Raw genomic sequence first — 144,179 nt, 5'->3', positions numbered from 1 at the left:
GGGGAGTGGGAGGACCTAGTTTCCCCACCACCACCTGTGCTTAGGGCCACCCTACAGTCGCCTTCCAGCACTCCGACCTCTGGCCGGAGTGTGATGAAGAAGTCCTACTTTGGGCCCTTCATTGAGGCTGCTGCTGGGGTGCCCTCAGCAGAGGTGCCATTAGGTGCTGGCACTGAGCAGGGGTCTGCTGCTCGGGCAGTCTCTCCTCCAGCCGATGTTGCTTGGCCTCAGCAGCCAGAGGAGGGGCAGCAATAGCAGCCCTCCTTGGAGATGAGCTTTGGGGACAGTTTTCTGTCCAAAATAATCACCCCAAGGAGGGTGCAGAGTGTCATGCAGGAGCTGGAGGAGAAGCTGGTTGAGGAGGACCAGTCCCCTTCTTCGATTCCTTCAGGCACTAGCAGTCCTTCAGGGGATGGCCAAGAGGGGAGGCCGCATGGGGTGGAGGGGGAAGAAATGGAGACACACGAGGTGCCTCCATCTCCGCCCACTTCCTCCCGGTGGCCAGCCCCTCCTGCTACCCCAAGACACGATGTGTCTGCCCCGAGCACCTCACAGGAGGTGGCTCCATACACCCAAGCTGCCGGTCAGCTTGGGCATCCGTACACCTCCGAAGTCTGGAAGTATTTCCGACTTATGGAGGATCCATGCTATGCACAGTGCCAGCTGTGCAGGGCCCGGATCAGTCGTGGGCAGGACCCTGCCCACCCAACTCCAGGGGGGATGCGGAACCACCACCTTCTTAAGGGGGAGAAGCAGGCTGGTGCTGGGGTGCCCAAGCGGCCAACACCACCCAGCCCGGAGGTCCCTCCCATCGCGACTACCTCTAGAGCTCTCCAGGAGAGTTCCGTGACAAGGCAGGAATGCCAGCCATCTCTGCCTGAGATGTTTAGCTGGGGTGGCACCTGTGTGCCAAGAGGGGGAATCAGGTACAGCAGGAGGGTGATCGCCTTGCCAGGTCAATCGCCCATGGGCTTCCATTTTCAGTGGTCAAGAATCCTGGGGTGCTAGGGTTGCTCAAGTACCTGACACCCTGGTACAAAGTTCCTGCTAGAACCACCATTAGCAGGACCATTGTGCCATCTGTTTCCAGGGCGACCAGATCTGTGGTGAAGGAGCATTTGTCCCATGCTGCTGGGGGGACTGTTCATTTCACCTCAGATATCTGGAGCTCCCAACATGCGTTCGAGGGGTATCTCTCCCTGACTGCGCATTGGTGGCAACCCAGTGAGCTGCAGGGTGGGAGTGGCAGTAGCGGCAGGCAGGGTCAGGGCCGCCAGGCCGACTATCGCTGGGCCTTGCTGCATCCCGAAGCAGTCGACGTGCCGCACACAGCGGACACTCTCAGAGCCATCATCTCACAGCAGTTAGAGGGCTGGGTAGGCAACAGGGACATCGTCATGGGCTTCGTGGTGACTGACGGTGTGTTCCTGCTGAGCTGAGAGAGAAGGAATGATTCCCTTCTTCTCACACAATCTGAGGCCCTCCCAGTGATCTTCTTCATTTGAGGTGCAACTCTGACTCGCCTCCTCATGGTGCACCCTGGGTAATGCAAAAGAGCCTGGACCAGCCAACCATCCGTCACTCAAGGTAAGTCTAAATGCTTCTTGCTTTGTGTCAGATACAGAATGATGTGGAGCTAGGTGTGGTCCACCGCTTCTCTTGTTTGAGAGTTGTGTTGTTTGGAGCAGGGCTGGAGAGCTGGCATCTGTAGATTGTGTGTTCTGTGTCACGGAAGCTGGCATCTGGGTGAGAGACCCAGAACCAGCATGCTTGTTGTGCTTGGCCAGCTCTCCCTGGGTTGTTTGGGGCAAGGCTGGAGAGCTGGTATCTGGGTTTGCTGCAGCCAGGTCTGCAGAGCAGACCTTGAGCAGATTGTGTTTTGTGTGGCGGTGACGTTGGCAACTGGGTTTATATTGGTTCCAAGCCAGCAGGGTTCATAGAGTAGATAGATGAATGTCCTATAGAGATTCTCTGGTGTGAAATTCCCATTTGGGTCCTATAGAGATTCTCTGGTGTGAAATTAGATTTGACTTTGGATGCCCCAGGAATTGGACCCCCTCGTCCAATTTTTTTTTTTTACCTTGTGGGTTTTGTGTGGGACAGTGCCTTGAAGCTGCACAGCAGTTTGGGGGGATCTCCTCAAAAACCCCTGCTCCCAAGAGCCACTTTTCCCACGACAATTACAGTGAGGGAAGCTGCTCTAATTGGTTTTATTCTCACAATTGGGAACAGCATTCCTTTTGGGGTGCCCACAGATGGGTGCAGTCTTTTTGGGCCAGGGGGGTTGCATGTGGGGGAGTCTCCTGAAGCTGCCCTGCAGTTTTGGGGCCTCTCCTTCTGGGCAGAGCCACTTTCCCCACAGCAATTATAGTGGAGGAAGTGGCTAATTGGGCTTTCCCCAGCATTGATGGCAATGGGCCTTTTGGGGAGCCCAAAGACAGGGATCCCCTATCCCAATCTTTTTGGGACTTGGGGGTTTTGTAGGGGAGAGTCCCCTGCGGGTTCCCTGCAGTTTGGGGGACTTTCCCTCAAATCCCCTGCCCCCAGTAGCCTCTAATTATGCCCTATTCTGCGATTGATTCCAATAATCCATAGGGTATAATGGTGGGATAGGGGCACCCTCTTTGGGTGCCCCTGGAATGGGACCCCATGGCCCAATATTTTTGGGACTTGGGGGGGGGGGGTTGTACGGGAGAGTCCCCTGCAGGACCTCTGCAAATTTGGGGGCTCTCCCTCAAATCTGCTCCCCTCCAGGCAGCTTCCAATATACCCTATTTTGCCATTGATTTTAATGGCCCATAGGTTATAATGGGGCTGTATATTCAGAAATAGCCGTACATCTACCATATATACGGCTATTCCGAGTACCAATATTTTGAAATATTCCAAATATTTTGGCCCCGTATATTTCCAAATCTGATTATTTCCGATTTTTTTAAACACACCCCTAACAGTGACATCACTGCATGGCATTCCCAACATGATTACATCTTGTGGAAGTGACACCATTGTGTCAGGAGTGTCATGTGGCGATGGTCTGTTTTTGGGCAGAACTCTATGGTTTGACATCAATTTTACCAAAGATTTCTGCCCAAAACCAGAGCTTTGCCCTTAATGTCAACAACACAATGATGTCACTTTCAGGTGATATCAGCACATTGTGTAATGTCCTGCCCATTCCCAGAACTCCCCCCAAATCCCCCCACTGGTATGACAAGGGGACTTGGAAGCCCTATATCAATGTAGTGTTGAAATAATAGTTTAAGTAGGTTCTCTGAATTTCCACTTTCATTTTTTAAAAAGTAAACTATCACTTCCCCTCAAGGATATATGTCTTTTCTTTTATATCTCTGTGAGGAAATGGGTACAGAGACTTACTATTTTTTTTAAAGGAAAGCTGGGAATTCAGAGAACCCACTTTAACTATCATTACAACCAGTGTTCCCTCTGAGCTGAGTTAGTGTGAGCTAGCTCACAATTTTTTTTATTTTATCTTAGCTCAGGAAGGGTGGCCTCAGAGCAAGTTAATTTATGCAATGGCTCACAGTTTTAATGCCAGTAGCTCACAAAGCAGAATTTTTGCTCACAAAGTAGAATTTTTGCTCACAAAGCAGAATTTTCACTCACAAAGTAGAATTTTCGCTTACAAAGCAGAATTTTCGCTCACAAAGTAGAATTTTCGCTCACAAAGCAGAATTTTCGCTCACAAAGTAGAATTTTCGCTCACAAAGTAGAATTTTCGCTTACAAAGCAGAATTTTCGCTCACAAAGTAGAATTTTCGCTCACAAAGCAGAATTTTCGCTTACAAAGCAGAATTTTCGCTCACAAAGTAGAATTTTCGCTCACAAAGTAGGATTTTCGCTCACAAGACTCCACAGCTTAGAGGGAGTATTGATCACAACACTGCATTAATATAGCAATATTTTAGAATCTAGGGAGTGCTGTGATGCCACCAATGATGATGTCCATGATGATGGCACACCATCAAGCCAATGGCATTTTTAAGTTCATTTTTTTCTCCCGCCAGCAGGAGTTGTTGGTGGCAGCCATAAGCTCAGTGATGAATTGAATTATAGAGGTGATCTCTCTATTCCTGGCAATTGAGGCCGAACGTTGGATTTATTGCACTGAGCATCCGGTTTCACCGGTCGGTCTTTAAGACCTCTTCTGAAACTGGGATTCCACACCTGCTAGGTGAGACCGAGGGTCTCAATACTGGCTGGGAAGCTGGGATGCTCAGCAAACTATTTTGCTAGCATGACATCTCCTAAGCTCGCAGGGCAGTGGAGAATTACCTGCAAGATTGCAAAGGAAAGCAGTTGAACTTCTGTTCTGATGCAATAATAAAGAAGCGCCCCATGCAATAATTGGATCTGGAGGTTCATTCAGCCACACATTTTTGATAGAAAGGACACCCTGGTGACAACTAGATGGGAAGCACCAGGTGGGCTGGCTCATCTTACCCCGGAGCATCATGGAGGGAGAAGCAAGCAATTGACACGAGGTACACTGAGGAACCAAGTTAAACAGCTCTAGAGGTAATTAATTATCGTATGGCAGTGAGTGTAGCATAGTCAGGAGATCCAAAGATAGTCTGGCAGCTCGAGCTGCCTTTCAAGTGGAGGAGCGGGGAACTGAACCCGATTCTCCAGATTAGAGTCCGCCACTCTTAACCACTACACCACACTGGCTCTCAGCTCTAGAGGTGATATGCATAGAGGCACATAAAGCACCTAAGCTATTATATAACGGGCATATCAGGTTTCCTTCGAGCTCTTTGATGACAAAAAGCCCACTATTCTTTAAAAAAGAAAAGAAAACACACCTTCTCCGACACGTGAACGGACATTTCAAGTTAACATCCCCACTATGTTGAAATGTCCTTGGAATAAATTTGTAGAGAAACAAGTCAAACAACAACAATGAAAAAGGCCATGTGTGTATGTGGGGGGAAAGAAGTCCTAATCACAAGTTTGGTACCTTATGGGAAGGCTGTGGTATACAGGTGGTGGTGGGGGGGGGTGTGGAAATTCCAAGAGGACTAGGTTAATAACGAGTTAACCAAGTAAGGGTTAGCCAAGCAAGGTAGAAAAACCCAGAGGCAGAAATGTATGCTGGAAAATAGAAGAAAGAAAGAAAGAAAGAAAGAAAGAAAGAAAGAAAGAAAGAAAGAAAGAAAGAAAGAAAGAAAGAAAGAAAGAAAGAAAGAAAGAAAGAAAGAAAGAAAGAAAGAAAGGGAGGGAAAGAGGAGGGAGGGAGGGAGGGAGGGAGGAAGGAAGGAAGGAAGGAAGGAAGGAAGGAAGGAAGGAAGGAAGGAGAGGTGAAAAGAAAGCAATGTAAATGCATTCTCCAAGTGCATTCTTGGAGCCTCCAGCTGGCTTGGCTTGGAGGAGTGATTTAAAGCCAGTCACTTCACTCAAAGCAGTTTGCAATATAAACACCAAAATCCAAGCCAAACAACAACTGATGTAATAGGCTTTGTCTTCCACAGAACTCTGGGAAATGTAGTTCTAGGGCAGAAGTACCTTTTCTGATTTGCAAGGAAACCAAGATTCTTAGCGAAGTTTAAAGGCCTGATTTTTGAGCTCCAGATAAAATAAAAGCACCACAAAACCCAAACCCAAACAAACAAGCAGAAGAGATCCGGGAAAATATGTTGTGGTAACTTTCTATATTTCTTAACTATTGCAGCAATATTATCAAGTATACCTGTCTAAACAGAAGAGGTTTGTATGTTTGATCTAAACAGAAGAGGTTTGTATGTTTGACCTGGGCGCAGGCTTCTGGGAATAACATGTAATCTAGAGTTGCCAGTTCTTGCCAGGCTGCCAGTGGGGGACCTTTTTCCATCATTGCCCAATGTGCCCAGTAAAATGATGTCCCCTGGAAGTGATGTCATCATGCTGGGCACATTGTGCATGGGAAGCTCTAGCATTTGGATAAAAAAACTCTATGGCACCATAGAGTTTTTCACCGAAATGCAAGAGCATTCTCTGTACAATATGCCTGGCACAATGATGTCACATCTGGGTGACATCATCATGCTGGGCACATTGTAGTGTTCCCAATCCCCAGGTGGGGGCAGGGGATCCCCCGGTTTAGAGGGCCCCCCCCCGCTTCAGGGTCATCAGAAAGCGGGGGAAGGGGAGGGATATATCTGTTGGGAACTCTATTATTCCCTATAGAGACTTATTCCCATAGGAAATAATGAATTGATCCGCAGATATCTGAAACTCTGCGAGGGCTATTTTTTGAGGTAGAGACACCAAATTTTCAATATAGCATCCGGTGCCTCCCCCCAAAATACTCTCCAAGTTTCAAAAGGATTGGACCAGGGGACCCAATTCTATGAGCCCCAAAAGAAGGTCCCCCTATCCATTATTTCCTATGGAAGGAAGGTATTTTAAAAGGTGTGCAGACCCTTTAAATGTGATGACCAGAACTCCCTTTGGAGTTCAATTATGCTTGTCATACTCTTGCTCCTGGCTCCACCCCCAATGTCTCCTGGCTCCACCCCCAATGTCTCCTGGCTCCACCTTCAAAGTCTCCTGGCTCCGCCCCCAAAGTCCTCAGATTTTTCTTGGGTTGGACTTGGCAACCCTAGCACATTGGGCGACAATGGAACCCTTCAAGGTGCAGGGCTTCCCCACCGGCCATCTCCATGCTGGGGGTTTGGAGGCCCCAAAAGCGGGGAAACCCCTGCTGGGTGTGGTGGGATGGGAACCCTAATGGATCCTGAAGCATGTGGAATGGGGCACGGTGTTCAGTCTTCAAGGCATTCTGTGTGTGGCTCAGGAGTTGGAATGGCATTACGTTTATACAGGAATGATTGTAGACTAGGTTTGAGATAGAGATTTGGGGTGGCCCTGGAGAGGACCGGGTTCATGGAGGGAGCTCAGTTATGAACATGCAACCCCCCTCCTTGTACAGTAAGAGTCCAAAAGTTTCCCTCATCCTGAGATATCATTTCCTGGACTGCTTGTTGGGAATGCGTTGAGAGTTCTTTACAGGGAGAACAACATCGCAAATGCAAGGCTTCTGTTGGCTCACAAGGACTTTTCATGTAGTTTAGCCTGCAGTCAGTTCTTTGGAGTGAGGTGTTGATGGGTTTTGCTGTATTTTGCATACTTTAGATTGGCAAAGCACACTGAGCCAGGAAGGAAGGAAGGGAGTGAAGGAAGGGAGGGAGGGAGGAAGATCTGTTGAAGATTGGCAGAAGCGATGGAACTTGACTGGTAGGGTTCCCAGGGTCAGGGGTTCCCCCAATTTCAGGGTCTCCAACACTCCAGCATGGAGGTGATCAGCAGGGGAAGTCCCACCCCCCAAAGAGCTCCATTGTTGCCTGATGTAGCCAGCTTTATGACATCACCTGGAAGTAACATTATTGCACTAGGCATGTTGTAAAGTACTGGGGTCGACGCAGTAAGAGACCAGAGGTGGAGAGTGATTTCAGCAAGCTTTACTTCAGGAACACCAACACAGACTGAGCTCTTTTCAAACCTCCCACTCCTTTATACAATTCTTGCCCCCTTCTGATTGGACCTTAACTATGTACATGGATTGGCTATTTACAGAGGCCTAAGGGCCTATCAGGGTACAGTATGAGCCTAGATGTTGATTGGCTACTTATGTTTCAATCCTTCCCCTGATTGGGCACGCTTAGGCCTTCTCTGGAACCCTGGTGTGGAGTACAAGCTTGGCTTGTTCAGCTTCCCTCCAAAAGTAACAGTTCCCTCCAAAAGTAACAGTTCTCCATTTGAACCTAGGACACAACACATGTCATGTAGCATTTGGGTAAAAAAACCCTCTATGGTGCCATAGAGTTTTTACCCAAATGCCAGAGCATTCCTGCACAATGTGTCCAGTGTGATGTCAAACGATCCCTGGTTCTGAGTGCTCCGAAGAGTTCTGCGTAAACCTCAAAACTTACATAGCCCGGAAACCACAACATAAAAGCTGACCTTGGCCTTTGAGTAGCCACCCAATCACCCTTCTTCCTTTATAAGGTGAGAAGAAACTCCTTTTCTGGTGCTCAAACTCTTTGCACATGGTGGGAACTGTTTGGGGGTACTGGAGTTCATAGATAAATATTATTCCATATCTTATTGAATAAAATCTATTTTATCAAAGCTGATGGAGACATATTGGCTCAATAAATCCTGATACTCTATTCAGAGGGAAAGTGGCAATAAAAATGCTGATGACGCGACACTGGGAGAATATTGAATGCCATTAACATGTTATTTCCTCTGTTCTGATATTGCTGTCATGTTCCCCCCATTGTTCTAATCTGTTGGTTCAGCGGGTTTCCCCCTCCCCTCCTCCTTCCCTCCTTGGCTTGCCTGAATGAGAAAAATGGCATTTTTTAGTGCTTTAAATTACCCGCTACTTGAGGCATGATTGCAGATACAATGTAATATGCCAAATCGCCAAAATTAAAGCAAGGGGGTGACATTTAGTGAGCCAGCATGGCATTGGGTTAAAAAGAAACCCAAAGGATCCCTGTAGCTTCTCGCCTTCCCCACCTACCCAGGCTCCCAACCAATTAAATATTTTTAGTTGATTAACCATCCATCTGTTAACTGATTAATGGGACTGATTGATTAATCCATTGAACTTTGCCTAGCACCCGAACTTGGAGACGTGCCCTGTTTTTTGAGCTGTGGAGGGAAGATCAAGGTGGCGTGTTGTCTGATCGATTAAAGATACCGCTAGATCATGTGGTTATTTTTTTTTTCCCTCCCAGACTATGTGAAAGATCTTCCTTTTATTCTCTGTCATCCAGGACAGAAATACCCATAAAAATAAAACGAAAACGGAATATCCGTAAAAATGAAATAAAAACAAACACCCTTGTCTTGTAGTGTAAAGGGACACTTTTCACAGTGGAAGGTGGTAAGGGGTGGGGTGCTGTGGGGCTCTGTGCCAGTGTTCTCCCTTAGCTGAGTTAGTGTGAGCTAGCTCACAGTTTTTAGCCTCCAGCTCACACATTTTTTTGTCTTAGCTGAGGAAAAATGACCCCAGAGCAAACTAATTTAAGAAGAAGAAGACTGCAGATTTATACCACACCCTTCTTTCTGAATCAGAGACCCTGAGTGGCTCACAATATCCTTCACCCACCCAACACACAAGAAACACCTTGTGAGGTGGGTGGGGCTGAGAGAACTCTCCCAGAAACTGCCCTTTCAAGGACAACTGCTGTGATATCTATGGCCATTCCAGCAGCTGTAAGTGGAGTGGGGAAACAAACCCATCTCTCACAGATAAGAGTCTGCACACTTAACCACTACACCAAACTGGCTCTCTTTATGCAGCAGCTCACAATTTTAATGCCAGTAGCTCACAAAGTAGAATTTATGCTCACTAGATCCCATTGCTTAGAGGGAGTATTGATCAGTACTAGGACTGAGTCTGATGCTTTTTAACGTGTTCATTCATGATTCGGAGTTGGGAGTAAGCAGCGAAGTGGCTCAGTTTGCAGATGGCAATAAGTTGTTCAGGGTAGTGCGAACCAGAAGAATATGTTGAGGCTGGGCAATGAGGTTCAACGTGGTCAGGGATGGAATTCTAGCAGGAGCTCCTTTTCATATTAGGCCGCACACCCCTGATGTAGCCAATCCTCCAAGAACTTACAAAAAAGAGCCCTGTAAGCTCTTGGAGGACTGGCTGCATCAGGGGTGTGTGGCCTAATATGCAAAGGAGCTCCTGCTAGAATTCCACCCTTGAACGTGGGCAAGTGCAATGTAATACACATTGCAGCCAAAAAAGCTTAACAATAAATGTATGTTGATGGGATCCAAACTGGTAGAGATTTACCAGGAGACAGATCTTGGAGTCATGGTAGATAACTCTCTCAAAATGTCAACTCAGTGTGCGACTGCAATCAAAAATGGTATATGCTATCCTGGGGATTAATAGGAAGGAAACTGAAAACAAATCAGCCAGTATCATAATGCCCCTGTATAAATTAATGGTGCAGCTTCATTTGGAATCCAGTGTACAGTTCTGGTTACCACACCTCAAAAAAGATATTATAGCATGGGGGGGGGGGGAATGCAGAAAAGGGCAATTAAAATGATTAAGGGGAAAAACAGTTTCCCTATGAAGAAAAGTTTAAGGAGGTTAGGGTTCTTTGGCTTGGAGAAATGGCTGAGGGGAGAGAAGTTTACAAAATTATGCATGGGGTAGGAGAAGGCAGAGAAAGAATAACTTTTCTCCCTTTCTCACGAGCACTCAATGAAATTAATGAGCAGTAGGGTTAGAACAGATAAAAGGAAGTACTTCACTCAAAGAGTAACAAACACATGGATTTCACTGCCACAGGAAGTGGTGGCGGCTACAAGCATAGACAGCTTCAAGAAGGGATTAGATACACATATGGAGCAGAGGTCCACCAGTAGCTATTAGCCAGAAGGTATAGATGGAATACAACCTGAGTTCAACCCCAGCGGAAGCTGGGTTCAGGTAGCCAGGTCAAGACTGACTCAGCCTTCCATCCTTCTGAGGTCAGTAGAATGAGTATCCAGCTCTCTGGGGGTAAAGTGTAGATGACTGGGGAAGGCAATCGCAAACGACCCCTTTAAAAGGTCTGCCAAGAATGATGTGATGTCATCTCATGGGTCAATAAAGACTCGGTGCTTGCACAAGGGGACCACCTTTACCTTTATAGATGGAACACTCTATCTGGGGCAGTGATTCTCTGTATTCTTGTTGCTGGGGGGTAACAGTGGGAGGGCTTCTGGAGTTCTGGTTCCACTGATGGAGTTCCTGATGGCAGCTGGGCTTTCGTCAGTGTGTGACATCGAGTGCTGCACTGGAGGGGCCATTGGCCTGATCCAACATGGCGTCTCGTATCTTCTTATGTGGCCATTGGCCTGATCCAACATGGCTTCCCATATCTTCTTGCGTCTTATGCCAAACGACCCTGCCGAACAATCGATAAAGGCTTGACTCAATCAATCAACCAATTAAAGAGCCTAATTAATTTAATGTGGTCCTGTGCCGGTTCCCCCTCCCTTATCATCTCCCATGGCTCCCGGTTAAAAAAAATTTAACTTCCGAGATTGCAGTTGTGGCTGCCTAGCCAGAAGTCTGAATTCCCGCCGTCGAAATTATTTCACTGCTGGGAGAGGGTGGAAAACTTTCTCTCCCCCCCCCACCACCACCTTATTTTTTTTTTTCACGGCACATGGTCTCAGCTGCATGACACTGTTTCATGAATATGCATGAAATCAGATATGGCATTGCCCTGGCCCCATTAATAATCTTGTCATCCGAGTTGCGCGGCATAAAAAGGCAGCCTGTGGCATCTAGGAGCAAACATAGCCCAGAGGGGGGAAAAGAGGTTGGCAGAGGCAGAAAGGCAGGAACGAAGGCCATTCTCTCTCTCTCTTTCTCTCTCTTTCTCTCTCTCTCTCTCTCAAATTGGGATTAAGTGCTTGAAAAATTTGACATGAGGAAGGGGGAGGGGGTGGTCGGGCGTGGACCAGAAGAAGAAAACGCTCTGTGAAAGCAGCAGCTTGTTAGACGCAAAGCGGTGGGTGTAATGGAATGAGAACTGACCTTGACTAGCACCACTGTGGGTAGCCCTGGTTTCTCTCTCCCTCTCTCTCTCTCTCTTTCATCCAAGCCGCATTTGCAGCCGAGGTTTGAATTTCGGGCTTTCCAGTCATCAATCATCCAGGCCTATTCTCTTTTTTGACAGCTGGGTACAAGGTCTGACATTTGACACGGGGGACCTCAGGCCTTGCGCCACATGGCACAAGCAGAGGCCCGGAGGGAAGGGGTCGGGGCAGAGCGGGGAGTGACAGATTTAAAAAAAAAAAAAGAAGGGAGAAAAGAAGCTGAAGCAAAATAAAAGACACCGAAAAACACAAATTGTAACTGTAATTGGAATTGATCTTGCATGAGGGACGGGGTGTCGGGCTCCGTTGTTTTGGCACTGTGATTTTCATGCTGATGAGGGCTGCCTCCAGGAACCAAGCCAAGGGAGAAACAGTTGAGGGTACTGGTTTATCCAACGTGATTTAAGGTTCCCAGTCTCCAGGGTCCGGGGGTGGGGGCTGGAGATCTCCCACTTTTACTACTGATCTCCAGCAGGCAGACATCAGCTCCCCTGGATAAAATGGCACTGTACTCTGCTGAGGCCCCTCCCCTCTCTGAACTCCATCCTCTTCCAGACCCACCCCCAAAATCTCCAGGTATTTTCCAACCCCAACCTGGCAACCCTACTCTCCATATTTGATCATGGTGTCCCCCCTCCCCCTCATGTTTCCAACCTGCTTCTCCCTGTATCAAGGCCAAGAATGACTTCATTAGACTCAGCCAACTAGCCCATTTTTTAAAAAAATAACTTCATGGCTGGATTACTGTAGTCCATGACTCATAGGACTGCCCTTGAGGACACCCTGGAAACTTCAACTAGATTACAAGGGGCTGTCCAATTACTGTCAGAAGATAGCTGATAGGAATAGTTCTCTTATTTTGAAGCACCTACGTCAGCTACCAGTTTGTTTCTGAAGGACTTTCCATATCCACATCTCAGGAGGACTCCCCGTATTTCTCCATGTGCCAATTACAGTCTTCTGGTTTTTACCTTCTTGTTATTCACCCAATGCTACAGGAGATCCTTTAAGTGGAAAGAATGAACCTGTAAACTTCAGCATGCAGATTATGTGTTCAACCTCTGAGCTATGTTCCAGATCTGGGACCTAACTAAAATGGAGACACTCATACAGGCACTGGTCATTTTGTAGAAAAATAGGTGGCAGAGCTCATTAGCATAACTCATTAGCATATGCCACCCCACCCCAGCCAAAAGCAACCTAATGCAAGAAAGGCGAGCCCCAGGTGAGCGAGACCTGCTTGGGCTGGCTAGAAATCCAGCCAGCCCAAGCAGGCCTCACTCACCTCGGGCTCTCTTTGGCAACCCCCAGACAGTCAAAAGGCCAGCAAGCCACCCGCTGATAAGCCAACTGATGATGTCATCACTCTGTGGCACTGGAGAAAGGGTGGCATGGGTTTCTCCAGGGGTTAATGAGGGCTGCTGGGGCCGTGGCAAAGCTCCTGGTGGCTGGCTGGCTGCCCGCTCTCCTAATCCAGGGATTGTTATGGAGCTGCACCTACTATTCAATGGACAAGGTAGGTGGGGAGGAAGATGGGGAACCCTCAGAAAGGTTCAGGAGCTGCACTCCTGTTAGCTCCTACTGAATCTGAAACCTGCCTACAGGAGCAGGACTTCAACTCTGTTCGTGGAATATCTTAGCTGCTCTAAGAGGTGTTCAGTTTTCTCTACTAAATGTTCACAGGAAAGAAACTCCAGTTCAGGTCTGACAATAGATCTGCCGACTGAAATCCAGCAAAGTTTGGTTTGCTTGCTTGTTTTTCAGGGTGAGATACCATACCACCTACCTCTTCCTTCTAGAAACATCTCTTTAGATTGATGATAACTCCAGCAAAGAATTCTCACCTCTTTCCCCAGGCAACAGTTCCCAGGATTCTTTGGGGGAAGGCATGAAAAAGAAGCTGGTCTAGAACCAATGCAAATGTGAAATGTAGATGTATCACCTTAGAATTCAGTTCTAGCCACCCTCTTGTTCATCACTTGAGTGGATGAACAGTTTTAGAAAGGCTGTTAAGGGCAAGCCACCACCAACGGAGAACCAAGGTTTCGTTTAAATGCGACTCATCCTTTTGTGAACAAAAGGTAACCTCTAGTCAGGTTCGTTCACTGAACCCTCAGAGAAAGAAGAGTCTGAAGTGAATCCAATGTGAATTCTGCAGAAGGTAAAATGACACATCCATTCCATCCTAGCTCAGGGCTGCGTGAGGCTGGATGGAAATCCTTCAAGTTCGAGGCAAAATGTTTGCTATGCAAAACATCGAGGCCAAAATTCAGCAGGACCCGTGGAACTGGAAGCTTAGGGCAATGCATCCCAGTAAGATTCCTGCCCTCCCCAGACTCCATCTCCAAATCCCCAGAAGTTTCCCAACCGGGGTCTGGCCAACCTAACTCCCCTCTCCTCCACCACACTAACGCCCCTGTCCTCTGGGGGGCGGGACTTGGCAACCGTGCCGGATTCAACCTTGTGGAGGTCCCTAGGCAGTCAAAATCTTGGGAGGGGGCCCCTCTCAAATTATCTCCGAGTCGGAGCACCCACCCCACTGCCTGTGGCCCCCGCTGCAGCCTGCAGACACCTTCTCAAAAGCTCCCTTGACAAAGCTGTGGGGGAGAGGCAGAGAGAGGCAAACTTGGTGACACCACCAGCAACAGCCACATCAGGCAAGTCGGGCTCAGTTGCTGGCTGCTCGTGCAAGCTGGGAGGGCTGCAAGCAGGGTGAAAAACGGGCGGGGGGAGCCAGCCTGGGGCCGCTAAAGGTGTGGGAGCCCATAGGTCAGCACTTACTTGGCCTAACTGTTAATCTGACCGTGCCTGGCAACCCTAATCAAAATACCCTGGGATGGGAGAGATCTTAGGGCCAGGCCCCATGGATGCCAATCCCCTCTCATACTCACTTGGAGGCACTCCACTCCCCATGTTCCCCACTGCATGCACTTCTTTTGCACCACCAGGGAAAGGATTGGGGGCACAGCCAAAACCGGATCTATATTTTTTTTGAGGGGGGGGGGAATAAAAAATGGCACCCCCTTATGCACCATTCTATTTTATGGTCCCATTGAATACAATGGGCTCCATACCCAATTTGGCGTCCCCCCTCTGTTGGCGACCGGGACAAGCACCTCCCTCTGCCCCCCCCCCCCTAAATTCAGCCATGGACACAGCTGTGAACGTGGGAAGGGGAAGTTCTTGCAAGCAAATGGGAAGGACACACAGGCAGGTGGGGGACATGAAGATGGATGGGAGGGAAGGAGAGTGTGAGCAGAGCCAACCCCCAAAGAATGAACGAAGGACATCTTGGTACCTTCTTAAATCTGTACCTCTAGACCAGGCCTGTCTGCTTTTTCCTGGTCAGGGGGCAAGAGGGCTGCCAGGTCTGTGTTGGAAAATGCCTGGTGACAGGGCTTTTTTTTTTTTTGTAGAAAAAGCCCAGCAGGACTTCATTTGCATGTTAGGCTACACCCCCTGACACTAAGCCAATGGGAACTGTGTTCCTGTGCATTCCTGCTAAAAAAAACTGCCTGGAGACTTTGGGGGTGGAGCCAGGAGAGGGCAGGGCTTGGGAGGGGAGGGGCCTCAGCCTGGTACAACACCGTAGGGTCCACCCTTCGAAGCAGCCATTTTCTCCAAGGGAGCTGATCTCTGCCAGCTGGAGATCAGTTGTAAAAGCGGGAGATCTCCAGGCCCCACCTGGAGGCTGGCAGCCCTAGCTGGCAACGGAAGAACTCAACTAGCCTTCTAGGTAGGTCTTCTCTGAATCCAAATGGATCTCTGAAATATTTCCCAGCCTCTCGCCAGAGCACTACAATGTCGCTTACAAGTCGTGCCTAAAAACGAAACCTTCGCGCAAAGTGGAATAATGCTGCTCTCGGTGAGGAAGCTAACCGGTTCTTCCCACGAATGCCGGTGGTGGAGGAATAAAAGGGTGTTAAAGAATGTCATAGGGAATTAGACTTTCTTGCAGATGCATAAATATGCCACGGCCCCTGATCCATTCAGAACAAATGTTGGATACTTGGAAATATTTCTTACGACCCTCTCCATTATATTCATAGAGAAGGCCAAAAAAAAAAAAAATCACACCATGTTCTTATGTCAGCTCGTTGCCTGAAGGGGCTTGAGAGTTTCCGCCTTCCTCCCCCAAGTGGAACTGGCTCAGTGCATTGTGGGTATCGTGGGCCTCTCTCCCTTTGGAGCGCCAGGGCGTTCGCCATTGCTGAAGGCAAGAAGCGAACGTGATGGACCGCTGGGTTGATTCGGGCTGGCAATTCGGCGCTATGCTTTCCCCCAAATTTTCTTGCGTGCAACAATAAAATTAAATCATGCTATCAGCTTAGTTTTGGCATGTGTGAGAGGGTGCACCGTCGAGATTGTGTTTGCATGCCCTTTTTGCTTTTAAAAAATTGTTGTGTGTGTGTGTGTGAGAGAGAGAGAGAGCACTGGCCAGTTTACAAGCCCAACCTTGCCTTTGCAACACGCCAATTAGGTCACTTCATTTATAATGCTTCTGGGTGTCTCCGACCCCCCCCCCTCCCTTTCTCGATGCTCTGGCTCAAAGGGGAAGGTTAGAGGGTAAACATCTGCGTTATAAGAAAACTGGTGTTCTCTTCCCCCCACCCTTTGGCTTATTAAGGGCCTTGGAAAATCCCACACCACATTTCAGTGCATTGCAAACCCGAGGCTGCTAAAAGACTTACATACCCACACACAGAGCAAGGAATTTGTGATTTTAGAAATAATAATAAAAAAACCCACCCTAGTCTAGTGGGAAATCCTTTGATCCATAAAATAAAAGAAGGATTTCCCCCCACCCTTCTCCTTTGCTCATGTGATAGTCTTCAAAACAGACTTCTTCTTGTTAACCAAAACTCCAAACACAAAACTTTGAAAATGTCAAACCGGCAGAATACAAATGAAGGTGTGTCGCCATGTTGGTCTGAACCAACGGAACAAAATTTGGGTCCAGCGACACCTTTGAGACCAGTGAAGTTTTATTTGAGGAATGGGCTTTCGTGTACATGCACACTTCTTCAGATATATCGAAATGGAAGTTGCCAGTCCAGACAGGGTGAGAAGCAAATTAGCAGAATTCAGTTTGGGTTTTCCTCCCCACTCTGAAATTTATTGTGGGGTGTCAAAAGTGGTGTAGGGCCATGTGGAGAGCAGGTGACCCCAAGAAGAGCAATGACCATGTTAGAAGAAGATGATGATGTTGGATTTATATCCCACCCTCCATTCCGAAGAGTCTCAGAGCGGCTCACAATCTCCTTTCCCTTCCTCCCCCACAACAGACACCCTGTGAGGTAGATGAAGATATTGGATTTATATCCCGCCCTCCACTCCGAAGAGTCTCAGAGCGGCTCACAATCTCCTTTACCTTCCTCCCCCACAACAGACACCCTGTGAGGTAGATGAAGATACTGGATTTATATCCCGCCCTCCACTCTGAAGAGTCTCAGAGCGGCTCACAATCTCCTTTACCTTCCTCCCCCACAACAGACACCCTGTGAGGTAGATGAAGATATTGGATTTATATCCTGCCCTCAACTCCGAAGAGTCTCAGAGCGGCTCACAATCTCCTTTACCTTCTTCCCCCACAACAGGCACCCTGTGAGGTAGATGAAGATATTGGATTTATATCCCGCCCTCCACTCCAAAGAGTCTCAGAGCGGCTCACAATCTCCTTTCCCTTCCTCCCCCACAACACACACCCTGTGAGGTGGGTGGGGCTGGAGAGGGCTCTCACAACAGCTGCCTTTTCAAGGACAACCTCTGCCAGAGCTATGGCTGACCCAAGGCCATGCTAGCAGGTGCAAGTGGAGGAGTGGAGTATCAAACCTGGCTCTCCCAGATAAGAGTCCGCACACTTAACCACTACACCAAACTGGCTCTGAATCCTCTGAGTTTCCCCTTTGAAAACAAGGGGCAGCATGCAGGAGTGGATTGTAGGGTTGCCAAGTCCAACTCAAGAAATATCTTGGGGCTTTGGAGGTGGAGCCAGGAGAGAGTAACAAGGGTGCTGGCTGAAGCCAACTGATGATGTCATCACTCTGTGGCACTGTGGCACTGGAGAATGGCTAAGGTAGCTGGATGAGGTCTGAGGGTGTGGCATGCTCACCTCCATTTTTGTGCTTTCTTTTGGCCACAAGGCCCTGAGTGCTCTCTGTGGTGTTCCTTCCAAGGAGGTATCTTCTACCAATGTAGTGTTTGAGTCCCCACTTTGAACCCCCACCAGGAAGAAAAGATGGGGTAAAAATGTCTAAGTGAATAAATGAATGAATGGTACCCAGGGCTTTTTTTTTTTTTTGCAGCAGGAGCTCCTTTGCATATTAGGCCACACACCCATGATGTAGCCAATCCTTCAAGAGCTTACAGGGCTCTTCTTACAGGGCCTGCTGTAAGCTCCACGAGGATTGGCTACATCAGGGGTGTGTGGCCTAATATGCAAAGGAGTTCCTGCTACAAAAAAATAAAAGCACTGCTTTGAACAAACTTAGTACCCACCTCCAAAGATTGCAGGGACTTCATTGCGGAGTTTAGAACTGAAGGCAAATCGGGCTGCTGAAGACCTTGTCAGGAGAGAGAGAGAGAGAGAAGAAAAGGGAGCCGGGAGAGAGATAGAGAGAGCTCAGACCTTAGCAAAATTCACCACCCTCTTCTCACGCCTGTGAGATTAGAGCAATGGATTTTTCAAGCAACTAATTTATATGGATATCAAGGATTCGGTTGGTGAATTTAAAAAAAAAGAAGAAGAAGAAGAAAAGAAAGACACAGCTAGGGGAAAATATGTTGCTCTCCAAATCCCAGTGGTATGCCACATTCGTTTTACTAGAGAATTTATTCTTTAGTACTTTCATGGATTGACATCAGGGAGGAATTCACATGTCAGGAGAGATAACATCTCTGGGCTGCCAAAGGACTCTATTCAGACATGCATGTTAGTGGGTTGATAACTTATTCTGTATTGCCGAGAACGCAAAGATAGACATTTCTCCTTTTATCTCCATCTCGGCGCTCCCTGCATACTAAAGATATGGCAAAACAGCACGATACATCTTAACTAGCCCTCTTGGAGAGAGTTGAGCTTTCCACACACACACACACACCCCGCCCGGTCCGTGCCAAAAGGTGCAAATGTAACGGAATAAGATGTCACCCAGTCTGATAGCAAGCATATTATCAGTGCTTGCCTACATAAATTGAGTCTTGTGTGAATGAATGAGCCGAAACAACTCGTCGTTTTTTTCCTCCCTTCTTGAACATTCTCGGGAAAGACCCTTTAATTTTTTTAAAAAAGATCTTCTTGCCTTTTTTTTTTCATTTATGTTGCCCTTACTTGCTGAGCCTTCACTTGCCCTCTGTGAGTTCAAACATAAAGCCAGATCTGGTTAGCAATGTCCAGTCATGACCTCAGCTCATTTGCTGTATAAGCCCTTACTGGGTTGGATCATCCATGTGTCCAGAGGTGGAATTCTAGCAGGAGCTCCTTTGCATATTAGGCCACACACCCCTGATGTGGCCAGTTTGGTGTAGTGGTTAAGTGTGCAGACTCTTATCTGGGAGAATCGAGTTTGATTCTCCACTCCTCCACTTACAGCTGCTGGAATGGCCTTGGGTCAGTCATAGCTATCGCAGGAGTTGTCCTTGAAAGGGCAGCTGCTGTGAGAGCCCTCTCAGCCTCACCCACCTCACGGGGTGTCTGTTGTGGGGGGGGGAGATATAAAAGATTGTAAGCCGCTCAGAGTCTCTGATTCGGAGAGAAGGGCGGGGTATAAATCTGCAGTCTTCTTCTTTTTTCATTTATGTTGCCCTTACTTGCTAAGCCTTCAATTGCCCTCTGTGAGTTCACCATAAAGCCAGATCTGGTTAGCAATGTCCACCTTGTTTGCTGCATAATCCTTTACTGGGTCGGATCATCCACGTGACCAGGGGTGGAATTCTAGCAGGAGCTCCTTTTCATATTAGGCCACATACCCCTGATGTTGCCAGTTTGGTGTAGTGGTTAAGCGTGCAGATTCTTATCTGGGACAACTTTTTTGCAGAAAAAGTCCAGCAGGAACGTATTTGCATATTAGGCCACACCCCCTGACATCCCCCTCATTTCTCACAGAGCTTTTTTTGTAGAAAAAGCCCAGCAGGGACTCATTTGTATATTAGGCCACACACCCCCTAATATCAAGACAGCCAGAGCTGCGTTCCTATGCGTTCCTGCTCAAAAATAAAGCCCTGGTCTGGGTGAATGTGGCAGCCAAGTTGGCATCTGGGTTTATTGCAAGTCCTGGCACAAGTGCCCATGTTCAAATTAGATGTTGTATTATGGGGGGGCTGTCTGCGGTTTGCCTAAGGAAGATAGGGTTGCTAATCGCCAACTGGGCCTAGCAATCTTCCAGAATTACAACTGGTTTCTAGACTATGGCTATAAGTCCCTGGGTGAGAGGTGGGGGGAGAAGAGGCTACTTGGAAGAGATATTCTATGGCATTATATCAAGAACCGAAAAAGTAACATTGGCTGAGAACAGACAGGCATTCTGGGGCGGCTTGAAGGCGTCCCGAATCGGGACGGCTCAAAAAACGAGGCATCCTGGAGCCTCCTCACACTGACCCGCATCCCGTCCATGAGGCAGCTCGGCGCCTCCGCACGGGAAGGCGACGCAGAAGCCAGATTCCTTTTTGTTTTACCTGGGGGGCAAACACTGATGTGCATGAGTGCTCCAGCGCTCTGAATGGTTTCTTAAAGAAAAAACCCGGGACCGGCTTGAGGTAGCTTGGCAATTCCACACCGCCAAGTCGCCTCCCTCCTGACAGCGTTCTTCCCCCTCCAGACAGCAGGGAGGCGACTGACGGCCGGCTCAAAGATTTGCTACCACTTTGGAAGTGGCGCATTGGAAGTGGTAGCTTTTTGAACTGGCCTCGGGCGCCTGGAGGAGGATGGTCGGCAGATGTTGCCGTCTGCACAGATTTTTTGGGCCGACTTCAGAGGCGTTTCTGAGTCGGCCCAAAGTGCCGGTCTGTAATCAGCCAAAGAAACCTAGCAGAGGTCCAGTAGTTAAAACTGTATATATACTTGTTATAAGTAAAAATGCATGCATATATCTTGAGGAAAGTGTTCAAAAATAGAAGGGCCCAACAAAAGCCTCACTACAAAGTACAAAGGATATACACAGAAGGACCAATTATTGTGACCTTTGGTGCTCATAGAATTGGACCCCCTGCTCCAATCGTTTTGAAACTTGGAGGATATTTTGGGGAGAGGCACTAGATGCTGTACTGAAAATTTGGTGCCTCTACCTCAAAAAACAGCCCCCCCCAAGAGCCCCAGTTACCCGCGGATCAATTCTCCATGATTTTCTATGGGAATACATCTCCATAGGGAATAACAGAGTTCCCAGCAGACATTTCCCTCCCCTCCCCCCGCTTTCTGACGACCCTGAAGCAAGGGGAGGGCCTCCAAAGCGGGGGATCCCCTGCCCCCACCTGGGGATTGGCAACCCTAGGCGCAAAGGATGTTTGGCTGGCCTCAACCTTGTCGGCCTTGGCCCCAGCCTGGTGGAATCAGCTCCCTGTGGAGATCCGGGCTCTACCTGATTTGATGCCATTTCGTAGGGCCTGCAAGATGGAGCTGTTCCGCCGGGCCTTTGGTTGAGGCAGCAGAGATCCTTCTTTCCATCTGCTTGGCCTCCCTAGCCTGCCATGATGCTGTATTATTGCATCTCAATTTATTATTTCATTTCTGGGCCGACTGCTGTGCTGATAGATAGACAGAATGCGCCCAATGAGAACCACCACCTTTGATAGGTGTGTTATTTGGAGAGCCAGTTATCTGGAGAGCCAGTGGAGAGCCAGTTTGGTGTAGTGGTTAAGTGTGCGGACTCTTATCTGGGAGAACCGGGTTTGATTCCCCACTGCTCCACTTGCACCTGCTGGAATGGCCTTGGGTCAGCCATAGCTCTGGCAGAGGTTGTCCTTGAAAGGGCAGCTGCTGTGAGAGCCCTCTCCAGCCCCGCCCACCTCACAGGGTGTCTGTTGTGGGGGAGGAAGGGAAAGGAGATTGTGAGCCGCTCTGAGACTCTGTCCTTGAAAGGGCAGCTGCTGTGAGAGCCCTCTCCAGCCCCACCCACCTCACAGGGTGTTTGTTGTGAGGGAGGAAGGGAAAGGAGATTGTGAGCTGCTCTGAGACTCTGTCCTTGAAAGGGCAGCTGCTGTGAGAGCCCTCTCCAGCCCCAACCACCTCACAGGGTGTTTGTTGTGGGGGAGGAAGGTAAAGGAGATTGTGAGCCGCTCTGAGACTCTTCGGAGTGGAGGGTGGGATATAAATCCAATATCTTCATCTACCTCACAGGGTGTCTGTTGTGGGGGAGGAAGGTAAAGGAGATGGTGAGCCGCTCTGAGACTCTTCGGAGTGGAGGGCGGGATATAAATCCAATATCTTCTTCTTCTCATTTGTTTCATTGTATTTTATGCTTTTAGCTTGTAGTCTTTAATTGTTTTAACTCTTGTTGTGATCTGCCCTGAGCCTGCTTGTGGGAAAGGGCGGAATACAAATTAACAAAATTAAAAAATTAAAAAAAAAATAAGTCCTGGCGTCCAGCTAGGGTTGCCAAGTCCAATTCAAGAAATATCTGGGGACTTTGGGGGTGGAGCCAGAAGACTTTGGGGGTGGAGCCAGGAGACATCGGGGCGGAGCCAGGAACAAGGGTGTGACAAGCATAATTGAACTCCAAGGGAGTTCTGGCCATCACATTTAAAGGAACCGCACACCTTTTTAAATGTCTTCCTTCCATTGGAAATAATGAAGGATAGGGGCACCTTCTTTTGGGGCTCATAGAATGGGACCCCCTGGTCCAATTGTTTTGAAACTTGGGAGATACTTTGGGGAGAGTCACTAGATACTATACAGAAAATTTGGTGCCTCTTCCTCAAAAAACAGCTCCCCCAGAGCCCCTGAAACCTTCAGATCAATTCCCCATTATACCCTATGAGAATCAATCTCCACTTAGAGAATTATGCTCAGCAGGCGTGAGAGGATGCAAGGACAAGTCCCAGCATGCACCTCGCAAAGGGAGGCCAGACTGGAGCGAATAGCAGGCCAGCGGTGGGCGGGTCTTTGTAACTCGGAGGAAGGGAGAAGCCTGAAGCCAGGCAGGGGAAGAGACATGACGCTGTTCCACCCCCCACCCCCGCTATCAGATTTTTAGGGAGTGGGGGATTATGCTGCTAATTCAGGGGTCCCCCGGCAGGGCGGGGGGGTTGGAAAGCCTATGTCCAGCGCATATGCACAGGTGGTAAAAAGTGTCAGTCATGCCTCTTCCAATTCTTGTCCAGAAAGTAATGATGTATTCAATGAATCTAAGTCAAAATGTCCTCAATCGAAAGCAGCCTATGGCATTATATCCAGTTGAGATCTCCCCTCCCTAAACACCGCCATTCTCAGGCTTCACCCCCAAATTTCTAGGAATTTCCAAATTCCATGACATCTCCAGTGAAAATAACCAGGCAGTAGGTGATTTGAAAGATCTCTTGAGACGATGGAGAGCTCTTGCCGGTTAGAAGAGAGCTAGTTTGATGTAGTAGCTAAGTGTGTGGACTGTGGACTCTAATCTGGGAGAACTGGGTTTGATTCCCCATTCCTCTACATCCACCTTCTGATGTGACCTTCAGTCAGTCACAAGTTCTCACAGAGCTGTTCCTCTCAAGAGCAGTTTCTGTCAGAGCCCTCTCAGTTCCACCTACCTCACAGGGTGTCTGTTGTGAGGAGGGGAAGGGAAAGGAGATTGTAAGGTGCTCCGAGACTCCCAGTGAAGGTAAGGGTATAAATCCAACCTCTTCTCATCTTCTTTTCCTAGAAGAGACTACACTGACCAATACTCTAAGCTGTGGAGTCTTGTGAGCAAAAATTCTACTTCATGAGCTACCGGTGTTGAAGTTGTGAGCTGCTGCATCAATTAGTTCACTCTGGGCTGAGACAAAAATGTGTGAGCTGGATGCTAAAAAACTGTGAGCTAGCTCACACTAACTCAGTTTAGAGTGAACACTGATACTGACCATCACAGACCAATGTTCTGATTTAGTAGAAGACAACATAATGTGTCTTGGATGACATTTCATCAATTATATATATATATATGTATATGTATATGTGTGTGTGTATACATATATATATATATATATATATATATATATATATATATGTGTGTGTGTGTGTGTGTGTGTGTGTGTGTATACATATATATATGTATGTATGTATGTATATTTACAAAATGGGTGAACATATTCCACAACTCTTCTTTTTTTAAAAGAACACTTACTACATATTTGCCACAAATTAGGTTTTGCTAAGAGTATTTGATAGTTTCTAGCCGCATCACATAAATCTCAAACCCCGGTCCTGGGAAAGTTCCAAGGAACTCATATGCAAAACATAAATTTCTTTTAAAAAGCACCTTTTGAGAGAGCTTGTCCCAAGTCCTGGGCCAGGGGGTGGGGAATCAATGGGAATCAGTGTAGCCTTCCTGATTGACACCTTATATATATATATATATATATATATATATATATATATATATATATATATATATATATATATATATATATATATATATACACACACACAAAAAAAAAAAAAACACCCAGAAACCACTGGGTGGACGTAATCCACGTCTCTCTCTCTTTTTAAAAAAAAAGTACACTCGCTGTATATTTGCCACAAATTAGGTCTTTGCTAAGAGCATTTGGTGGTTTCTAGCCGCATGGCATAAAACAAACCCCAGTCCTGGGAAAGTTCCAAGGAAGTCATTTGCAAAAAAAAAAAAAAAAAAAAAATCTGTTCCCTTGACACATTTCCTTTGAGAGTCTGCTGATTTGTTCAGATTGAACTGTCCCTTTTTTTTTCTGGCCAATCCTCCTCCCCTCCTCCTCCTCTTCTTAGTCTTCTTCTTCCCCTCCTCTCCTCCTCCTTCTCCTCTTCCTCCTCCTCTTCTCCTCCTCCTCCTCCTGCTTGCCTCCTCCTCCTCTTCTTCTCCTTTTCCTTCTCCTCCTTCTCCTCCTCCTCTTCTCCTTCTTCTCCTCCTGCTCTCCTCCTCCTCCTCCTCTTCTCCTTCTGCACCAGCACCCTCAAAATAAATAAATAAATAAAGATGCAGCCCTCCTCAGCTGGGCAGCTGGTACGCATTCCATCATTTCCAGATGTGGCACATCCAGGAGCAGGCTTTTCAAAGTCACCCTGCATGACTTATGAATTCGGAGTGGTCAAGCCAAAGCTTTATGGAAAGCTGCGAGCACCTCTTCCGTCCCACAACAGTAGAAGCCATATAGCGCCAGGGAAAAAAAATACCCCCCCACACTCCTAACTAAAACTTAAATGCCTTTTTTTTATGGAGAGGCTTGAAAACTTCCAAAAAATATAAATCTACAATATTTATATATGGGCTTCCAATAGAACAGACGCTATGACCTCATATGTGCCTAGAGAATGTCAAAGGGCTCCTTCCCCCCCCCACCCCCCTCCTGCCTCGGTCCCACCTGGAATGACTTTAGTTTTTCAGTCTGCCTTCAAACGGTACCTGATTCAGCTTCTCGCTGACTTATGACTCCATCAATCTGAGCAGATATGTGCGGCTCTCCATCCGGGGAAGTAGTTCATCTTGTATATGACTACACCTCCACCTCTTCTGAAGTTCTCTTTTTAAAAAAAAAAAAAAATGTCAGGAGGACAATTGCCTATTCAAACCAACTTTGTACAAAGCACGAGAGGTTCTCTTTCTGTTGGGCAGCTGTTGGTGGCAAAGCGAGATCTGAACTTTGTATGCCAGTCCAATATGTCCCCCCCCCTTTTTTTATTGAATCCTGATGGTATGAAATGGTTCCAAACCAATCTGAACTTATTTTAGATTGGGTATGGAAGCAATTGAGGGGTGTGTGTGTGTGAATAGATCTGGTTTATGGTCATTGATTTTTTTTTTTTAATCACCCAAGGGAGACGGGATTTTCAATAGTGAACGCCCAGCTTTCTTTTTGGGTGCAAGAAAAGCTGCATCATCGGTTATGTAGTGTTCACTGTTATCAGTGATGGGATTTCCAAAAGTACAGGCACAGCTCTGGTGCAGTGGTTAAGAGCCGTGGGCTCTAATCTGGAGAACTGGGCTTGATTCCCCACTCCTCCGCATGCAGCCAGCTGGGTGACTTTGGGCCAGTCACGGTTCTCTCAGAGAAGTTCTTGGAAGAGTTCTCTGAGCCCCACCTACTTCACAGGGTGTCTGTTGTAGGGGGAGGAAGGGAAGGAGATTGTAAGCCACTCTGAGACTCTAACTGAAGGGCAGGGGATAAATTCAGTCACCTCCACCACCTCCTCCTCTTCTACTACTACTACTACTACTACTACTATTTTCTGGCGCAAGCAATGCAGCTTCACAGGTTCTGTAGCATCCACATATCAACAAGCTTACAAAAAATGCAGTTTGGTGCAGAAGGATTAAAATTATCACACGATATTGTGAAAACGCAGACAGCTCATCCCCTGTACACCATGGCTTCAAAGGAGAAATAAGTGAGTGTAATCTAATGTTCTGTCCTTAATGCATGGGATGGAGAAAGTAGAGAAAGAAGTCCTTTTCTCCCTTTCTCACAATACAAGAACTCGTGGGCATTCGATGAAATTGCTGAGCAGTCAGGTTAAAACGGATAAAAGGAAGTACTTCTTCACCCAAAGGGTGAGTAACATGTGGAATTCACTGCCACAGGAGGTGGTGGTGGCCACAAGTATAGCCACCTTCAAGAGGGGTTTAGATAAAAATATGGAACGCAGGTCCATCAGTGGCTATTAGCCACAGTGTGTGTGTATATATACATTTTTTTGCCACTGTGTGACACAGAGTGTTGGACTGGATGGGCCGTTGGCCTGATCCAACATGGCTTCTCTTATGTGACACCGTTGGACTGGATGGGCCACTGGCCTGATCCAACAGGACTTCTCTTATGTTCTTATGTGACTCAGAGTGTTAGACTGGAGGGGCCATTGGCCTGATCGAACATGGCTTCTCTTATGTTCTTATGTAACACAGAGTGTTGGACTGGAGGGGCCACTGGCCTGATCCAACATGGCTTCTCTTATGTTCTTACGTGACACAGAGTGCTGGACTGGAGGGGCCATTGGCCTGATCCAACATGGCTTCTCTTATGTTCTTCTGTGACACAGAGTGTTGGACTGGATGGGCCACTGGCCTGATCCAACATGGCTTCTCTTATGTTCTTCTGTGACACAGAGTGCTGGACTGGAGGGGCCATTGGCCTGATCCAACATGGCTTCTCTTATGTTCTTATGTGACACAGAGTGTTGGACTGGATGGGCCATTGGCCTGATCCAACATGGCTTCTCTTATGTTCTTACGTGACACAGAGTGTTGGACTGGATGGGCCATTGGCCTGATCCAACATGGCTTCTCTTATGTTCTTATGTTTTTAATTTGGTCCTTCCCATTGGCCAGGCAAACGAGGACTACTGAGAAATGCCCCCCGCCACCAATGAAGGCCAACCTGGTCGCAGCCATTATTTGGAAGGCAAACCTTTCTCCCTTCCAGCAAGAATTCTGCAGCTGGTTATTTTGCAAGCAAAGGCAAAGGAGAAAGCTCCAGGGCCCACAGCCCCAGTTGGGTATTTCCACCACGTCCATCCGACCAATGACGTCCACAAAAGAAGACTAGCCTTGCTGCAGTTAGAAAAGCTCTGAACATTGTGGCAAGCATGTTAAGTGTTCAGACTCATCATGTTTGACAGTGTGGATCAGCAGGTCGGATCAGTCTGGCAACAAGCAACACGAATGACGGTCGAGCAGGCTCGTCTCAGGTTTTTACAAAACGTGTAAGCACCCAGGCAAGAAAAAAAACTGTACAAAAAGTCCGCACAAAAATGCTGCCAGTCCAGGACTACTCCGATGTACATTGAAGGGTAGGATTTTTGTTTTTTAAAAGTAGTGTTTTGATGACTAGTTTATGTGCTTTTGCCACCCATGGTGCATTTTATTATTTCTTGGTTTTACTGGTTTTATTGTACTGTTTTGGTTTTTAACCTGTAGGTTTTTAACTGCTATTTAATCTATGTTGTGATCCGCCCTGAGCCTGTTTATTGGGAAAGGGCGGAATATAAGCCTACAGAAATAAATAAAAATAAATAAAATGAGCAATTTACATTATTTATGATAGGTGGAGAGCTAGTTTGGCGTAGTGGTTAAGTGTGTGGACTCTTCTCTGGGAGAACCGGGTTTGATTCCCCATTCCTCCACTTGTAGCTGCTGGAATGGCCTTGGGTCAGCCATAGCTCTGGCAGAGGTTGTCCTTGAAAGGCTATAGCTTTCACAGAGCCCTCTCTGCCCCACCCACCTCATAGGGTATCTGTTGTGTGTGGGGGGTGGAAGGTAAAGGAGATTGTAAGCCACTCTGAGACTCTGAGATTCCGAGTGAAAGGCAGAGTATACTGGAATGACCTCGCGTCAGTCATAACTCTGTCGAAAGCTGTTGTGTTCAAGAGCAACTTCTGTCTGAGCTCTCTCAGCCCCACCTGCCTCACAGGGTGTCTGTTGTGGAGAGGGGAAGGCAAGGAAATTGTAAGCCGCTCTGAGACTCCTTCAGGTAGTAAAGGGCGGGGTATAAATCCAGTGTTGTCTTCTCCTTCTTCTTCTTCTTCGAATCTCCTCTTCAATAATTGTTTGCCTAGGTTTTTTTTTTGTAGCAGGAATTCCTTTGCATATTAGGCCACACCCCCTGATGTAGCCAGTCCTCCTGGAGCTTACAGTAAGTCCTGTACTAAGAGCCCTGTAAGCTCTTGGAGGATTGGCTACATAAGAGGGGTGTGGTCTAATGTACAAAGGAGTCCCAGCTAGCAGCTGGGGTCGTCAGGTCCCTTCTGGCCACTGGCAGGGGGGTAGGGGGATAGGATTGGCAGCTCCAGGTTGGGGAACCCCTGGTGTTTTGGGGGTGGAGCCTGAGGAGGACAGAGATCTCAGTGGGGTATTGTGCCCTAGAGTCCACTCTCCAAAGCAATCATTTTTTTCCCCAGGGGAACTGATCTCTGTTGTCTGGAGATGAGCTGTAATTCCAGGGGACACCCAGGCCCCACCTGGAGGCTGGCATCCCTAAAGCAGTGCAGGAGAAAGAAGTAGAAGTCTATCGGGCAGTGTGAGAAGGTAACCGGGACAAAATGCTGATTGTTGCACACTGCGTTCTTAATAAGGAACAATTCAAGCAACCTGTGAAACAGCTTTGAATCAGTCAATGAACAGCTTTCCACCCAAAAGAGCTGAATAGCTGGATCAGCAATGGCCAAACCTGCTTAGCATAAGAGCTACGTAGAATAAATATCAGAAGTTTGAGACCCACAAGGGACCCAATTTGGTGTAGTGGTTAAGTATGCGGACTCTTATCTGGGAGAACCGGGGTTGATTCCCCACTCCTCCACTTACAGCTGCTGGAATGGCCCTGGGTCAGCCATAGATCTTGCAGGAGTTGTCCTTGAAAGGGCAGCTGCTGTGAGGGCCCTCTCAGCCCCACCCACCTCACAGAGTGTCTGTTGTGGGGGGAGAAGATATAGGAGATTGTAAGCTGCTCTGAGTCTCTGATTCAGAGAGAAGGGCAGGATATAAATCTGCAGTCTTCTTCAATCTTCTTCAAGAGATAAATCTTTGAGTGTCACAAAGCAGGGAGGGAGGAAGGCAAGCGAGCAGGTAGGCAGGAAGGAAGGTGGGGAAGAAGGAAGGTAGGGAGGAAGGAGGGAGAGGTGAAAATAAAGCAACTTTAGCATCCAAACCACCAGCTGACATGGCTTGGAGAAGAGATTTAAAGAGATAAACGCCTTCTCCAATCTGGCTGATGGGACAGTGCGGGTTTTGAGAGCCACACATGATTTGTGAAAGAGCTCCCATGTGGCTCCCGAGCTGTAGTTTGGCCACCCCTGGCCTGGGGGTTATCCTTCCTAGCTCCACCTGGATTGAAAACATCTCCTGACTTTTGAGTTCTAGTTCTCTCAAGCTCTCTTCCTTTCTCTACATGTTCACTCCTTTACTAGGCATCAAAGCTTAGAATGGAGGGTAACTGTAGTGAACTTCATTCTCCCTCTGAGCTAAGCAGAACATGATACCTCCCTCCCACTTCCTCCCAAGGAAAAGCCATTTAAGAACATAAGAACATAAGAGAAGCCATGTTGGATCAGGCCAATGGCCCATCCAGTCCAGCACTCTGTGTCACATAAGAACATAAGAGAAGCCATGTTGGATCAGGCCAGTGGCCCATCCAGTCCAGCACTCTGAGTCACATAAGAACATAAGAGAAGCCCTGTTGGATCAGGCCAACGGCCCATCCAGTCCAACACTCTGTGTCACATAAGAACATAAGAGAAGCCATGTTGGATCAGTCCAATGGCCCATCCAGTCCAGCACTCTGAGTCACATAAGAACATAAGAGAAGCCATGTTGGATCAGGCCAATGGCCCATCCAGTCCAACACTCTGTGTCACGTAAGAACATAAGAGAAGCCATGTTGGATCAGGCCAATGGTACCCAAAACACCAGGTGTCATCAGGAGGTTCATCAGTGGGGCCAGGACACTAGAAGCCCTCCCACTGTTGCCCCCCCACCCAAGAACCAAGAAGGCACCATTTAAGATGGAGGACGTTTCCTTAGGAATTTTTTCAAGTCTAGGATGTGCAACCATGCATTAATAAAGAAGAAGAAGAAGACTGCAGATTTATAACCCACTCTTCTCTCTGAATCAGAGACTCAGAGCGACTTACAATCTCCTATATCTTCTCTCCCCACAACAGACACCCAGTGAGGTGGGTGGGCTGAGAGGGCTCTCACAGCAACTGCCCTTTCAAGGACAACTCCTACGAGAGCTATGGCTAACCCAAGGCCATTCCAGCAGGTGCAAGTGGAGGAGTGGGGAATCAAACCCGCTTCCCACAGATAAGAGTCCGCACACTTAACCACTATACCAGACTGGATAGCTAGATCTACCCTTCAATGGAACCTCAAATTTACTTAAGTATCAATGTTATATCCCACTTTTCTCTCTAATTGGGACCCAAAGTGGATCACTTTGTGTTCCTCTCCATTGTTGTACCCTCGTTGCATGAGGTAGGTTAGGTGGAGGGTGTGTTAACTGGCCCAATTTCACCCATCAAGTTCCTACAGCACCGTGGGGATTTGAACCTGGGTCTCCCGGAACGTAGTATGACAATTTAGCCACTGCACCATCACAAATCTAGGAAGATTAGAGCAAACCCAATTTTGGGTCGCCATTGACAAGCCTAAGACACAACTGCATGGGCTGTCTCTAGTGTACCCCACATTGAGCCCCCCCCAAAAAAAAAACCCAAACCCAAACAGCGCCGTCCTCTGCTGAAGCCCAGAAGGAAATTGGACTGCAGCTGGAGACAGGAATCAGACTTCTGGTGAGATCAGAGTCTTTAAGTGCGAGTTCTGCGAACAAAACAATCAATATTTGGATTAGGAAGGGGGCAAAGACCAGGCTTATAAGAGTTCTATTTCAGCTATTTCCGCTACAGCTTCAAAGCTGCCAAAATATGTCCAGGATAACACAATAATAAACATTTTAGGAACTTCAAGTTCAAGCTTGAAGTTCAAGAGCTTGTCTATCAAGTCGAGCATTAGCTAATCTTTTAAAATTTTATTTTAAACGTCTTGTTTATTATTATTATTTTTTTAAAAAAGAAATCTGTCTGTGGCTGTGTTGCTGGCTGACTTGCTTCCTAAGGGGTTATTTCCATAGTAACCATGTTTTTCATATGACATTTTCTCAAATTCATGAGAACAATTAACACCACAAATGTGATCTGCTCTATTGGAAACTGGGAGGATTAATGGCCGCGTTGACCGCGGACAGAAAGACATGTTGTGTTCTATGCATGACCTTATAGAAGAAGTTTCAATGTGTCATCCCAGAAGTAAATCAACAAGGGATATGTCCTTGCTGGCCACCATAGCTGAACAAGAGGAAAGATTAGGACCAGCTTCTAAGTGTCTCTGTTTTATTGCAGGTTCTTATATCCTAGGGATCAGGGAGGGGGTGTTTTTTTGTATAGCAAAAGCCCAGCAGGAACTCATCTGCATATTAGGCTACATCCCCTGACATCACCATTGTTTCACACAGGGCTTTTTGGTAGAAAAAGCCCAGCACGAACTCATCTGCATTTTAGGCCACACCCCTTGAAATCACCATTGTTTCACATAGGGCTTTTTGTAGAAAAAGGCCAGCTGGAACTTAAGAACATAAGAACATAAGAGAAGCCATGTTAGATCAGGCCAATGGCCCATCCAGTCCAACATTCTGTGTCACACAGCGGCCAAATATATATATATATATATATATACACACACACACACACTGTGGCTAATAGCCACTGATGGACCTCTGCTCCATATTTTTATCTAACCCCTTCTTGAAGGTGGCTATGCTTGTGGACGCCACCACCTCCTGTGGCAGTGAATTCCACATGTTAATCACCCTTTGGGTGAAAAAGTACTTCCTTTTATCCGTTTTAACCTGTCTGCTCAGCAATTTCATCGAATGCCCACGAGTTCTTGTATTGTGAGAAAGGGAGAAAAGTACTTCTTTCTCTACTTTCTCCATCCCATGCATTATCTTGTAAACTTCTATCATGTCACCCCTCAGTCGACGTTTCTCCAAGCTAAAGAGCCCTAAGCGTTTCAACCTTTCTTCATAGGGAAGGTGTTCCAGCCCTTTAATCATTTTAGTTGCCCTTTTCTGAACTTTCTCCAATGCTATAATATCCTTTTTGAGGTGCGGCAACCAGAACTGCACACAGTACTCCAAATGAGACCGCACCATCGATTTATACAGAGGCATTATGATACTGGCTGATTTGTTTTCAATTCCCTTCCTAATAATTCCCAGCATGGCGTTGGCCTTTTTTATTGCAAACGCACACTGTCTTGACATTTTCAGTGAATTATCTACCATGACCCCAAGATCTCTCTCTTGTTCGTTCTCTGCCAGTTCACACCCCATCAACTTGTATTTGTAGCTGGGATTCTTGGCCCCAATGTGCATTACTTTGCACTTGGCCACATTGAACCGCATCTGCCACGTTGACGCCCACTCACCCAGCCTCAACAGATCCCTTTGGAGTTCCTCACAATCCTCTCTGGTTCTCACCACCCTGAACAATTTAGTGTCATCCGCAAATTTGGCCACTTCACTGCTCACTCCCAACTCTAAATCATTTATGAACAAGTTAAAGAGGATGGGACCCAGTACCGAGCCCTGCGGCACCCCACTGCTTACCGTCCTCCACTGCGAAGACTGCCCATTTATACTCACTCTCTGCTTCCTATTACTCAGCCAGTTTTTGATCCACAAGAGGACCTTTCCTTTTACTCCATGACTCTCAAGCTTTCTAAGCCTGCTAGGCATGGCTGGGTGAGCCTTTGAGTATAAGCCACCATAGGCGTAAAGTACTGGGGGGGGGGGGCTCCAGCCTCCCTGGGATTTTCCCACCTGGGGCTAAGCCCCTGCTGGGCAATCAACACGGGACTTGAAGCTTATCTGCATATAAAGCCGCACCCCCTGACATCACCATTATTTCACATGGGGTTTTTTTTGTAGAGAAAGCCCAGTTGGAACTCATTTGCATATTAGGCCACATCCCCTGACATCACCATTTTTTTTACATGGGGGGTTTTGTAGAGAAACCCCAGCAGGAACTCATTTTCTTATTAGGCCACACACCCTGACACCAAGGCAGCTGGAACTGCATTGCTTTGTGCTTCTGCTCAATAAAAGCCCTGCTAGGCATGGCTGGGTGAGCCTTTGAGTATAAGCCACCATAGGCGTAAAGTACTGGGGGGGGGGGGCTCCAGCCTCCCTGGGATTTTCCCACCTGGGGCTAAGCCCCTGCTGGGCAATCAACACGGGACTTGAAGCTTCAAAGGCTGTGTGTGGTTTTCCCTCTGAGCTTCAAAGTCAGTGAATGACTTTATGAATGACTTAATGACTTTACAACCCAAGCTTAGCTCCTTAGAAATACTAATTGAGCTTTCCCCACGCCACAGGCTAGGTGTCAATCTTCAGCTACAGACATCCTTCAATACAAAAAGAAGTCAAAGCCCTCATATCCCAAACTAGCCAGATCTCATCAGGGTTTGGAAACTTCACAGGAGTGGTCATGGTTAGTGCTTGGAGGAAAACTGAGGCTTCTGTGCTAAGGAAGACAGTGGTAAACCACTTCTGCTTGTCTCTTGCCTTGAAAGGCTCATGAGGTGGAAAAGACGATGAACCAATCAGTAGGGTGGCCAGACCGTCCCGGTCTCCCGGGACATTCCCGGTTCTGGCCACCCAATCCCGGCTCCCGGGCTGCCTATACCGGGACCATTAAAGGTCCCGGTTTAGCCAGCCCCGGAGGCGGTGGGCCGCGGGCGCCGGCGGGGAAGGCGGCGAGTGAGGGAGGGAGCGTCCCTGCGCCTGCGCCTGTCGGTCACTTCCGGGTTCCTGTCCTGCATCTCGACCTGTGTTATTAGTGACAGGCTGCTTCGGCGTGCCGCTGCGCCGGCCCCCTGGGCCCCACAACGATGGGACCGATGCCACAGGGACGGGCTCGAAACACTCTATAACCCCTCAAAAGAACAGCAGTCTAGCTCGCTTCCCCCGAGCCCTGCCGCCATAAGCCTCAAGGGGGCTCATTTTGCGGCATCTCCCGGCGGGAGGGTGGCACCCGCACGGGACACATATCAAATGAAAGAGGGGGCGCAGGGCTATCAGAAACAGCCGGCGGAGGGAGTCGGGAGAGCACCCCACTGGGGGATCCACACCCCGAAAGTGATGAAGGTGGCGCAGATAGAGCCAACAGAGCAAACAGGACAAAATAAATAGGCTGCATTATGCAGCACAGTTGAGAAAGTGCCTTATCCCATATACTGATGAAGTATATACAGGATTTCAGAACAAAATTGTTTCCGGCGGTGATATTTGGGGGATTTTTGGGGATGTCACAGGAAGTGCTGTGAAGTCACTTCCTGTTTCCGGCAGTGGCATTTGGGGGAAATGATGTCATTTGGGGGAAATGATGTCACAGGAAGTGATGTCACTTCCCATTTCCGGCAGGTGACGCGGGGAAATGATGTCACAGGAAGTGATGTCACTTCCTGTTCCCTGTGGTGGCATGACGTCACCGGAAGTGACGTCACTTCCTGTTTCCGGCGGCGCACACGCTTCGCGCGCACGCACCCCTACCTTCCCCCCCCCCAACATGTCCCTGGCTGGCCTTCAGACATTATGGTCACCCTACCAATCAGCCTTGGATAGGGCAGCAATTGTCAAGATAATAGTGACACTCCTTCCCCCTCCACTTTTAAAGCACCAACAGTCAGACTGCAGGCTCTCTTTTGGATTCAAAATACTTGCTTGGTTCCAATTTGCATTTGGGGGGAAAGTGAGATTGAGTGTGGCCATGAAGATTAGAGGCCTTTAAGAACAAAATTTGAGGCCAGTGGCACCTTTAAGAACCAACCAAGTTTTAATCTGGGCATTGGCTTTTGTGTGCATGTACACTGTTTCATTTAGATTGCACACACACACTTATTTTATCTGACATGAGCCTTTTTTTTTTTTTTTTGCTATTAATCATTAATCTTATTTATTGTTTTGCTGCTGTTGGTTTTATGTGAAAAGGCTTGGTTTAATGTGAAAAGGCTTGATGCAGATATGGAATAATTTTCATATAGGACTGAAAAGGTTTCAAAAGGAACAAAGTCTAAGTCTAGTGACACATTTAAGACCAACAAAGTCTTATTCCCTGTATTGACAAGATCAATCTTTAGTCTATCCTTGATTTTATACTATATGTTGTTCTAAATGGCATTTTCTTTTATAATGTAATTACATTGTCTCCTACTTGTCGTTACCCGGAATCTTATGAACAAATACCTAATAAAGATTTAAGACTGTATGAACTTTCATGTAGCAAAGATACTTTTCGCGACGCCTACTTTGCCTTTGAATTATATTTGCTGTATCATTCTTCTGTTAAGCGTTTCATTTCCCTTCTTCAGATTGCCCTCAAGAGGGAAAAAGATGCCACCCTCTATCATTTCTTTCTTTCCTAGAAAGTAATCTCTCTGAAACAGGCAATTCATTGACTAACATTTCTATATTCGGCTGAAGAAGATACTGTACAATTGCCCCCCTAGTCGGAATAAAGAGGCAGACACAGAATATTGGGAAACGGGCCACTTTATTTAATTAACACAATTAACACGGCAAGGGCAGCCTACGGTGGGACAAGCCCTGGGGTCTTCCTCAGACCCCGCCAAGTCCCACAAAGGGCGAGTCACCCTGCCCCCAGCACGAGCCATAAGATTCTGGCTAATGCCAGGCCGGCGAGGCCAAACCCTCCTCAAAACTTCTGCCCCGATACCTAGAAGGAGGCGAATCTAAGAGGAGGCATGAATACGATCCGCATTATACAGCATTGAGCCGTAAAGCCCATCTGCCGCTCCTGCGTATCGACTGCACGAACAGGTGCAGTTGCCTGGGTGCTCGCCTGCAAGGTATAACCCCCTTGCACCTTCTGCCAAGTGACCAAAATTAAAACCCCCCCACCCTATTACCTAATATCCACACCACTGTCGGTAGTGCAAGGTAGGCGAAAAAACACCCCACCACAGGCCAATCAGGTGAGATGAAAAATTCCTACCTGGCCCCTAATAAGACGACCGGTTAAACCTGTACTACACAGGGTGGGAGGGTGGGCCGAGAGCGGCAACGAGCCTGAACTGGGAGGGCGGGGTCGAGGCTACAAATAGCCCCGACGCTCCGCCCGCCTGCACTCCCGGATGGACGGGAAGCTCATAGGCAGCCTCCCCTCCTTCCAGGGAGGCAAAAGGCGGCCCCTTGGCGCGCAGGCGCTTTGCGGCGCGGCCTGGGCGGGGCCGAACTCAGTTGGGTTCTTTAGACAGCCGCACCTTCCATTCTGCATAAGAAGACATTTAAATTCATAAACACATCTAGTAGGTTACGATGCCAAAATCTGCCCCTGTACATGTGTGTGTGTGTGTGTGTGTGTGATCTGTCTGTCTGTCTGTCCGTCCATCCATCCATGGCTTTTTTTGTAGCAGGAACTCCTTTGTATATTAGGCCATGCCCTCCTGATGTAGCCAATCCTCATGGAGCTTGCAGTAAGACCTGTAATAAGAGCCCTGTAAACTCTTGGAGAATTGACTCCATAAGAGGGGTGTGGTCTAATTTGTGGAGGAGTTCCTGCTACAATAAAGCCATCTATCTATCTATCTATCTATCTATCTATCTATCTATCTATCTATCTATCTATCTATCTATCTATCTATCTATCTATCTATCTATCTATCTATCTATCTATCTATCTATCTATCTACCTACCTACCTACCTACCTACCTACCTACCTACCTACCTACCTACCTACCTACCTACCTACCTACCTACCTACCTACCTATCTATCTATCTATCTATCTATCTATCTATCTATCTATCTATCTATCTATCTATCTATCTATCTATCTATCTATCTACCTACCTACCTACCTACCTACCTACCTACCTATCTATCTATCTATCTATCTATCTATCTATCTATCTATCTATCTATCTATCTATCTATCTATCCAAGAGAGAGAGAAATCCTTCCACCAGCCCTGTCCGACTCTGTCCACTTCTCTTCTGCCTGACTCCGCAAGTCAAGCATATGGTGTTTACTACCATGACTGACAACGTTCCGCTTTCCCTCGTTCCTCGAGAGAATCCTTTCCTGCCAACTCAATTTGCAAGGCCTTGGATCTTTCCGTGGCCCTTTGGTCTCCATCCAGCATTCCCCCCTCATATTCTCTTGGCAAAGCCCAGCGAAAGACAACCTGCCTTTCCCCTCTACCTAATTAACGGTCCGTCGAGACAGAATCGCGTCCAAAGAATCATCAATGCCAGCCTCCCGTATTTGCCTTTTGTGCTCCACTCAGCGGTGGGGAGGAGAGGGGAAGATTGCCTGCCTCTGAGTTTACCTCCCTGATTCCCTTTCACGTGTTTTCTCATGGCAATGAAATGAGCACTTGAAGCCTGCTTCAGTCGCCTGCTGAGGTTTGGGGACTCAAGTCGGCTCAAAGCGGGAGGCAACCCGCTGGCAAATCCCCAGCAAATGAGTGCGACGAGAGTGAAGCGTTGCCAGAAAAACGGGATTGGAATCTGTTGCCACTGAAGATGAATATCCCATCTCGCTTGGCTTGCGTGGGGTGGCAAAGTGGCCAAGGGAGCCTCTGCTGAGTGCGTACAGACTGTGAAACGAAGGGAGGGAGAAGAATGCGTGCTCTTCAAGCCCGTTTCCCAGCCCCAAATCCCTGCTTCATAACGCTGTTTCACTTATTGCACACATGTCAACTCCAGTTGGCAGCCATGTAGGCATCCAACAAAGAGCTATAGCCAATCACAGCTTCCAGGTGGCAGTATCTCTAGGATTTGCTTTCAAAGCATCAGTGTACACCTTGAAACATTGTGTGTTTGGGAGGGATGGTGGCTCAGTGGTAGAGCATCTGCTTGTAAGCAGAAGGTCCCAGGTTCAATCCCTGGCATCTCCAACTAAAAGGGTCCAGGCAAGTGGGCGTGAAAAACCTCAGCTGGAGACCCTGGAGAGCCGCTGCCAGTCTGAGTAGACAAGACGGACTTTGATGGGCCCAGGCTCTGATTCAGTAGAAAGCAGCTTCATATGTGTAAATGAATGCATATACCATGCTGCTTTCCCTCAATACCTCACTTATCGTGATCCCCCTCCTCCCTCAATGTTACAACTGCCACATTGGGGCAAAAACTTAAGTAATCGTTGCTTAGACACCAACAATCTCATATCACTCGATATGGAGTCTTGGGGGTTACTCATATGTTTTTCTGACATGAGCTATGCAGGGATGGTAGCTCTCCAGATGTTTTTTGCCTACAACTCCCATCAGCCCAGCCATTGGCCATGCTGGCTGGGGCTGATGGGAGTTGTAGGCAAAAAACATTTGGAGAGTTGCCGTTCGCACCTCTGAGCTATGGGGTTTTTCAGGGCTTTTTTTTTTTTTTGTAGCAGGATCTCCTTTGCATGTTAGGCCACACACTCCTGATGTAGCCAATCTTCCTGGAGCTTACAGTAGGCCCTGTACTGAGAGCCCTATAAACTCTGGGAGGATTGGCTACATCAGGGGTGTGTGGCCTAATATGCAAAGGAGCTCCTGCTGCTAAAAAAGCCCTGGTCTTGTCTTGTCTCATCTCGTCTCGTCTCGTCTCTTCTCTTCTCTTCTCTTCTCTTCTCTTCTCTTCTCTTCTCTTCTCTTCTCTTCTCTCTTCTCTTCTCTTCTCTTCTCTTCTCTTCTCTTCTCTTCTCTTCTCTTCTCTTCTCTTCTCTTCTCTTCTCTCTCTTCTCTTCTCTTCTCTTCCTTCCCTTCCCTTCCCTTCCCTTCCCTTCCCTTCCCTTCCCTTCCCTTCTCCTTCCCTTCCCTTCCCTTCCCTTCTCTTCTCTTCTCTTCTCTTCTCTTCTCTTCTCATCTCTTCTCTTCTCTTCTCTTCTCTTCTCTTCTCTTCTCTTCTCTTCTCTTCTCTTCTCTTCTCTTCTCTTCTCTTCTCTTCTCTTCTAGTTATTGCTGATCATATTTATTGTTTACTGTTCGATCTTGTTGGTTTTATGATGTAAGCCACCCTGGGCCCATTTTGAGGGTAGGGCAGGGTATAAATTGAATAAACAAAATGGAATAATCTGCTGCCCTCTGGGTTGATAGAGAAAGAGATTAACAACCGATGAGCTCTTGGGAAAATAATCTTATTGAGAGTTCTTCAAGCGCATTGAATTCCTGGGCCTTCCTTGTGACATCCCAACCATCCTAGGATGCTGACAACCTTCAGTCCCTCTTACAACACAGATGTTGCTTTCATGGTCATCTAGTAGGCAAGTAAGTTGGTCACAGCAGTGATCACCCAGAGAGCCACCAAGCTGATGGGTGGAATATTAAACATCTCCCTCACTTGCCTTTCCATCTCCCAACTTTGCTTTCAGTATGAGGGGTGCCAGCCTCCAGTTGGGACCTGGGAATCACCTGAAATTACGGCTCATCTCCAGGTTACAGAGATCAGTTCCCCTGGAGAAAAATAGATGTTGAACATACGAACATCTGAAGCTGCCTTATACTGAATCAGATCCATCAAAGTCAGTATTGTCTGCTCAGACTGGCAGCGGCTGTCCAGGATCTCAAGCTGAGGTTTTTCATGCCTATTTGCCTGGAACCCTTTGGAGGTTGGTGGACTCTATGGCGTTGTACTCCACCGAGGTCCTTCTTCTCCAGACAGCCAGCTTGGCGCAGTGGTTAGGAGTACAGACTCCAATCTGGGAGAGCCGGGTTTGATTCCCCGCTCCTCCACATGCAGCCAATTGGGTGACCGTCGGCAAACCACAGTTCTCTCAGACCTGTTCTCTTAAGAGCAGTTCTCTCAGAGCTCTCTCACCGACCTCATAGGGTGTCTCTTATGGGGAGGGAACAGAAAGAAGATTGTAAAATGTTCTGAGACTCCAAATGAAGGGTGGGGCATAATCCAATCTCCTCCTCCACAGGCTCCACCCAGAAATCTCCAGGAGTTTCCCAACCTGGAGCCAGCAACCTTATACCACCATCCCATGTTGGTGGCGAGGGAGGGGGGACCTGGTAACCTCAGGGCTTTTTTTGTAGCAGGAACTCCTATGCATATTAGGCCACACACCCCTGATGTAGCCAGTCCTCCTGGAGCTTACAGTAGGCCCTGTACTGACAGCCCTGCAAGCTCCAGGAGGATTGGCTACATCGGGGGGGGGGGGTGGCCTAATATGCAAAGGAGGTCCTGCTACAAAAAAGTCCTGGTATTAGGCCCACTCTCCCCTGATGTAGCCAATCCTCCTGGAGCTTACAGCAGGCCCTGTACGAAGAGCCCTGTAAGCTTTTGGAGGATTGGCTACATCAGGGATGGGAGGCCTAATATGCAAATGTGTTTCTGCTATAAAGAAAGCCCCAAGTAACCCTACTAAGTACCCTGATAAATGTGGCATTGAAGCAGCAAGAGAAGTGAGATGGTGGGCTAGGAGGGTGGGAGTTATTTTCTTCTCTGGTCCAAATAAAATGGATCAGCTGAGGAGAAGAACTTCGGAGAACAATATGTTAAAAGATGGACAGCATGAGATTAGGTGGGTCTCATGCTGATCTTAGGGAATACAAACCCCGCTCATAAAAACTTTGCTCAGATCTGTCAGTCTTGAAGTCATTTAAAGCTGACGATGTTGGATAGAAATAGGGATACTTCTTCTTTTTTTTTTTTTAAAAATGGAGGATTAAGTGCTGTTTCCAGTAGATTTGCAGCCATTTGAAGAAATTGCTTGCCAGCTGTTGGAATACACATGGGTCAGGTGATGGCACCAGGGCAGTTTAGTGGCAATCCACACAAGAATTATCTTAAGGAGGCAAAGAGAGGGAAAGAAGAAGAAGATTTTGAATTTATATCCTGCCCTATACTCTGAGTCTCAGAGCGGTCACAATCTCCTCTACCTTCCCTCCCCACACACACACAACAAACACCCTGTGAGGTAGGTGGGGCTGAGAGTGCTTTTATAGCAGCTGCCCTTTCAAGGACAGCTTCTATGAAAGCTATGGCTGACCCAAGGCCATCTCAGCAGGCGCGAGTGGAGGAGTGGGGACTCAAACCCGGTTCTCCCAGATAAGAGTCCGCACACTTATCCACTACACCAAATTAGCTCTCTCAAGATGGAGGCACTGAGAAGCTGGCGGTGAACAAGGCACAGGCCGATGAAATGAGAGAAGAGGATTTTCCGTAGGTGAACGCTGCATCGATAAGTGAAAATCACGAGATTTCTTTGATTGAAATTTCAAATATCGCTCTTAATTATGAACTCTGAGGTCCAAACATACCCAGGCGTGCAACCCACACCATTTTATTCGGGCATAGAAAATGGAAACGGTACGTATTTATTAGAGCCCCCTTTTTTTTTAATCAGCAGAAGGTGGGGAATTTTTTTTCCCCTCAGTTATTTTTTTTTCCTCCTGCTGTTCTTGTAGATGCATTCGGCAACAGACAAAAGGGGACACTGCGGTTTCTTGGACTGGGGGCTGAGGAGGAATGGAGGGAAGCGCATGATTGATGGAGTTCTGGTTGGCTTATAAAGGGCAGCCGGGAGTGCAGGGAAATAATCAGGGAAAAGGGCGTCCCATACTGGCTCTCTCAGAGGGGAGAAATGAATCCTCAACTTCTGCATTATTAAGTTGTCAGACGGGCTGATGATGAAAATCTGAAGGTCAGGAATAACAAGGAGCACCTTATGGGGGGATCACGACCTCGCTGGGAGTGCTACACTCATATTTATCCGCACCTAACCCTTATCCACAATTCTTCATTTGATAAGAACATTGGGAGAAAAGGCAAAAGAGGGAGAGTTGGGGGAGGGGTGCAGAGGGGGTGCAGAGGGCCTCGAAGTGGGGGGGGGGACGAAAGGTGGTCTCATCATCTTTCCTCTAAGCAGTGAGTGAAAATTAGGCTTCCCGTGGAACTGATTGTGGATGCCGAAGTCATACCGAAAGATAATAAACCAAAAGGACACACGAGGGATGCGGGCAGAAATTGTTTGCTACAGTGAAACTCAATAAAGGGAACAGGGGCTTTCCTAAATGACAAATTTGGTACAGGAGTGCTAAAATCTGTTCTCTCCCTGGTACCGTGGCAGCCATTCAATCTCAGATCTAACACTTTTTTTTTATTTACTTTCCAAGTCCTAATAATGAGGGGAGGCTGCTTTCTCTCTCTTTTTTATTTTTAAAAGGAAAAAAAAAATCCAGATGTATTTTTTAAAACTGCCATGTTGTTTCCAGGTATAAGTGCACACATAAACATAAGGCATGGATGCAAAAGACATCCCCCCAGTTCAACTTACCTATAGTGTAGTTATATTTGTCAGGGAACTTTGTTTGTCTACAACTCCCTTATTTATTCATTCATTTATTTAATTCTGCTGCTTTTCTGTTGAGATAATGCAACAATGAGGTGTGCAAACAAAGCAATGAAACCCAGAATCAAATCAGAAATATCTAAAGCAACAACGAAAAGAATACCAATAATTAAATCCCCCAGAACTAAGTACAAGTTGACCTCTGGAAAGAATACAGAATGGGGAAGAAGTACAAATAATTTCAAGATCCTTCCAGGATAGCTTTTGTCTTCCCCCTTTCTGTTTACCAATCAGGAAGGGCATAATTATCTTCCCTACAATCTATAGCAATGTCAAATCACTAAATCCAGGGCTTTTTTTGTAGAAAAAGCCCAGCAGGAACTCATCTGCATATTAGGCCACACCCCCTGATACCAAGCCAGCCGGAACTACATTCCTGTGTGTTCCTGCTCAAAAAAAGCCCTAAATCCACACACACCCTGGAATTCTGGGAATTGTAGTCAGGTGAGACCATTAAGAATCCTCTATCAGAGATTTTGTATTCCTCCCTCCCCAAGAAAAAAACTATGATTTCCAATGTTCCCTGGGGGCGGGGAGTAAGATACATAAACCAATTTTAAGAGCGAATCCACAATGTGCCACTTCCCAGTCGTAGATCTCTGGAGACTGAGACAGAAGTCTTTCGCGTTAATTAATTAATTATATGTTGCTAGAGTATCACTGTGAGTCTTCCATTCTCTCATGCTAACCTGCCTCATGAGGTGGCTGGTAACATGAAGGATAACGTGAAGGATGGGTGTGGGGGAGATATTGCTTTTAAGAACATAAGAGAAGCCATGTTGGATCAGGCCAATGGCCCATCCAGTCCAACACTCTGTGTCACAGAAGAACATAAGAGAAGCCATGTTGGATCAGGCCAGTGGCCCATCCAGTCCAACACTCTGCATCACATAAGAACATAAGAGAAGCCATGTTGGATCAGGCCAATGGCCCATCCAGTCCAACACTCTGCATCACATAAGAACATAAGAGAAGCCATGTTGGATCAGGCCAATGGCCCATCCAGTCCAACAATCTGTGTCACATAAGAACATAAGAGAAGCCATGTTGGATCAGGCCAATGGTCCATCCAGTCCAACACTCTGTGTCACACAGTGGCAAAAAAATTTATATATACACACACACACACTATGTCTTTTAAACTGCTTTCCGGAGAGTGGGGGGATATTAAAAATAAAGACTACAATACATGAGACTAAACAGCTCCGCTTCCTGGAGAGGTAGAGTGGTAAAGTGGTTAGAACTGCTAGATTACGACCCTGCCACAAAAATCCTCCAGTGACCTTGGTACAGTCACTGTCTCTCAGTTTAGTCTACCTCGTAGGGCTGTTATAAGAATATAATGGAAGAGAGAACCAGGGCTTTTTTTGTAGCAGGAATTCCTCTGCGTATTAGGCCGCACACCCCTGATGTAGCCAATCCTCCTGGAGCTTACAGTAGGCCCTGTACGAAGAGCCCTGTAAGCTCTTGGAGGATTGGCTATATCAGGAGTGTGTGTGGCCTAATATGCAAAGGAGTTCCTCCTACAGAAAAAGCCCTGTGGAGAACCTTCTATCTGGCTCTGAGCTTAGGTTTCCCAATCCCCAGGTCCCAGAGGGGGATCCCCCGGTTTTACAGGCTTCCCCCCTCTCCCAGCCAGCTGGCTGGCGGGGGAAGCCCCACCCCCAGAGCCATCATGCACCTCCATGAACGATTCCCATAGGGAATGATGGGGAATTGATCCGTGGGTATCGGGGGCTCTGGGGGAGCTGTTTTTTGAGATAGAGGCACCAAATTTTCAGCATAGCATCTAGTGCCTCTCCCCAAAATACCTCCCAAGTTTCAAAAAGATTGGACCAGGGGGTCCAATTCTATGAGCCCCAAAAGAAAGTGCTCCTATCATTCATTATTTCCTATGGAAGGAAGGCATTTAAAAGGTGTTCAGTCCCTTGAAATGTGATGTCCAGAACTCCCTTGGAGTTCAATTGTGCTTGTCACAACCTTGCTCCTGGCTCCACCCCCAAAGTCCCCAGATATTTTTTGAATTGGACTTGGCAACCCTATCTGAGCTGCAGGGAAGAAGGAAGAGATAAAGCACTCTAGATCAAGTGGTCTCAGAATATTGTCGTGAGGCAGCCTTGGTTGACGGTCTTGGTTTGGATCCAGTCAGCTTTCCTGTTGGTGAAAAAAGGCGTTCCGTTCTGACCACCCAAGAGGTTGTGTTGCAAATTACAGGATCTGTGTGAACAAGATGGAGGGTCGCCAACCTCGAAGTGAAGCCTGGAGATCTGGCTTCAGACTATAAATTCAGTTCCGGTACAGAAAATGGCAGCTTTGTGGAGTAGGCCCGATGACATCACATCCTTTCTGAGCTCCCTTCCTTCCCTGAACTCCGCCCTTTCCCGGCTCCACCCCCCAATTCTCCAGGAACTTCCCAATCTGGAGTTTGTAACACTGAGGCACGTGCTCACCTAAGGAGGAGGACTGAGTGGAAGGAACTAAGCAAAAGAACCCCGGTAGGATCGAAGTGTTCTTACATTCTGTTCAATGGTCCTCTTATCAGGAATGAAAATTGGTGCGATTTTTTTTTTTTTTTAAAGAATCCATCTCTAATGAAAGGCGTGTTTGGGCTGAATATACATCAATGATTTTATTACTGACTCTGTGAAATAGTAATTGTATAATTAGTAATACATTTGTCATTCTTCCGCCAAAGAGAAAGTTAAACACATGCAGCTTTTGCGTAAAGTCTGACAGTGGAGAGGGTTTAAAAAATTTTTTTAAAAAAATTCCCCCCCGTCTTTCCCTCAGAGAATTATATCATTATATCATAAAAGTGTCAAGACTTGAGTTTACTGTTCAGGCTAATATTCTCAAATATTCTCTTCGGCTGACATCTCTGTCAATTAAAATTAAACAAAATTGCATTGCGCCATATACACTTCAAATGGGAAGCTTTCAAGTTTATGGCCGTTCTCTGAATTGATTTTTAAGATGGCATCTGTAAAACCTACCTCGTACAAGATGAGGTGCCGGAGAGGGGGAATGTAGTTAAGATTCAGTCAATTTTAAAAAATGGTTTCGTGATCATAAACGAACAACTGGAAGTTATAGAAAATCCTCCAAATCGGAGGCTGTTAGGCATAAAACGATAGTGTCTTCCGGGGTGGAGGGAGGGGGAATTGAGTATTTGTAACATGCGTGTTTGATCAAACTTGAGTTTATTTCCCCTGCAGACTTTGATGCTGTTAATTATTTCCCCCCCCCCCCACAAAGCAAAACAAGAAGAGGAGAATGTCCTGAATTGCCAGTCATGGGGTCTCGCAGGGATGTAACGTCCCGCCACGCCTGGTGATTTCCCACACCAAGGCACAGGCTTTCTCACGGGACTTCGTTTCTCATGGAAAAATAATAGGTTTGTCCTCAGTCAGTGTTCTCAAGCTGTGACACCCTGCCAATAAAAAAGTGGTTTTATATTTTGGAGGATGGCAACGAGGGAGGGAATAATTATTCTCATTGAACAGATGATACCCTTAACAGGAACCTTATCCCTTTCGCAACAGTCATTTGTTCCCTCCATATTTCAGCATAACATTACACAAAAAGCCATACATGGCAAAGTTGTCTGTGTATGTGTGTGTGTGTTTGTGTGTATGTGTAAAGTGCCTTCACATCATTTTGCAGGCTTTGCAGGCTGTTGCAACGTGGCTTAGGCTGAGTGGGCTGAAGCTGAACCCGACGAAGACAGAGGTCCTTTTTGTGGGTCGCGGCGCTCTGGGGAAGGAAATATCTCTCCCGGCCTTCGACGGTGCGCCATTGAAAGCAGCGCACCAGGTAAAGAGCTTGGGTGTTTTACTGGAGCCTTCATTATCAATGGAGGCCCGGATAGCAGCCACTGCCAAGTCAGCATTCTTCCATCTGAGGCGGGCGAGGCAGTTGGCCCCTTTCCTAGAGCGTCAGGACCTAGCAACAGTGATCCACGCGACGGTCACCTCAAGATTGGACTACTGTAATGCCCTCTACATGGGGCTGTCTTTGTGCCAAACCCAGAGGCTGCAGCTAGTGCAGAACGCGGCGGCCAGGCTGTTGCTAGGACTCCCGAAATGGGACCATATACGGCCGGGGCTACGCGAACTGCACTGGCTGCCGATTACGTACCGGGTCCGGTACAAAGTGCTGGTCATTACCTTTAAAGCCCTATATGGCCGAGGACCGGCCTACCTGAGGGACCGTCTTTCCCCATATGAACCCCAGAGAGCACTGAGGTCAGCAGGGAAAAATAAACTGACCATCCCCGGGCCAAAAGAGGCTAAAACTCAGAACACTCATGCACGGGCCTTTTCTATCGCATCCCCATCCCTATGGAATCAGCTCCCAGAGGAGGTGCGGGCCCTGCGGAGCCTTGATCAGTTCCGCAGGGCCTGCAAGACCACCCTTTTCAAGCTGGCGTTCACGGACTGCTGAGTTATGGTTGTTTAACATATGGTTCTGTTTAAGAACCCTTGGTACTATGTAAACTGATAAAAATAGCGTCGAGAATAACATTGCTACTCTCAGATTAAGTTTAATTATGTATTGACTGGTTTTTAAATAATGTTAATTTTAAAGTTTTATATTTATTGTATTGTATGTTTATGAATGCTGTTAGCCGCCCTGAGCCTGCCTCGGTGGGGAGGGCGAGATATAAATAAAATTTTATTGTTATTATTATTATTATTATTATTATTATTATTATTATTATTATTATTATTATTATTATTATTATTATTATTATTGACTAACTGATTCTGAGAATTAATGACTGCAATACATAAGAAGAGCCTTGCTGGATCAGACCCAGTGGTCCATCTAGTTCAGCATCCTGTCTCACACAGTGGCCAACCAGTTCCCTAGAGGGCCAACAACAGGGCAGAGAGTCCTGGCTCTGGGATTCAGAGGTTTAGTGCTCTGAAGGTGGAGGTTCCCATCAGCTGCCATGGACTTATCCTCCATCAATCTAAATATAAGAACATAAGAAGATCCCTGCTGGATCAGACCAGTTATTCATCTAGTCCAGCAACCTGCTCCATATAGTGGTCAACTAGTTCCTCTGGACAGTCAACAATAGACAGACTGAGGTCTTCCCCTAATAAAAACATCAAAAGAGCCTTGCTGGATCGGACCAGTAGTCCATCTAGTCCAGCATCCTGTCTCACACAGTGGCCAGCCAGTTCCTCTCTGGACAGCCAACAATAGGGCAGAAAGGCTGAGGCCTTCCTCGGATAAGAACATAAGAAGAGCCCTGCTGGATAAGACCAGTGATCCCTCTAGTCCAGCATCCTGCTTCACATAATGGCCAACTAGTTCCTCTGGGTGACCAACAGTAGGGCAAATAGGCCTTCCCCTGATTAAAAACAAACAAACAAACATCAGAAGAGCCTTACTGGATCAGACCAGTGAGGGTCCATCCAGTCCAGCATCCTGTCTCATACAGTGGCAAGCCAGTTCCTCTGGAGGCCAACAATAAGGCAGTGAGGCTGAGACCTTCCCCTGAGGTTGCCACCTAGCTCTGGGATTCAGAGGCTGAATGCTTCTGAAGGTGGAGGTTCCCCTCAGCCACCATGGACTTATTCTCCATGAATCTATCTATAAGAACATAAGAAGATCCTGTCTCACACAGTTCCTTTGGAAGGCCAACATCAGGGCAGAGAAGCTGAGGCTTTCCCCTTACGTGACTTCCTGGCTCTGTGCTTCAGAGGATTAGTGCTTCTGAAGGTGGAGGTTCCCCTCAGTCACCATGGCTAGTAGTTCACCCTTGCTCAGGTTTTGCAAGTGATCAAATCAATCTATCTCATGTTGTGTATTCCTCTTTTCTTGCTGCCTTCAACTTCTCCTAGCATTATTGTTTTTGTTAGTGACTCTTGTCCTCTCATAATGCGATCAAAGGATTGCATTGGGGGAGGGATGGTAGCTCAGTGGTAGAGCATCTGCTAGGTAAGCAGAAGGTCCCAGGTTCAATCCCCAGCATCTCTAACTGAAGAGGGTCCAGGCAAATAGGTGTGAAAAACCTCAACTTGAGACCCTGGAGAGCCACTGCCAGTCTGAGTAGACAATACTGACTTTGATGGACCAAGTGTCTGATTCAGTAGAAGACAACTTGATATCTTCATATGTCTAAGGGGAGGAATGGTGGCTCAGTGGTAGAGCATCTGCTTGGGAAGCAGAAGGTCCCAGGTTCAATCCCTAGCATCTCCAAAAAAGGGTCCAGGCAAATAGGTGTGAAAAAAATCAGCTTGAGACCCTGGAGAGCCACTGCCAGTCTGAGAAGACAAGACTGACTTTGATGGACCAGGGGTCTGATTCAGTATAAGGCAGCTTCAGATGTTCATATGTTCAAAGTATGACAACCTCAGTTTAGTCATTTTAGCTTATAGGGAGAGTTCAGACGTGACTTGCTTTAGAACCCAGTTATTAGTCTTTTGGGCAAACCATGGCATCTGTAAAAGTCTCCTTCAACCCCACATTTTCTTCCTTGTCCAACTTTCATACCCACACATAGTAATAGAGAATACTATGGTATGTATGGTAAGTATGTACATACATACATATGTACATACATAGGACATGTATGGTATGGTATGTAACTCTTGTTGAGGGTGAAAGAGGAGAGCACAAAAGTAGGCTTGAAACTCAACATCAAAAAAACTAAGATCATGGCATCTGGCCCCATCACACCTTGGCAAATAAAAGGGGAAGACATGGAAGTTGTGATGGACTTCACATTTCTGGGATCCGAGATCACTGCAGATGGTGACTGTAGCCATGAAGTTAAGAGACATTTGCTCCTTGGGAGGACAGCTATGGCAAACCTGGGCAGTATAATAAAAAGTAGAGACATCACCCTGCCAACAAAAGTCCGTATAGTCTAAGCAATATTATTCTCAGTAGTAATGTATGGCTGTGAGAGCTGGACCATAAGGAAGTCCGAGCACAGAAGAATAGATGCTTTTGAGTTGTGGTGCTGGTGAAGAATCTTGAGAGTCCCTTGGACTGCAAGAAGATCAAATCAATCAGTCCTAAGGGAAATCAACCCAGATTGTTCCCTGGAAGGTCAGATGCTGAAGCTCAAATACATTGGCCACCCAATGAGAAGGGAGCACTCGCTGGAGAAGACCTTGATGCTGGGAAAGACAGAAGGCAAAAGAAGAAGGGGACGGCAAAAGAGGAGATGGCTGGACAGCGTTACTATTGTAACAAACACAAATTTGAGCAGACTTTGGAGGATGGTGGAAGACAGGAGGGCCTGGTGTGACTTTGTCCATGGGGTTGCTCAGAGTCGGACTTGACTGTGCGACTGAGCAACAGCAACAACATGGTATGTATTATCTTGATATTGGTCGCCAGTGACATATCCTTACTCTTAAGAATTTTTTTTAAGAAAAACAATTTCCCAGTTTAAATCTTGTTCTGATTTCTTGGCTGCAGTCTCCTTTTTGGTTGATGATGGCACCAAGGAATAGAACATCTTTGACAATTTTGGTTTCATCAACCTTACAGTTGTGTAAGTCTTCACAGCAGAGTAGAGAATTTTAAAACCGTGTAATAAAACAACGTAATAAGAACAGTGAGTGTATGCTATTGTTTTGAATTGGGCTTCAAATATTTTGCACATCTGTATTCTCACCTTTCTCTCCTACATTTGTCTCTGCCACTCCCCACCCAACTCCAATCATCTCACCCCAAAGGGGAAGGGGGGACACTGATTTACAAAATAGTTTCAATCCTGCTAGGGTTAAGCCAGGTTGAATCAGACCAATGGCCCATCCAGTCCAACAGTCTGTGTCACACAGTGGCCAAAGCCCAGGTGCCATCAGGAGGTCCAACAGCAGGACCAGAACTCTTCTCACTGTTGCCCCCCAAGCACCAATAATAGGGAGCATCACTGCCTCACACATAGTGTTCTATCTATACTTTCTGGCTGATAGCCGCTCATGAACCTCTGTTCCATATGTTTCTCCAGGGGTAGAATTCTAGCAGGAGCTCCTTTGCATATTAGACCACACACCCCTGATGTAGCCAATCCTCCAGGAGTTTACAAGGCTCTTCTTTGTAAGCTCTTGGATGATTGGCTGCATCAGGGGTGTGTGGCCTAATATGCAAAGGAGCTTCTGCTAGAATTCCACCCCATATTTATCCAAATCCCTCTTGAGGCTGTCTATGCTTGTAGCCACTACCACTCCCTGCAGCAGTGAATTCTGTGTGTCAATGACTCCTTAATTGAAGAAGTGCTTCCTTTGATCTGCTCTAAACCTACTGCTTATCAATTTTGTTGAGTGCACACAAGTTCTTGCATTGTGAGAAAAGGAGTTCTTTCTCTGCCTTCTCTATCCCATTCACAATTTTGTAAACCTCAATCATGTCACCCTTCAATCCTCTTTTCTCCAAGCTAAAGCACCCTAATCTCTTTAACCTTTCTTCATAGGGAAAGTGTTCCATCTCCTTAATCATTTCAGTTGCCCTTTTCTTGCACATTTTCTAAATATATATATTTGGGGTGTGGATACCAGAACTGTACACAGTATTCAAAATAAGTCCGCGTCATGGATTTATACAGGGCCATGATGATACTGGCTGATTTGTTTTTCAATTTCCTTTCTAATAATCCCCAGCATAATATTTGCCTTTTTCTTCTTTTAATTGCAGTCACACACTGAGATAACTTGTTCAGTGAGTTATCTACCACGACTCCAAGATCTGGTCAGTTCTTGCCAGTTTGGATCTCATAGAGTATTTACAGTTGGAAGTTTTGGCCCCAAAGTGCATTACTTTGCACTTGCCCATGCTGAACCTCATTTGCCACATTGATGCCCGCTCGTCCAGCCTTGACAGGTCCTTCTGTAGTGCCTCCAAGTCCTCCCTGGTTTTCATCGTCCTGAACAACTTATTGTCAACTTATTGTGAGCTGCTCTGAGACTCTTCGGAGTGGAGGGCGGGATATAAATCCTATGTCTTCATCTACCTCACAGGGTGTTTGTTGTGGGGGAGGAAGGTAAAGGAGATTGTGAGCTGCTCTGAGACTCTTTGGAGTGGAGGGCGGGATATAAATCCAATATCTTCATCTACCTCACAGGGTGTCTGTTGTGGGGGAGGAAGGGAAAGGAGATTGTGAGCCGCTCTGAGACTCTTCGGAGTGGAGTGCGGGATATAAATCCAATATCTTCATCGACCTCACAGGGTGTTTGTTGTGGGGGAGGAAGGTAAAGGAGATTGTGAGCGGCTCTGAGACTCTTTGGAGTGGAGGGCGGGATATAAATCCAATATCTTCATCTACCTCGCAGGGTGTCTGTTGTGGGGGAGGAAGGGAAAGGAGATTGTGAGCCGCTCTGAGACTCTTCGGAGTGGAGGGCGGGATATAAATCCAATGTCTTCATCTACCTCACAGGGTGTCTGTTGTGGGGGAGGAAGGGAAAGGAGATTGTGAGCCGCTCTGAGACTCTTCGGAGTGGAGGGTGGGATATAAATCCAATGTCTTCATCTACCTCACAGGGTGTCTGTTGTGGGGGAGGAAGGGAAAGGAGATTGTGAGCCGCTCTGAGACTCTTCAGAGTGGAGGGTGGGATATAAATCCAATATCTTCATCGACCTCACAGGGTGTCTGTTGTGGGGGAGGAAGGTAAAGGAGATTGTGAGCCGCTCTGAGACTCTTTGGAGTGGAGGGCGGGATATAAATCCAATATCTTCATCTACCTCACAGGGTGTCTGTTGTGGGGGAGGAAGGGAAAGGAGATTGTGAGCCCCTCTGAGACTCTTCGGAGTGGAGGGTAGGATGTAAATCCAATATCTTCATCTACCTCACAGGGTGTCTTTTGTGGGGGAGGAAGGTAAAGGAGATTGTGAGCCGCTCTGAGACTCTTCAGATGGAGGGCGGGATATAAATCCAGTATCTTCATCTTCTTCATCTGCAGACTTTGCCATTTCACTGCTTAGTCCCAACTGCAAATCATTTATAACAAAGTCTTGGTTGAAGACCAACCAAGTTTTGTTCAGAATGTAAGCTTTCGTATGCACGCATACTTCATCAGATAATGGAATGAGGTCAGTGAGCAGAGCTACATATAGCTGGTGGGCAGTGGTTATGAATGCAAAGTGGTACGAAATTATTTTGCCATTGGATTCTAACTTTGCACCACTTTGCATTCTTAACCATTGCCCACTAGCTATATGTAGCTCTACTCACTGTACCGCATTTCATTGTCTGATGAAGTGTGCATTCGTACGAAAGCTTACATTCTGAACAAAACTTGGTCGGTCTTCAAGGTACTACTGGACTCCGTCTTTGTTCCACTGCTTCAGACCAACACGGCTGCCCACCTGGATCTACCAAATCATTTGTGAACAAGGTAAAAGGTCCCGGACCTAGTACCAAGCCCTTATACCCCACTGCTTACCACTTTCCACTGTGAAAATTGAAGAAGAAGACTGCCGATTGATACCCCGCCCTTCTCTCTGAACCAGAGACTCAGAGCGGCTTACAATCTCCTTTATCTTCTCCCCCCACAACAGACACCCTGTGAGGTGGGTGGGGCTGAGAGAGCTCTCACAACAGCTGCCCTTTCAAGGACAACCTCTGTGAGAGCTACGGCTGACCCAAGGCCATTCCAGCAGGTGCAAGTGGAGGAGTGGGGAATCAAACCTGGTTCTCCCAGATAAGAGTCCACACACTTAACCACTACACCGAAAACCACTATACCAAAAAACTGCCTTTTTATATGCACTCTCTGTTTCCTGTTAATTAAATCCACAGCTTTAAATCCACAAGAGGACTTGTCCTCTTCTCCCATGACTGCTGAATTTACTTAGGAGCCTTTGATGAGGAACCATATCAGAAGCTTTCTGGAAGTCTAGGTAAACAACATCTCTCAGGCTGAGGGTCGAGCTGAGGAACCTGGGCACTCCGTCTCTCTGGTATTCTAGCTTTGCCTCTTCTGCACGACTAAATTATCAAGATGTTTGGTTAATATGGCAGAGTTTTCCCAGTCGCAGAAAGATGATACTGAGTGCAGTAAATAAATCTCCCAAGGAGAAGACTGCAAAAAAGGTAAGCTTACATTTATTCATGAAGATCTAGTTCACATCTAGGTTGCAGTCAAAAGAAGAGAGAGAAGCCTAATCTAAAAAAAGTACTTTCCCTATCAAAAATAGCCAGCTTGTCTGGCATCATGTTGGAGGACTGTAAATTGGTATCCCCCCCTCTCTTTTTTGGGGTGAGATGATTGGAGGTGGGTGGGAGCGGCAGAGACAAATATGTGTGGAAGGATGAGGGCATTGTTTCTACAGGAGAGATTTACAGAGGCATGTTTCCCTATGGAAGGCCATGTGCAGAGAGGGGGCAAGTGAAAAAGGGTTCAGAGTTCAGCTCCTAAGTTAAGGCACAGGGTGTGGACAGACGGGCAGTGTCTCAACTTTAAATAAGCCATGTGAGTTTGGGGTGGTTTATTTCAATAAGACAGTTTGGTGTAGAGCCAGTTTGGTGTAGTGGTTAAGTGCGTAGACTCTAATCTGGGAGGACCAGGTTTGATTCCTCACTTCTCCACATGCACCTGCTGATGTGACCTAGAGACAATCACAAGTTCCTGCAGAGCTGTTCCTCTCAAGAGCCGTTTCTGTCGGAGCTCTCTCAGCTCCACCTATCTCACAGGGTGTCTGTTGTGGGGAGGGGGAGGGAAATGAGATTGTAAGCCACTCTGAGACTCCTTCAGGTAATGAAGGGTGGGGTATAAATCCAACCACCACCACCACCTCCTCCTCTTCTTCTTCTCTAAGCTGACATCATAGCGCCATAATATTTCCTCGGTATATTCCGTAATATACCCGAAGAAAAAGCTTCATTTCCAAATATTGCTGCTGTGTATGAAAATCAAAAGACACAATTCAGTATGGAAGGCTCATATGGTTAGAACCAGGGGTCATTTTGTAGAACAATAGGTGGTGGAGCTCATCCAGGGATTGTTATGCAGTTGCACCTGTTATTCAATGGACAGGGAAGGTAGATGGGAGGGGAGGAAGAGAGGGAACCCTCAGAAAGGTTCAGGAGCTGTGCTCCTGTGAGCTCCTGCTGAATCAGAGGCCTGGTTAGAATAAAGAAATTCATTTTCTCATGCAGGTGGCCTGCGCCAAAATAGAATAATTAAGTGCTGTCAAGGACTAACTGACTCACGGAAACCCTGCAAGGAATTTTCAAGACAAGGGATGGGCAGAGGCAGTTTGCCATTACCGGCCTCTGCATAGTAACTCAAGTTTTCTTTAGTGGTCTCTCTTCCAAGTACTGACCATAGGGAACCCCGCTTAGCTTCCAAGTTCTGATGAACTTGAGCTAGTCTCAACCATCTGCGTCAGAAATGAAGACCAAATATGGTCAATTAGTCCTAGTGAAAAGTCTATTGAATTGCTTGTATTTGCTCTTGTGCAAGGGCTCTTGAGCTAGTCTCAACCATCTGGGTCGGAAATGAAGACCAAATATGGTCAATTAGTTCTAGTGAAAAGTCTATTGAATTGCTTGTATTTGCTCTCGTGCAAGGGTGGAAACGTTCGATGGGACTCACTTCCATGTGCATGAATTGTCCTGGAGAAAGGATAGTCAAATTGTTTTTTAAGCATGTGCCAAATTCCAGTATTTTATCGGAAAACAGAGCTATGCCCTGTTTGAACACTGGATTTAAAAAACAAAAAAACAAAATCAAAGCCAAATTAGAATTTAGGACCCCCCACCTTCCAGTAACAACAAGCAACCTGCCTCTCTAGACCTCTCGCATGATTGATCGGGCGGTGAAATCAGAGAATCTCTCATTTCTTAACCAAATATTTTCTGGAAAAAAAGCCAAGTTTCCTAAGTCAAATGTGCACACTCAAAATAACGCGGGTGTGGGCTTCATATGAGATGAGTTCAGGGGGCAGTGGAATATTCAACCAGGGGCTCTTGAGAGGGAAGGAGGGAAAAATAGAGAAAGAAGTCTGTGTAAGCGGGGGTGGGGGGAGCACAAGAGAGAAAGTCTTTAATTCACCGCAAGTTGAGCCATGTTTCCAATGACAACTTCAATGTGGATTCCAACCAGCAAAATCACCTGTCACTCTAGGAGGTAACATCCATCAGGCTACAAGTGGTTTAAAAATTGTTTCTTCTTCTTCTTCTTCTTCTTCTTCTTCTTCTTCTTCTTCTTCTTCTTCTTCTTCTTCTTCAACAGTAGTTCTAAGAGGGAATGTATGGCTCAGAGTGGTAAACTGCAGTATTGCAGTGCAATCTCTGCTCATGACCTGAGTTCAATCCCAGAGGAAGCTGGGTTCAGGTAGCCAGCTCAAGGTTGACTCAGCCTTCCATCTTTCCGAGGTCAGTAAAATGAGTACCCAGCTTGCTGGGGGTAGAGTGTAGATGGCTGGGGAAGGCAAGGGCAAACCACCCTGTAAAAAGTCTGCCATGAAAGTGTCCTGATGCGACATCACCCCGGAGTTGGAAACGACTGGTGCTTTACCTTTACCTTTCTACCTTTACCTTTTTTGTGTTTTAACAATTTATTGATAACATATGGTTACAAAACTTAATTATAAATTTTCTGTACTAACCCATATGATATTTCAACCCCCCTCCCTCCAATGTTGACTTCCCCGAAGTTATAGATTAAGTTCAATACTAAAGGTACCACTAACCAATCAAAGTTCTATATTTTTTTTCTCATTAATACTAAAAAATTGTCCAATGTCTTTTTACATTCCACTCTTTCTCAATATATCCTTTAAATTTCTTCCACTCCTTTTTGAATATATCTAAATCATAGTCTCTTAGAGTTCTAGTTAGTTTATCCATCTCACTCCACGATAAAACTTTCACAATCCAGTCCCATTTCTCTGGTATTTTTTTCTTGTTTCCACAGCTGCGCATACAATGTCCTAGCAGCTGAGAGCAAGTACCAAATTAAAGTCCTGTCTTCCTTTTGGAAATTTTTCTAATTGTAATCCAAGCAGGAAAGTCTCTGCAGTTTTTTTAAAGTCATAACCCAAAATTTTGGAGATTTCTTGTTGTATCATCTTCCAGATACCTTTACCTTTTTTTTTTTTAACCTCCAAACTACAATTCCCTAGAGTTTTTGATGCAGCCATGATGGAATGGTATAATCCCAGAACAACACAGTCATTTCAGAAGGTAGCTAGCTCTTGAAAGCTCATATTCTGAAAATCATGTTGGTCTCAAGAAGCTAGCAGTTCTACTGAAGCCCAGCTTGGCTATCCACATGTTAAGAACATAAGAGAAGCCATGTTGGATCAGGCCAATGGCCCATCCAGTCCAATACTCTGTGTCACATAAGAACATAAGAGAAGCCATGTTGGATCAGGCCAGTGGCCCATCCAGTCCAACACTCTGTGTCACATAAGAACATAAGAGAAGCCCTGTTGGATCAGGCCAATGGCCCATCCAGTCCAACACTCTGTGTCACAGAAGAACATAAGAGAAGCCATGTTGGATCAGGCCAGTGGCCCATCCAGTCCAACACTCTGTGTTCCGCAGTCGCCGAAAAACCCAAGTGCCATCAAGAGGTCCACCAGTGGGGCTAGAAGCCCTTCCACTGTGCCCCCACCCCCTCCAGCTCAAGAATACGAAGCATCACTGCCCCTGGTAGAGAGTTCCAACAATAAGCTGTGTCAAAATACATGTTATGTATTTGCTGTGTTCACTGTAGTAGGCATGAGCCTGAAGCATGCTTCAACATGGCTTCTCTTATGTCCTTATGTCTGGGGCATTGATGCTCTGTATTCTTGATGCTTGGGGGGTGGGGCACAGTAGAAGGGCTTCTAGTGTCCTGGCCCCACTGATGGACCTCCTGATGGCACCTGGGTTTTTTTGGCCACTGTGTGACACAGTGTTGGACTGGATGGGCCATTGGCCTGATCCAACATAGCTTCTCTTACGGTCTTATGTTCTTAGACTGGACTAACTCTGCATTGCTGGGTTTGCACAGTAAGGCATGTGGTATGATGTCTTTAGTTATCAGTAAATGTGCTTTGGCCCTTCTAATAAGTCTTGGCTCTTTTGAGGTCACTGCACTGTCCTTCTCTCAGAACCCTAAGATGGTGCCTGTTTTGGGCCTGTCGAACTATTTCACAGAGACTTGCACTCGATCTTTGGGAATGACATCCTAAATGGCAATTCAAATGATAACATTACTGACTGAACAGGATGATTTGAGCCCAGTAGTACTTTAGAGACCAAACTGTGATTGCCTTGGTATCCGATGAACGAAGTGTTGACACTCTGTGCTTATACCTCAAAAGAGTCAAAACTCCTTCTGTCCAATGCCAAGGCAGTATCAGTTTGTAACTGTATGAGGGGGTTTTTTTGTGTGTGAGAGGTTGATGGATTTCCAGTCCATGTGGTATTGTCAAGTGAGCAGCAGTTTATTCAAGAAGAAAGAGTCACAAACAGCACAGGGGAGATGTATCAGTATCATAATCAGTATCATACTCAGCCAGTATCCTAATGCCCCTGTATAAATCGATGGCGCGGTCTCATTTGGAGTACTGTGTGCAGTTCTGGTCGCCGCACCTCAAAAAGGATATTATAGCATTGGAGAAAGTCCAGAGAAGGGCAACTAGAATGATTAAAGGGCTGGAACACATTCCCTATGAAGAAAGGTTGAAACGCTTGGGACTCTTTAGCTTGGAGAAACGTCGACTGCGGGGTGACATGATAGAGGTTTACAAGATAATGCATGGGGTGGAGAAAGTAGAGAAAGATGTACTTTTCTCCCTTTCTCACAATACAAGAACTCGTGGCCATTCGATGAAATTGCTGAGCAGCCAGGTTAAAACGGATAAAAGGAAGTACTTCTTCATCCAAAGGGTGATTAACATGTGGAATTCACTGCCACAGGAGGTGGTGGCGGCCACAAGTATAGCCAGCTTCAAGAGGGGTTTAGATAAAAATATGGAGCAGAGGTCCATCAGTGGCTATTAGCCACAGTGTGTGTGTATGTATAAAAATTTTTGCCACTGTGTGACACAGAGTGTTGGACTGGATGGGCCATTGGCCTGATCCAACATGGCTTCTCTTATGTCTTATGTTCTTATGTAATGGATAACCTGGAAGGAGGGGAGAACGGTGCTGTATGTCACTTTGGGATCCCCATTGGGGAGGTCAGTGAGACAGACATTAACTGACAATATGCATATACAATAAATATTGACTGGGTTTGTTTGCATATGCAGAATAGCTAGCAAAGTTAAATGATCTCGTGTGAAATCCTTCAATGGTGCCCCCCAAAATGGCAGTGCAGGATACTGCAGAGAAATTACCAGGATTCCAAATGTGAACAAAAAGCTAGACTAGTAATTAGGGGAATTCCCATTGTCTTGGTGCTTGGGGGACGACACAGTAGGAGGGCTTCTAGTGTCCTGGCCCCACTGATGGACCTCCTGATGGCGCCTGGGTTTTTTAGCCACTGTGTGACACAGAGTGTTGGACTGGATCGGTCATTGGCCTGATTCAACATGGCTTCTCTTATGTTCTTATGTCTGGGGCAGTGATGCTCTGCATTCTTGGTGCTTGTGGGGGCAACAGTAGGAGGGCTTCTGATGTCCTGGCCCCACTGGTGGACTTTCTGATGGCACCTGGGATGTTTTTCAGCCACTGTGTGACACAGAGTGTTGGACTGGATGGGTAACCTTTTTAGCCACCGCATCACACTGTTGATTCATGTTCAGCGTATGATCCACTAAGACCCCTAGATCCTTTTTGCACATACTACTGCTACCTATCATAACGTAGGTCATAACATAGACTTCCATGGCACAGTGAAGGTTCGACCTTTGGTCCCACAGTGCCTGATCTGACTCCAACCACTGGACCTCGGTTGAGGCTATCTCAACTGGAATAATTACCCTTCAGAAGTTAACAACCTAGGAAGAAAGGTTGAAGGAGCTGGGCATGTTTAGCCTGGTGAGGAGGCAGCTGAGAGGTGATAGGATCACCATCTTCAAATACTTGAAGGGCTGTCATAGAGAGGATGGTGCAGAATTGTTTTTGTGGCCCCAGAAGGTAGGACCAGAACCAATGGTTTGAAATTAAATCAGAAGTGTTTCCAGCTCAACATTAGGAAGAACTTCCTGACTGTTAGAGTGATTCCGTAATGGAACAGGCTTCCTCGGCAGCTGGTGGGATCTTCTTCCTTGGGGGTTTTTAAGCAGAGGCTGGATGGGCATCAGACAGCAATGAGGATCCTGTGAATTTAGGCGGAGGCATTTGTGAGTTCCCTGCATTGTGCAGGGGGTGGGACTAGATGACCCTGGAGATCCCTTCCAATTCTTTGATTCTAAACAGGGAGTTTTTGGAATAGATCCTTGTTAAACACACATCCCTGAAGCCTGAACTCTCCCTAGAAGCTAAAACAATTAAACTGAGGCTATTGTACTTTGGTCACATTAGAAGAAGACAAGAGTCACCAGAAAAGACAAGAATGCTGGGAAAAGTGAAAGGCAGGAGGAAAAGAGGAAGGTCCAACATGAGGTGGATTGTCTCAGCTGAGGAGGCCACGGCCCTCGGTTTGCAAGACCTGCGCAAGGCTGTTCACAGCAGGTTGTTTTGGAGGCCATTCACTCACAGGGTTGCTATAAGTCAGAAGTGACTTAAGGTACCAAACTCCTATATCTCTCTCAAATGTCTGATCTGAGCATTTGTGTATGAAATGCAGGCTTGTCTGATTTTAGCCAGCTCATAGAGTCCAATCAGTAGTTTGCAAAAACGTAACAATATCAGGCTGGTCCCGAGAATAACTGAGATGGTCCCAAAATATTAACTTGGGAGTCTTGTAAGGAAAGGGAAAGGTCCTCTGTGCAAGCACCAGTCATTTCTGACTCTGGGGTGACGTTGCTTTCACAACATTTTCACGGCAGACTTTTTATGGGGTGGTTTGCCATTGCCTTCCCCAGTCATCTCCACTTTCCCCCCAGCAAGCTGGGTACTCATTTTACTGACCTCGGAAGGATGGAAAGCTGAGTCAACCTGGATCTGGCTACTTGAAAACCCAGCTTCCACTGGGGATCGAACTCAGGTCGTGAGCAGAGTTTAGGACTGCAGTACTGCTGCTTTAACACTCTGCGCCACGGGGCTTCTTGGGAGTCTTGTAAATTGTCCTCTAATTCATAGCAATGGCCTGTATGGGCTGGGACCTTTCTACCTTCGGGACTGCCTCTCCCCATATGTGCCCCAGAAAGCACTACGTTCTGGGTCCTAAAATCTCCTTTGGATTCCTGGACTGAAAGAACTTCGATTGTCCACCACTAGAGCCAGAGCATTTTTTACAATAGCCCGGCTCTGTGGAATGCCCTCCCTGAAAACATCAGGGCCTTGTGGGACCTGCCACAGTTCTGCCGGGCCTGTAAGACCTAGGGTTGCCAATCCCCAGGTGGGGGCAGGGGATCCCCTGGTTTGCAGACCCTCCCCCCACTTCAGCGTCGTCAGAAAGCAGGGGGAAGGGGAGGAAAATGTCTGCTGGGAACTCTATTATTCCCTATGGAGATTTATTCCCATAGAAAATCATGGAGAATTGATCTGCAGGTATCTGCGGAGGCTGTATTTTGGGGTAGAAGCACCAAATTTTCAGTATAGCATCTAGTGCCTCTCCCCAAAATACTCCCCAAGTTTCAAAACGTTTGGACCAGGGAGTCCAATTCTATGAGCCCCCCAAAAAGGTGCCCCTATCCTTCATTATTTCCTATCAAAGGAAGGAATTGAAAAGGTGTGCCGTCCCTTTAAATGTGATGGCCAGAACCCCCTTTGGAGTTCAGTTATGCTAGTCACAGCCTTGATCTTGGCTCTACCCCAATGTCTCCTGGCTCACCCCCACAGTCTCCTGGCTCCACCCCAAAGTCCCCAGATATTTCTTGAATTGGACTTGGCAACCCTAGTAAGACCTGACTATTTAAGCTTGCCTTCAATAGCTAAGGGGAGGTAGCAAATGTCCCACAGCACTGACAATCCCACTGGACAAATATAGATATCCAGAAACATTGACGTGCATCTTGGATTTTAGGGTTAAAATGTGTGGGTTGATTTTATTGTATATTGTTTTTAATATTCTATGTGGTTTTCAACTGTTGTTAGCTGCTCTGAGCCTGTTAGGAGAGGGCGGGATATAAATTTGATAAAATAAATCAATGGAAAGTCATGAGGAAGCAAACCTTTCACTTTTGTCATGGCACCTGGCATGATGGGAAGGCAGAGCTTTCCTGTTTCCTCTGAGGACTGGCCTTGGTTTTATCATTGCCGGCAGACAAGGCATTAACCCTCTACATTTTTGAGAGGGAAGCACAAGCCCTGTTCCCCAGACAGTTTCAAACCAATGCTCATTTTATTTACACATATTCATCTCTTTACCAAAGTTAGAAAGAAGACGATGGAAGGAGCTGACGGGAGGAAATGGGGGAGAGCGAGAAAATAGCTTGTTTAATCCCAATACTAACACAATATTGATTTGCATTCGTGATCACTGTTTATCGGCGTGCATAGCATACAATGGATGTTCTCAATTACCCACCCTCTTTCCACCGAAGGGGCGATGCCATTAGAAACGAAATGGAACGGGCGGTTTATTGAGGTCTAATTTGATGTAAAGTAAACCATCCAAATGGCGGCGGGACCACGGGAGTGGAAAATGCATATTTCACTCAATCAAATATTGTTTTAACCCCCTCCCCCCCAAAAAAAAAATACAAATGGGATTTACCTCCAAAGCTAATTACCCGAGCTTAATATCTGTCCACAAAGTCACATCGCTGGACTCCGACATCTGTAATGAAATCCAACATCACGCGTAATGTATATTTTATTAAACTGCTTTCAAAGTATTTATCTAATAGCTTAGCGCGAGGTTTGTTTTGCGGTGCTGGAAACAGATTTAGGGATTTGGAAGGGGAGATAAGTGGCATCAAACTTTGCCCTGCGTTTTCAAGCAGAACACTCTCCGGCAAAGCATACACAATAGAGCAATAACGACACACACACATATTTGGTGTACAAAGCAATATTTAGGCAACTGAGGGGCTATGTACTATAAAACACTCTTTTTCTCCCTGCCCCCCCCTTTTTGCCCCTTACAGGTTTTTATTACTTGGTCACAGCTGATTTACACTGTATTTAATAAAACATTAGTAGCCACTGGGGACTGAAATATGTAACATAAGTCTTTTTCAGTAAAATAATTCTATAAATCTACATATGAAGCTTTTTTTTTTTTTGCAAGTGCAGTACACCCATAATTTAATTACAAATGCTGCGTATGGGGGTCCCCTCACACCCTTGGAATGCCATAGAAGTTAAACCTGTCCAGAGTTGATTGCAGACACATGTCTCCAATTTGGAACACTGATGTCGAGCCTGCCAGCGGCCGTGCTTTAAGGGACCCGAAAAGCCCCAACGTTGGTAAATTGTGACATCGCAGTGGAAAGTGATACTAAATTTTTTGGATGGACTTAAGACCAGAGCTGGGCAGGGTTAAGAATCCCCAGTTGGGGGCAGGGGATCCCCTGGTTTGGAGGCCCTCCTCCCACTACGGGGGTAGTAGAAAGCAAGGGGGTGTCTGCTGGGTGCTCCTTTATACCCCATGGAGACCAGACCCAAAGGGTTTAATGGAGAATCAATCTGAGGTTATCTGGGCTCTGGGAGGATTTTTTTTCCCTTTTAGGTAGAGGCAGCAAATTTTCAGCATAGCATCTGGTGATATCTTCCTTTAAAGGCTTCTTTCTTTCTTTCTTTCTTTCTTTCTTTCTTTCTTTCTTTCTTTCTTTCTTTCTTTCTTTCTTTCTTTTTCCTTCATTCCTTCCTTCCTTCCTTCCTCCTTCCTTCCTTCCTTCCTTCCTTTCTTTCTTTCTTTCTTTCTTTCTTTCTTTCTTTCTTTCTTTCCTTCCTTCCTTCCTTCCTTCCTTCCTTTCCTTCCTTCCTTCCTTCCTTCCTTCCTTCCTTCCTCCTTTCCTTCCTTCCTTCCTTCCTTCCTTCCTTTCCTTCCTTCCTTCCTTCCTTCCTTTCCTTCCTTCCTTCCTTCCTTCCTTCCTTTCCTTCCTTCCTTCCTTCCTTCCTTCCTTCCTTCCTTCCCTTTCCTCCTTCCTTCCTTCCTTCCTTTCTTTCTTTCTTTCTTTCTTTCTTTCTTTCTTTCTTTCTTTCTTTCTTTCTTCCTTCCTTCCTTCCTTCCTTCTTCCTTCCTTCCTTCCTTCCTTTCTTTCCTTCCTTCCTTTCTTTCTTTTTCCTTCCTTCCTTTCTTTCTTTCTTTCTTTCTTTCTTTTCTTCTTTCTTTCTTTTTCCTTCCTTCCTTCCTTCCTTTCTTTCTTTCTTTCTTTCTTTCTTTCTTTCTTTCTTTCTTTCTTTCTTCTTTCTTTCTTTCTTTCTTTCTTTCTTCTTCTTCCTTCTTCCTTTCCTTTCTTTCTTTCCTTCCTTTCTTTCCTTCTTTCCTTCTTTCTTTCTTTTTCCTTCCTTCCTTCCTTCCTTCCTTCCTTCCTTCCTTCCTTCCTTTCTTTTTCCTTCCTTCCTTCCTTCCTTCCTTCCTTCCTTCCTTCCTTCCTTTCTTTCTTTCTTTCTTTCTTTCTTCTTTCTTTTTCCTTCCTTCCTTCCTTCCTTTCTTTTTTCCTTCCTTCCTTCCTTCCTTCCTTCCTTCCTTCCTTTCTTTCTTTCTTTCTTTTTCTTTCTTTCTTTCTTTCTTTCTTTCCTTCCTTCCTTCCTTCCTTCCTTTCTTTTTCCTTCCTTCCTTCCTTCCTTTCTTTTTCCTTCCTTCCTTCCTTCCTTCCTTCCTTCCTTCCTTCCTTCCTTTCTTTCTTTCTTTCTTTCTTTCTTTCTTTTCCCTTCCTCCTTCCTTCCTTTCTTTCTTTCTTTCTTTCTTTCTTTCTTTCTTTTCTTTCTTTCTTTCTTTCTTTCTTTCTTCTTTCTTTCTTTCCGCCACTAGCATTCAGTCAACAAAATCAAATGCAGTCAAGAAAGCGAATCATAAGGTTTTCAAGGCAAGAGATATTCAGAGGTGGTTTGACATTGCCTGCCTCTGTGCATTTACAATGCCTGGTATTCCTTGCTGGTCTCCCATCCACAGTTTTTGTTTTGTTTTTTTTTATAAAAAAAGCCCAGCAGGAATTAATTTGTATATTAGGCCCCACACAGCCTGACATCGCCATTGTTTCACACAGGGTGTCAAGACCCAGCAGTTCGGTAATCACACACAGTCCGCTTCACGAATGGTAGTTTATTGATACACAGCAGTCCAAGGCAGGATGGACTTTGCAAAAACTAGCTTGGCAGGCTTTCACCCTTCTCTTATAGTTCTAGCTAACCCATTACATGTTCAAAAGAAAGCAGGAAGCAACAGTCCCTCCGGCCAAGTCTTTCTCATGCCCCTTGCAGGTGCACACATAATCTTGCAAGAGTGGTCTTGGTAGCCCGTGGTACCCTTGAGACTAGGCAGAAAGGAATGTGATAACTGTTACACAGAGATAGGTGCAAAGAAAAGCAGAGAAGCCTGGAAATGAAAGTACTTCAGAGAAAAGAAAAGAAAAATGGCAAGGCATCTTGACACTGTACTTTTATAATAGAAAAGGCCCAGCAGGAACTCATTTTTATATTAGGCCACATCCCCTGATGCCAAGACAGCTGGAACTGCATTCTGGTGCGTTCCGGCTTTAAAAAAAGCCCTGCCTATCCAAGTTCTAACCTGGGAAAACCCTGCTGAGCTTCGAGATCTAAGAACATAAGAACATAAGAGAAGCCATGTTGGATCAGGCCAACGGCACATCCAGTCCAACATTCTGTGTCACTAAAGAACACAAGAGAAGCATGTTGGATCAGGCCAACGGCACATCCAGTCCAACACTCTGTGTCACACAGTGGCAAAAAAAATTATTATACACACACACTGTGGCTAATAGCCACTGATGGACCTCTGCTCCATATTTTTATCTAAACCCTTCTTGAAGGTGGCTATACTTGTGGCTGCCACCACCTCCTGTGGCAGTGAATTCCACATGTTAATCACCCTTTGGGTGAAGAAGTACTTCCTTTTATCCGTTTTAACCTGTTTGCTCAGCAATTTCATCGAATGCCCACGAGTTCTTGTATTGTGAGAAAGGGAGAAAGTACTTCTTTCTCTACTTTCTCCATCCCATGCATTATCTTGTAAACTTCTATCATGTCACCCCGCAGTCGACGTTTCTGATGAGATCAGGCGAACCTACATCATTCAGGTCAGGACAAGGCAGAACTTAGCTGGGGTATTTTTAGGTAGACTTTAGAGCCATCCCTTTCCCTGTAGTGGCTCAAATCCAGATGAATGCTCCACTCACCTTGCACTTCAACAAAAGTGAGGTTTATATTGTCTATGGGGTAAAGGCGGAGTGGGGAGAAAACTAGACGCATCATGCCAGCTTTGTGCACCATGCCTTTGAGCTCTCCCATTCCTGCAAGGGTTTTCTGCTGTCCACGTGGAAGGGAAAACATCCCTGGGTGGAAGCAGACCTAATTTTGTTCTGGATCTTCTTACTGCCGCAACCGATTAGGATAACACCTTATGTATTAAGTCTGCCACCTGCTTTTATTGTTTTTCAGATTGTATTTATTTTATTTTATTTTATTGGCTTTTCTCTCGTAGATTTTATGACACTTGGATTCTGAGTGCTTTTTTTTTGGGGGGGGGGGTGTTGCATATTGTTTACCCTGGCATAAAAGAAACAAAATGCATGTGTAAATAAACGAATACTTAAGACAGGAAGGATGGCTAGCTGTTCTTTCTAATGTATGGGAAAAGGATCATCCGAGCTCCCCTTGACTGCATGGAGAAGTCTTCTGGACTGTGATGACGTAGATTCCAAAAATGCAAATCTTCCTTTTCATTTTGCGGGGGGGGGGGGGCGGAATCCTCACCTCATCTTTCTTTGAACCAATAAATATTTCTCACTGGAATTAAACCCAAACAAATGGTTGCTGTATAAACTAAGCTTGCTATTCCCAGGGCTTTTTTTTTTTTTTGTAGCAGGAGCTCCCTTGTATATTAGGCCACACACCCCTGATGTAACCAATCCTCCTGGAGCTTCCAGTAGGCCCTGTACTAAGAGTCCTGCAAGCTCTTGGAGGATTGGCTCCATCAGGGTTGTATGGCCTAATATGCAAAGGAGTTCCTGCTACAAAAAAAAAAAGCCCTTTTATTCCTATTTGTCCTTGCATCTGCTAAATGCCTTTATTATGCTGTATGCCAGTTTGTTACTCATCCGCTACCTATGTGTATGGACTGGTAACTTCCGTTTCGCTGTATCTGAAAGAGTGTGCTTTGTTGGTCTTAAGGGTGCACAACCTTTGTTCCACTGCTTCATATTTCTTTGGAGTGAGTCTCAGATTTATTTATTTATTTATTTTAAAAAATGTGCTTTAATACATGCTGGAATTATTTAATTACTTTTGCCAGCAAGTTTACCGAGAAGCCTTTCCTATCCCTCTGCATAGCCTAAAATAAGATTATTTACAATCCAATCTAAGGACTTGCTGACTGGGGGTGTTGGCAGCTGAAGCTGTTTCAGCAGTTCAATTCCCACTTTTTTTTTTTTTCCTGGGCAAAAACCCAGCAGGCTGATTCAATTAAACTCTTTATGTTATATATTACCCAGAAGTTCGCCATCTGAAGCAATTCGCAGAAGTCTAAAGCCAATGCTTTTATGATGGCAATTTGGTATCAAGACCGGTTCTTTTTTTTTTTTCCCGGGGATTCTTTTACATGATCGGCAATGAAAATAACAGGCTTCAACGAGGCTTCACTGTCGTGGGCTGGGGAAGACACATACGCATCTTCCACCTCCTTCATAAAAAAAAAAAAAACAAACAAACCCCAAAACCAAACATCATTTCAAGAACTCGTCATAAAAAAGAAGAAAAAAAAAAACTTCCTTACTCATTAGAGGGTAGAAATGCTCTTGCGTTTGGCAATACTGTCATTTCCTGAGCACAGGAGGCTCAAATCCATCATGGTGGAGCGGGGGATAACAATGACGGCTTTGTCAACATGGTAGCCCGTGGTTTACATTGCTAATGAGTAGGACAAAAGGAGATTCTTTTACGCTAAGCTGGCTCGCCAATGGTCCATCTAGCTCAGGACGATCATCTCCGAAGGTCAGCAGTATGTTTGCTTTCTTTATTCACATATTTATTCCCAGCTTTCCACCACCAAGGAGGACCCAAGAATCTGGTTTTATTCCCCTGTGCCCATTTTCTCTTCACTACAACAACCCTGTGAGGCTGACTGGCCCAACATGGCCAAGAACATTTCTATGGCACAATAGGGAATTGAAGCCAGGTCTCCCAGTCAGAGGTCCTCCATATTGAAGGTGGACAATTGGAATGCCACTTTAAGTGTGTCCCGGAAGTGATGTCATCGCACACAGGGCAATGTTCTCTCATGCACCCAAATGCTATGATATAACTATATTTAATTTATTTTATTTTATTTGGGGCAACTTATAGTCCGCCCTTTCCCAGGTGAGGGCTCAGGGTGGATCAGAACATCCTAAAAAACATTCTGAAAACAACAGTTAAAAGCAGAGCAATGTGAACAATTTAACAGATCATAGAGTTTTGGGAGAGTGCTAGAACAGCACACAACATGATGACATCACTTTGGGATGTCATCAGCCTGGGGACACCAATCACCCACCATTTTCCTCCAGCCACAAAGGGAAACAATGGCAGGCAGAGGCAGCAAGGAATGAGAGTTCTCCCGCTGCCAGCGGGCAAGAAGAAGAAGACATTGGATTTAGATTCCGCCCTCCACTCAGAGTCTCAGAGCGGCTCACAATCTCCTTTACCTTCCTCCCCCACAACAGACACCCAGCGAGGTGGGTGGGGCTGGAGAGGGCTCTCAGAGCAGCTGCCCTTTCAAGGACAACCTCTGCCAGACCCAAGGCCATTCCAGCAGGTGCAAGTAGAGGAGTGGGGAATCAAACCCGGTTCTCCCAGATAAGAGTCCGCACACTTAACCACTACACCAAACTGGCAAGTGGTAACCCTACTCCCATGACTTACAGGTACTTGAAGTGCCCAAACTAATAGCTGTATATCATTAATCCCTTGGCCAGGCTCTGCACTAGTAGCTTTGTGACAGTCAATAAGTCCAAACCTTCCCCAGAATGGCTTCCTATTTCAGGCCCTGATGGTTAGAAAGGCAGTTTCCACACAATCCCATCTCCTTATTAGACTGCAGACTGAGGATTTCTTTCTTTCTTTCTTTCTTTCTTTCTTTCTTTCTTTCTTTCTTTCTTTCTTTCTTTCTTTCTTTCTTTCTTTCTTTCTCTCTCTCTCTCTTTCTCTCTCTCTCTCTTTCTCTCTCTCTCTCCTTTCTTTCTCTCTTTCTTTCTTTCTTTCTTTCTTTCTTTCTTTCTTTCTTTCTTTCTTTCTTTCTTTCTTTCTTTCTTTCTTTCTTTCGGAACGAGGACCCCTAAACGAACCTTTCCAGTCTGCTGGAGGCCATTGCCGCGCGGTGATGACTTTCTTTACTTTCAGCAGATTGTTTTAATCAGGTTTTCAAAGCCAGCCCGCCATGCTTCACTGCGACAGCCCAAAGACAATGAGCTTCGTGTTGCTCAGGCGGGAACATCTGACTGACTTCAATCGTTTTTACGAGGCACTGTAGTGGCTTCACGTTCAATGCTGTTCTACATCTGAGAACGATCCTGAGTATTGAATCTGTATGAAACAGTGGCGATAGAAGGGAGGGCAAGGGGGGTGGACACTGAACCCTGAAGACCTTGCTAAGAGATGCATTTCATTTTAATAAAGAATACGGCGGCCTTTTAATTTTTCCTCCAGTAGTCCCCCCCCCCACCACTTCAAAATGGAACAGTTCGCCTTGCATATACTTTATCTGCAAGTCCCCCGCCCGGTGGAAGTATCGTTCAAATAATGGTGTAGAACGATTTACCAACATTTTAAGTTACTTTGTTTTGGGGTCCCTTGTTTTAGAGTAGATGGAGATACCAGTTTTAGGGGAAACATTTAATTTAAGGGTTTCGAAATAAACCCAGATGTAAAGCAACTGAACACCGATGAAAACCTTGTGGAGAAACAAATTGAAACAGTAGGGAAAGAAATAAAATATTATCTCTTCACCATAGAAGGAATAACTGTAACAGAAAGGAGTTTAAAGAGAGTAATAGTGGTAATTTATTGACAGCATATATCTTCAAGGTTTGTTTTTCAGAGCTGTTTTAAAATTTCCTGTAATTTTTTTTTTTTTTAATAAAACATGAGAAGCGATATCTTGGTAGATGACTAGATCACAGTGCAGTTCTCACAGCCGTATTTTTATTTGTTTTTGTGCAAAACAGACAAGAGAAGTGATGCTGTAATCGTATGAAAGGAAGCCCGATTAACTTCCGTAAGGAAGAAAGCTTGGCATTGCAGCCACTGCCGGGCCATCCTAAAAACAATTTCCTGGGACCAAGCCCCATTGAAAAGACTTGAATAAGAGTCTGAGTAGACCTGCTAAGGTGTGCAGGGTCGATCCAAATTCATACCTGCATTCTACTCGGCGGTTCTGGCATTTTGCTCGTCATCCTTGGCTGTGATTTCAGTTTCCAATCTTATTCCAAGGTAGTTTGGGATATTTGCTGGAAAGCGCGATAGAAATGGTATTGCATTTTAGGTGGTACCTAAAATCCAGAAAGACGTTTGGTGTATTTCAGAGGATCCAATTATTCCATGAAATTCTCATTGGCTATTTTCCTTTCCTTTCTGTAGACGCCCTCTCGCTTTTGAGTGTTGGGATAGCTGCCTGTGTAAAAAAAAAAAAAAAAATTAAGAATTCCAGTTTGCCCTCTGCTTTCTGAAATAGCAAAGTATTTTTGAATTGCTTTCTTACATACCAGGTAGAGATTCCTGAACTGGGGGGGAAGGGGGGGGGGAATCTCCTAAGCCCATAAAAAAAAAATGCTATGTCTAATTTATTGCTTCATTTGCAGCTCCTGCTACAGCAAGGTAAATTTATTCTGATTTGCACTACCCAACTCCCTCCTGTGACAGTGACTAATTATTACCCCAGTTAAAATAATGAAAGTGTCGGAAAGTGTCCAAATGCAATTTGTTAGGAAAACATGTGGCATGCTGTGTTACCCCGGCCCAGAGGAAGGGGGAAAAAAAAAAACCCTAAGTGATCAGAAAGCATGGTGAATTAAGATATTGTTCCCCCCAAAGGTTATGAATCAATAGGGAAAGTTTCAGAAACTCCAAAGGCCAGGGGAGGAAAAAAATCAACGGGGCAGAGAATACCTAGGTGCTTTCTTTCCTGACGGGGAAAAGCCATTGTAAGGGGAGGATGCTCATTCAGAAGGGCCGTTTAATAGGGACGGCGTCCGAGTAATTTTATTCCGTTTCTGTTATCGCAGCCGTTTTAGAGAATCATATTTTGATGAACCCCAGGCAATACTTGACGCATAAAGGCACTGGGTTAGATTGCATGGGGCTTTTCCGATGTGGAGACCCTTTCTTCCACTAGAAACAGTCTGCCTTTGTTGTAAGAGGCTCTTTCTGAGGATTGGGCATTCGGGAACAACGCAGTCTTCACCAGAGGAAAAAAGCACCACCACTAGTGGAATAATAATGATCGTAATTAAGTGCTGTCAAGTCATAACTGATGCCACATCAGGGGAAGGCCTCGGCCTCTATGCCCTGTTGTTGGCCCTCCGGAGGAACTGGTTGGCCATTGTGTGAGATAGGAGGCTGGAATAGATGGACCCTCCCTGGTCTGACTCAGTAGGGCTCTTCTGATGCTCTTCTCAGGGGAAGGCCTCGGCCTCTCTGCCCTGTTGTTGGCCCTCCAGAGGAACTGGTTGGCCATTGTGTGAGACAGGAGGCTGAAGTGGTTGGACTATTGGTCCGGATTCAGTGGGGCTCTTCTAGAGTTGCCAAGTCCAACTCAGAAAATATCTGGGGACTTTGGGGGTGGAGCCAGGAGACTTTACCATTCCCTAAATTAAGTAAATAAATAAAAATACAGCAGTGCAGATCCCCTGCATACAGTCTTCATTTCCTCATTCCCCAGCAACTACACTTCCACTAAATCAGGGATGGCCAACGGTAACTCTCCAGATGTTTTTTGCCTACAACTCCCATCAGCCCCAGCCAGCATGGGCAATGGCTGGGGCTGATGGGAGTTGTAGGCAAAAAACATCTGGAGAGCTATCGTTGTCCACCCCTGCACATACTTTCACAAAGCAGCCAAAATAAATACAAGTAACAAGCACACACTTTTGTGATCACACTGGGACAATTTTCTTCCATTGTGGAATGTAACCATCTGCTGTATTTCAACCAACTTCTTCAGACTTATAGAAAAATGAAAGAACAGCTTGTGGAGGGGTGGTGGTGGTGGTGGTGGAGGAGTTTTCCTTCAGATCAAGTGAGAGCAACTTGGCTCTGTCTGCTCGCCCAGCACCCCTGCAGATTTCCTCTTGCTAGATTTAAAGGCACGCACACATTCAGAAGCACAAACAGTTGCAAGCCTCTTGAGGTTTAAAAGCACATGGTGGCTGTGGGGGTGGGGCTTCACCCCACTGGCCAGCTGGCTGGCAATGGGGAAAAGCCTGAAAAACCTGGGGATCCCCCGCTGGGACCTGGGGACTGGCAAGCTTCAGCTTTTCTGATGTTCTTATCAGGGGAAGGCCTCAGCCTCTATGCCCTGTTGTTGGCCCTCCAGAGGAACTGGTTGGCCACTGTGTGGGACAGGATGCTGGACTAGATGGATCACCGGTCTGATCCAGCAGGGCTCTTCCGATGTTCTTCTCAGGGAAAGGCCTCAGCCTCTATGCCCTGTTGTTGGCCCTCCAGAGGAACTGGTTGGCCACTGTGTGGGACAGGATGCTGGACTAGATGGATCACCGGTCTGATCCAGCAGGGCTCTTCCGATGTTCTTCTCAGGGAAAGGCCTCAGCCTCTATGCCCTGTTGTTGGCCCTCCAGAGGAACTGGTTGGCCACTGTGTGGGACAGGATGCAGGACTAGATGGATCACCGGTCTGATCCAGCAGGGCTCTTCCGATGTTCTTCTCAGGGGAAGGCCTCAGCCTCTATGCCCTGTTGTTGGCCCTCCAGAGGAACTGGTTGGCCACTGTGTGAGACAGGATGCAGGACTAGATGGATCACCGGTCTGATCCAGCAGGGCTCTTCCGATGTTCTTCTCAGGGGAAGGCCTCGGCTTCTATGCCGTTGTTGGCCCTCCAGAGGAACTGGTTGACCACTGTGTGAGACAGGATACTGGACTAGATGGACCCTCACTGGTCTGATGATCCAGCAGGGCTCTTCTGATGTTCTAATAAAGGCCTAGGCCTCTTTGCCTTGTTATTAGCCCTCCAGAGGAACTGGTTGGCCACTGTGTGAGACAGGATGCAGGACTAGATGGACTATTGGTCTGATTCAGCAGGACTCTTCTGATGTTCTTAACCAATTCATGGTGGTCCCTCAAGGAATTTTCAAGGCAAGAGACGAGCTGAGGTGATTTGCCATTGCCTTCATAGCAACCCTGGCTTTCTCTGGTGCTTTTCCATCCAAGTATAAACCAAAACCACCCCTGTGATCAGTTCAAACTAGTCTGGGCTATTCCATTTGCTGCTAGCGGAAGAGATATTTGCTGGTGCTGAATATTCATCAGAGTTTTTTTTTATTTTATTTTAGAATTTTATCACTTTTAATGTTTTTTTTTTAAAGAGCTTCCTTTTATTTTAGAGCTTCATTTTAGAATTAAACTTTCATTGGTGAAGAAACTTCCTTCTCCCACACCTGGTGTGTGAGAGCTGGTGTCTGGTGTCTGGGAACTCTCGGTTGTTGCTTCTTCCTTCCTACCTGGGTTAGTCATATGATTGATCCCATTCAAGCAGAGGCCCCTCACAACTGGGAAATAAAAGATCATATTGTGATGCATTTGAAGACAGGGTCTTTTCTGTAATGGCACCCCAGTTGTGGAATTCTGTCCCCTGCTACAGCTACAGTTGAGGCCTGTAGAACCTAAGAGACTAAGGGGGAGGGGGGTGTTAAATCTTTCAAAAGCTTATACCTCCCAAATCTTGGAGGTCTTTAAGGTGCCACTGGATTTGAATCTAGCTGGTTGACCTCTGAAATTATCTCCCCAGGTAGATTGGTTAAACATATGGAGCAGAGGTCTATCAGTGGCTATTAGCCATAGGTTATAGATGGAACTCTCTGTCTGGGGCAGTGATGCTCTTTATTCTTGGTGCTTGGGGAGAACACAGTGGGAGGGCTTCTAGTGCCCTGGCCCCACTGATGGATCTTCTGATGGCACCTGGTTTTTTTGGCCACTGTGTGACACAGAGCGTTGGACTGGATGGGCCATTGGCCTGATCCAATATGGCTTCTCTTATGTTCTTATGTGACACAGAGCGTTGGACTGGATGGGCCATTGGCCTGATCCAACATGGCTTCTCTTATGTTCTTATATTCTTATTCCCCATGCATCTGATTTTCCATCTTCCCAACGAAAACACCTTTTGCTCCCTTGAGCATTTCACAGCAGCAAATGCAGAAACGATTCCAATCATTTGCTCTTTAAGTTGCCAATCTGTTGCTGTTTTGCGCTAATATCGTTGGGATATTTATTGATTTAGATAAATGATGTAAGCCACCTGGAGGGTGGATCAGCCAGAAGGGAAGATGCAAATCTTTTCAATAAAGAAACAACGACGGGAAGTTATGTCAGCAGGTGAGAATGAAGGCAATTCAGATAAATGTCAGAACGTTTCTTTGGATGGAGGGCTGAAAAATTGCTCTGAACGGGGACTTTCCCCAACACCGTTGAAAACGTCTGTGATGAACAATACACAGGAACATCCAAAGCAGCCTTATACTGGATCAGACCATCAAAATAATATTGACTTTGGTCCATCAAAGTCAGTATGGTCTACTCCAGGGGTGGCCAAACTGCAGCTCAGTAGCCACATGTGGCTCTTTCACACATACCACCTGGCTCTTGGAGCCCCAACCACTTCATTGGCTGGCTTGGAGAAGGTATTTGTCTCTTTAAATCACTTCTGGGAGCCAAGCCAGCCAAAGGCTTGGAGAATACGTTTAAAGTTAAAGTTGTCTTCTTTCCATCTCCCATTTATTTTCCTTCCTTCCTACCTGCCACTGAGACATAGCCCCTCCATGTCTCCCCACTAGCAAGTCATCACTTGATGCTCTGGGATACACTCATGGGCATTCCCTTGAGAAGTTATCTCTAGACTACTCAAATTCCTCTGGCTTACCTTGGCGTTCTTCAGACATTTTGTTCCCCCAGGATTGTTAACTCCTTTGCAACAGAAGTCTCTGCAGCTCTATCCAGGGGTGGAATTTCTTTCCACTTCTCCCTCCTCCCTCCCCAGCTATATTCCTTCCTTCCTATTTTGTGGCTCTCAAACATCTGATGTTTATTCTACATGGCTCTTATGTTAAGGAAGTATGGCCACCCCATGTCTACTCAGACCAGCAGCAGCTCTCCAGGGTCTCAGGCAGAGGTCTTTCACATCACCAATGACCTGGTCCTAATCACTGGAGATACCGAGGATTGAACCTGGGACCTCCTGCATGTCAAGGAGCTGCGGAGCTGCTCTGCCCGTGAGCCGCAGCTCCTCCCTGAGTGTCAACTCCCCTTTTTTATAGAACAAAGTTAGAGTCCAGTGGCACCTTTAAGACCGACGAAGTTTTATTCAGGGTGTGAGCTTTCGTGCTCACGGACACTTTCTCAGACAGTGCGCGTGCACACAGAAGTTTAGCAACCTGTATAAAATGCTGTCGGTCTTAAAATTGCCGTTGAACTCTAACTTTGTTTTGTCGCTTCAGACCAACCCAGTTACCCACCCACATCATTTTTTTTTTTTTTGTAATGTCCTCAGACAGTGACAGGGGTTTTTTTTGTAGCAGGAACTCTTTTGCATATTAGGCCACACACCCCTGATGTAGCCAATCCTCCAAGAGCTTACAGGGCTCTTAGTACAGGGTCTACTGTAAGCTCCAGGAGGACTGGCTACATCAGGGGTGTGTGGCTTAATATGCAAAGGAGTTTCTGCTACAAAAAAGCCCTGCATATTCAGGGCATTTTTTTGAGCAGGAACGCAGTTCCGGCTGGCTTGGTGTCAGGGGATGTGGCCTAATATGCAAATGAGTTCCTGTTGGGCTTTTTCTTTTTTTTAAAAAAAACCTCTGTGTGAAACTATGGTGACACCAGGGGTGTGGCCTAATATGCAAATGAGTTCCTGCCGGGCTTTTCCTACCAAAAAAGCCCTTTGTGCTATATAATGGCAAATAAAGATTTATTTTTTAAAAAATATTTTCAAAGTATAAGCTTTCGGGAGTCAGAATTACCGTCCCTTTTTGTTGTAGCTAACAAAGGGAGCGCTGACTTTTGAAAGTTCATGCTCCAAAAATCTTGTGGGTCACAAGGCTGCCACTGGACTTGAATCTGGAGCTTCTATTGCGCAACTGCCCTCTAAAAATAATATGGCAAATGCCTGATATTCACACTAACTAGGGTTGCCAATCCCCAGGTGGGGGCAGGGGATCCCCCGGTTTGGAGGCCCTCCCCCCGCTTCAGGGTCGTCAGAAAGCGGGGGGAGGGGAGGGAAATGTCTGCTGGGAACTCTGTTATTCCCTATGGAGATTTATTCCCATAAAAAATCATGGAGAATTGATCCACGAGTATCTAGGGCCCTGGGGGGCTGTTTTTGGGGGTAGAGGCACCAAATTTTCAGTATAGCATCTAGTGCCTCTGCTCAAAATACCCCCTAAGTTTCAAAAAGATTGGACCAGGGGGTCCAATTCTGTGAGCCCCAAAAGAAGGTGCCCCTATCCTTCATTATTTCCTATGGAAGGAAGGAATTGAAAAGGTGTGCCGCCCTTTAAATGTTATGGCCAGAACTCCCTTTGGAGTTCAATTATGCTTGTCACAGCCTTGATCTTGGCTCCACCCCTAATGTCTCCTGGCTCCACCCCCAAAGTCCCCAGATATTTCTTGAATTGGACTTGGCAACTCTTAACACTAACAATTTTCGACATGGTGTTTACAGACTATCTAGCACAGACTATCTAGCACAGACTATCTAGCATGGGACAGGCATCGATATTAAAAATTTGACTTTGCAACCACAGAGTTTTGAGTTATAAAATTAAACCTTCAAAAACTTGGTTGACTAATCTAGGGCCCTCTCTCCAAATAAGCAGTCCCCTGAACTACGAACCAACCACTGGGACAAGTGCCCTATTTCGGCTACTGTTGTTTCCCAAGCTGAACGGTTGTGAACGATACAAGGCAGCTGCACAATATAGATCAAGTATGAAATTCCAGACTTCCTCCCTTGTAAGCTAGAAAGCAGCATGACAGGAATTTAATATATCTCGTAGCTTTCTGTAATAAAAAAAAAGTGCACATTACAGGACCAAGAGGCTGGAATTCAGGAGACGGGCATGGCCAAGTTTCTCATTAATATTAAGGGGACTTCAACGGCTATGTCATTTTAACAGGCTTTAAGTGTGCCTCTCCATGGACTGCAATATCTCAGAAAATCCAGGGCTTTTTTTGTAGCAGGAACTCCTTTGCATATTAGGCCACACACCCCTGATGTAGCTGATCCTCCTGGAGCTTCCAGTAGGCCTTGTAAGAAGAACCCTGTAAGCTCTTGAGAGCCAGTTTGGTATAGTGGTTAAGTGCGTGGACTCTTATCTGGGAGAACCGGGTTTGATTCCCTACTCTTCCACTTACAGCTTTTGGAATGGCCTTGGGTCACCCATAGCTATCGCAGGAGTTGTCCTTGAAAGGGGAGAGCCCTCTCAGCCCCACCCGCCTCACAGGGTGTCTGTTGTGGGGGAAGAAGATATAGGAGATTGTAAGCCACTCCGAGTCTCTGATTCAGAGAGAGGGGCAGGGTATAAATCTGCAGCCTTCTTCTCTTGGGGGATTGGCTACATCAGTGAGGTGTGGCCTAATATGCAAAGGAGTTCCTGCTACAAAAAATGCCATGCCTAAAGAGATCACCTGTTGGGGGGAAAAATCAGTTCCATCTGATCTTTAGGATTTAGGGTTTTCGAGGCAAGAGATGTTCAGAGGTGATTTGCCTTTGTCTGCCTCTGTGTCATGTCCCTGGTTTTCCTTGGAGGTCTCCTATCCAAAGACTGATCAGGGCTGACCTTGCTTAGTTTTCGAGATTTGAAAGTTCTTCTACCTTACTGTAACAGGAGAACAGGAAGGAATGATCTTCATCAGGTACGGGTTCTTTTTCTAGCAGGAGCTCCTCTGCATATTAGGCCACACCCCCTGATGTAGCCAATCTTCCTGGAGCTTACAATAGGCCCTGAACTAAGAGCCCTCTAAGCTCTTGGAGGATTGGCTACATCAGGCGGGCATAGCCTAATATGCAGAGGAGCTCCTGCTAGAAAAAGAGCCCTGGTTACAAGCAATTCCAGCTACAATATCTACTGAATGAATATAAACTGGAGCTTCCATAGCCAACAGATATGCATGACTGTAATGAATGCAAGTGGAGCCTAAAAGCTGAAGAAGGCCTCTTCACTGTAACCGGTCCTGAGCTTCTTGACTTGGCTGCAGTGTCCTTTCCTTTGTTATTCTTCAAATTTGTGATCCACTTCAGGATTAGGCTTCCCAACCCTCCCGCCCTGGGGGGGGACCCCAGGATTTCCACCCTCTTCCCCCGCTCTCAAAAAAAACGGAAGTGGGGGAGGGGGGAAACGGCGCCGCGGAGCATGGCGAGCCACCCCATCCCCGAGCGGGCGAGGCCGCCGCCACCCCCTCACCGCCCACCACAGCTGCTCCTCCGAGATGGGCCCAGGCTGAGCCCATCTCGGAGGAGCAGCCAAGAGGCGGCAGGCAAAACCAGAGAAGGGAAGGGTGGAGGCAGGCCAGGAGCATGGCGAGCCACGAATCCGGGCCTTTCTAGGATCCGAACTCGCGGCTCGCCACGCCCCCGGCTCGCCTCCACCCCCTCCTCTGATTCCACCCCAGAAGCGGAGCGGGCGAGGCCGCCGCGCCGCTGCCGCCTCTTCTCCACCCACCGTGGCTGCTCCTCCGAGATGGGCTCAGCGGCGTCGCCCGCTCCCAGACAGGGCGGCTGGCCACGCTCCCCGATGCCATTTCCCCCCCTCCCCCTAGCTCCACCCCAGTGTCTCCTGGCTCCACCCCCAAAGTCCCCAGATATTTCTGGGGTTGGACTTGGGAACCCTATCCAGGATTATTTTGGAATATTGCTTGGACTGTGCACTGATATTGTTTATGGACATTATTTGTTTAAGCTTATGGACAGTGCCTACTTGCCAGCTAGATTTATTTCCTTTATTATAATATACCAGAGATTGGAGACAGAAATTGTTTCACAATTGTTCCTTACTGACATAATATTATTGTTCTACACAGGTTTCCATTGTTTACTAATATTTTCCAACTGGGGTTCTTACTTGTTTTTGCATAAATATGGTGGCAGCTAGAGAACGGAAGCAAGTACAAGTAACCGGTACCGATGTATAAATGGAAAATATACAAAAATCACCAGTCAACAACAATATTCACACTCTCAGTGTGCGTGTATGTGTTTGATTTCGTGCAAGTATAAGACAAAATACTAACAAAATAATGATGCAATGGAACAATAACGTATCTGTACTCCCCCAATTCGTGCACTATAAAGTTTTTACATATGAATCAGCCTTAACATAGTCTGTAGCTAAGTGCTGTAGGCTGGAGTCCTTAGTAGTTCAGGACTCTGTTGGCAGCAGACGTTTACAGCATGTGTTGATCCATGTTTGAAACAAAGTTACTGTGACTCCGGAAAACGGTGAGAGAAGAGGCTGACGAGGAACTGGATAAGCGAAACCGTGAGAACTCCTTGCTATACGGTTCCTTATTCTCTCCATTATGACATCACGAGTGGAACTGCGAAGGACTCCACCCTACAGCACTTAGCTACGGACTATGTTAAGGCTGATTGATATGTAAAAACTTTATAGTGCACGAATTGGGGGAGTACAGATACCTAATTGTGCCTTTGGATCATTATTTTGTTATTATTTTGTCTCATACTTGCACTAAATTGAACGCATGCACACACACTGAGAGTGTGAATATTATTTTTGACCGGTGATTCTTGTATATTTCCCAGAGGAGGGAAGCAAGGCTTTGTAGTGCGAGTGCAAAGAGCAGAGGAAAAGCTACTTTAGAGGTGTTTCAAGGCATTTCTTTTTTTGCCTCGAAAACTTTCCAGAGCGAAAATTTGGCACGACTCCAAATGTGGTACCTCCTTTGCGACAGCGGCAATAGTCCGCGTTAGTAGCCAAGCACACTCGTTCCTTCTCTATCACTATCAAGGCAATGCCGTTATATTCAATAAGTTTCAGAGCACAGAGTAAAACAGGTTTGAACGCTGTAATAACTCCTCACAACTACCTCTGGGAGCGGAATCTGATTATACTATACAAGATTAGGCCAGGCAATAAGGGGTTTGTTACACGCAGACTGCTTGTTTGCTCTGGTTTGTCTTTTTCGCTCGGGCCTTTCAGAATCATCTTTGCAGAAGCTTCGGGTACATTTATCCATGGATCATAAAACTGACATGCTACCCTGGATTGTTGACTAGACGGGAGGTGTTCTACATTTGACGGGAAGGAGAGACAAAATGGAGCAGCCCAAGAGCCCACGCTAAGCCTGAACTCCTTAGCATTCGGAAGGCGGACAAGATGGGCGACCACAAAGGAAGGCCGGTAGTGTCAGGAAGAGGAAAGCGACAACAAACCACTTATGTTGGTCTGTTTGCCAGTTTGGTGTAGTGGCCAAGTGCGCAGACTCTTATCTGGGAGAACTGGGTTTGATTCCCCACTCCTCCACTTGCAGCTGCTGGAATGGCCTTGGGTCAGCTATAGCTCTCGTAGGAGTTGTCCTTGAAAGGGTGGCTTCGGGGAGAGCTCTCTCAGCTCCACCCACTTCACAGGGTGTCTGTTGTGAGGGAAGGAGATTGAGGAGATTGTAAACCACTCTGAGACTCTGATACAGATTTATATAGGTTATAAATTCAGCTATACAAAGGGTATAAACCTGCAGTCTTCTTCTTTTTCTTCTTCCTTTGAAACAACCATGGTTCTGGCTGCCATGGTTTGTAGGACTTTTTTTTATTGTTGCAGGAACTCCTTTGCATATTAGGCCACGCACCCCTGACATAGCCAATCCTCCTGGAGCTTACAGCAGGCCCTGTACAGAGAGCCCTGTAAGCTCTTGGAGGATTGGCTACATCAGGGGTGTGTGGCCTAATATGCAAAGGAGCCCCTGCTAGAATTCTATCTCTGGACCCTGTACAGAGAGCCCTGTAAGCTTTTGGAGGGTTGGCTCCATCAGGGGGTGTGGCCTAATATGCAAAGGAGCTCCTGCAACAACAACAAAGCCTTGATAGCATGCAATTACTATTTTTAGAGAAAAAGAAAAGTTACTGAACATGGATGGTTCTCAAGTTTGTGGCTGTTTTGGTTCTGTTTAGAAGTTGAAGCTTCTATTCTAGTTTCTTTGAGTCAGGCAGAACATTTGAGTAATCCTTCCCCTTAACCAGGGCTTTTTTGAGCAGAACGCAGTTCTGGCTGGCTTGGCTTCAAGGGGTGGGGCCTAATTCCCAAACAAATTCCTGCCCAGCCTTTTCTCTTAAAAAAGCCCTGTGTGAAACAATGGTGAGGTCAGGGGGTGTGGCCTAATATGCAAAGGAGTTCCTGCTGGGCTTCTTCCACACAAAAAAGCCCCGCCCTTAAATATATAAACACAACTAATTGCCTCTCCCAGTGTGAACTCTTGAAGAGGCAATGTAAAGTGGCAACAGTGACATAAGTTAGGCCCATTGTGTGGGGGAGAGCTCATGGCTCAATGGCAGAGAATTTACTTGACATGCAGACAGTCCCAGGCTCAGTCCCTGGCATCTCCTGTTGAAAGGACCAGGAAGTAGGTAACGTGGAAGGCCTTTGTCCCGCCCAGCTCGGGCGAGGATTGCGCGAGGGGGACCCCCCGGTGCCTGCCAGCCGTTCCTGCCCCCATCGCCACCCCGAGAGCCTTCCACACCTTCCCAAGCCCCCACGGCGGCCCCACCGCTCAACTGGGCTGACGGAGCACCGACAGCCGCCCGAGCAACGCCCCGCAGCCAACGTGCTTGTCTCCGGGTCCGAGGAGCCTGGCTGGAGCGAGACGTCGGGGAGCACAAGGGAGAAACCAAGCCCAGCGCCAGGCAAAGAGGAGAGCCTCCTGACCCGTGGCGGCAAGATGCCACACCCCAGCATGCTGCAGAGGTCTAGGACACCCGAGGCACGCCCAGGCAGCCCAGCCCCAGCACGCCTCTCCCGGGCGTCTGGGGCTTTGAAGGGAAGAGGAGCCAGGGAGGGGCGGAACACAGGAAAGGGGAGGACTGGGACAGGAGGATAAAAGGGAGGGAGGGAGGAGGTCAGGGGAGAAGCTGGCCGGTGCTTATTGAGGCTGCCTCCAGAGAGAGAGAGAGACAGGAGCCATTGCACAGCCAGGAAGGAAACGGGGGGCCGTGGTGAAGTAACCTGGCTCCCACCCCTGTTTCTGAGACCTCCGAGGAACGCCCGCAGAGTGCCCGAGGGGGGTCGCCCGGGATAGAGGGGCAACAGCAGCACCGGGAGACCGAGAGGGGCGCCCGGGGTGCGACAGCCTTTGCCTGAGAGACCATGAAAAGCCGCTGCCAGCTCATGTGGACAATACTGACCTTGACAGACTGATTCAGTATAAGGCAGCTTCATGTGCTCATGTGACCATTTCAACTCAGATGCAGACTTTTTCAGTAACAGCCTTGGTCTTTTGGACAAATTCAGGAAGCGTAATATGTGGCAGTCTTCGGGGGGGGGGGAGTAACACTGAATTGAATAATTATTTATTGTTATTTACTTCATTGGCGCCTTGGTTTTCTCCCCAGAGGGAAGCCCAAGAGGCCTCCAACTATTATCCAGCTCCATTTTCTCATCGCAAAAACCCTGTGAGGTTGGTTAGGCTGAGTTATGTGAAGAAGAAGAAGAAGAAGAAGAAGAAGAAGAAGAAGAAGAAGAAGAAGAAGAAGAAGAAGAAGAAGAAGAAGAAGAAGAAGAAGATGATGATATTGGATTTATATGCCGCCCTCCACTCCGAAGAGTCTCAGAGCGGCTCACAATCTCCTTTACCTTCCTCCCCCACAACAGGCACCCTGTGAGGTGGGTGGGGCTGGAGAGGGCTCTCACAGCAGCTGCCCTTTCAAGGACAACCTCTGCCAGAGCTATGGCTGACCCAAGGCCATGCTAGCAGGTGCAAGTGGAGGAGTGGGGAATCAAACCCGGTTCTCCCAGATAAGAGTCTCCACACTTTACCACTACACCAAACTGGCTCTCCTGTGACCCAGTAAGTCTTCATGATATGGGGCAGAATCCAAACTGCGTCTCCTGTGGTCTCCCAGATCTTCATATGGATCTCTAACCCCTACACCAGGCTAGATCCAGGTGGGTCGCCGCATTGGTCTGAAGCAGTAGAACAATGCAGGAATCAAGTCCAGCCTTGTAGCTAGAAGAAGGTATTGGATTTATAGCCTGCCCTCCACTCTGAATCTCAGAGCGGTTCACAATCTCCTTTATCTTCCTCCCCCACAACAGACACCCTGTGAGGTGGGTGGGGCTGAGAGGGCTCTCCCAGCAGCTGCCCTTTAAGGACAGCTCTGCCAGAGCTCTGGCTGACCCAAGGCCATTCCAGCAACTGCAAGTGGAGGAGTGGGGAATCAAACCCGGTTCTCCCAGATAAGAGAGTTATGGCTGACCCAAGGCCATTCCAGCAAGTGCAAGTGGAGGAGTGGGGAATCAAACCCGGTTCTCCCAGATAAGAGAGCTATGGCTAACCCAAGGCCATTCCAGCAAGTGCAAGTGGAGGAGTGGGGAATCAAACCTGGTTCTCCCAGATAAAGAGTCTGCACACTTAACCACTACATCAAACTGGCTCTCTAGGGGCCACAGGAGGACGATGCCTCATGGGGACCAAGGGAGGGGCCCATGGGGATGTGTGCAGAAAGCTGGAGAGGCGGGGACCCGTCCCTCTCCCTCCTGTGTGATTTAAAGAGCCTGTCAATCAGCTGATTGGCAGGCCCTTTAGATGGCACGAGAGCGGCGGTGGCGCAATGTAAATCGGATAGGAGGAGGTGGCCATGGGAAGGGAGTGAGGGCCCCCGAAACCTGTCAGGGGGCCAGGCCCCGTGGGCCCCCCCTTTTTTTTAATTAACCATTTGGAATGCTTTATTGAGTTAAGAAGTGCGATACAGATATAACAAACGAAAACCATGAGTATGCATCAAATATCAAAACATGACACCATGAAACATTACAGAGTGCAGTTACGAAAGTAATTGACAGGACATCAATATAGCATGGTATGAGGCACTGGGGATTCTATTATCAGCATAAACTTTATCAATGAAGGGTCGCCATTTTTCTATAAAATTCGAGGAAGCAGTTTGTTGGGAACGATGAGGGCCTAAGTCATAAGTGAGCTTATCCAGTGCAAAATAATCCCACAATTTTAACCACCAAGTTTGTCGTGAGGGGGGAGAGTGTTGTTTCCAAACTAGAGCTATTGCAAATTTAGCAGCCACAAACATGAGTGAGATCAATTCCTCTGCAAATTCGGGGATATTTGAGTTATCTAGAAGATTTAAAAGGGCAAATTCGGGCGTAAATGGAGCCGTGGGCCCTTGGTTAGCTACAGGCCTGGGTAGCACCTTTAAGACCAACAGACGTTTATTCAGAACATAAGCTTTTGTGTGCATGCAGACTTCATCATCCCCCTACACCTGGCTGACTCTCAAAACAGCCTTTATTTAAAAAGTGTTTGCTTGTTTCTTGAAAGCGACTTGCTTTTGAATCTATCGCTGTTGGTTTCAGTGTCTACGCTATTTGTATATCTCTGTTCCTGGCTTATCAGAATCACGATGGCCTTATCTGTACATCTGTATATAAACGGCTTTAAGTGTATAACCGAAAGGCAACAGATGAATAAATAAAAGCATAAATAAGCAATAAATAAATAGTATGTAGCATCTCAAATGAGGGGGAAAAATGGCACACAAGGCTGTAAGATACACTAATGAAATGGGGAAACCAGCAACAGGAAACATTTGTTGACTGTAAATACTCTACCGTTCTTGCTGAGAGGAGAGGTAGATTATTAAATATTTTTAAAGGGAAAAAAAAAACCTCATGCAATAAAACAACATAAGCCTTACTAACTAGGCAATAAGCCTGGGTTACAAAATTAGAAAGCAATGCACAGAAAACAAAGAAGTATCAGATGCGACATATCTTAAGTAAAGAGAAAAAAAAATGGATTACATCAACCAGAAAGCAATGCAGTAAAAACAAGATGACAAATAGAGTCAAAAAAGAGCAGGGCTTTTTTTTGTAGCAGGAACTCCTTTGCATATTAGGCCAAACACCCCCGATGAAGCCAATCTTCCTGGATTTTACAGTAGGCCCCCTATGAGCTCCAGGAGGATTGGCTGCATCAGGCAGGTGTGGCCTAATATGCAAAGGAGTTCCTGCTACAAAAAGAGCCCTGGAGCAAAGTAATAGACCAGTCCTACTCCCTTATGTTTGGGGGCTGCAATCTTATACAGGAGAAATGCTGAGAGTGATGAAACATGGAAATCATGCCTACATCTCCTGTGTAATCATAAGCAAGAATTAGGGTTTCCAGTCCCCAGGTGGGGACTGGAGTTTGGAGGCCCTCCCCCAGCTTCAGGGTCATCAGAAAGGGAGAGAGGGAAATCTCTCCTGGGCACTCCACTATTCTCTACGGAGACCGATTCCCATAGGGTATAATGAATTGATCCACAGGTATCTGGGGCTCAGGGAGGCTATTTTTTAGGTAGGGACACCAAATTTGCAGGATAGCATCCAGTGCCTCTCCCCGAAATACCCTCCAAGTTTCAAAAGGATTGGACCAGGGGGTCCAGTTCTATGAGCCCCCAAAGAAGGTGCCCCTATCCTTCATGATTTCCAAATGGAGGGAAGGCATTTAAAAGGTGTGCCGTCCCTGTAAAGGTGATGGCCAGAACTCCCTTTGGAGTTCAATTATGCTTGTCACAACCTTGCTCCTGGCTCCACCCCCAAAGTCCCTAGATATTTCTTGAATTGGATTTGGCAACCCTAGCAAGAATCAACTTTATGGGAGTTTTTTCGTCATTCACCATTCCAGCTTTGGCTAAATTATGCCCCCCGCACACACACAAAAAGTGCCTCCACTGAATTCATCACTTCTTGGTTGACGCTCTACAGATCCCCATATATCCAAGGCATGAAAGCCCTCTTGCTGCCAGTTTCTGTGGCATGGCAGTGAATCTGAGCAGTGCCGGATTAAGCCCTGTGGAGGCCCCTAGGCAGTCGAAATCTTGGGGGGCCCCCTTGCAAATTATGTCAGTCGAAATCGCACTGCGATGTCACACTGTGCTACCACATCACTACATCACTCCATTGGACCATCCTGCTGTACTACTAACTCACTATTGTAACTGATTTTATTGTGATTTTATTGTAATTTATTGTGATTCGTCGATGTACTCCAGCCTGAGTCTCCATGGGGGAATGGGCGGAATAATAATAATAATAATAATAATAATAATAATAATAATAATAATAATAATAATAATAATAATAATAATAAATTACCACCCCACCGCCTGCTGCCCCTCCACTGCAGCCTGCAGGCCCCTTTGACAAAGCTGCAGGGGAGAGGCAGAGAGAGGCAAACTTGGCAACAACGCCAGCAGCAGCCGCACCAGGCAAGTCAGGCAAAGAGCAGTTCAGTTGCTGGTTGTGCTTGCAGGCTGGGAGGGCTGCATGCAGGGAGAAAACCTGGGGGCGACAGGGAGCCACCCTGGGGCCCCTAAAGGCATGGGGGCCCATAGGCCATTGCTTACTTTGCCTAATTGTTAGTCCAGCTCTGAATCTGAGTTGAAAGTATTGCAATGAAGAACAGGCTTGCATTTGCCCACAAGGTCATTCCATCTTACATAAGCTCAGCTTCCTATGACTGACGTTCGGGAAAAGGGGCCGAGGCAGACAGGTGAATGCAGATCAAAACAGATTTGGCCAGCTTTCCATTCTAAAGGTCAAGGTTCCCGCCTGTTCTGTCATGGAGTTGTGTCTCTCGACTGACTCCGCAGATCCCTCCTCTCCTGCGGAAAGGGGAAGGAAATGAGACTCAGACATGGTTCGGTGATGTAGAGGATTCTGTTTCGAAAGCGAGTCGACGTACAATGGGCCTGGTCTCTTGGTATCGGCTAGTATAGCGAAGTTGCATAGTCAGGAAAGCGTGGGATTATGTGCAATAAAGTTTATAGTATTGCTAAGCAATGCCTGGTAACCAGGGCTGCTGGGAGACACTATGGGCCCCCGAACAAGAATTTGATCCGTCCCCCACCCACGACCCTGATCCAAACGAATATCATAATGGAAGAAATCGTTTGGCTTTCCCATTGCGGTGACTAGACTAACAATTGTCCTTTAGGCAGGAACCATTAGAAGAAAAGGGACAGGGTTGTTAAAAAAATAGATTTTATACAGTGCAAACCAAACAAATAGGAATAATCAGAATCAGGAAGACACTCTAACCGAGGGACTTAGCCAGAAAACTGACATGAAATATCAATTAAATATGTGCGAGACAGAAATGGCCTGGGGATAAGCCCTGTTGAATTGAACGAGACACTGCTTTCTCTCAAACAGGAGTTAGGATTACGAATTCTGGGTATGAAAATTCCTGGATATTTTACGGTGGAGACTAGGAAGTGGAGGAACCTCCTTGAGGTGTAATGGCACGGAGTCTATCATCTAAAGTAGCCATATTCTCCAGGGCAGGGCTTTCTTTGTAGAAAAAGCCCAGCAGGAACTCATTTGCATATTAGGCCACACACCCCTGATTAGGTATGCCAAGCCCAAGGTTCCAGCGGGGGTTCTCCCGCTTTCCCAGGCTCCTTCCCACCCCCAGTCAGCTGGCCAGCGGGGGAAATTCCCGCCCCCTCAGCCACCATGTGACTTTCTACCTCCGGAGGCTTCAGGCTCCGATTGAAAGGCTTCCTCTTGGGATGGTGTGTCTGTGTTACTTTAAAGAAGTTGGCAGCAACTTGTGAGTAGAGATGCCAGTCCCTCACTTCAGAGTCGCCAGTAATGGGAGCAGGGGGGGGGGGAGGAAATGTCTGCTGGGCACTTCATTATTAACTATGTGGAGATTGATTCTCATAGGGTATAATGAGGAATTGATCTGGAGGTATCATGGGCTCTGGGGGGGGGGCTGCTTTAGGAGGTAGAGGCACCAACTTTTCAGTATAGCATCTAGTGCCTCTCCCCAAAATACCCCCCAAGTTTCGAAAAGATTGGACCAGGGGGTCCAATTCTATGAGCCCCAAAAGAAGGTGCCCCTATCCTTCATTATTTCCTATGGAAGGAAGGCATTTAAAAAGGTGTGCTGTCCCTTTAAATGTGATGGCCAGAACTCCCTTGGAGTTTGATTATGCTTGCCACACCCTTGCACTTGGCTCTGCCCTTAATGTCTCCTGGCTCCACCCCTAAAGTCCCCAGATATTTCTTGAATTGGACTTGGCAACCCTACCCCTGATGTCACCGTTGTTTCACACACAGCTTTTTTTTGAAGAAAAAGCCCAGTAGGGACCCAGTTGCATATTAGGCCGCACCCCCTGATGCCAAGCCAGCTTCAACCGTGTTCCTGCTCAAAAAAAGCCCTGCTCAAGGGGAAATGGGCCCCTGGTTGGATGCTGTCAGGAGCCCGGCCCGGGAGCTCCGGGAGGAGGGGCAGGAACTCCAAAGCCAGACATGCCCATCTGAACCCAGCCAAAGAGTCCGACTCAGTACAAGGCAGCTTCATGTGACAGAAGAATGGAAAACTGTGGCTGGATTAAATGCAGCAGTGGTCAGTAATTGGCAGCCCTTGCTATTAAAAACATACCTTCTACTTTTTATTGTCTGGTAAGCTAGAAGAACAATTTGAAATTTGCTGGCTTTTAATGACTTCTGGGAAGATCCCCATTTTCATGAAGAGGCCTTGATTCTGAGTCCTAGGAGAAGAACCATCTTAAAATATGGCTGACGTTTTTGAAGTGTGATATTGAGGTGACTTCATTGGAAACGTGGTGGGGGAGAGTTTTATGGATATAACAGAACACTGCAAAGACAAATAACTGGGTTCTAGATCAAATCAAGCCTGACATCTCCCAAGACAAGACTAATTGGAGAAGGAGAAGGAGAAGCAGAAGGAGAAGGAGAAGGAGAAGGAGAAGGAGGAGAAGGAGAAGGAGAAGGAGAAGGAGAAGGAGAAGGAGAAGGAGAAGGAGAAGAAGAAGAAGAAGAAGAAGAAGAAGAAGAAGAAGAAGAAGAAGAAGAAGAAGAAGAAGAAGAAGAAGAAGAAGAAGAAGAAGAAGAAGAAGAAGAAGAAGAAGAAGAAGAAGAAGAAGAAGAAGAAGGACGACGACGACGACGACGACGACGACGACGACGATGATACTGGATTTATATCACACCCTCCACTTCGAATCTCAGAGTCTCAGAATGGCTCACAATCTCCTTTATCTTCCTCCCCCACAACAGATACCCTGTTGATGTCACTTCCGAGTTACATCATCACATCAGGGATGTCGCATTATTGTGTCTCTGTTTGGAGGTGGAGTTTCTTCACTGGTCAGCTGGGGCTGAAAGAGCTCTCCCAGCAGCTGCCCTTTCAAGGACAACTCTGTGAGAGCTATGGCTGACCCAAGGCCATTCCAGCAGCTGCAAGTGGAGGAGTGCGGAATCAAGCCGGGTTCTGCCAGTTAAGAGAGCTATGGCTGCCCCAAGGCCATTCCAGCAGCTGCAAGTGGAGGAGTGGGGAATCAAACCCGGTTGTCCCAGATAAGAGTCCACCCACTGAACCACTACACCAAACCACTACATCAAACTGAAGACCCAACATGAGATGGATGGACTCCACCAAGGGAGTCACAGCCTTCCAATTTGCAAGACCCAAGCAAGGCTGTTAATGATAGGACATTTTGGAAGTCATAAATCCATAGGGTTGCTATAAATCAGAAGCAACCTGATGACACTTAACAAACACACAAAATGAGCTGCACAGACAGAGATATATTGATATTTCCACCTGCCAACCTACCAAACGTATTGGGGAGTGGGGGCACTTACTAATTTTAAACAATGGTCCTCGTGGCCCAATCCGGTAACGCCATTTCCTTTCTACGTGACCCACCAGACTTATAATTAGGAATGGAATCTTGCTGAGCTTACAGAAAACCATGTTCTGAATTCTCAACCTGGTACCGCGGCTAAAATTCAGTTACCTAGCCAAAGGTCAGGGAGTTGGCTGGTAGACTCCAGAGTCTAGTTGAGCTCCATCTTCATAATTAAAGCAATAATTTTTGACAGCGGTGAAATCCCCCTAGCAGCTAATGATTGTCTGCTAGGGTTGTAGGCCTTCAGGCAGAGCTGAGAACTTTGAATCTGCCTGGCTATTAGCTGGCTGGCGATGCCTGACCTCGAGGTCACTTTGTTTCTATTTTAAATCGTGAAAATGTATCAAAATTTTAATGGGTGAAAAATAAGTCAATTGGCATATTTTTTTTTTTAATAAAGAATGTGGATGCTGAAAAGTCAATAAAGGAGCTGCTTTTTTGGGGGGATAGGTATGTAACCTGGGCATTCCTTTGATATGTTTTCAACCCTTTTCTTGTTAACGCTTAGCAGTGAAAAAATAGCTCATATTGCAATGAGATTAAGATACCATTTGGGGAGACCCCCATGGCGCAGAGTGGTAAAGCTGTAGTACTTTCGGGGAGGAATGCTGGCTCAGTGGTAGAGCATCTGCTTGGGAAGCAGAAGGTCCCAGGTTCAATCCCTGGCATCTCCAAAAAAGGGTCCAGGCAAATAGGTGTGAAAAACCTCAGCTTGAGACCCTGGAGAGCCGCTGCCAGTCTGAGAAGACAATACTGACTTTGATGGACCAAAGGTCTGATTCAGTATAAGGCAGCTTCGTATGTTCATATGTTCCTTCCTTCCTTCCTCCCTCCCTTCCTTAGGGGGGATGGTAGCTCAGTGGCAGAGCATCTACTTGGTAAACAGAAGGTCCCAGATTCAATCTCCCGGCATCTCCAACTAAAAAGGGTCCAGGCAAGTAGGCGTGAAAAACCTCAGCTTGAGACCCTGGAGAGCCGCTGCCAGTCTGAGTCGACAATACTGACTTTGATGGACCAAAGGTCTGATTCAGTATAAGGCAGCTTCATATGTTCATATGTACTGCAGTCTGAGCTCTCTGCTCACGACAGAGTTCGATCCCGGCAGAAGCTGGGTTCAGGTAGCCAAATCGAGGTTGACACAGTCTTCCATCCTTCTGAAGTCAGTAAAATGGGTACCCAGCTTGCTGGGGGGAAAGTGTAGATGACTGGGGAAGGCAATGGCAAACCGCCCCATAAAAAGTCTGCCGTGAAAACGTTGCGATGCGATGTCACCCCATGGGTTGGAAACGACTGGTGCTTGCACAGGGGACTACCTTTACCTTTTAAAGATACCATTTGCTTCTCTCTTGTGAAGTGTTGGTGAACCACTACTGCCGCCTGTCATTTCAGGAGCCACGTAAAAAATTAACACCACTAGGGATTGACACGAACCAAACCTTAAAGCAAAATTCTTCACGAATTTTTGCCCTGCTTATGACTTGTGAACGAAAGTTCATGATGGCTCTGTGATCATGAACTTCCACCGCATTCTAAAGCAGCTTGTGGTGGTTCATAGATAAAGAGGAAAGCAGGGGTTTAAAGACAGTCTGGCTGATACCAGACGGAATTCTGGGGCAGTTTGGAGGCGGCCGAAAGTGGGACGGCTCAAAAAGAGCCACCCTGGAGCCTCCGCACGGCCCTGTCAAGGTGGCCGCATCCTCTCCATGAGGCGGCCAGGCACCTCTGCAAGGGAAGGCGCCTCAGAAGTCATTTCTCTGTATTTTTTAAGGGCAGAGCGCTCATGCGCACAAGCGCTCTGCTGGGCTGCAAAGCAAAAAAAAAGCCGGAAGCGGCTTGGCGTATCCACACTGCCAAGTCGCCTCCTGTGCATCCTTCCCCTTCTGTATGACATTGAGGCACCTGGTGGCTGCTCCAAAAATTCGCTACCACTTCCAAAGTGGTAGCTTTTTGAGCTGGGTGGATCGGCCTGGAGGACGGGGTGAGTGCGGGATGGGGACGGGCGGCAGGTGTTGCCGTCTGCAGGGATTTGGGGGGCCGATTTCAGAGGCGTCTCTGAGTCGGCCCAAAGCGCCGGTCTGTTATCAGCCGCTGAGTCCCTTTAAACCCCTACTTTTTGTTCCTCGCAACAGCTGCAAAAATAGCTGCTTAAAGGGACTGCACAAGACAGCCCAGCGGTGGAGAGCCGGCTGCCCCTTTAATTGGTATTCATGGGGCCACGAGCCACATCCAGATGGGTTCACAAACAAACCTCCTGTTTCAGTTCATGATTCAGTTTGTGATTTGGCCATGAGCCGTGAACCAGCTGGAACCACGTTTTTCGTTCACTTTGTGCCCAGCCCTAAACACCGTGTTTCTACCAAACATGGTAGTTCGAGGCAGTTTATTTGAGAAACTGAAGGAGCCCCGTGATGCAGAGTGGTTAGCTGCAGTACTGCAGTTTAAGCTCTGTTCACAACCTGAGTTCGATCCTGGTAGAAGCTGGGTTCAGGTAGCCAGCTAAAGGTTGACTCAGCCTTCCATCCTTCCAAGGTTGGTAAAATTAGCTTGCTGGGGGCAAAGTGTAGCTGACTGGGGAAGAAAAAGAAGAAGAAGAATTGCAGATTTATACCCCACCCTTCTCTCTGAACCAAAGACTCAGAGCGGCTTACAATCGCCTATCCTGTGAGGTGGGTGGGACTGAGAGAGCTCTTGCAGCAGCTGCCCTTTCAAGGACAACTCCTACGAGAGCTATGGCTGACCTAAGGCTATGCCAGCGGCTGAAAGTGGAGGAGTGGGGAATCAAACCTGGTTCTCCCAGATAAGAGAGCTGTGGCTGACCCAAGGCCATTCCAGCAGCTGCAAGTGGAGGTGTGGGGAATCAAACCCAGTTCTCTCAGATAAGAGTCTGCGCACGTAACCACTACACAAAGCTGGCTCTGGCAATCTACCCCAATGGCAAACTAACCCATAAAAAGTCTGCCAAGAAAATATCATGATGTGACATCACCGCATGGGTTGGTAATGACTTGGTGCTTGCACAGGGGACTACCTTTACCTACCCATGAGAAACAATAAACTTGCATTTTTAAACAACAACAATACTAAAGTAAAATAAAACAGCACACACACACACACAAATCAGAAAAATCAGCATGAATTAACTCCCAAATGAAGACCAGAACTAATTTATTTTTGTAGCACAAACTCCTCTGCCTATTAGGCCGCACACCCCTGATGTAGTCAATCCTCCAAGAGCTTGCATGGCTCTTCTTACAAGGCCTACTGTAAGCTCCAGGAGGAGTGGCTGCATCAGGGAAATGTGACGTAATATGCAAAGGAGTTCCTGCTACCAAAAAAAAAAGGCCTGGAGAAGACATAATTCATAGTATAGTGTTGCATGCCAAAGGAGGAAGGGAGAGGCCATGGCTCAATGGTACAACATCTGTTAGGCATGCAGATGTGCAATACTGAGCATCTCCAGCCACAAGAACCGAGCAGTATGTGATGTAACTTTATACAAGGCCACCACCTGGAGGTTAGGAACATAAGAGAAGCCATGTTGGATCAAGCCAATAGCCCATCCAGTCCAACACTTTGTATCACACAGTGGCCAAAAAAACCAAGTGCCATCGGGAGGTCCATCAGTGGGGTCAGGACACTAGAAGCCCTCCTACTGTTGCTCCCCCCCCCAAAAAAAGAACAAAAATACAGAGCATCACTGCCCCAGACAGAGAGTTCCAACAATACACTGTGGCTAATAGCCACTGATGGACCTCTGCTCCAGATGCTTATCCAATCCCCTCTTGAAGCTGTCTATGCTTGTAGCCTCCACCACCTCCTGCAGCAGGTTGGCAACTTTCTCCATACTGCATATAGAAGCGGTTCACATTTTCACTTGTCTCAATTAGGATTGACAACAGCCTGGAGGGGGGGAAAAAAATCTCCCACCTCTTTAGTAAAGGTTTAATGGGATGTTATTCACCTGGTGATGTTATTGACCTGCATTTAAAAACTGCAGCCGTCCATTTCCACGCATTAAGCCTCTACGAAAGGGGCAAGGCGCATTTCCCCACCCTCCCAGGCCTGTTGGCAATTGAGAAAAGTGCCAATCTGGACCCTATGCGAGACAAACCAGAGAATCTGCAAAAAAAAAAAAAAACCAAACCAAACCCAAGCATCCCCACTCGAGGAAGATGTGTGACAAACAGAAGCTTTCTTGAAACCTGAATGAAAAGCTTGGTGGCCTTTAGGTATGTTTACTTCCCGCCCTCCCTTTCTGCCTCTCTCTCTCTCTTTTGGTTGTTTTCCTAAAAGAGACATATGTCTCCATTGTGAGTGTAGTTTCCTGCGTTTAACCCTTGATATATCTTGCCTGATTACAGCTAATAAAGCTTGACAGTCCGAGGGTTAATCCAGACCTTGGTCTCCTGATTTCTTCTCAGGAAGCGGCCTGTCCCCGAGAGCTTTCTGGCCCGCTGCAAGCTTATATCCCCCCAGGGTGCCATTTGAGCCAAGCAGCTCTCGGCTGCTATTGTTTGCCAAATGGGCACCAATTAAGTCAACTGTTCTCCAATTAGAATTCGAAGGAATTTATCTTGTTTCTCTTGTGTGGGGAACTCCCCAGCCAAAAGTGGGCCATTTATTGGGGTCGGTTACACGGGGAGGCGCAACGGGCGCACACAGAGAGAGGAAATAAATAAATAGAAGGTTTTTTCCCTGCAACTGGATACTCCTGGGTTTTTCCGGCCGTCCATTCACACGGCTTAATTCGGGGATGTGTGACGAAGGGCCCGCGAACCCCCGAGGGGGCTTTTATCGACAAACGGATTTGCACAAGAGACCTGATGGACTGCAGCTTTTGGGATGCGTATATATATATATATATATGCAATTAAATATATGTAATTAAATAGTACAAGAGGATTCCTCTTGCACAAAGGCTTTGCCACCGTGGTTTAGGGGAAGTTGAATCCACTACGCGCATAATTCTTAGGTGCTCCTGGTATAAAGAGGCCCGTGCGAAATATATAGAGCCTATATTGAGGGCAAATTCTGGGCTGCTGGAATCAGATTGTCTTAATCTCGCGCTTTTGGATGAAAACCAGCTCATTTCTGAAACTGCTGCCAAGTTCGGTGCTGCCTGCTAGAGCATCCGAAAGACTCGTTTTATTGCTTCTTAGTTTTTAAGATGTTCTGTTTTAACTTGTGTCTTGATGTACTGAACAAATTAAGACAGTTGTCTATCCTGATTCTTATTATAGCATAGATTTACAGTGTTGCTTTTATCTTCTGCGTTGAAGCTTTTGAATTCCTGTTTTTTTTTTTATTTAGTCTGTGGCCATAAATAAACTGACTGACTAATTAATAAATAAATATATAAATATAATAAATAATACACACACACAAACCCTAACAAATGAAAAAAGCAGTAGTCAAGACCACCTTTAAGACCAACTAAGTTTTATTCAGAATGTAACCTTTCGCATGCTCTTAAGCAGACTTTTGTCTGATGAAGTCTGCTTAAGAGCATACGAAAGCTGACATCCTGAATAAAACTTAGTTGGTCTTAAAGGTGCTCTTGTCTACTGCTTTGTTCGATTGCTTCAGACCAACACGGCTGCCGACTGGAAATTAAAAAAAGCAACAACTGCTCTTGGTTGGCCCATTTAGACCGATGTGGTTGTCGGCATTTTTAGGGAATGAAAGAAAAGAACACCGTCTCCTTTGGCTGTCATTGAGATGACCATATTTAAATGTGTCTTTTGGAAATGGGTGGACTTTTTTTTTTTTTTTTTGGGAACAGCACTGGAAACGATTAAGGAGGCAGGGCTGGATAATTAGATAGCAGGCTCGCTGACGAATAAAGCCAAATTTGCTTCCAAGCTAAGCCCCCAGTTCTGGTCACTGAATCTCAAAAAGGAATATTGAAGAGTTGAGGAAAGTAAAGAAAAGGGCAGTCCAAAGGATCAGAGAGGACCACCTGTCCCAAAAGATGTCTTTCTTTAGAAAGAAAATGACTGAGAGAGGAAGAGGCAGAGATCTAAATAAATTATGGGTGTCTTGTAGAAAGAGAATATAGAGAAACTTCTCACCTTCTCCCATAATACCAGAACTAGGTGGCACCAGGACCTTTTTTTGTAGCAGGAACCCTTTGCATATTAGGCCACACATCCCTGATGTAGCCAATCCTCCTGGAGCTTACAGAAGGCCCTGTAAGAAGAGCCCTGTAAGGAATTCTAGCAGGACCTCTTTTGCCTATTAGGCCACACACCCCTGATGCAGCCAGGCCTCCTGGAGCTTACAGAAGGCCCTGTAAGAAGAGCCCTGTAAGCTTTTGGAGGATTGGCTACATCAGGGGTGTGTGGCCTAATACGCAAAGGAATTCCTGCTGCAGAAAAAGCCCCGGGTGGCATACTGTTGTGCAGTGTTTGGTGTAACAGACTAAGATCTGGGAGAACCTAGTTTGAATCCCCACTCTTCCCATGGAAGCTCACTGCGTAACTTCAGGCCAGTTGTTCTCTCTCAGACTAATCTATCTCAGCAGGCTGTTGTGAGGATAAAATGCAGAAGAGGGATGAAATTATAATTTGCATTGGGTTCCCATTGGAGAGAAAAGTGTATGTGTGCTTGTGTGTCTTTGGAACCGGACAATAGCGGGTGGACCAAAAAGCCCCACAATGCGCGGCCAGAGGGGAAACCCTGGGTTTGCAGGGGAAAAAAAAAATTATCTATATATGAATTAGAAGACCCACAAACTAAAGAGGCAATACATGCTTTTTAAAAAGAAACGTGCCACGGAGAGCTAGGGTTGCCAAGTCCAATTCAAGAAATATCTGGGGACTTTGGGGGTGGAGCCAGGAGACATTGGGGTGGAGCCAAGAGCAAGGGTGTGACAAGCATAACTGAACTCCAAAGGGAGTTCTGGCCATAACATTTAAAGGAACCGCACAGCTTTTAAGTGCCTTCCTTCCACAGGAAATAATGAAGGATAGGGGCACCTTATTTTGAGGTTCATAGAATTGGACCCCCTGGTCCAATCTTTTTGAAACTTGGGGAGTATTTGGGGGAGAGGCAACGGATGCTAGACTTAAAATTTGGTGCTTCTTTCTCAAAACACAGTCCCTTCAAAGCCCCAGATACCCGCAGATCAATTCTCCATGATTTTCTATGGGAATAAGTCTCCCTAGGGAATCATGGAGTTCCCAGCAGACATTTCCCTCCCCTCCCCCCGCTTTTCTGATGACCCTGACATGGGGGGAGGGCCTCCAAACCAGGGGATCCCCTGCCCCCACCTGGGGATTGGCAACCCTACTGAGAGCTAATGAGACTTGTGAGATCTTCATGGCCATTTTTTTTGGGGGGGGAGAGTTTCTGTACATGCACAGACACCCTTGTGGTACTCAAACACAAGGACAACACATGGCCATAAATTAAAGACAGACAAAAGACTGTCCTATAGCAAACAGTGAGTAGCTGACTTGTGGAACTCACGGCCACAAGATGCAGTGACGGCTGGCTCGGAAAGGTTTAAAAGGAAATGAACTTCCTTGACTATTAGCCATGATAGCCAAATGGAATCTGTAAACTACATTCAAGGCAAAATGCCTTGAATTGTCAGATGATAAGGAACAGGGCTAATTTTTTGTACCAGGAACTCCTTTGCATATTAGGCCACACACCCCTGCTGTAGCCAATCCTCCAAGAGCTTACAAGGCTCTTAGAATAGGACCTACTGTAAGCTCTTGGAGGATTGGCTACATCAGGGGTGTGTGGCTTAACATGCAAAGGAGTTCCTGCTACGAAAAAAAAAAAGCCATGATAAGGAACTATCTGGAAGGAAAGATTGTTGTCTGCAGAGCCTATCAGGGGGAGGCGGGGTTCTTCGGGGCATCGTACTGGCCACAATGAGAACCTAAATTGTGGACTTTTATGCCAGTGGCCATGGGGAAGTTCTGCAGTACTTCCTCTAAATGGAAGGGGGGATGCAGTGACTTTTCTCTGGTTTAGCAGTCTCTTTTCCTCTTGCCCTCCTTCCTTATAGGGTTACCAACCTCAAGGTGGGGCCTGAAGTTTCCTTTGAATTGATTTCCAGACTACCAGGTAGGGTTGCAAATCCCCAGGTGGGGGGAGGGGATCCTCCAATTTGGAGGCCCTCCCCTCACTTCAGGGTCATCAGAAAGTGGGGTGGGGAGTTTGAATGCCTGTTGGGCACTCCATTATTCCCTATGGAGACCGATTCCCATAGGGAATGATGGAGAATTGACCCACAGGTATCTGAGGCTCTGGGGAGCGGTATTTTTAGGTAGAGGCACCATATTGCAGCATAGCATCCAACCCCTCTCCTCAAAAAGACCCTTCAAGTTTCAAAAAGATTGGAGCCCCAAAAGAAGGTGCCCCTATCCATTATTTCCAATGGAGGGAAGGCATTTAGATTGAACTCCCTTTGGATTTCAATTATGCTTGTCACAACCTGTATCCTGGTTTCACCCCCAATGTCTCCTGGCCCCACCCCCAAAGTCCCCAGATATTTCTTGAATTGGACTTGGAACTAGGGTTGCCAAGTCCAATTCAAGAAATATCTGGGGGCTTTGGGGGTGGAGCCAGGAGACTATGGGGTGGAGCCAGGAGAAATTAGGGGTGGAGACAAAATCAGGGCTGTGACAAGCATAATTGAACTCCAAAGGGAGTTCTGGCCATCACATTTAAAGGGACGGCACATCTTTTCAATTCCTTCCTTCCATAGGAAATAATGAAGGATAGGGGCACCTTTTGGGGGGCTCATAGAATTGGACCTCCTGGTTCAATCTTTTTGAAACTTGGGGGATATTTTGGGGAGAGGCACTAGATGCTGTACTGAAAATTTGGTGCCTCTACCCCCAAAAAACAGCCCCCCCCAGGGCCCCATATACTCGCAGATCAATTCTTCATGATTTTCTATGGGAATAAATCTCCATAGGGAATAATAGAGTTCCCAGCAGATATTTCCCTCCCCTCCCCCCGCTTTCTGACGAACTTGAAGCGGGGGGAGGGCCTCCAAACCGGGGGATCCCCTGCCCCCACCTGGGGATTGGCAACCCTACTTTGAACCCTACTACCAGATTTTGTTTGTTTTGTTGCTGTTGTTGCAGAAACTCCTTTGCATGTTAGGCCACCCACCCCTGATGTAGCCAATCCTCCTGGAGTTTACAGCAGGCCCTGTACTAAGAGCCCTGTAAGCTCTTGGAGGATTGGCTACATCAGAGGGGTGTGGCCTAATTCACATAGGTGTTCCTGCTACAAAAAAAAAAAAAAGCCCTGCAGGCTACAGAAATCACCACCTTGGAGAAAATGGCAGCTCTGAAAGGCAGAATCATTGGTTTCACATCTTAGCTGAGCTCCCTCCCCTTCTTTGACTCCTGCCCTCCCCAGGCTCCCTTCTCAAATCTCTTGGAGTTTCCGAGCCTGGAGTTGGAAACCCTACGTCCCCAGAATCCTAGGCTGCTTGTGCCAGGGGGTTCTGTGACAGAGGCAGTTTCAGATCGATATGGAAGACGGTTCCCAGATGGTCACCGGTTCGAAACCACTGTGGTAATCACACATCTGTATATTTATCAGTGGCGGGTTGGTAGATGGTCTAGGGCAGGGCAGATGGGATTACAAAGCTTGCCGGCTCGTGCAACTTTTGCGATTCTAAGCCACCAACCCGCCGGCTTCCTTCGATTCAGCAACGCCATTAGCAAAGAGCAAATAGTTCCCCAGGCAGCAGCTTTAAGGAGGTTTACAAGATGAGATTTACTCCACTGCAACCAGTAACAGCACCAAAGCAACACATTAGAAACAAATAGAGCAAGACCTGACCTAAACGGTTTACAGCTCACAGAAATCCTGTGTTAAGTAGACTTTTTTTTTTCTTTTCTTTTTTTTGCATGGCAAGGAAAGAACCTAAGAGCATAAGAGAAGCCATGTTGGATCAGCTCAGTGGCCCATCCAGTCCAACACTCTGTGTCACGTAAGAACATAAGAGAAGCCATGTTGGATCAGGCCAATGGCCCATCCAGTCCAACACTCTGTGTCACGTAAGAACATAAGAGAAGCCATGTTGGATCAGGCCACTGGCCCATCCAGTCCAACACTCTGTGTCACATAAGAACATAAGAGAAGCCCTGTTGGATCAGGCCAATGGCCCATCCAGTCCAACACTCTGTGTCACGTAAGAACATAAGAGAAGCCATGTTGGATCAGGCCAATGGCCCATCCAGTCCAACACTCTGTGTCACGTAAGAACATAAGAGAAGCCATGTTGGATCAGGCCAATGGCCCATCCAGTCCAACACTCTGTGTCACGTAAGAACATAAGAGAAGCCCTGTTGGATCAGGCCAGTGGCCCATCCAGTCCAACACTCTGTGTCACATAAGAACATAAGAGAAGCCCTGTTGGATCAGGCCAATGGCCCATCCAGTCCAACACTCTGTGTCACGTAAGAACATAAGAGAAGCCATGTTGGATCAGGCCAATGGCCCATCCAGTCCAACACTCTGTGTCACGTAAGAACATAAGAGAAGCCATGTTGGATCAGGCCAATGGCCCATCCAGTCCAACACTCTGTGTCACGTAAGAACATAAGAGAAGCCCTGTTGGATCAGGCCAGTGGCCCATCCAGTCCAACACTCTGTGTCACATAAGAACATAAGAGAAGCCCTGTTGGATCAGGCCAATGGCCCATCCAGTCCAACACTCTGTGTCACGTAAGAACATAAGAGAAGCCATGTTGGATCAGGCCAATGGCCCATCCAGTCCAACACTCTGTGTCACATAAGAACATAAGAGAAGCCATGTTGGATCAGGCCAGTGGCCCATCCAGTCCAACACTCTGTGTCACATAAGAACATAAGAGAAGCCCTGTTGGATCAGGCCAGTGGCCCATCCAGTCCAACACTCTGTGTCACGTAAGAACATAAGAGAAGCCATGTTGGATCAGGCCAATGGCCCATCCAGTCCAACACTCTGTGTCACGTAAGAACATAAGAGAAGCCATGTTGGATCAGGCCAATGGCCCATCCAGTCCAACACTCTGTGTCACGTAAGAACATAAGAGAAGCCCTGTTGGATCAGGCCAGTGGCCCATCCAGTCCAACACTCTGTGTCACGTAAGAACATAAGAGAAGCCATGTTGGATCAGGCCAATGGCCCATCCAGTCCAACACTCTGTGTCACGTAAGAACATAAGAGAAGCCATGTTGGATCAGGCCAATGGCCTATCCAGTCCAACACTCTGTGTCACGTAAGAACATAAGAGAAGCCATGTTGGATCAGGCCAATGGCCCATCCAGTCCAACACTCTGTGTCACATAAGAACATAAGAGAAGCCATGTTGGATCAGGCCAATGGCCCATCCAGTCCAACACTCTGTGTCACATAAGAACATAAGAGAAGTCATGTTGGATCAGGCCAATGGCCCATCCAGTCCAACACTCTGTGTTACACAGTGGCCAAAAAACCCAGGTGTCATCAGGAGGTTCACCATCCGGGGCAGAACTCAGAATCCCTCCCAAGTGTTTCATCTATTGTCATTGCACAGTCAAGTCCGACTCTTTGTGACCCCATGGACCAAGTCATGCCAGGCCCTCCCATCTTCCACCATCCTCCGAAGTCTGCTCAAATTTGTGTTAGTTAGATCAGTAATGCTGTCCAGCCATCTCATCTTTTGCTGTCCCCTTCTTCTTTTGCCTTCTGTCTTTCCCAGCATCAGGGTCTTCTCCAGTGAGTGCTCCCTTCTCATTTGGTGGCCAAAGTATTTGAGCTTCAGCTTCAGCATTGACCTTCCAGGGAACAGTCTGGGTTGATTTCCCTTAGGACTGACTGATTGGATCTTCTTGCAGTCCAAGGGACTCTCAAGAGTCTTCTCCAGGGAGTGGTCCCTTCTCATTTGGGGGCCAAAGGATTTGAACTTCAGTCCAAGGGACTCTCAAGAGTCTTCTCCAGGGAGTGCTCCCTTCTCATTTGGGGGCCAAAGTATTGGAGCTTCAGCTTCAGCATCTCACCTTCCAGGGAACAGTCTGGGTTGATTTCCCTTAGGACTGACTGACTGGATCTTCTTGCGACCCAAGGGACTCTCAAGATCCTTCTCCAGCACCACAGCTCGAGGGCATCTATTCTGCACTCGGCCTTCCTTATGTACTCTGATGCAAATAGCCACTGACGGACCTCTGCTCCATATTTTTACCCATAAGAATATAACATAAACCATGTTGGATCAGGTCAATGGCCCATCCAGTCCAACATTCTTGTCACACTGTGGCTAAAACCCAGGTGCCATCAGGAGGTCCACCAGTGGGGCCAGGACACTAGGAGCCCTCCAACTGTTGCCCCACCCCCAAGCACCAAGAATACAGAGCATCACTTGCCCCAGACAAAGTGTTCCATCTATACCTTATGACTAATAGCTGCCGATGGACCTCTGCTCCATATGTTTGTCTGATCCCCTCTTGGGGCTGTCTATACTTGTAGTTGCCACCACTTCCTGTGGCATTGAATTCCATGTGTGGGTGAAAAAGTGCTTCCTTTTATCTGTTCTAAGCCTACTGCTCCTTAATTTAATTAACCATGAGTTCTTGCATTGTAAGAAAGGGGGAGCATACGTCTTTCTCAACCTTCTTTATCCCATTTACTGCTCTAACCTGGATAACCGGGATATCAGAAGCTAAGCGGGGTCAGCCCTGGCTATTATTTGGGTTGGAGAACTCCATGAAATACCATGGCTGTGATGCAGAAGCAGACAATGGCAAATGTCTCTTGCCTGAAAAAAACAGGTCTAGCTCACCATGCAGTGCATAGCATTAAAAAGAGCTAGAACGTCTGGCTGCCGGACAATTTTAGGATCTCTTGGCTATACTACAAACAATGCCAGATGGTGAAGAAGATGATGACGACGACGACGATGACAACGATGTGGATAACTCTATGCATAATGTCAAGTCTGCAGATTCAATAACGAGTCGATGTAGATACAAAGAACTAGTTTATTGATGCTGGTTACTTGCGGCCTTGGCCAGAGCTTGAAAAGACTGAAGACCGTATAATAGATACACTGCATATAAGGAACACTTCAAAGGGATTCCTACAGGCCGGGGAATCTAGCAAAGGGAACATTCACACATAGATGTTACTAATACATTCTCATGTCGATTAGAGGCCCACGGCCTTGATACTCCCAGGCTTCCTGTCTCCCCCCGGGGCCTGAGCTGAGAAGGTTCAGATAAGACTTTTCACACATCACCATTTCAAAGCAGGGACACTCTCTACGGAAGGGAGGGGGGAACAGGGGAGAATTAGCTAGCAGCATTTGGTTACACTTTGGCTCTACCCAGCATGCTCTTTGAGTGAGCCAGAGTTAAAGCCAGACTTGACACATAATTTTGTAAACCTGTATTATGTCACCTTTCTATCAAAGGATTGCAGACCTTGTTTCCAGTGCCAAAGTTACTACTTAGCAACGTACCCTGAGAATACAGAGCATCACTGCCCCCAGACAGAGAGTTCCATCTATACACTGTGGCTAATAGCTGCTGATGGACCTCTGCTCCATGTGTTTATCCAATCCCTTCTTGAGGCCAGCTATGTATGTAGCTTCCACCATCTCCTGTGGCAGTGAATTCCATGTGTTAATCACCCTTTGGGTGAAGTACTTCCTTTTATCCATTCTAACCCAACTGCTCAGCGATTTCATTCAGTATCTACAAGTTCTTGTATTATGAGAAAGGGAGAAAAGTGCTTACTTCTCTACCTTATCTATCCCATGAATAATCTTGCAAACCTCTATCGTATCACCTCTCACGTTTCTCCAAGCTAAAAAGCCCCAAGTGCTTTAACCAGGGGTCATTTTTTAGAAAAAGAGGTGGTGGAGCTCATTAGCATAACTCACTAGCATATGCCACCCCCCCACACACACACACCAGCCAAAAGCAACCCGATGTAAGAAAGGAGAGCCCCAGGTGTGCGAGGCCTGCTTGGGTTGGCTAGAGATCCAGCCATTCCAAGCAGGCCTCACTCACCTGAGGTTCTCCTTGGCTGGGGTCCCACAGTCAAAAGACCAGCAAGCCATCCACCACCCAAAATCACACTCACATAAGAAGTGGAGAAAGGGTGGTGCAGGCTTTTCCAGGGGATAATGAGGGCTTCTGGGAGTGTGGCAAAGCCCGTGGTGGCTGGCTGGCTGCCCGCTTTTTTAATCCCGGTATTGTTATGCAGCTACCCCTACTATTCAGTGAACAAGGAAGGTGGGGAGGAGGAAGGGGGGCATCAGAAAGGTTCAGGAGCTGTGCTCCTGTGAGCTCCTGCTGAATTCAAGGCCTGGCTTTAACCATAGGGAAAGTATTTCAGACCTTTAATCATTCTAGTTGCCCTTCTCTGTTTGTTTGTTTGTTTGTTTTCTTTTTTGGCTATATCTTTTTTGCGGGTGTGGTGACCAGAATTGTACACAGTACTCCAAATGAGGCTGCACGACTGATTTATGCAGAGACATGATGATACTCTTATGCAGGAGTTGTTTTGTAGAAAAATAGGTGGTGGAGCTCATTCGCATAACTCATTAGCATTTCCTAATGACAATACAAGAAAGGAGAGCCCCGGGCGAGCGAGGCCTGCTTGGGCTGGCTAAAGAGTCAGCCAGCCCAAGCAGGCCTTGGGTGGTGTGGGCTTCTCCAGGGGTTAATGGCTGTTGGGGGCATGGCAAAGCCCCAGGGAGCTGTCTGTCTGCATGCTCTCCTAATCCAGGGATTGTTATGCAGCTGTACCTACTATTCAATGGACAAGGTAGGTGGGGAGGAAGAGGGGGAACCCTCAGAAAGGTTCAGGAGCTGCACTCCTGTGAGCTCCTGCTGAATTCAAGGCCTGCTCTTATGGCTCCTCCTTCCAACGCTGAAGATCCCTATCTCCCACCCCCCAAAAAATGCAGCCAGGATTCCAAGGATATGTGGAGGAAACCAGAGCATTTAAATTGGTGTGAAACTGAATGAGGTTTATGATGTAGCTAGGCCCTGAGAGTTAGTAAATTAGGATTCCTTCCGACATATGCTGTGTAATTCAAGAACCGTCGAGCTCTTTGGGGAACAGGGCCCAAGCCAGCGTGTTTATGGAAACGATATCCTCGCGATGATCGAGTGTCCCTCTCGCTCGTCGCAGAGGCTTTCGCTTGGCGCTTTTCGTTTCAAGCTTTAAGCAAATATACAAACAACGGGATTCACGATAACTCCTCGGGATGTTGATAGGACTATCCGGGAAATCACACGGCTGCCTCTGAAGGGAGAAAGCCATTTTGACAGAATTTAGGCTGTTCCGAGATACCGTCTGAATGGCCCCTGAGATGGCGGGTTGCTTTGTGCCCGGTGGGAGGGGAGTCTCCAATCAGCGCCTCTTTTTAATTTGCCACAACAGCTTAAGTGCTCCGATTCCTCAGCAGAATAATTGCCACCTGTTGAGTGCGCAGATGGCGAGACACACTGGAGGCCTCCCCAGCTCCTTAAGAGGAACTCGGAGTTTCGTTCTGTTTTGTAAACCTGTCAAGATTTATCACTTAGTCATGTTCTCGTGCCTGAGGTCTATTTATACAAGACTATTTTCTGCACTCTGGTCCAATACTTCTCCGATTCCCCCAAACAGACGGTCTATTATCTAAATAGAAATAATTACTCGCGGCACGCATGAAGACATGAAGCGGCCTAATGCTGAATGAGATGGCTTGGTCTCTCAAGGTCAGTTTCGTCTACTTGGGCTGGCCGCAGCTTTCCAGGGTTTCAGGCAAAGGACGTTCACATCACCTGCTGCCTGGTCTTTTTCTACTGGAGGTGCCGGGGATTGAACCTGAAAACTTCTGCATGCAAAGCAGAGGCACTTCCACTGAGCGATGGACCCTCCCTAAATGAAAAACCTCATTCTGAGTCAAACACTTGTTCGGTGAGTCAAACCCAAGTTTGGTGTAGTGGTTAAGTGTGCGGACTCTTATCTGGGAGAACGGGGTTTGATTCCCCATTCCTCCACTTGCAATTGCTGGAATGGCCTTGGGCCAGTCATAGCTCTCTTATCTGGGAGAAATGGGTTGGATTCCCCACTCCTCCACTTGCAGCTGCTGGAATGGCCTTGGGTCAGCCATAGCTCTCTTATCTGGGAGAACCGGGTTTGATTCCCCACTCCTTCACTTGCAGCTGCTGGAATGGCCTTGGGTCAGCCATAGCTCTCTTATCTGGGAGAACCAGGTTTGATTCCCCACTCCTTCGCTTGCATCTGCTGGAATGGCCTTGGGTCAACCAGAGCTCTCTTATCTGGGAGAACCGGGTTTGATCCCCACTCCCCCGGGCCCCACTTGCACCTGCTGGAATGGCCTTGGGTCAGCCAGAGCTCTGGCAGAGGTTGTCCTTGAAATGGCAGCTTCTAGGAGAGCTCTCTCAGCCCCCTACCCACCTCACAGGGTGTCTGTTGTGGGGGGAGAAGATAGAGGAGACTGTAAGCTGCTCTGAGTCTCTGACTTGGAGAGAAGGGCAGGGTATAAATCTGCAGTCTTCTTCTTCTTTCAAGGTCAGCATTTACTCAGACTGGGGGTGGCTCTCCAGGGTCTCAGACGGGGGTATTTAACACCACTGACTGCCTGGTCCTTTTTAGCTGCGGATGCCGGGAATTGAACCTGAGACCTTCTGCATGCAAAGCAGGGGTCTGTTATGATCATTATTGTCTACTCTGATTAGCAGCATCTCTCCAGTCTGGTGTAGTGGCTAAGCGGGCGGACTCTTATCTGGGAGAACCGAGTTTGATTCCCCCCCTCCTCCACTTGCAGCTGTTGGAATGGCCTTGGGTCAGCCATAGCTCTAAGTGTGCAGACTCTTATCTGGGAGAACCGGGTTTGATTCCCCCCCTCCTCCGCTTGCACCTGCTGAAATGGCCTTGGGTCAGCCAGAGCTCTGGCAGAGGTTGTCCTTGAAAGGGCAGCTGCTGTGAGAGCCCTCTCCAGCCCCACCCACCTCACAGGGTGTCTGTTGTGTAGGAGGAAGGTAAAGGAGATTGTGAGCCACTCCGAGACTCTGAGATTTGGAGTGGAAGGCGGGATATAAATCCAATTTCTTCTTCATCATCATCAGCTGCCAGATCTTGTAACTGGAGATGCTAAGGACTGAACCCAGGACCTTCTGCATGTAATGCAGATACTCTGCCACTGTTCTTGGGGTGGTTTCTGTATTTTGAAGAAAGGACAAAGAATGAACAACTTGGATGGAACACAATTGACTGGGGAATATGCAATAACCAGGCACCTCAGAGGCACTGGAGTTAAACTGGCTGCCTGATTGTATCTCACAAAGGATGCACACAAGATCAGACCTTTTTTTTTGCCACTGTGTGACATAGAGTGTTGGACTGGAGGGGCCACTGGCCTGATCCAACATGGCTTCTCTTATGTTCTTATGTGACAGAGTGTTGGACTGGATGGGCCACTGGCCTGATCCAATATGGCTTCTCTTATGTTCTTATGTGACACAGAGTGTTGGACTGGATGGGCCACTGGCCTGATCCAATATGGCTTCTCTTATGTTCTTCTGTGACACAGAGTGTTGGACTGGATGGGCCACTGACCTGATCCAGCATGGCTTCTCTTATGTTCTTCTGTGACACAGAGTGTTGGACTGGAGGGGCCACTGACCTGATCCAATATGGCTTCTCTTATGTTCTTCTGTGACACAGAGTGTTGGACTGGAGGGGCCACTGGCCTGATCCAATATGGCTTCTCTTATGTTCTTCTGTGACACAGAGTGTTGGACTGGATGGGCCACTGGCCTGATCCAATATGGCTTCTCTTATGTTCTTCTGTGACACAGAGTGTTGGACTGGAGGGGCCACTGACCTGATCCAGCATGGCTTCTCTTATGTTCTTATGTGACACAGAGTGTTGGACTGGATGGGCCATTAGCATGATCCAACATGGCTTCTCTTATGTTCTTATGATCTTAACATCAGCACACACACACAACCCACCAAAAAATCTGGTTTCTATCTTTTCTTTTTAAAATAACATCCAGCTGACGAAGAGTTCTACTGAACACAAATGTTTGCACAATGTTTTGTGTCAACTGAGTTGGTCCTAATCAAAGGGATAACATGGATTTTGTCCTGCCACTGTGCCTGGAATTTTCCTTCAGGGGTGAGAGATTCCCCCAAACCTGGCTCCTGTATTCCACCATCACTCCTGATGTAGGTGGGAGAAATATAATGGTGTGCTATAATCAGGCAGGGGAAATTATAGAACCATAGAATCATAGAGTTGGAAGGGATCTGCAGGGTCATCTAGTCCAACCCCCTGCACAATGCAGGAAACTCACAAACACCTCCCCCTAAATTCACAGGATCTTCATTGCTGTCAGATGGCCCTCTAGCCTCTGTTGAAAAACCTCCAAGGAAGGAGAGCCCACCACCTCCCAAGGAGGAAGCCTGTTCCACTGAGGAACCGCTCTTAACTCACAAATCCCTCCCCCTAAATTCACATATCTTCATTGCTGTCAGATAGCCATCTAGCCTCTGTTGAAAAACCTCCAAGGAAGTTATGGTGTTAAGGTGTGATGGCACTTCCAGGGAAAACGAGGAAGTGACGTCAGTTCTGTCTAGGAATTGCCAGAAACTCCATGGTGAAACCATAGAGATTCTGGCAATTCCTAAAAAGTCGCGATCACCAGTGGTACCCCTGTCCCCTCCGGGCTCCCACCAGTTGCCAAGCTGTGACCAGTAACCCTATGTATGAAGCCTAGATCAAAATGCACATTGTATGCACATCCACACAAAGTTTGCAGTGCATTGCAAGAGGATATGGAGTGAAACACCTGTTGTAGCAAAACTTCAATACAAGAACTGAATAATCACCCAGGGCCTGACCTGGATAGTCCAGGCAAACTCGGTTTCGTCAGATCTTGGAAGCTAAGCAGGGTTGACTGTGGTTAGTACTTGGATGGGAGACTGTCATTGAAATACCCAGCCAGGAGGCAGGGGCAGGCTTATTCAGCCGCCTCCCTGAATACCCTCCAGGCCCCCAGTTAGGGGTCAGTTACCAGAAGTCAACATCACTTCCAGGTGCGCACACACACACACACATTCAAAAATAACCCCCCCTCCAATATAATGTTCACCCAGGCATGTTCTTCAACACTATTGAAGCAAGAATGATAAAAGAGAAATGTTTTTCTTCTTTGGCTCTTAGATGTCTTGAACATATGAACATATGAAGCTGCCTTATACTGAATCAGACCTTTGGTCCATCAAAGTCAGTATTGTCTTCTCAGACTGGCAGCAGCTCTCCAGGGTCTCAAGCGGAGGTTTTTCACACCTATTTGCCTGGACCCTTTTTTGGAGATGCCAGGGATTGAACCTGGGACCTTCTGCTTCCCAAGCAGGTGCTCTGCCACTGAGCCACCGTCCCTCCCCTCCCCATCTTCCTTTGATGTTAATTAAAAATGAGAGGTGAATTAATCTTTGTGGTGGTGGAAAGTGCCATCAGGTTGCAGACAACCCCACAGGGTTTTCAAGGCAAGAGATGGACAGAGGTGGTTTGCCATTGCCTGCCTCTGCATAACAACCCTTGTCTTCCTTGGGGATCCCCCATCCATGTACAAACCAGGGCTGACCCTGCTTCACTTCTGAGAGCTGGTCTGGTGTAGTGCAGGGACTCTTATCTGGGAGAACCGGGTTGGATTCCCCACTCCTCCACTTGCACCTGCTGGAATGGCCTTGGGTCAGCCATAGCACTCTTCTCTGGGAGAACCGGGTTGGATTCCCCACTCCTCCACTTGCACCTGCTGGAATGGCCTTGGGTCCGCCATAGCTCTCTTCTCTGGGAGAACCGGGTTTGATTCTCCACTCCTCCACTTGCACCTGCTGGAATGGCCTTGGGTCAGCCAGAGCTCTCTTATCTGGGCGAACCGGGTTGGATTCCCCACTCCTCCACTTGCACCTGCTGGAATGGCCTTGGGTCAGCCAGAGCTCTCTTCTCTGGGAGAACCGGGTTTGATTCTCCACTCCTCCACTTGCACCTGCTGGAATGGCCTTGGGTCAGCCATAGCTCTCTTCTCTGGGAGAACCGGGTTTGATTCCCCACTCCTCCACTTGCACCTGCTGGAATGGCCTTGGGTCAGCCAGAGCTCTCTTATCTGGGAGAACCGGGTTGGATTCCCCACTCCTCCACTTGCACCTGCTGGAATGGCCTTGGGTCAGCCAGAGCTCTCTTATCTGGGAGAACCGGGTTTGATTCCCCACTCCTCCACTTGCACCTGCTGGAATGGCCTTGGGTCAGCCACAGCTCTCTTATCTGGGAGAACCGGGCTTGATTCCCCACTCCTCCACTTGCACCTGCTGGAATGGCCTGGGGTAAGCCATAGTTTTCACAGGGGTTGTCCTAGAAAGGGCAGCCTCTGTGAGAGCTCTCTCAGTCCCACCTACCTCACAGGGTGTCTGTTGTGGGGGTGGGGGGGAGATAAAGGAGATTGTGACCTCTCTGAGACTTTGAGATTCCAATTTCTTCTTCTTCTTCTTCTTCTTCTTCTTCTTCTTCTTCTTCTTCTTCTTCTTCTTCTTCTTCTTCTTCTTCTTCTTCTTCATTTATTTATTTTATTTTAGTATATTTCTATTCTGTTCATTCCCCATAGGGCTCAGGGCAGAGTACCACATATAATAAAACAATAAAATACAGTAAAAACATTTTATAAACAGACAACTCAATCATCACCTATCGCCCAGCCTGGCTGTCTCACATCTTGATAAGATGTTATCCCATAGAGATGGCAGATATTATTCCATTATATAGCACAGGTCTTCTTCTTCTTCTCCTTCCTTGATGGTCTCCCATTCATCCACGGACGACCCTGTTTAGCTTCTGAGATCTGATGATAGCCTTAGGGTTGCCAATCCCCAGGTGGGGGCAGGGGATCCCCCGGTTTGGAGGCCCTCCCCCCGCTTCAGGGTCATCAGAAAGTGGGGGGAGGGGAGGGAAATGTCTGCTGGGTACTCATGATTCCCTATGGAGACTTATTCCCATAGAAAATAATGGAGAATTTATCCATGGGTATCTAGGGCTGTGGGGGCCCTGTTTTTTGAGGTAGAGGTACCAACATTTCAGTATAGTATCCAGTGGCTCTCCCCAAAATACTCCCTAAGTTTCAAAAAGATTGGACCAGGAGGTCCAATTCTATGAGCCCCCAAAGAAGGTGCTCCTATCCTTCGTTCTTTCCTATGGAAGGAAGGCGTTTAAAACATAAGAACATAAGAGAAGCCATGTTGGATTAGGCCAATGGCCCATCCAGTCCAACACTGTGTCACACAGTGGCAAAAAATTTTATACATACACACACACTGTGGCTAATATCCACTGATGGACCTCTGCTCCATATTTTTATCTAAACCCCTCTTGAAGGTGGCCATGCTTGTGGCCGCCACCACCTCCTGTGGTAGTGAATTCCACATGTTAATCACCCTTTGGGTGAAGAAGGACTTCCTTTTATCTGTTTTAACCTGGCTGCTCAGCAATTTCATCGAATGCCCACGAGTTCTTGTATTGTGAGAAAGGGAGAAAATTAGGGTTTGTAGAATCTTTCGGGATCAAGTGCCGTGTTCTACTGGAGAACGTTTTCCTTCCAGATGTTCTCCAGTAGAACACGGCACTTGATCCCGAAAGATTCTACAAACCCTAATGATGTTACCAGCCGTGAAAACCTGAAATCTCTGATAAAGGGAGAAAAGTACTTCTTTCTCTACTTTCTCCATCCCATGCATTATCTTGTAAACCTCTATCATGTTACCCCGCAGTTGACGTTTCTCCAAGCTAAAGAGTCCCAAGCGTTTCAACCTTTCTTCAATAAAATACAGTAAAAAAAGATGTGCTGTCCCTTTAAATGTGGTGGCCAGAACTCCCTTTGGAGTTCAATCACGCTTGTCACACCCTTGCTCCTGGCTTCACCCCAATGTCTCCTGGCTCCACCCCCAAAGTCCCCGGATATTTCTTGAACTGGACTTGGCAACCCTAGATAGCCTGGGCCATTCAGGTGAGGACGAACGAATATCAGAGTTGCCAAATTGGTTTCCGCTACTTCATTTCAGGCCACCTCCTGAAGCCATGGCTTTTTAAGAAGAGCGAGAGATGCCAACACTGTATCTGTGGAGGTTTAAAGTACAGCCCCGCTAGAAATCTATAATGGTTTCACGCCACTTCGACTGACATGGCTTCCCCTCAACGAATCCTGGGAGCTGTAGTTTCTTTGTGCAATATTTCTCATCGCCTCTTGCTGAACTCTTGTTCCCATGGTTCCTTGGGGGGAGGAAATGGCTTGGAAGCCATTTGAGGCCCGTTATGCAGGCTGAATGTTCTTCCTTTCATTTAGCAGTAAGTTAAAAAAAAAAAAAAAAACCCTGCAGGAATGTACTCGCAAACCCCCAAGATTAATATTGATATAATGTCTCTATATTTCACCTGTTGAATTGTTGCTCTTGCCCATTAGGACTCCATTTAACACTAGAAGCCAGTCAATAAATTTTTCCTCGCTGTAGGAAATTGACTAAAAGACACAATATTAGCTTTTAAATTTTAAAGAATTAAGATCTTTACAACTGCGTTCTCTTCTCCCTCTCCTCCACCCCACAGTATTAAAATGTGTGTATGTGTGTATATATATATAACACCTTGAAAATGAACACTGGACTTTGTGTTCTAGGGTTGCCAGGTCCACTCAAGAAACATCTGGGGGCTTTGGGGGTGGAGCCAGGAGACTTTGGGGGTGGAGCCAGGAACAAAGTTGTGACAAGCACAATGGAACTCCAAAGGGAGTTCTGGCCATCATGTTTAAAGGAACCGGACCCCTGGAATGGTCTTGAGTCAGCCATAGTTCTTGCAGAGCTTGTCCTTGTTAGGGCATCTTCTGTCAGAGCTCTCTCAGTCCCACCTACCTCACAGGGTGTTTGTTGTGGGGGAGGAAGGTAAAGGAGATTGTGAGCTGCTCTGAGACTCTGAGTTTCAGAGTGAAGGGTGGGCTATAAATCCAATACCTTCTTCATCTTCTTTTTAATGCCTTTCTTCCACTGGAAATAATGGATAGGGGCACCTTCTTTGGGGGCTCATAGAATTGGACCCCCTTATCCAATCTTTTCGAAACTTGGCAAGTATTTTGAGGAGAGGCACTGTGTCACGGCTGGGGCCGGGTCAGGCAAAGTCCAGAGGCAGTCCGAGGTCTGTAGCCAGTAAGCAGGAGGGTCCGAGGCGCCAAATCCGAATCACTGTAGAAGTATCGCAGGTCTGAGGTCCAGAAGCCGAGGTCAGGGAGTCCAGAAGTCCAAAGCCAAAGTCAGGGAGTCAGGAACCAAAGTCAAGCCGGAGTGGATGCTAGAATGTCAGGGAGATGACTAGTTGCTTCCACAAAGCTTCCTCCCAAAGCCCACAGCTATATAGCCCTCTGCTGGCTGTTGCCCGTTTGGGCTAATTGCTGGCTCAGGGAGGCAGCCAGGATCCTGTTACCACTCAAGCATCCTTGCTCTTAGAAGGGCCAGAATCCTCTCAGAACTCAGGGCTCAGGGAGCGTCTTGCTTGTGAGCGTGCCGCCCTCCTCCGATCCCTGAGGTCCTGCCGGAGGCGGTCACGCACACGAGCCACCCGAGAGGGCGAGGCAGGGGGGCTGGGATCTTCTCCAGCAGGAGGCAGGGGCACTGGTGCAGGTGGCAGGGGCACAGTTTCCTCATCAGACTCAACTTCCTCTGAAGGGTCCCCAGCACCCATGACACTATCCCCCCCCCCCCAGGGCCCCCCTCCGTCGAGGGACCTGGAAGGTCGGGTGGTCGTTGTGGAACTGGTGCACCAAGTCCGGGGCATGAAGATTGTCCTCGGGCTCCCAAGACCGGTCTTCTGGGCCGTATCCCTCCCAGTCCACCAGGTACTGGAGGCCTCCACGATGGTACCGGGAGTCCAGGATCTGGCGCACCTCATATTCTTCCTCGTCATCCACCAACACTGGTGGTGGCGGCGGTGGGGAAGGAGTCCGAGCTGGGTCAGGGGGTGCAGCCGGAACAAGGAGGGAGCGATGAAACACGGGGTGAATGCGGAGGTGGGGTGGCAACTGGAGCCGGAAGGCGACGGGGTTTATTTGTTCAACGACGGGGTAGGGTCCAATGAACCGTGCATCCAGCTTGTGAGACCGACCAGGCCGGCGCAGGTAGTGAGTTGAGAGCCACACCTGATCCCCCGGCTGCACTGGAGGGCCTTCTTGCCTCTTTCGGTCCGCAGCCCGTTTATATGCCTCCTTGGCTTGCTGTAGCTGCTCTCGGAGCAAGTCTTGGCTGGCACGGAGTTCTTGCAGGTAGGCATCGACGGCGGGGACATTCGTGGGTGGTAGGATCGCTGGGAAGAACCGAGGGTGGTACCCGTAGGTTGCAGCAAACGGGGTCATTTGGGTGGATGAATGGACCGCGTTGTTGTATGCAAACTCCGCTAGGGGCAATAGAGTGGTCCAGTCATCCTGCTGGTAACAGGTGTAACAGCGGAGATATTGCTCTAGCGTGGCATTGGTGCGCTCTGTCTGGCCATCTGTCTGTGGGTGGTAGGCCGAGGACAGGTGCACTCGAGTACCCAGGCTGGAATGGAGGGCTTGCCAGAACCGAGAGGAGAACTGAGGGCCCCGATCGGAGATCAGATGGGCTGGGAGTCCATGCAGACGAAAGATGTGTTGCAGGTAAAGCTGGGCCGTCTCCTGAGCTGTGGGGAGTTTCGGGCACGGAACAAAGTGGGCCATCTTGGTAAATAGGTCGACGACCACCCAGATACAAGTCTGACCCTTGGAGCGTGGAAGTTCCGTGATGAAGTCCATCGAGATGGTATCCCAGGGTCCTGAAGATGTGGGCAAGGGCTGCAGCAACCCTGAGGGTTTGGCTGGGATGTCTTTGGCCCGTCGGCAGACGTCACAGGAGCTGACATAGCGGGCAACATCAGCGCGAACTCGTGGCCACCAGAATTCCCTTGTCAGCAAGTGGGTGGTCTTATGCTGTCCAAAGTGCCCGGCGGGTAACGAGTCGTGGGTCAGGCGTAGCACTTCTGCCCGCAAGGGCCCGGGCGGCACATAGAGGCGTTCGCGGTGTAGCAAGAGGCCGCCTCGAGTCGTGAACTCCCCTGTTGGGTCATCTTGGAGAGCCTGGAGGTGTTGCTGGACCCAGGGATCATTGGCCTGGCTAGCCCGAATGTCCTCCACGAGTGCTGGTGAAGTGGAGGTGGCTGCAAATACTGAGGGCGGCAGGATTGGAGCAGCGGGCGCGGTCTCAGTTGAGGCAGGGGCGTATTCCGGTTTCCGGGAGAGCGCGTCTGCTTTCCGGTTCTGGGTATGGGGGATGTAGGAGATCCGGAAGTCGAAGCGAGAGAAGAATAGGGACCACCGGATCTGGCGCTGGTTGAGACGGCGGGTGGTCTGGAGGTGTTCCAAGTTCCGGTGATCGGTGAGCACTTGAACAGGGTGGCGAGCCCCTTCGAGGTAATGTCGCCAAGCCTCAAACGCCGCCTTGATCGCGAGCAACTCCCTCTCCCAGATGGTATAGTTCCTCTCTGCAGCAGTGAGCTGCCGCGAGTAATAGGCGCAGGGCTGTAGTGGCTGGGACGGCTCCTCGCGCTGGGACAGCACTGCTCCCAGGGCCACGTTGGAGGCATCAGCTTCCACCGTAAAGGGAAGCTGGGGGTCGGGGTATCTCAGGAGTGGCCCGGTGGCAAAGCGAGTCTTCAGGGTGGAGAAGGCGTTATCGGCCTCTGGGGACCAGTGGAAGGGTTCTTTGGGGCGGAGTAGTTGAGTCAGGGGTGTGGTCAGGGATGCGTAGGCCGGGATGAATTGCCGATAGTAGTTGGCAAAACCGAGGAACCGCTGCAGGTCTTTGCGATTCTGAGGAGCCTGCCAGGTCAGGACCGCTTCTACTTTTTTCGGGTCCATGAGGATCCCCTGCGGTGACACGATGTGCCCAAGGAACTCGACGGAGCGCAGGTCGAAGTCGCACTTCTCCAGCTTGGCGTAGAGACCATGGGCTCGTAGGCGCTGCAGGACCTGGCGGACGTGCTCGGCGTGCTGGGCAGGATTGCGGGAGTAAATTCGGATGTCATCCAGGTATATGATCGCGAAGCGGTCGAGCAGGTCCCGGAATATGTCATTCATGAACCTCTGGAAGACAGCGGGGGCATTGGTCAGTCCGAAGGGCATTACCAGGTGCTCGTACTGCCCGTATCGGGTCCCAAACGCGGTCTTCCATTCGTCTCCGGGCCGTATGCGCACCAAATTGTACGCTCCACGGAGGTCCAGCTTGGTGTAGATTTGGGCCCCCTTTAGGCGATCCAAGAGTTCAGGGATCAGTGGTAGAGGGTACCGGTCGCGGATGGTGATCTTGTTCAGGGCCCGGTAGTCATTGCACAGCCGGAGCTCCCCACTTTTCTTCTTCACGAAGAGCACTGGAGCAGATAGGGGAGAGGTTGAGGGTCGGATGAATCCGCGTTTCAGGTTCTTGTCCAGGAAGTCTCGCAGAGCTGCCAACTCCGGCTCCGACATTGGGTACAGACGCCCCACCGGGAGTGGTGCCCCAGGTACCAAATCAATGGCACAGTCGTAGGGCCGGTGAGGGGGAAGCTGATCAGCTCCTGTCTCTTCAAAGACATCAGCAAAGTCCACATACTTCTGAGGGAGCTGAGGACCACCACTCGGGATGCCAGCTGCTAGAGTGGTGGGAGGAGTCAGATGGGGGCATGGGTCTCGGAAGCGTAGTTCCTGCTGGGCCCAGTCCACGATGGGGTTGTGCAGCTTCAGCCAGGAAAGGCCTAGAATCAGCGGGAAGCGAGGCATGCGGGCGACATCAAACCACAGCTGTTCTTGGTGCTGCTGGACGTGGAAGGTGATGGGACAGGTCTCCTGGGTGACGGGGCCAGAACGGAGGAGGCGCCCGTCAATAGCCTCCACCAGCGACGGAATCCCTTTTGTCTGCACAGGGATCTGGTGCTGCTTCACAAAGGCGGCATCTATAAAACAGTGGGCCGCTCCCGAGTCCAGCATGGCATACACGAACAGCCAGCGTTCGTCAGGCAGACGGAGTTTGACTGGTAGCAGGAATGGCCCTGGGGTATCAGCCCGCTGTTCGGAGGACCCAGCTAGTCGCCCCAGGCTGGGGGGTCCACTTACGCCTGGGGCTGCCCTTTTGGCGGCGGTGGCAGCGAAGGTCCAGGTATCCGATGCTTAGCAGGGCAGCCAGAGGCATAGTGGCCTGCCGTGCCGCAGTAGAGGCACAGATTCTGCGTGCGGCGTCTGGTCTTTTCCTCTGGGGTCAGGCGGGGTCGAGCAGCTCCAAGCTGCATAGGCTCGTCCTTGGTGCTGGTACTAGCTGGGGACGGGCGAGGAGCCAGGTAGCACGGCGCAGGGAGCTGGCGCCCTCTGGTCTTGGCTTGGCGGCGACTTTCCAGGCGGCCATCGATGCGGAGGCAGAGGGTGATAAGTTCTTGGAGCGTGGGTGGCTGCTCCACCCTGGCCAGTTCATCCAGGACCTCCTCTGCCAACCCCTCAGTAAACTGGTCCATCTGGGCAGCCTCATTCCACGCCAAGTCCTGGGTCAGGAGCTTGAATTCAGTGGCATATTGAGCCACCGAGGAGTTGCCTTGTTTCAGTGCCCTGATCTTCCGGTTAGCTGTGGCTGCTTGGACTGGGTTTGAGAAAGCAGCAGACAGGTGGGCCTCAAACCCCTGGTAATCAGTCAGTAGGGGAGAGGACGCGACCAGTAAGGGTGTGGCCCATTTGGCCGCCTGCCCCTTTAACAGACTGATGACGAAACACACCTTGGTTTTGTCATTGAGGAAGTCCCGTGCTCTCAGTTCAAAGTACAGCCGACACTGTGCTAGGAAGGCAGGAAATTCTTCCACGGCACCCCCAAATCTGTCAGGTGGGGGAACTGGGCACTTGGCTGGAGCACTGGCCGCAGGTTGTTGCTGCAAGTGCACTACTGCCTGTGTTAGCTGCTGTACCTGGGCTTGGAGCGCAGCCAGTAGTTCTATGGTTTCACTTGCTTCAGCATCCATCCTGTGGAGTGGGTGTTTGTCGGTGGAAGCAATCTGTCACGGCTGGGGCCGGGTCAGGCAAAGTCCAGAGGCAGTCCGAGGTCTGTAGCCAGTAAGCAGGAGGGTCCGAGGCGCCAAATCCGAATCACTGTAGAAGTATCGCAGGTCTGAGGTCCAGAAGCCGAGGTCAGGGAGTCCAGAAGTCCAAAGCCAAAGTCAGGGAGTCAGGAACCAAAGTCAAGCCGGAGTGGATGCTAGAATGTCAGGGAGATGACTAGTTGCTTCCACAAAGCTTCCTCCCAAAGCCCACAGCTATATAGCCCTCTGCTGGCTGTTGCCCGTTTGGGCTAATTGCTGGCTCAGGGAGGCAGCCAGGATCCTGTTACCACTCAAGCATCCTTGCTCTTAGAAGGGCCAGAATCCTCTCAGAACTCAGGGCTCAGGGAGCGTCTTGCTTGTGAGCGTGCCGCCCTCCTCCGATCCCTGAGGTCCTGCCGGAGGCGGTCACGCACACGAGCCACCCGAGAGGGCGAGGCAGGGGGGCTGGGATCTTCTCCAGCAGGAGGCAGGGGCACTGGTGCAGGTGGCAGGGGCACAGTTTCCTCATCAGACTCAACTTCCTCTGAAGGGTCCCCAGCACCCATGACACACTGCATGCTGTGCTTCAAATGTGGCACGTCTACCTCAAAACATAGCCCTCCGAGAGCCTCAAATACCCGCAGATCAATTCTCCATTATAACCTACGGGAATCATTCTCCATAGGGAATAATGGAGCACCCAGCGGACATTCAAACCCCACCCGTGCTTTCTGATAACCCTGAAGTGGGGAGAGGGCCTCCAAACCGGGGGATCCCCTGCTCCCAGCTGGGGATTGGCAACCTTATATGCGTTCCCAGCATCGATAGAAGCTAGTAACAGCTTCTGGGCCTTTTCATTTTCAAGCTTGGGGGTGGGGGAGAGGCGGAGGAAACAATAGGCCCCCTTTCTCAATCCTTCTCAGGGAGAGGGAGAAAAGAAACGGAGACTGGAACAGTTGTCTAGGCCTTAGGCCTAAGAGGTCACCAAGTTCAGGCTTTTGTGCCTCTGACGTTCTTTGCCCCCTTTGTCTGGAAACAGATAAATAACTGGGGATTTTTATACTCTCTCTCTCTGCTGAAATGCAAAAAAAAAGGAAAGGAAAGAAAAAGACTCCCAAATAGGAAACAATTGAAATTAGACCATCCCTCAGAGATTTCTTGGGAGGTTTTATGGGACAGTCTCCGTGTTTTAAATTCCCATATGACACATGTCGAAAGACAGGAGCTTGGGAACATTTATCATCTGCGATGCTGTGGAGAAGGAGCGAAGTGCTGGTTGTAACACACACACACACACCATACAACACCCTTGCAAGTTAGGCCAGTATTATTAACGGCACAGTTCAAGCTAACAAGCAGAATTCTGTCCAGCAGACTGGTTGCCAGGTCTGTGTTGGGAAATATCTGGAGACTTTGGGGATGGATCCAGGAAAGGGTGGGATTTGGGGAGGGGAGGGGCCTCAGCAGCGTCCAATTCAAAGAGTCCCCCCTTCCAAGCAGCCCTTTTCTCCAGGGGAGCTGATCTCTGCCAGCTGGAGATCAGTTGCAAAAGCAGGGCATCTCCAGGCCCCACCTGGAGGCTGGCAACCCATGTCAAGGGCTTGACAACTGATCACCTTTCTTTCTTTCTTTCTTTCTTTCTTTCTTTCTTTCTTTCTTTCTTTCTTTCTTTCTTCCTTCCTTCCTTCCTTCCTTCCTTCCTTCCTTCCTTTCTTTCTTTCTTTCTTTCTTTCTTTCTTTCTTTCTTTCTTTCTTTCTTTCTTTCTTTCTTTCTTTCTTTCTTTCTTTTAAAAAAATCTGGAGATATATGTCCCTGGACTGCCTTCGTTTTGATGTGTCACAACAGTGTGTAAAGCATCACGGTCGCCATGTCTCCCTCTATATCTTCCACTGGCAAACCTGCCCCCCCACCCTTGCCATTTTTCCATAGGCCAGTGGAGAAAAGATAATTTTCAAAAATCTTCAAGGCAATGACATGATGTCATATCTGGGCCATATCTAGGATCCAGTCTAGGATCACTCTAGGGCGGGGGCATCAAACATGTGACCCGGGGGCAAATCAGGCCCCCAGAGGGCTCCTATCAGGCCCCTGGAGCAACTGGCTGTCATCTGTATCCTTCTCCTTCTCTCTTGCTTCCTTCTGCATAACGGCTTGCTTTGCAAGGCTTGCTCAATTGCACAAGAGGTACAGAGCAAAACCTCTGTTTTTTTTCCCCTTGGATGAGGCTCCTCCCTTGAGGAGGAAGGGGGGGGAGGTAGAGCTTACTTTTCCAGGCTCTCTCAATCCCACAGCAGAGCTACTGAGCCAAGCCTCTCTTCTTTTTATTGTCTGAAGCTTGTGCCCCTGGGGAAGGAAGGAAGGAAGGAAAGCCAGAGTTTCCGTTGCCCAGTTCCCTGGATCCCATGGGAGAAATATAAAGAAAGCACCTTTAAGACCAACGAGTGCTAATGTTTTAAGCATATTTTAAGGTTGTTTTCTTTAAAAAATGCTATTTAATTGTGTTTGTGTCCTTTATAAAGTTCCTATCTCTACTACCTAATCTTCAGTAGGTACACACATGGCCTGGCAAGGTCAGATACGGCCCTCATAACAAATTAGTTCGACACTCCTGCTCGCTCTAGGGTAAAATCATGGAACGTCCGCTGAATCCTAGAGTGGCGTGACATCATTTCTGGATTCAGCCGTTTCCTCATGTCCCCAACTCCCATTCTCCCACTGCCCGGCAACTCTTTAAAGCACTCAGAACCCTGTGGGATAGGGTTGCCAAGTCCAATTCAAGAAATATCTGGGGACTTTGGGGGTGGAGCCAGGAGACATTGGGGGTGGAGCTAAGTTCAAAGCTGTGACAAGCATAATTGAACTCCAAAGGGAGTTCTGGCCATCACATTTAAAGGGACGGCACACCTTTTCAATGCCTTCCTTCCATAGGAAATAATGAAGGATAGGGGCACCTTCTTTGGGGGCTCATAGAATTGGACCCCCTGGTCCAATCTTTTTGAAACTTGGTGGGTATTTTGGGGAGAGGCATTAGATGCTATACTGAAAATTTGGTGCATCTACCCCCCAAAAGCAGGCCCCCCAGAGCCCCAGATACCCACAGATCAATCTCCATGATTTTCTATGGGAATAAATCTCCATAGGGAATAACAGAGTTCCCAGCAGCCATTTCCCTCCCCTCCCCCCGCTTTCTGACGACCCTGAAGCGGGGGGAGGGCCTCCAAACCGGGGGATCCCCTGCCCCCACCTGGGGATTGGTAACCCTACTGTGGGAAGATAGGAAGAGGGAATGGCTGGTGGTGAAAGGAGTGCCTCAAAGTGTAGGACTGGGCAGAATTACTTAGGTCTCCCATAAACCTGCCCCCCAGCTACAATTTCCAACCCCAGGCTAATGGAGCAGGAACAAACCATAGAGACTCTCTAGGAATTCCTGCCACAGAAACCAGAGGAGGCAGTCGAGATCATCACACAGAGGTAACATGACATTGGGTGCTTTCACATGGCAACTGTTTGCAAGTGGATTTTCCTAGAGGTTATTTTGTGGAAAAAGAGGTGCTGGAGCTCATTAGAACACCTCATTTGCATAACTCATTAGCCTATGCCACACACCCCCGACCTCTCCGGAAGTTGTACTGAATTATATCAGCTCAGCATGTACCTTAAAATGCTTCTTGAAATATAATTGTCAAACTAAAACCTCACTCCCATCATACTTTTAAATTCACTTTCTCCTATGTGGTAGGGTTGCCAAGTCCAATTCAAGAAATCTTTGGGGGCTTTGGGGGTGGAACCAGGAGACTTTGGGGGTGGAGCCAGGAGCAAGGGTGTGACAAGCATCATTGAACTCCAAAGGGAGTTCTGGCCATCACATTTAAAGGGACCACACACCTTTTAAATGCCTTCCCTCCATTGGAAATAATGAAGGATAGGGGCACCATTTGGGGGGGGCTCATAAAATTGGACCCCCTTGTCCAATCCTTTTAAAACTTGGAGAGTCTTTTGAGAAGAGGCACTGGATGCTGTGCTGAAAATCTGGTGCCTCTGCCTCAAAAACAGCCCCTCCTGAGCCCCAGATACCCACCAATCAATTCTCCATTGTACGCTATGGGAATCGGTCTCCATAGGGAATAAGAACATAAGAACATAAGAGAAGTCATGTTGGATCAGGCCAATGGCCCATCCAATCCAACACTCTGTGTCACACAGTGGCCAAAAAACCCAAGTGCCACCAGTGGGGCTAGAAGCTCTCCCACAGTTGCCCCCCAAGCACTGAGAATAGAGAGCATCACTTGCCCCACACAGAAAGTTCTAACGATAAGCTGTGGCTAATAGCCACTGATGGACCTCTGCTCCAGATACTTATCCAATCCCCTCTGGAAGCTGGCTATGCTTGTAGCCCCCACTATATTGTAACTGAGGGCAGGTATAATAGAGTGTTGGGGAGGGACGGTGGCTCAGTGGTAGAGCATCTGCTTGGGAAGCAGAAGGTCCCAGGTTCAATCCCCGGCATCTCCAAAAAAGGGTCCAGGCAAATAGGTGTGAAAAACCTCAGCTTGAGGCCCTGGAGAGCCGCTGCCAGTCTGAGAAGACAATACTGACTTTGATGGACCAAAGGTCTGATTCAGTATAAGGCAGCTTCATATGTTCAGTGTTCAGCAGACATCCCGCCCCCCTTTCTGATTACCTGAAGTGGGGGGAAGGGTCTCCAAACGGGGGGGAGGGGGAGATCCCCAATCCCCACCTGGGGATTGGCAACCCTTCTATATGGCCAGAGCGGCAGAATGAAGTTTGCCATCTGTCTGCTTTATATGTTTTGGTTATTTTCCCATTTTCTTGCAGGGAAAAAATATTAGAAAGTTTTCAAATCTTAGAGTTCATCAAAATTCTCACAGGGGTTTGAATAATGGAGCCCAGAAGCAAGGTTTTTTTTGGGGGGAGGGAGAATAAGAAAGAATGAACAATAACATTTAGAGGTTCCAGAGCTCTGCTCCTGTGAGCTCCTGCCCAAAATGAGGCCTGGATCGTTTTGCTATTGTTACACAGTAAAAATCCAGCTGCAAATCGTGTTATTGTGTGTGTGGATGCACCCATCTTCTCCCCAGGTATTACTCCCCAGATCTCCTGGCATTTGCTGAGACCGTGTTGGGAACTTTAATTTCGACTTGTGTTGTGTACGACAGCACTTGAATTGGTTCCAGTGCTAATTGTTGCACAAAAAAAGTAAATCGCGGATTTTTAAAAAATGCATTTTGAGGTCTAGAAACGAAGGGCCCAGATTTCTCCGTAACAGTGACGTGGGTTTCCTTTGCGATCTGAGACTCACATGGGACGGGCGCGTGAAAATGCTGGGAGACTTTATCTCAGCTGAGGAAGGAACTTCCTGGGAGAGTTGTTGTTGTTTGTTCGTTTGGGTAAATGAAAGGAGAATGTTTTTGGCAATTTTTTTTACAAATGCCTTCTAGTACGAAAAGAAGAAAACGGACTGACTGATCCCACGTGAAAATTCGTCCGGGATTGCTGGCATGGTTTCTTGGCCCATCTTTTTCAACTGGATTTTATGACTGAGACCAGACCAATCCCAAACTCTGGCAGATACTGATGTGGAAATGGGGGGGGGAGGGAATGGGCTTGTGGGGAAGGGCAGGCCGTTGAGAAAATATGCACGCCACCCTTCGCTTTGCAAATCTTCACATGAGAAAAGAGTGACATCAAGCTTCTGGATCTGTCTTGGATGCAACAGCTCCTTCTTGCATATCTAAATATTTAAAACGCTGCACATCTACTCTGCTTTTTTGCCCTGATGGAAGTTCCCAACTGTACTAGCTGTTCCCATAAAAGTACTGAAAATATAACTTTTTTTTCTGGTTAAAGCTTGAGAGGAAACACACACACACACACACACACACACAGAGTGTGGTCTAACGCTATTCCCCCCATCCTCAAGTCTCAACAGGGAGTTCCTTTTGGATCAACAGCTTGTCCACAGATGCTCGGAATCCTTTGTTCTCCTAATATGTCCTTCGCAGATGAACCCAAGTCTTGTTTTTGTTTTACAAACTAAGCTGATTTGGAAACCAGGGCTCCCGGTTCCTTATCCACAATAGCCCTCCTCGCTGCTGCTTCTTCTTTTTTTTTTTGGGGGGGGGGGGTGCATGCGTGTGCCTGCAGCTGGAAATTATGTTGGCTTCTGGTTACTGACCCTTACTGGGAGCCTGATGGATATTCAGTAGGGTTGCCAAGTCCCATTCAAGAAATATCTGGGGACTTTGGGGGCGGAGCCAGGAGACTTTGCGGGTGGAGCCAGGAGACATGGGGGTGGAGCCAGAAGCAAGGGTGTGACAAGCATAATTGAACTCCAAAGGGAGTTCTGCCCATCATATTTAAAGGGACAGCACACCTTTTAAAATGCCTTCCTTCCATAGAAAATAATGAAGGAGAGGGGCACCTTCTTTTGGGGCTCATAGAATTGGACCCCCTGGTCCAATCCTTTTGAAATTTTGGAGGTATTTTGGGGAGAGGCACTAGATGCTATAATGAAAATTTTGCGATTCTACCTCAAAAAACAGCCCCCCCCAGAGCCCCCAATACCCACAGATCAATTCCCCATCATTCCCTATGGGAATCGTTCATAGAGGTGCATGATGGCCGTGGGAGCGGGGCTTCCCCCCGACGGCCAGCTGGCTGGGGGAGGGGGGAAGCCTGTAAAACTGGGGGATCCCCCGCTGGGAACTGGGGATTGGGAAGCCTAATATTCAGAGAAGTGACTGAATAAAGCTAGGATTGCCAAGTCCCCTCCACCCTCCGGCAGGGGACTGTTTCCGCTTGCAATGGAATGCTGTCATTTGGAAGTGACATCATTGTGCTGGAGACGTCGCACGCCGGACTCTCTAGGAGCTTCCGGGAAAACTCTATGGTTTTACTGGACACTCTAGCAATTAAGGAAGAGAAAATTCTCGGTACCATAGAGTTTTCCCTCCCAAATCGCTAGAGCGTTCAGGAAAACCATAGAGTTTTCCTGGAAGCTCCTAGAGCAGCCAGCCTGCGATGCCACCGGCGTGATGGCTGACGTGACCCAATGTAGGCTGGCAGGTTGGGAACCTCCAGAACAGAAGAACCCTCGCCCAGCCCGGGATCTTGGCAGCTCCAAATAAAGCCTACCCCTATCATCCCAACTGCTGGCATTCCAAGGAGGTCTCCCATCCAAGTATTAACCAAGGTCACCCCTGATTATTGGAAGTAGCAATATTGAGATGAAGGCAGTATTTTGTGAAAGCTCGTAGACGCGAATGCGAAACGTGGGATTGAAGTACTACCACATCACGTATCACTTTCTGTGCCTTGCTGTACAGAAGAAGAGCTCTTTGGAGCATTGTTCTCCATGTGACATTATCCTACTAGAATATAAACCTCTGGAAGCATTGTCCTTCAAATAAGACTAAACCATCTGAATTTCTACCTGCACCCAGCTACTGAAAGTTTGTGGACATTGGTTGTTCTTGGAGTGACTTTGGGTGAGGGTATATGTTCTTTATATTTCTTTGTTGTCACATGTATGAATAATTCTTCAATATATTTTTGAATACTTTTTTTGGAATTTGTTTAAAAACATATTAGTTGCGTATTACGGAAGAGGCTGGTTTTCACGGAGGTGTTCAACCTTGATTCTCTGCTCCATTACACACGTCGCTCTTTGTGGGTTGCTCTATCCCCAGGTGGGGGCAGGGGATCCCCCAGTTTGGAGGCCCTCCCCCTGCTTCAGGGTCATCAGAAAGTGGGGGGGAGGGGGAAAACGTCTGCTGGGCACTCCATTATTCCTTATGGAGAACAATTCCCATCAGGCATCATGAATAATTGATCTGTGGGTATCCGGGGCTCTGGGGGAGCTATTTGAGGTAGAGCTAGGCTTCCCAATCCCCAGGTCCCAGCGGGAGACCCCCTGGTTTTACAGGCTTCCCCCCTCCCCCAGCCAGCTGGCCGGCGGGGGAAACTCCACCCCCATAGCCATTATGCACCTCCAGGAACGATTCCCATAGGGAATGATGGGGAATTGATCCGAGGGTGTCAGGGGCTCTGGGGGGGGGGGCTGTTTTTTGAAGTAGAGGCACCAAATTTTCAGTATAGTATCTAGTACCTCTCCCCAAAATACCTCCCAAGTTTCAAAAAGATTGGACCAGGGGGTCCAATTCTACGAGCCCCAAAAGAAGGTGCCCCTATCCTTCATTATTTTCTATGGAAGGAAGGCATTCTAAAAGGTGTGCTGTCCCTTTAAATGTGATGGCCAGAACTCCCTTGGAGTTCAATCATGGCTCCACCCCCAAAGTCCCCAGATATTTCTTGAAGGACTTGGCAACCCTAGGTAGAGCCACCAAATTTTCAGCATAGCATCCAGTGCCTCTCCTCAAAACACACACACACAAGCTTCAAAAAGTTTGGACTAGAGGGTCCAATTCTATGAACCCCCAAAGAAGGTGTTCCTATCCTGCATTATTTCCAATGGAGGGAAGGCATTAAAGTCCCTTTCAATGCGATGGCCAGAACTCCCTTTGGAGTTCAATTATGCTTGTCACAACCTTTTTCTTGGCTCCACCCCCAAAGCCCCCAGATATTTCTTGAATTGGACTTGGCAACCCTATTCAAAGCAAAATGAAACCAAACCAAACCTCAGTTGTTCTTTTATTTTAGAACACAACCAAGGTTCACTTTTGCAGCAGAACAAAACCTCCTTAAAGACAAGAGAAAAAAATTCTACACTGAAGATACAAACACTGAATTTGCGCTCCCTCCTAGTTACCCTCGGGTGCAAAGCTCTCTGAGGTCAAAAGCACAAGACTGCCCAGGCCAAAAAGCCAAAAGCAGAGAGGGGGGAAGAGTCAAAAAAGCCTTTTAAACATACAAAGAGGAGGCTGTTCATATTTCACTGTCATTTCCTCTGAAAACTGACACAGTAGTTCCCCCACTCTGTTTCATTTTTTCCCATTAAGCGAGTTCTTTGGAGAATATCTGAACTTATTCCCATCCCAACAATTCCCACGGACAATTGGCACAGAAGAGGGGAGGAACTTGCAATCCTAGGATTTTTTCCAGGCATGAGTTAACGTATTAAAAAAAAAAAAAACCATTTCCCTAATATTAACAGTAAACAGTTCACGTCCATATGATATCCACAGTGGCCCATCGTGGCATGGTGGGGGGGGGGGCACATTCTTGTATATTTTAGAGCAAGATAAAGAGAGATGAAATCATCTAATTCTGCTCTCCTTCTTCCACGTTCCCAGATCTCAGTATGTCCATTTACTTTTTGCTTTATCTTTCCTTCAAATGCATCCCCATGCTGGGATAGTTGTAGAGGTCTTGGACTTCCTCTCTTTTTCCAGCCCCCTAAAAGAACTGAAAGTACAAAAAAGGTAAAGGTAGTCCCCTGTACAAGCATCAGTCATTTCCAACTCTGGGGTGACGTCGCATCATGACGTTTTCACAGCAGACTTTTTACGGGGTGGTTTGCCATTGCCTTCCCCAGTCAGCTACACTTTCCCCCCCACAGCAAGCTGGGTACTCATTTTACCGACCTCGGAAGGATGGAAGGCTGAGTCAGCCTTAAGCCGGCTACCTGAACCCAGCTTCTGAGCCAGCTACCTGAAAGCCAGTTTGGTGTAGTGGTTAAGTGCGTGGAGTTTTATTTGGGAGAACCGGTTTTGATTCCCCGCTCCTGCACTTGCACCGGCTGGAATGGCCTTGGGTCAGCCGTAGCTCTGGCAGAGGTTGTCCTTGAAAGGGCAGCTGCTGGGAGAGCCCCCTCAGCCCCACCCACCTCACAAGGTGTCTGTTGTGGGGTGAGAAGATATAAAAGATTGTAAGCCGCCCCGAGTCTCTGATTTAGAGAGAAGGGCGGGATATAAATCTGCACTTCTTCTGCCGCTGCTGGGATTGAACTCAGGTCATGAGCAGAGAGCTCGGACTGCAGAACAGCAGCTTTACCCCTCTGCACCACGGGGCTCCTTAAAAAGAACTCCCTAAAAGTACCCAGCTTGCTGGGGCGGGGGAATGTAGATGAGTGGGGAAGGCAATGGCAACCCTCCCCCTTTTAAAAAGTCCGCCGTGAAAATGTCATGATGCGACTAGGGTGGCCATAATTTCTGCAGGCCAGCCAGGGACACCTTGAGGGGGGAAGGAATGTGTGTTAACTTGTGGGGAGGGGGACTTGGAAGGAGGGAGGGAGGGAAGGAAGGAAGGAGGGAAGGAGGGAGGGAGGAAGGAAGAAAGAAAGGAAGGAAGGAGGGAGGGAGGGAAGGGAGGAGGGAGGGAATGAAGGAGGGAAGGAAGGAAGAAAGGAAGGAAGGAGGGAGGGAGGGAAGGAGGGAGGGAGGGAAGGAAGGGAGGAGGGAGGGAAGGAAGGAGGGAAGGAAGGAAGAAAGGAAGGAGGGAGGGAGGAAGGAAGGAAGGAGGGAGGGAGGGAAGGAAGGAAGGGAGGGAGGAGGGAGGGAAGGAGGGAGGGAGGGAAGGAGGGAAGGAAGGAAGAAAGGAAGGAGGGAGGGAGGAAGGAGGGAGGAAGGAAGGGAGGAGGGAGGGAGGGAAGGAAGGAAGAAAGGAAGGAAGGAAGGAAGAAAGGAAGGCCGCCCCCTCCCGCCAGCCGCCCCCCCCGCTTTTGGCCCCCTCCCTCCCTGCCTGCCCTGCTTACCTACTTCCAGGGCGGGTGGAGGCCGGCGGCGGAGAGGCCCGCCACGATCGCCCTGCGCAAGTGCAGGGACACTCCCTCCCTCACTCGCCGCCTTCCCCGCCTGCGCGCGCGGCCCACCAGCTCTCTGGCTGGCTAAACCGGGACCTCTAATGGTCCCAGTATAGCCAGCCCGGGAGCCGAGAATTGGGGGCTAGAACCGGGACTTTCCCGGGAGACCGGGACGGTCTGGCCACCCTAGATGCGACATCCCCCCAGAGTTGGAAACCACTGGTGCTTGCACAGGGGACTACCTTGACCTTTTAAAAAGAACTGGCCTGCCATTAAAATACATCATTTGGCTTCCTATGCTATCAGTTTTCTTTTCATTCGAATGGATATATTGACATCTGCTTAGAAAAAATAGTATGGGTGAACAGGACATAGGGCTCCCAAGTGCCCGCCGGGGTGGCGGATCCCTCAGTTTGGTGGGCCCCAACTTGCCGGCACGGAGGAGGCCATTGGGGGGATCCCAGCCTCCCAAAGAGCCCATCGCCGCACCGTGCGATGACATCACCTGGAAGTGATGTATCACACTGGACATGTCACCTGGGCATTCTAGAAATTTGCTTGAAACTCTATGATTTCATGTGAGGACGCTCTAGCATATTTGGGGAAAACTCTATGGTACCCGGCGGCCGTGAGGGACCTGACTACCCTAATAGGGCATGCAATTAGGGGTACCAGCTCTTGGCTGGCAAATGGTGGGAGACCCTGTGGCCCTCCAAAGGGGAACGGAAAGGTGGAAATGTTGGATTCCTTGGCTGCCACCCAACCATGGTGATATCACTTCCAGTTTCCCAGCATCTGGTGATTTGAGATTAACTTCTTGAAAGCTGATACTGGAAAATCTTGTTGGTCCCTAAATTGCTACCAGATTTAGGGTTGCCAGTGTTGCAACGAGCGACCCAGCATGCCCGGACATTGGTGAGGGGGGCGGTGCTACATCACTCTAAGAACATTTCCACATTAGCCTTTGTCCCGGTGTCGTTAGCTCAAGTTTGTTTGGAACAGCAGGCAAGCAGGGAACATTCAACCCTGTTCCAGAGATGCCGATGCAGAATGTGAGGAAAAGAACTACCGTGAGGAGCCCTGCACAGAAGGAAGGTAAGTACTAAATGTGGAATCAGCCTAAGTTAGGGTTGCCTGCCTCCAGGTGGGGCCTGGAGAGCTCCACTTTTACCCCTTATCTTCAGCTGGCAGAGATCAGCTCCCCTGGAGAAAATGGCTGCTTTGAAGGGGTGAACTCTAGGGCAGTGTACCATGTTGGCTCTCAGTACAGGGCCTACTGTAAACTCCAGGAGGATTGGCTACATCACGGGTGTGTGGCCTAAGATGCAAATGAGTTCCTGCTACAAAAAAAGGCCCTGCATGAGCCCCAAAAGGTGGTGCCCCCATCCACCATTATTTCCAGTGGAGGGAAGGCATTTAAAAGGAGTGCATGGTCAGAACATCCTTGAGAGTTCAATTGTACTTGTCACAACCTTGCTCCTGGCTCCACCCCCAAAGTCTCCAGATATTTCCTGAGTCAGACCTGAGAATCCCAGCAGGGTGCTGCAAATGAATGCAGTCCTTATTGCAACCCAGCAGTCAGGGCTTCCTGCGCATAACCTTGTTGCAAGCACTTTTGCAGATAATGCATTTGGTTTCTGCGACTCCCGTGTGAAGGGTGGAATATAAATCCAATCCTCCTCCTCCTCTTCTTAATTTAATTTAATTTTTTTTATTTATACCCCTCCCAATCCCGCAAGCGGGCTCAGGGCAGCTTACAGCAGTAAAAGCAAACATCAGAATTAAAACATCATAAAACAGTTTCAACAAATCACAGCCTCATATTCAGAAGAGACAGATGCTATTTCAGGCATAAGCAGCAAACGTATAAGCACATATGGCCAATGACTGTCAGCTCTATATAAGCGCCATGAGTATAAAATGGGGGGGGGGGGAGTGATGACATTCAAAGGGGCTAGGGTTGCCAAGTCCAATTCAAGAAATATCTGGGGGCTTTGGGGGTGGAGCCCGGAGACTTTGGGGGTGGAGCCAGGAGACATTAGGGTTGGGCCAAGATCAAGGCTGTGACAAGCATAATTGAACTCCAAAGGGAGTTCTGGCCATCACATTTAAAGGGGCGGCACACCTTTTCAATGCCTTCCCTCCATTGGAAATAATGAAGGATAGGGGCACCTTCTTTTGGGGCTCATAGAATTGGACCCCCTGGTCCAATCGTTTTGAAACTTGGGGGGTATTTTGGGGAGAGGCACTAGATGTTATGTTGAAAACTTGGTGCCTCTACCTTAAAAAAACAGCCCCCCCCCAGAGCCCCAGATACCCGTGCATCAATTTTCCATTATTTTCTATGGGAATAAATCGCCATAGGGAATAATAGCGTTCCTAGCAGACATTTCCCTCCCCTCCCCCCGCTTTCTGACGACCCTGAAGCGGGGGGGGGGGATCCCCTGCCCCCACCTGGGGATTGGCAGCTCTAAAAGGGGCACCTGCCAGATCAATTAAAAGCCTGGTGGAAGAGCTCCATCTCGCAAGCCCTGCAGGACTTTGACAAGTCCCACAGGGCTCAAATCTCCAAGGGGAGCTCATTCCACCAAGTAGGGGCCCGGACCAGAAAGGCCCTAGCCCTTGTCGAAACTAGTCAGGTGTCCTTAGGCCCCGGGACTACAAGTAGATGTTGCGACTTGTGAGGCAGACCTCAGAGCACAGGGGGGCTCATATGGGGAGAGGCGATCCCGTAGATATGCAGGCCCCTGGCTGTATCTTCTTCTTCTTCTTCTTCTTCTTCTTCTTCTTCTTCTTCTTCTTCTTCTTCTTCTTCTTCTTCTTCTTTTTTGGTGTTATACATACATAAGACGTATCTTCAACACGTTGGCAAATTTGAGTTCTGCAGATCTTTGAGCAAGCACTCAGATTTACCTACAGTATATCCTTTTCCTACTGAATGACGAGGGTGGCATTGGATTTATATTCCACCCTCCACTCTGAATTTCAGCGTCTCAGAGCAGCTCACGATCTCCTTGATCTCCCTCCCCCATGACAGACACCCTGTGAGGTGGGTGGGGCTGAGAGGGCTCTCCGAGCAGCTGCCCTTTCAAGGACAACTCCTGCGATAGCTCTGGCTAACCCAAGGCCATCCCAGCAGCTGCAAGTGGAAGAGTGGGGAATCAAACCCGGTTCTCCCAGATGAGAGTCCGCACCCTTAACCACTACACCAAACTGATCATCAGGAGAGATGCTCATCATCTTCTGCCCAAAAGCTTTCCCTTTTTTTCTTCATGACGTGTGTGTTTTGTTTCTTCTAAGTTATTTACACATTGGGACCACTTCCTGCTTCTGCAGCAATGCCATGAGAAAAGTTCTGATTCTCACAGTACTTCATCCTGAGTCACATGCTTTTACAATCTCACAGGGGAAACTGTTTTTTTTTTTTTTTTCTAAAGGCCATCCAACACTTTATGCCTGCTTCATTACGGAGATTGCTATTCCTCTGCAAGCATAAAAACAACAACGATAAAAACAAATTTCAGCTTCCGCCAGTGAAATTCTCTGTCATGCCATATCCTTTTTTTTTTTTTTCATGTTCAGGAGGTATACGTCACTAATAAATGCCTCATACCCAGTGGGAAAAAAAGAAGAGTTATTTTTAAATATGTGAAAGAATTCTGTTTTAAAAAGCAAAATCAATCCAAATGCCTTTCAACTCTCTTTGGAATACTCACAAGGCAGCTGGGGATAAGGCGGTACCATCTTACCAAAGATAAACCCAAATAAACCTCACATATTAGCTCTTAATGGTGAGTGAATCCAGTTCTCTCTTTGAGAATATTTTGGGAAAGTATTCTCTTTTGACATGAATTTCTGAGGACTGGTGGCTACTTCTTTGCGCTAAGGGCACGGGTAGAATTCTAGCAGGAGCTCCTGTGCATATTAGGCCACACACCCGTGATGTAGCCAATCCTCCAAGAGCTTACAAGGTGCTTTTTGTAAGCTCTTGGAGGATTGGCTACATCACGGGTGTGTGGCCTAATATGCAAAGGAGCTCCTGCTAGAATTCCACCCCTGAAACTGGGAAGCAAGTGTCTCCTTGAGAGCCAATTTGGTGTAGTGGTTAAGTGTGCGGACTCTTATCTGGGAGAACCAGGTTTGATTCCCCACTCCTCCACTTGCACCCGCTGGAATGGCCTTGGGTCAGCCATAGCTCTAAGTGTGCGGACTCTTATCTGGGAGAACCAGGTTTGATTCCCCACTCCTCCACTTGCACCCGCTGGAATGGCCTTGGGTCAGCCATAGCTCTAAGTGTGCGGACTCTTATCTGGGAGAACCAGGTTTGATTCCCCACTCCTCCACTTGCAGCTGTTGGAATGGCCTTGGGTCAGCCATAGCCCTGGCAGAGGTTGTCCTTGAAAGGGCAGCTGCTGTGAGAGCCCTCTCCAGCCCCACCCACCTCATAGGGTATCTGCTGTGGGGGAGGAAGATAAAGGTGATTGTGAGCCACTCTGAGATTCAGAGTGGAGGGTGGGATATAAATCCAATGTCTTCTTCTTCTTCTTCTTCTTCTTCTTCTTCTTCTTCTTCTTCTTCTTCTATTTATTATTATTATTATTATTATTATTATTATTATTATTATTATTATTATTATTATTATTATTATCATCATCATCATCTCATTTGGCTCCTGAATTGTAGCACATCTGGGCAACCTGTTGACATGCTGTTTATTTCACCCAGACTGGATAATGCCCCAGATGGATGTTCCCGTTGTGACAATCTCAGCCTAACCCGTCACTCTGGAAAAGGATATCCTATTTATTTTTGGCATCTCTTATAACAGAGCTGAGGATAGTGGTTCATTAAGAAAATGTTGGAATTTCATGGGAGGAACATGGAGGGTGACTGAGAGCTACTATCAGTGAAGAGCTCAGTGTATCCAAGACAGCCCGGGTGGTTTGTGTAGATGGCAGCCAGAGGTGCTGTGTAGATGCCAGAGGTGAACACTTTATGCCTAGGCAGGAAAGGGAATTATCAGGGAACAATCCTAGAAATGTGCCACATTACCCTCCTGAGAGGTCTCCAGTTTTCTCAGAACTTGTTTGGATTCCCTCAAAGTTCCTCAGAGGCTTCAGCTGAGGAAGAACCCCCGATATGCCCATTGCGTAAGGGCACTGCAGGTGTGTGCAGAACCCCTCTGAGAAAGTGCTCTACTCACCCCAGAACTTTCAACTTCTTCCTGAACACTTCTGCTGTTTCTCCTGAAGAAAAACTTCCATATCGCTTTAACTTTTGCTTTAGATGAAATTTTGGCAGCCTCTCTAGCTTCAGTCGATTTGAGCATGCAAGGGTTGGGAATCTGAGGTCTATATCACTGAAGGAGTTGAAGGAAGAGAAGATCAAGAGAAGGAGGAGGAGACAAGAATTGGGATTGTAAAATTAATGATTAAAAATCACAACTTGGCTGGCTCAGAATTCAAACATGAAAATATAGTCAGAAATGCTGAATCCAATCCCAGACCTGCACTATCCTATTTTTAGCCCGCATGCGGAAGGAACTGCCCACCCAAGTTTTGTGCTTAAATAAATAATTTCTTATGTCATGAGAACAAAAAATCAGGTATATGATGTCCCAGGGCGAGTCGAAACTCGATGCAATTTTGCCGTCAACAGATGCACCGTCAAGCCATCCGGTTCTCTTTAATTTGGTCGGCGGCATCTTTGTGCTACTTCTGTCAAGCCGAATCAAATGGAGCATTAATTTTTGAAGCAAAACCTCTCCGATTATTTCACTTGCAATTTAATCCAGAGCTAACCTCGGGGCGCCCGAAGGTCAGATGTCAATGAATCAGTTTAGTATGCCATCCAACCCCCTGATCAGAAATAAACATTCCCCCCCCCCTTTGGAGTCTTGCTTATGTAGACTGTTCATTCACTATCTCCGCTGCTCTAAAATTCACAAGAAGGTGAATGTAATGGCTCTAAAGGATGGGGCGGGGGCAAGAAAGGAGAGGTGATAGAAATGATAGAAACAGACGCAGGGCTTTTAAAAGAAAAGGCCCAGCAGGAACTCATTTGCATATTAGGCCACACCCCTGATGCTACCATTGTTTCCTCCTGGGCTTTTTGAAAAGAAAAGGCCCAACAAGAACTCATTTGCATATTAGGCCACACTCCCTGATACCACCATGGTTTCCTCCTGGGCTTTTTAAGAAGAAAAGGCCCAGCAAGGACTCATTTGCATATTAGGCCACACTCCCTGATGCCACCATTGTTTCCTCCTGGGCTTTTTAAAAAGAAAACGCCCAGCGAGAACTCATTTGCATATTAAGCCACGCACCTGATGCCACCATTGTTTCCTCCTGGGCTTTTAAAAATGAAACCTCCCAGCAGGAACTCATTTGCATATTAGGACACACCCCCTGATGCCACCATTGTTTCCTCCTGGGCTTTTAAAAAAGGAAAAACCCCAGCAGGAACTCATTTGCATATTAGGTCACACCCCCTGATACCAAGCCAACCAGAACTGTTCTTTTTTTTTGTAGCAGGAACCCTTTGCATATTAGGCGACACCCCCCTGATGTAGCCAATCCTCCAAGAGCTGACAGTAGGCCCTGTAAGAAGAGCCCTGTAAGCTCTTGGAGGGTTGGCTACATCGGGGTGGGGTGTAGCCTAATATGCGAAAGAGTTCCTGCTACAAAAAAAGGCCCTGGCTGGAGGTTTCTTGCCACCTTGGGAGACCCATCAACCTTTGGTTTTAGGTCTTGCTATCTCTGCCAATGTGGAATGAAGATCATGAGGTCTGAATTCTATAGCTGAGGTCCCTGGACACTTCCCAGTATCAGCCAGCTACTGTTAGCACTGCTATCCAAGGGGTTACTGCCATTGGAGGGGAAGGTTTTCTTTCATCGACATGGCTGGGAGACCTTTGATGGTCTTCTCTTCCATGAATCTGCCCCATCCTCTCTTAAAGCCACCCAAGGTAGCGGCCATCAATACATCCAGGGATGCGGAATGCCACTGTTTAATTGTGTGAAGAGATAATTCTTGCTTTCCACTTTGAATCTCCTAAGAAGCTCCCTGCTAGGTCAGACCAGTAGTGAATCTAGTCCAACGTTCTGTCTCACACAGTGGACAACCAGTTCTTGCAGAGGTCCAACACCTGGGCATAGAGGCCATGTTCTCCTCCTAAAGTTGCTTTCTGGCACTAGGATTCAGAGGTTGACTGCCTCTAGCTACAGAAACTCCCTTTAGCCACCATGGCTAGTAGTCACTGATAGATAGATAGATAGATGTGTAGGGTTGCCAAGTCCAATTCAAGAAATATCTGGGGACTTTGGGGGTGGAGCCAGGAGACTTTGGGGTGGGACCAGGAGATATTAGGGGTGGAGCCAAGATCAAGGCCACGTGCCCCGTCCCGAACTCGTGTTAGAGCCTCCTTCCTCCCACCTCCCCCGCCCGGGAGACTCACTTGAGGTTGTCGAGGGAGCGGACGTTGCGGGTGGCACTGCCGTGCCCGCTGCCCCAGCTGCGCGACCGCCCGAACATGCCGGCGGCTGCCTCGCCTCTGCTCTCCGGCTACGGCCTCATCGGCATCACCTCTGACGGCCCCGCACTGCCATTCGGGAAACATAGTCCCCGAGGAGACGCTGCCCGGCAGCCGGAAAGGACGCAGGGACTACGAGTCCCAGTGTGCACCTCGCGAAGGGAGGCCAGACTGGAGCGAATAGCAGGCCAGCGGTGAGCAGGACTTTGTGACCCGGAGGAAGGGAGGAGCCTGAAGCCTGCGAGGGAGGCAGGCAGGAAAAGAGTGTCTCTGTTTGAGAGAGTGGCACCAAAATTTGTGCCGTTCCCCTCCCCCCCCCCGCTTCTGGATTTTTGAAAAGCGGGGGAGGAGGCTGCTAATTCAAGGGTTCTCCACCAGGTCAGGGTTTGGGAAGCCTATAGACCTGTCCTACATGAATCTGTGTAATCCCCTTTTAAAACTAGCTGTTCCTGTGGTCGTCGCTACATACTGTGGCAGCAAATACCTCATTTTAATCACTTTCTGTATCAAAAATAACTTTCTTTTTTCCATCCCAAGCTACCGCTCATGAGCATCATTGGATGCTTTTGCATTCTAGTTATTTTGGGAGAGGGAGAACACATTCTCTCTCTTCACTCCACCCCATGTATTATATTATAAACCTCTATCGTGCCCACTTTAGTCATCTCAGGCCTCATTTTGGGCAGCAGCTTACTGGAGCAGAGCTCCAGAACCTGTGGGCTTTTTTTTCTTACCGCCCCCCCCCCCCAATTTGCTTCTGGGCTCCACTCTTCAACCCCCCTGTGATAATTTTGCTGAACTTTAAGATTTGAGAAACTTTCTAATACCCCCCCCCCAAAAAAAAAAAAAAAGAAAGGGAAAATAACCAAAACCTATAAAGCAGACAGCTGGAAAATCATGCTGTTGTGGCCACACAGGAGAAAGTAATTTTAAAAGTATGGCGGGAGTAAGTTTTTATTATGACAATTGTAATTCAAGAAGCGTTTTAAGGTAGCTGCTGAGCGGATCTAATTTAGTACACCGTCCGGTGAGGTCAGGGTGTGTGTGGCATATGCAAATGAGTTGTGCAAATGAGCTCTGGCACCTCTTTTTCTACAAAATGACCCCCGGTCATCTCTTTTCTGACCTAAGAAGTCCCATACTCTTCAGCCTTTCCTCACAGGTAAGGTGCTCCAATCCCCTAATATTCTTGGTTGCCCTCTTGTTTCCCTAGCTCTGTGACTGCACATTCATTTCATTGGGTGGCCCTGGGTTCCAGCCTTATGGAACGGAGAATTCTCTCCCTCTCTCCACTTTGTCAACACCATCTTCCATGTCTCCTCTTGGTCTTTTTTTTCTGTACACAGGAAAAGTGGAAGTTCTTAGCTTTCCCTCCTGGGGAAGATGCGCCAACCCTTTAATCATTCTGGTTGAATTTTGACCCTTCTTCTCCACCCATACCAGCAACATAGTTCTAGTAGCTGGACGGACAGGCAAACTGACTCACAGAGGTGTGGGCTGTCATATATATCACTATAATCTTTTAGATAATCTAATGTTACGGATCACATTTCCAGGAAACGTCAAAGGAATTTGTGTGAGTCAGAATAGCCACACATATTTGCTATCCATGGGTGTTTTTTTTTGTTTTTTTTTGCAGTCTAATATGTTGCCTTGACTCCCTTAAAAAAAAAAAAACAGCTGCAAGTTCAGTCAGTTCCTGGAACTCTTGACATGTTAGTGGAGAAAGTGTCAGCCTCCAGCTGAATCCACAAGTTGAAGAGGTCAGGACTTTGCGACGGAGACAAGTTCCCAGGGCTTTTGTTGTTGCAGGAACTCCTTTGCATATTAGACCACATGTGTCTGATGTAGCCAAAAGAAAAAGGAGAAGGAGAAAGAGAAAGAGAAAGAGAAGAAGGAGGAGGAAGAGGAGGAGGAGGAGAAGGAGAAGAAGGCTGCAGATTTATACCCCGCCCTTCTCTCTGAATCAGAGTCTCAGAGCGGCTTACAATTTCCTATATCTTCTTTCCCCACAACAGATACCATGTGAGGTGGGTAGGGCTGAGAGGGCTCTCACAGCAGCTGCCCTTTCAAGGACAACTCCTGCGATAGCTATGACTGACCCAAGGCCATTCCAGCAGCTGCAAGAGCTTACGGCGCTCTTAGTACAGGGTCTACTGTAAACTCCAGGAGGATTGGCTACATCAGACTCATGTGGCCTAATATGCAAAGGAGTTCCTGCTACAAGAAAACAAACAAACCACCTGCAGGTTCCTATCTCTTTTTGCACCCTCCCAGTTTGCTGATTTGCTATCAGCTCATCTCCTCACTGATGTGGAGACTGAATGAAAGGTCACTCTTCCTGCATTGTGGGCTGCCGACAGATTCATAAGCCTGACCTTGGGTCAGCGGGTGGATAGTTCACTTGTGCTGCTGTGGAGCGCAAGGGGTCAAGTAGCACGTTGAGGGAGAAAGTGGAAGGGGAGGCAGATGGCTGCCAATTTCATTCTCTTCCGACTGCCCCATCTGTGGCTGCTGATGCAGTTCGTGTCACATGAACTTGTGGGATTGTATTCATATCGGGGATGGAATGTGCCAGGGACAGTGAGAGGGCTTCTGGAGTTCTGGCCCCGCTGGTGGACATCTTGATGTCACCTAGGGTTGCCAAGTCCAATTCAAGAAATATATGGGGACTTTGGGGGTGAAGGGGATTTGCCAACCCTTTTGAAAACCCTAGGGTGTTGCATTAAATTGACTGCAACGTGAGGTTTCTTTCCACCACCAAATATCCGTTTGAGCAACAAAAACGAGTTTCGCAGAATAAGAAACTGCAGAGTTTTTGGAAGAGGCCAAATTATAATCAGGGCTTTTTTCTCCTTTTTTTTTTGTAGCGGGAACTCTTTTGTATATTAGGTCACATACCCCTGATGTAGCCGATCCTCCTGGAGCTTACAGGGCTCTTCTTACAGGGCCTATTGTAAGCTCCAGGAGGATTGGCTACATTAGGGAGCTGTGCCTTAATAGGCAAAGGAGTTCCTGCTACAAAAAAAGCCCTGATTATAATCCCCTCCACCTCCTCAACTTCAATGCTGTTTCCAAGTAGAGCCATCCAAGTAAATCTCTGCAGAATCCTATGCAGGTTTAGTCAATGGGGCTTATTCGTAGGAAAGTATTGCACTGTTGGAAAAAAAAAAAGAGACTCTTTTTATGCCCTGCTTGTAAATCTCCAGAACGTTTTCCCACCATTCTCACATATATATGAGAGCCAGTTTGGTGTAGCAGTTAAGTGTGCGGACTCTTATCTGGGAGAACCAGGTTTGATTCCCCACTCCTCCGATTGCACCTGATGGAATGGCCTTGGGTCAGCCATAGCTCTGGCAGAGGTTGTCCTTGAAAGGGCAGCTGCTGTGAGAGCCCTCTCAGCCCCACCCACCTCACAGGGTGTCTGTTGTGGGAGGAGAAGACATAGGAGATTGTAAGCCGCTCTGAGTCTCTGAATCTGCAGTTCTTCTTCATCTATCTATCTATCTATCTATCTATCTATCTATCTATCTATCTATCTATCTATCTATCTATCTATCTATCTATCTATCTATCTATCTATCATCTATCTATCTATCTATCTATCTATCTATCTATCTATCTATCTATCTATCTATCTAATTTGATCTATATCCCGCCCTCCCCGCCGAAGTAGGCTCAGGGTGGCTCACAGTATAAAACTATAATAGGCAATTAAAATCCATACATATTATAAAATTACGTATTCCATATTTAAAACAATCAGAGTAGTTTGGTGCTAATCTCTTTGTTATTATTTGATATTAATTTATTTGATATATATGCATCCCATGAATGCTGAATATATATATATATATATATATATATATATATATATATATATATATAATATATATATATATATATATATATATATATATATATATATATAGTCAGCATCCCATGAATGCTGAATATATATATATTGGGGGGAGTTAGGCATTAGGACATGCAAACCTCTGTGACATGCAAATATAAATCTTTACAAGATGCCTGCCCACGCTATTCTAAAAAAGACAGTTTTGATCAGCGGCGGGAAAATGTGCCTTTTTAAAGCCACCCCCCCCCCTCCAAATTGCCCCATCCAGTGACTCTGGGGGTCACGTCCCGAGCAAGTTCATTTCTGGGCCACTCTGCCAAGTTATATGATGGGAATTAATGTCCACTTTGAGCTTCCAACTGCAAAACCTGATTTAAGCTCTTAGGTTGAACTTGTCTACAATTGTCAGGGTGAAAGGCCAATCGTACCCGTTAATTAACCTAATCCATCTCAATCTGCTTTATTTTATACCTTTTTTCGGGTTTGTGACTCCGGGAAATATATTTAGAAAAAGCCACATACTGTGCTGGAAAAACCCAGAAATGCCATTAAGCTGTTTGGCATCTAACTAATTACACGGTTAATGTTTGGATGGTCTCTCCTGTTTTAAAGACTCAGGGTGGTCGACAGCAATAGATATTGGTGAATTTATGAATGAAATGGCTTCCCCTCGCCACTGTTTGAAAGTTACTTAAACTAATAGCACAGCGTAGATTGGCGACCCATTACCGAATCATAAGATCTTCTTGTGTTTGTATAGGGTGTGAAAGGAACAATTCTAAACAAATCTCCTCAGAAGTTAGTTCCATTTTATTCAGCAGGGGCTACTCCCAGGAAAATGTTCTTTGAATTGCAGCCTGGACGTGTTTAATGTGCTAGTAGCCTATTTTTTTAAAGCCCCAAAGGTCCATAGTGGTAAAATTACGGAGAATAGGCTGTATGGTATCTAGATTCTAGGGTTCCCCTGGTCTGGAGGGCCCCAACCCTGAAGAGTCCTGCCACTGCGCACCATCTCCAGTGCAATGACGTCACCCTGAAGTGATGTTATCACACAGGAGACACTGCTGCAGACGCTCTAGGACTCACAGTAAAATTCTATGATACCATAGAGTTTTTACGTGACTCCTAGAGCATCCCCAGTGCAACATTATAGGAGTCTCAGTAAAACTCTATGGTATCATAGAGACACTGCTTCAGACTCTCTAGGACGCACAGTAAAATTCTATGATACCATAGAGTTTTTACATGACTCCTAGAGCATCCCCAGTGCAACGTTCTAGGATTCTCAGTAAAACTCTATGGTATCATAGAGACACTGCTGCAGACTCCCTAGGACTCACAGTGTCACAGGAGACACTGCTGCAGACTCTCTAGGACTCACAGTAAAATTCTATAATACCATAGAGTTTTTACATGACTCCTAGAGCATCCCCAGTGCAACGTTCTAGGATTCTCAGTAAAACTCCATGGTATCATAGAGACACTGCTTCAGACTCTCTAGGACGCACAGTAAAATTCTATGATACCATAGAGTTTTTACATGACTCCTAGAGCATCCCCAGTGCAACGTTCTAGGATTCTCAGTAAAACTCTATGGTATCATAGAGACACTGCTGCAGACTCCCTAGGACTCACAGTGTCACAGGAGACACTGCTGCAGACTCTCTAGGACTCACAGTAAAATTCTATAATACCATAGAGTTTTTACATGACTCCTAGAGCATCCCCAGTGCAACGTTCTAGGATTCTCAGTAAAACTCCATGGTATCATAGAGACACTGCTGCAGACTCTCTAGGACTCACAGTGTCACAGGAGACACTGCTGCAGACTCTCTAGGACTCACAGTAAAATTCTATGATACCATAGAGTTTTTACATGACTCCTAGAGCATCCCCAGTGCAATGTTCTAGGATTCTCAGTAAAACTCTATGGTATCATAGAGTTTTATCGCAAGTCCCAGAGCATTCCTGGTGTGATGATGTAATCATCTCATTGCACCACAGCTGTGGAGGAACTTGGCAACCCTACTAGATTCCCAAATGAAACAGCTCCATATTGGTTTGTGCCAGGGATGGGCAGGGGGAGGTAGTAGAAAAATCCACATTGTCTATGCTCAGGGCGTTTCTAACAGAGGGCATTCAAATATCCCCACATGCTTTCCATACTGGAAACGTGAATTACTGTGAACTGTGCTGATTGTGCACCCGATTCATGTATGAATTAGACTGGCCATTTGACCACTCATGATAGGTGAAGCCTAACCTTAGCCCCAATAGCCTGCCCTCAAGAAATGATGGCGTATGAGGGGGAAAAAAGACCTCCATGGTGACTTTCTAGGAATTTCCTCATGTCTCTATGGTCTTAACATTAGCGGCTAGGGGAAATTCCTGCAGCACCATCCAGAAGCCATGTCACATCTTCCCTAGACTTCCCTAGACTTCAGAGAGCCAGTTTTGGTGTAGTGGTTAAGTGTGTGGACTCTTATCTGGGAGAACCGGGTTTGATTCCCCACTCCTCCACTTGCACCTGCTGGCATGGCCTTGGGTCAGCCATAGCTCTGCAGAGGTTGTCCTTGAAAGGGCAGCTGCTGGGAGAGCCCTCTCCAGCCCCACCCACCTCACAGGATGTCTGTTGTGGGGGAGGAAGGTAAAAGAAGATTGTGAGCCGCTCTGAGACTCTTCAGAGTGGAGGGCGGGATATAAATCCAATATCTTCATCTACCTCACAGGGTGTCTGTTGTGGGGGAGGAAGGTAAAGGAGATTGTGAGCCGCTCTGAGACTCTTCGGAGTGGAGGGCGGGATATAAATCCAATATCTTCATCTACCTCACAGGGTGTCTGTTGTGGGGAGGAAGGGGAAGGAGATTGTGAGCCTCTCTGAGACTCTTCGGAGTGGAGGGCGGGATATAAATCCAATTTCTTCTTCTTCTTCTTCTTCTTCTTCTTCTTCTTCTTCTTCTTCTTCTTCTTCTTCTTCTTCTTCTTCTTCTTCTTCTTCTTCTTCTTCTTCTTCTTCTTCTTTTCCAGCCACCAACCTCAACATCTACCAGCGTTTATTGGGACAGTGCTGACAACCATCGTTTGAATATAGTCAGGCACCTTTAAGACCAACAAAGTTTAATTCCAAGTATAAGCTTCCATGCGCAAGCACACTTCTTCAGATGCAAACAATGGGGTGAAATCTCAAGTCCTACTTGCAGGAAAAGAGGGGGAGGAGCTTGCACAAAAAAGCTGATACTTTGAATCAAACTTTGTTGATCTTAAAGGTGTCCCTGGACTACTTTGGTCTGCTGCTTCAGACCAACATGGCTGCCTGCCTGAATCTATAGCTTGAATAGGCTTGCCAATCCCCAGGTCCCAGCGGGGGTTCTCCCGCTTTCCCAGGCTCCTTCCCGCCCCCACTCAGCTGGCCCCGCCCCCACAGCCCCCATGTGACTTTTCACCTCTGGAGTCTTCAGTCTATGATTGAAAGGCTTCCTCTTGGGATGGGGTGTCTGTGAAGAAGTTGGCAGCAACTCGTGAGTAGAGAAGCCACTCCCTCGCTTCAGAGCCGCCAGAAACGGGGGGCGGGGGGACAGAAATGTCTGCTGGGCACTTCATTATTCCCTATGTGGAGATCAATTCTCATAGGGTATAATGAGGAATTGATCTGAAGGTATCAGGAGCTCTGGTGGGGCTGTTTTTTGAGTTAAAGGCACTATAGCATCTAGTGCCTCTCCCCAAAATACCCCCCCCCCAAGTTTCAAAACGATTGGACCAGGGGGTCCAATTCTATGAGCCCCAAAAGAAGGTGCCCCGATCCTTCATTATTTCCTATGGAAGGAAGGAAGGTGTGCTGTCCCTTTAAATGTGATGGCCAGAACTGCCTTGGAGTTCAATGATGCTTGTCACACCCCTTGCTCCTGGCTCCGCCCCCAATGTCTCCTGGCACCACCCCCAAAGTCCCCAGATATTTCTTGAATTGGACTTGGCAACCCTAAGCTGCAATGAGGACTTCGTCTTCTTT

The sequence above is a fragment of the Heteronotia binoei genome, chromosome 19 (assembly GCF_032191835.1).
Source record: "Heteronotia binoei isolate CCM8104 ecotype False Entrance Well chromosome 19, APGP_CSIRO_Hbin_v1, whole genome shotgun sequence".
Classification (NCBI taxonomy): Eukaryota; Metazoa; Chordata; class Lepidosauria; order Squamata; family Gekkonidae; genus Heteronotia; species Heteronotia binoei.
The sequence above is the reverse complement of the archived record's forward strand: the minus strand, read 5'-3'. Positions refer to the sequence as shown.